At 39.8% G+C, this 144,179-nt stretch overlaps 1 protein-coding gene across 3 annotated transcripts; it reads right to left on the bottom strand.

The window, feature by feature from the left end:
- Positions 1-31,261: 31,261 nt before the first annotated feature.
- LOC117503038 (steroid hormone receptor ERR2-like) lies at positions 31,262-127,940 on the bottom strand. 3 transcript variants are annotated; one of them, XR_004558463.1, is made up of 8 exons: positions 79,612-79,763; positions 71,951-72,366; positions 64,283-64,399; positions 50,972-51,082; positions 47,681-47,842; positions 38,722-38,991; positions 31,583-31,894; positions 31,262-31,552 (listed from the first exon to the last, which is right to left on the bottom strand). XR_004558463.1 is itself a non-coding variant. In XM_034162198.1 (8 exons), exons 2-8 carry the CDS (start codon positions 81,740-81,742, stop codon positions 31,650-31,652), a joined length of 1,371 nt encoding a protein of 456 aa, XP_034018089.1. In that variant the 5' UTR covers positions 81,743-82,356; positions 127,829-127,940; the 3' UTR covers positions 31,262-31,649. The 3 variants fall into 3 exon arrangements, 2 of the variants coding, with proteins under 2 accessions (XP_034018089.1, XP_034018088.1); XM_034162198.1 differs by lacking the exon at positions 79,612-79,763 and adding exons at positions 81,693-82,356; positions 127,829-127,940 and having other exon boundaries at positions 31,262-31,894; XM_034162197.1 differs by having other exon boundaries at positions 31,262-31,894.
- Positions 127,941-144,179: the final 16,239 nt, after the last annotated feature.

The following is a 144,179-nucleotide window of genomic DNA, read 5'->3' as shown; positions in this document are numbered from 1 at the left end:
TTTTGAAACCTGATAACACCTCTCAAAGGATTTACAAACCATTTAGCAGATGTTATAGTGGTGACGTACAGGCTGTTAGCTAGGTGGAAACTCTGTTTCACTTGTGTGTAAATATAACCGCTTTGTCATATATTATGTAAAATCTAGCAAGAAATAGACACTTCAGAAACTGAAAACATTGTTTTTTTTGAACCCAATAACACCTCTCGAGTCATTTATAAGACATTTAGTGGATGTCAGCTTGTGCGCTAATGTCTGCTACAGCTAACGCCCGCTAACTCAAAGGTAACTTGCTATCGGTTAAATTTGTCTCATTAATACCTGCAAATGCACAGAGGGTTATCTACAAATATTCTTTGATTTGCACAACTTCCACTCTTGTCAAAAGCTCATGTAAACACACGCGCAAAGTCTCCTGCAGATGCCATTAAAATGTAAATATTGTTTATGATTTATTGATTGATTGATTGATAGAGGGGCTTTATTGAACATGTACAAATTGTACATAAAACAATAGGAGCTTAATAATTAATTAAGAAACTGCAAATTGTAAAGAACAAATGCTCATACGGCCGAGGGTATTTTAGCATTGCGTTATTTTTTTTTAAATTACGAGCCCTTTAACATCTAGATCAGCACTTTCTGAAGTGAGAACAAAGAGATCCAAAATCGTAAAATTGTACCCTAGCAGTATTGAGGACGCTGCGTTTTCCCTCTGATGAAAATCCTATGTTAAACAAAATGCTCAATGGAGGCTAATGGATCTCCAACAAGTCCATGCTTTGCTTCCAAAACGCTTTGTTTGACAAATCAATTTTCCCATAACCCGGTGAGGGGAAAAGTGATGTGGATTGATCGCTCCCCCTGACTTTGTTTCAGGAATATTGTTTGATGGCTACATAGATTAATTGGTATGACATTTGAAAGCCTTCTCTTGACTGTCAGCATCCATGCTTCTCTATGCCAATCGAACCTGGGCCTAATTGTCTCCTCTGTAATACCTCACTTCACAAATTAGACAGTGTCTCTACAAACAAATCCCAAAGAAATGCCCAACTGCCATCACGCTGCTTACCCACTGGGGTGAATAGATGCAGGGCTGATAAGATAGAGCGCATTAAAGTGCGTCACCAAAATTGCTGTGCGAGCACATCTGCTCCCAGCACAGCAGAAATATATGAATCAAGCTGCTCCAGAACAGCTGCAACTACTTCAACCACAAGTTCAATCAAAAGCAAAATATAATGGGTTGTTTCATGTGATAAGATTGATCACACCCATCAAATTTCATGGACATGGTTTCATTTTTTTTAAATAAATGATTTAAAATGTAGAATTAAAAAAAAAAAAAATTAATAGCTTGCATCTCAGATGTACCTTCTGGCAAATTGTAGCTGAACTTTCAGGTCTTCTTTTTAATAAAATCTTCCTCTATGCCACTTCATCATGAAGCTGGGGATACAAAATGCAAAACATGCACTATGCACAATTTCTTCTGGGTTGTCGGGGTGTCTTGATGGCTTTCCTCACTCTTCTCCTTGCACAGTCACTCAGTTTTTGAGACGTGTCTTCTCACAGATTTACCATTGAGTGCCATATTGTTTGTATTTATTCATAACTGATGTAAATAAAGTTCAAAACATATTCAGTGACTTGGAAATGTACATGTATCCATCCCCTGACTTTTCTGAAGAAAACTGGCAATTAAACTGATTATTTACAGGTATTATACCAAAGGGGCTGATTACCTATGCAACCCATCATCTTGGCTTTTATATTTTTAATTAATTAATATCAAGTTGTAGAGATTTACTTTCAGTTTGAGTCTAAGGAAGATCATTTTAGAAATTTTTATATTGAGAAGCCTGATTTACTTTTTGTATCTGAAATGCCATAAACAAATTAAAATGCATTGAATACCAAGGGACTGAATACTTTTTGCAAGTTTTGAAATTGTCCTGAACTTCTTATTGAGAAGACTGACCATTCAAATTATATTAAAACAAGTATACTGAAATGACCCACAATCCACATCTGGATCTCTATTTTCCACAAACCGTAATAGGTTCTTTCTCTTAATTAGACTAGGATAAATGTCAAAAAACAAACAAACAAACAAACAAACAAAACACAGAAGACAAAACAAAACAACCCCCCCCCCATTACAATATGTCAACTGACAAACTAATAAAAGGATCCAAAAATCAGCAATCAAATCACGTTAACTCCTGAATAGATCCTTGTCATTTGATTAGTTGTTTGTATGTCACGTGACATGGATTATTCCTACCATCAAACCTGAGCAATTGACACAAAAGGGTTGGATTAATAGACAGTATTATTCAAGGTAGGGTTATGGCCATTTTGTAAGTATACAGCGTATCCAGAAAGTATTCACGGCGCTTCACTTTTTCCACATCTTGTTATGTTACAGCCTTAGTCCAAAATGGATGATATTCATTTTTCCCCCTCAAAATTCTCCACACAATACCCCATAATAACAATGCGACAAAGGTTTTTTTTTAGATTTTTGCAAATTTATTAAAAATAAATTTTACAATATGTCATAATTATGTTTGTGTTCAATTAATTTTTCTCTTCATTGTATGCATTGTGTACACCTGTTTGTGAACCCATTTATGTAAGGCACATGTGAGTGCTGCACTCATAAAATATCACAAAGTCAGCTCTCTGGAGGTGAATGCAAACTACATAGAGTTGAAGCTAGCAATAACACGTGTTGTTTTGTGCGCCGCTTTATGCATGTTAGAAGATGGGTTTAGGATAGGTTTTGTCAAATCGTGGAACCTGATTTAAATGAAAATCTGTTGTGGGTGAATGAAAACACTGAATGAAACTGCGAACAGTTATTTTTCCTCCAGTGAAATGAACACATCTCAGAGAATAAAAAGAAAATGTATTTAGTTCAGTATCCGCCCCTCACATTTTATCACCATTTATTTATCCCTTACAATGACTAATCACTTGACGCAGCCACAATTTTGTGGGCTGGTTTCCTCACAGAGCGAGCTGCTTGGCCGGCCACCTCCCTATCACCCCAACACACCCACATGCCTTTGAAAAACTGTAATTGAATGAGTTTATGTCATCAAATTGATTAATCATATTAATTTGTACATATTAGTGGGATGGTTGAAAGCGGTGACAATTAGATTAATGAAATTAGTTAATTCATTTACCCTCACCATACCTCCAACTATAACAACCCCATCCCTCCCCTCCCAAAAAAAAAAAAAAAGAAAAAAAAAAAAAAAAAAAGGGAAATGAAGACTGTTATGACAAAATTGGCAATCAAGATTTGGCTGCTAATTGAATGTCTGCTTTTATTAATGATGAGGTTTATAGAAAGACCTTGGGAGAGATATACACTCAACAAAAATATAAACGCAACACTTTTGGTTTTGCTCCCATTTTGTATGAGATGAACTCAAAGATCTAAAACTTTTTCCACATACACAATATCACCATTTCCCTCAAATATTGTTCACAAACCAGTCTAAATCTGTGATAGTGAGCACTTCTCCTTTGCTGATATAATCCATCCCACCTCACAGGTGTGCCATATCAAGATGCTGATTAGACACCATGATTATTGCACAGGTGTGCCTTAGACTGCCCACAATAAAAGGCCACTCTGAAAGGTGCAGTTTTGTTTCATGGGGGGGATACCAGTCAGTATCTGGTGTGACCACCATTTGCCTCATACAGTGCAACACATCTCCTTTGCATCATCCGTGAAGAGAACACCTCTCCAACATGCCAAACACCAGTGAATGTGAGCATTTTCCCACTCAAGTCGGTTACGATGATGAACTGGAGTCAGGTCGAGACCCCGATGAGGACGACGAGCATGCAGATGAGCTTCCCTGAGACGGTTTCTGACAGTTTGTGCAGAAATTCTTTGGTTATGCAAACCGATTGTTTCAGCAGCTGTCCGAGTGGCTGGTCTCAGACGATCTTGGAGGTGTACATGCTGGATGTGGAGGTCCTGGGCTGGTGTGGTTACACGTGGTCTGCAGTTGTGAGGCTGGTTGGATGTACTGCCAAATTCTCTGAAACGCCTTTGGAGACGGCTTATGGTAGAGAAATGAACATTCAATACACGAGCAACAGCTCTGGTTGACATTCCTGCTGTCAGCATGCCAATTGCACGCTCCCTCAAATCTTGCGACATCTGTGGCATTGTGCTGTGTGATAAAACTGCACCTTTCAGAGTGGCCTTTTATTGTGGGCAGTCTAAGGCACACCTGTGCACTAATCATGGTGTCTAATCAGCATCTTGATATAGCACACCTGTGAGATGGGATGGATTATGTCAGCAAAGGAGACGTGCTCACTATCACAGATTTAGACAGATTTGTGAATAATATTTGAGAGAAACGGGTATTTTGTTTTTTTAGAAAATCTTTGAGGGAAATGGTGATATTGTGTATGTGGAAAAAGTTTTAGATCTTTGAGTTCATCTCATACAAAATGGGAGCAAAACCAAAAGTGTTGCATTTATATTTTTGTTGAGTATATATTAATTGATTAATCAAAGTGTTCCAAATTAATAGGGCAGTGTACAAAGCACAGGTTCAAAGTTCCTTCACTTGATTGTAAAGAACACGCTGCGCAAAATGCAGACCCGCTCTGCTAACAACACGCTGTTGCTAACACCTGATCGTACAGTTTCTTTTTTTTTTTTGCATTTATACGTAGGCTGAGGTATCTGTGAATTCTGTCTAGGATGGTTTAATTGTGAATCTTAAATTATATGTTGTGTAAAAAAAAAAAAAAAATAATAATAATAAAATGTCATTTTAGCAACACTGGGACAATAATGTCTTTCATCCATTGCTTTGCTGAAGATTTTTGGTTGTGGTAGATGGTCATGCTACGGCCGAGCAATGCTAAAAATGATTCGCCGGTCTAGCTAAAGTGTATCCTGGACAAACACTTTGTTTTTTTTTCTGAAGAGCAGGTTAGAAACACAAATGGGGAAGTTCCAAATGTTAACAGTACCTCACTCTGCCTAACTCAAGGTTAACCCATCAATCGGAAAGAGGCGGACACAGACAAGACCAGTGTGGCCTGCGACGATACAAATTAAGTAAAAGCTAACAGGCTAATCTTGGTTTTGGTGTTTTATTAATCTGTATTTTTTGGCGGACTGGTTGGTGACTTTCATAATGGTTTGGTTTACAGTATGCATTCACAACTATGAATGCCGTATTGCCTCTGTTACTGTAGAATAACAGTGGCAATAATCTCACTGAGCTCTGGATACATGCTAATTATTGCTAATGGCACTAATATACAAATTAAATAATAATAAGATTTTAGTCAGTGGAAATACTGGGTCACAGAGTCCGTAGATGGTATGTTTGTACATTTAACCACACAGCAAGCGTTATTATCTCAGATATTTGTAATAAAATGCTCAGAAAGAACCAGCAGGGTTGAATCCACAGCAACTAGCAGCTTGCACAGGTGTAGTATAGCTTAAAATCGCTTACCCTGATGAATTATTAAAAAATAATCCTCCATGCAGTTGTCATGAAGAGGGAAACTCGCTACAGGGACCACAGCAAGTTTTGTATTAGGCTGTAAACATGTTTATTTCTAAAGTTTGACATTTTAACATTTGGGTCTATGGAGAGTGACTAACGTTCAGAGCCAGCCTGAACTGCCCATTCAAGGAACTACAAGAACTGGCCGTTCTGTGTTGGTGCCATGTATCATCACACTAAAGAACCACCCTGGGTCATGTTTGACAACCACCCAGGCAGACAACCAGTCCATTTTTACTTCTCGAAAGTAGCCATCTATTTGTCAATAGGTGTCCTCTTGGTATTTTCCAGTTGCAGGGCAGCAGGGAGGCATCTGGGTGCCACATGGTCTTGAGGTTGTAGCTGATGACCCCCGACAGTACAAGTATGTAATAGTCCTCATGTAGGTCTCGGTAAGTAATCAGCTGGTTGACACAAAGTCATTAAATTGTTACCCCATGATCCCCCAGGAGAGACCTAGTACAAATTTTATTTTTTTAACTTAACCAGGTAGGTCAATTGAGAACCGGTTCTCATTTACAATGACGACCTAGCCAAGACAATGATAACCTAGCCAAAAGGTATCTGGTTGTTTCCTTAGATCACTAGTTCGACTCCAGGTCTCCTAACCATGACCCTGAAGACATGGACCTTTGCTAACTTGCAAAGGTGCCAGGATCACCAAACACTGCTGTTCGACAACCTTGTGACTCCAGAAGCTGTTCCCAGTTATCAAGTCCCAGAGACTTGAATGCCACTGCTGAGATAAGCAAGTTTTTCAACAAGTTCGACAATTTCACCATAAAGAGATAGACTTCTGTAGCCTGAGGGCAACAAGTCATTAAAATCTTGTGTGACTGCTACTGGAACGATACTTTAATACGTCATTGAAGGGAACGTGTCATCAATTTTTTCATCTTCTCACTACAAATTATATCGCTCTGCAGCAATTTATATTTTAATAGGACAGGAATTTTCCAAACTGTGTTACGTGGCTAGGACATGTGACATGGCTAGCTAATCCGCCTCCATTTTGGACATGCTTTACTTCTGCTACCTTAAAAAATCTCAACTACTGATTCCGCATCAGCATGAATTTGGGTGTAAAATGTTCGCCAGTAAAGAGCTTGATGTGAAATATTTACAAAGTCGGGGTGAATTCCAGTAAAACTCTGAGAGAATGTTTGCTGCTAAAATGCTAGCATGACCGTTTCTCCACTTTAGCTTATTGACCACAGATTTGTTCTGTAGAGTGCCATATTTCCCAGCTGCACCACAACCATACATTTATTATGCCAGTTGTTGTGGGGAGATAAAAAAAAGAACAAAATTCAAAAAATAAATATATGTAAATGTATGTAAACAGAAGAGAAGATCCCCAGAGCTGATAGGCTACTTTGAATTTCATCATGAAACAAGCTGTCTCGCGGTTATAAACGATGTGTGGGAAAAAGAAGTGATTTTTCCAAATGATAAAAATGAAATGTAATAGTTTATGCTACCATAAATCTGATTGTAACGTCCACACTATTAGAAAGGCTGATAAGAGCATTTATGACTATTTGCTTTGTGTCATAAAGTGAAGTGGGCTATTTGATTAATACGGCTCTGGCTTCAACAGACTGTGCTGCTACATATAACTTACAGAGGCAATAATGGTGCGGCGTACATCCTAAAAGGTAAGGCGTTGCACATTCGAGATAAGCCGAATTATGACTAACACGTGTAGCATTTACAAAATATGGCGCCTCATATGTATGCCGTCTAAACTAGGTGAGTAATGTTGTTTTCATGAAAGGAATTTTGACTTCGATGGCAAGATGTTATCAATGTATGTGGTCAACAAAAATAAGTCTTAAATACGTTGGGTTCCACATTTAGAAAAACATATAAATCTTGTTCAAGAGGAATGGATTACACCACAAGTTCACCTACTCAGTCAGTGCGTTGACTGAATATTTAAATTCTGTATGTACTTTACATTCTTCATATGAAGGGACTTCTATCCAGTCAAGCTTATATTGCTACATTTATCAACTTTTACTTTTAAATTGAACACACTTGTGTTTTAATGTGTAATTTTTGTTAGTTTCAACGCTTTCATAAAGGAGAACTTCTGGATTTTAAAACAGAATTTATATTTAGACACTTTGGGAAACATCTGAGATCAAAAATAAAATGAACAGGTGCAATATTGATTTAGAAGGCAAACAGTCATTGGCTAAAGTGGCAATTAATGCTACTGGACAGCAGAGGTGTCAAGTAACGAAGTACAAATACTTCGTTACTGTACTTAAGTACACTTTTTAGGTATCTATACTTTACTCCATTACTTATTTTTCTGCCTACTTCCGACTTCTACTTATTACATTTTCACACAAGTATCTGTACTTTCTATTCCTTACATTTTTAAAACAAACAGCCTCGTTACTCTTGGCGTCAGCGCCGGTGGATGTGCGCTGACGCCTCAGCGCACATCCACCGGCGCGGCTTTACCGAGGTGCCAGCGCGGATTTATCTGACCATGGGTCCGAAGAAGGCACTGACGGCGGAGGAGGGAAACGATATCAAGAAGTCCCTGGACTTTTTGTCTGAGGAAATCTATGTTGTTAAAATGCAGAAGAAATCCATTATGGAGCTGGTGGAAGAAGTGAAGGCTCTCCGGATCCAGAATGCCGAGAAAGACCGGCGTCTGGTGTACCTGGAGAACCGTGTTGCAGAGTTGGAACAGTACACAAGGATGAACGACGTTATTATTACAGGAATTCATATTAAACCTCGATCCTACGCACGGGCGGTGTCAGAAGACAGCGGAGGGGAGGCCAGTGAGCAGGAGGCCAGCTCAGTGGAACAACAGGTGGCTGACTTCCTGCAATCTAAAGGTATTCAAATGGACTGTAATAACATTGAAGCGTGCCACCCCCTGCCCAGGAGAGAGGATGGAGACAAGCGAGCTGTTATGATGAGGTTTGTCAACAGAAAACATAAAATGGCATTGTTAAAACAGGGACGGAAACTCAAAGGAACAAACGTATTCATCAATGAACATCTGACCAAAAGAAACACAGACATCGCCAGGAAAGCTCGTCTCTTAAAAAAGCAGGGAAAAATTCAACAGACATGGACATCCAACTGCAAAACATTTATCAAACTGAACGGAACACCAGAACAAGCGAAGGTTATGGTAATCAGGAACATCGAGGAACTGGACAAATACGACCAATAAGGTATGAGGACACAAACACATCACAACACCATGACACAGACCAGAGGAACCTATTCATCTACTACATCATCTACATCTGGAGACAAGAAGGATATAACTCACAGGATTGCTGATCATGGAAAAGTAGAACTGAGAACATTTAAATACACAGACCACAATGTACTGGACTTGGAGCACGATATAGACCCGGACAATAATTTCTTCTCAAATATTAATGACAGTTGTTGCTATTATACAGATGAACAGTTTAATCGGATCATTAAAACGGATAACAAATGATCAATAATCCATTTCAACAGCAGAAGTCTGTATGCAAACTTTAACAACATTAAAGAATATTTAAGTCGATTTAAAAAAAAAAATTAACATAATTGCTATATCAGAAACATGGATCAATGAAGATAAAGGAATGGATTTTGAACCAGTCGAAGCAGTGGTTTGCAGATTGAAGCAATGCTTCAACCTATTGTTTCGTTTATTCTTTCTTTCTTTCGCTTAATTTTCCACCGTTAAAACCCTAAAGAGCATACTTCTGTGAGTATTATTTACCTTTTCTATGTTAAACCGACCTGTTATGGTCTTCTGAAACAGTTGATAGATGTATTTTATAACTTAAAAACGGGAGCGACGCTAACACGTTAGCATGTCTATGGCATTTTCAATGTTAAACGTTAGCATGAAGCAGTTCCAGCTGTCTTCACGTTCGGGTGCATTTGTTTTCAAATTGTAATATTTCTTAAATTTATTTTTGTTTATATATTAATAATCTAATGATAATTATTATATACAATTTCAGAGAAAGAGACAAAAAGAACCTGAATAGAAACACAACAGAAAATAAAATATAAAAGCAACTAACAATGAACATACATACATACATACAGAAATAAATAAGTGTTTCCTGTGAACACTAGTGACTCTTACACCTCCATTTCATCCCTGTTTTATTTAAGTTTAATGACAGTTTGTTTCGGTCAAACCATATTGTCAATGTGTTAATTTCTTCAGTGATTTCCTCCAGAACTATCTGCCAAAATAGAAAACTGCTGCATCCTAGTAAGAGCAGAATACTACTGGAATGAATCTGAATAAGGAAAGTTTTTTTTTTTTCACTAAATGGATGCTGCACTCACTGCAGTTTATTGTCTGGAATAGTCCCAGATTGTATTTCAGAGCTTCTAGAATTGAAACATTTTCATGCAGGTGGTGTTGGGGGGTAATTTTGGGTTTTGGGTCTTGGGCCACATGTAGAACGAATCAGTTTTTAAATTAAGCTTTCAATTCATATAGTGGCATCTACCTTTTTTTTTTTTTTTTTTTTTTTAAGGTTACTTTATACTTTTATACTTTAAGTAGGTTTTGGAGCACATACTTTTTCACTTTTACTTGAGCAAAGAGGTCAAGTTGATACTTCAACTTTTACCAGAGTGTTTTTAAACTGCAGTATCTATACTTCTACTTAAGTAACAAATGTGTGTACTTTTGACACCACTGCTGGACAGGGAAATCTAAAAAACACAACAGGCTGTTTCTTGTCAGTGAAGAACAGGTGCAAATGTCTTTAGAACAGTTGGGTTGTATGGAACGGGTCCCTATGGAGGGAAATGTGTGCATGTTTACCTCACTACCTGTGAATAAATTTATTAACATGACCATGACATGGGGCTTCTACATTAATAAGCACTGTGTTTCACCAGGCAGGTGAACTCTTCTTGATATCTCCGATTTTTAGTAATTAGTTGCGTTCCATTGAGGCCCCCGGGCTACTCTGTGCATACATAATGAGTGATCAATTTGATTTTTTGGGGAAATCCCTGGTGCTGACAAATAAAAATATATTCATGCTATGGCTGGAGGTGGGGGGCATCACAGTGGTGTTCCCACATTGTGATTCCAACTGCCCACCCGAACAGAAATAACTACTTACCTTTCAGTCCAAAATTTATATTTCACAGTCTGGATGAGATCCAACCTGATGTCTGCCTCGTCGATGATCGTCAGTGGAATGCAAAGTTGGACATCAGTGGTCAATCAGCAGGATCTGTCTTATTTATTTACACAGTCCATCCTCTTTGCACTGTGGTATTGATCTTGCCGTAGGTCATGGAAGTTTGGTATCAAGGTACTGGACTGAATAGGGAGGGAGGGACTGGATGTGGGAGTAATGACAGAGAGCAACCGTATTCCCTTGGGTGTCTCTTGTGTCACTTCCTTCTTATTAACATTTGACCCTGGGCATGGCTTAACTACTCAAAGCAGACGGCCTTGCTTTCAACGTATAGTCAATGGTTGCCAATATTTTGACTGAAGACTCAAAGCAAATTTTATACTAAAGCTTCAAAATACTCTGGACAAAGTCTTGTAATTTATAAGGTCAAAGGTTGTTGAAATTGTACCCCTTCTCCCAAATTTGGTATCTTGATTTTGTTTATTGATTGAGTAAATGTCCACCAATGATCCGTGATTGCTGTTCGGTAAGTACAAAGTCACCTGTTGCTAACGTTATTTTAGTGCGCCGCATTTCAGTCCATTAGCAGCACAACAGCCAGAGCAGAGCCGATAAACCATCTGGCCAGAGCTTCTGGAACAGATAGCAGCCTCTTAATGGGGTGAAAAAGTAAAAGCAATTAATGTCACATTAGCACATCACTAATCAAGCCTGGCCTCCAGTGTGCCGCAGCTGAGACGCATCACACCAACACACCATTGTTAGCGCCGACACGGAGTTGCTGAACAAGGGCGCATCAGAAAAATATGGAAAAAAGGAAGATCAATTAAAAGAAAACTGAATTATAATTTGAGCAACTTGGATCTGCCTGTTTGTCTCTTGCTCCTCCCAGGTTCTTCAGCCAATTTCCCCCACACTTGATATGCGGATAACTGTCAACCCCAGAAATGCACTTCAAGGATGTGATTTTTCAAAGTTCAATTTCAAGTTTGAACTTTTGAATTTTCACTCTGATATTCAACAAAAGTGGCACCCATTCGCTGTTTTGCAGTTGTGAATCTCGTGCGGTCTGGCTGGTCCGTGACTCACGTGAGAGGTTGGTTTCAGCAGAGTTCCGGTTTAGGGTGCAATGTAAACACACCTCCAAGGGTCTACACCTCATCTAGATAACCCTCTCAACTTGGGAGAACGTGCCATCATCTTAACCGTCCGTGAAGTCGCTGGATCAATGCTATCCACAACCTCGCTAGCTATTATTTACATGCGCTGTGAGACGCCGGAACTCTGCTGGTGCAATGGTGCATTCTGGGAAGCCCAGGGGGATTATAGGAAACATTAAAGTAGCAAATATGTAGCGCCAAGATCACACTTACCAAAGAATGGGGCCTTGTCTGTCTGTTGGCGCACACTTCCCAGATCCGTTTGCTGGTTTCTCAGTATGCCAATGAAGGTTGATCCTAAAATTGCCCTTAAAGAATTAACTTTGGCAAAGGTTAAGGAATTATCAACTCAATTTGGACCAAATGTGGCAACCACTTTCCAGAATTGCCCTGGTCAATCATTTGGGTGCAGGTCACAATTGTACAGTCCTAATGTCAAAATATCGTAGCCTCTACGTTCTTGAAATATGTTGTTAAATAAACAAGCTTTTCCTCGCATAGCAAAAGATTTGTCTTTGTTGTTGTTTTTTAAAGTCAAAACCCTGTGATGAAATGAACAAAGGAATGTGTTGACTTCCAAGAAACAAACAAGGCACTAGCTGATTCGCCAAATCCCGCACAGGGTTCTCGTGACCTTTCCCACTTTCTGCTCTTGTCTTTGAACTGTAATTCAATCTTCACACAACAACTGACGTCTCAAGAGCCTTTTGAAACAAAGCGTGTCCTCTCCGGCTTGAATGAGACAAGAGGGGTTTTAAGATCTGGATTAATTGTTGTATTTTCAAGTCTAAAAAAAAAGAAAAAGAAAAAACACCAAAGTACAGTTAAAGCTGTGGTCTCATTTCACCATGTTCCGCTAATTATTTTGTGTTAATAGAGGTGTTTGTTTAGTGGCGTCACACCCTTAATTAGATAAGAGCCCGTTAAATCGCTTTCCTGAACACACATCAACTAGTTTGAAATGTGTGAAACAGTATTGCGCCATCCGTGTTGTGCTCATACTGTAAATTCACACAAAATAAAGAAAACTTTAGCACAAATTCATCTCATAAACGTGGCAATGGGTGATGTTTATGAGTTAAGCCCTCACCAGCACTATTCCACACATTGCGATGGGAGAAATTAAACTTTTTGAAACTTTGAACCAACTGAACCAACTGCTCCACAAAGTGAGTCACTGTTTTAAAATTGTACAAACTATGAACAAATCGATTGTTTTAAGCATTTGTTCACCTTATCGAGAATCTTGAAGCACTAACAGAATCAAAAGACTGTTGTTGCATTGTTTGTCATGTGTGCGATAAATAGATTAAATTTGATTAGATTAGGTAGAACTTGATTGACTCCCTCAGGGAAATTGAGGTTCCAGAAGCACACAGAGTATCAAAAGTGAAAGTAAAAAAGAAAAACAGTTTGCAAATATAAATATAAATACACAATATAAATACCGGACATACTGATCAATATTGGTTTACTGGATACGACTGTTCCTCTCATTCCTGTCCTCTGTCTTCCTATTGCTCCTCCTCCCCCTGACTGAGGAGTTGTACAGTCTGATGGCCTGAGGGACAAAGGAGTTTTTCAGTTTGTTGGTCCTGCACTTGGGAAGGAGCAGTCTGTGGCTGAAGAGGCCCCTCTGGTTGCTGATGACGATCTGCAGAGGGTGACTGGCATCGTCCATCATGTCCAGCAGTTTCTCGCTCCCGTGGAAGGCCTTGGGGTGCAAAGCATTAAAAGAGCAGTTCTCAGACATGCATGCTTCACGGACATGGCTAAGTCTATGGATAAAACTGTGGCAAATGTCCGTAACTTGCCCAAGAAAGGATGGACAAAGTTCCTTAAACGTGTCCCAGATGAGCTCTTTCTGGTCTTTAACACTCGCGTCACAGTGTACTGTCACAATCTTGGAATTCAATTTATTTAGTTTATACAGCGCCAAATCACAACAAAGCTGCCTCAAGGTGCTTCACACAAGAAAGGTCTAACCTTTACCAACCCCTCGAGGAAGCACACAGGCGACAGTGGTAAGGAAAAACTCATTCTGATGATATTAAGGAAGAAACCTCAAGCAGTCCAGACTCAAAGGGGTGGACCCACTGCTTAGGCCATGGAATAACGCTTTCTCCGTGTCAGTGAGACTTCACGCTTAGTTGCATGAGATTTACACACCGCTGAGCCTGCGCATTAAGTTTGTAGCATCTATTACTTCAGATTAATTCATTAGAAGTGTTTGAAATTAAATGAACCAATTGTTTCACAAACAGTTCATGTTTCAAAGTACTTAAAACATAACTGAAATAAGTTATAGTCCAAGATGCAAAGATGGATCATATCAGATGTTTTTGTGCATCAGACATGGGTTTAATTTCTCTGAAATGCACGACAAAACTTTGAACAATATTTGCAGATTCATGATTTCAGATTCCTGATTTTGCACACTTCAGGAAGTCTTGAGAAGTCACAGGGTGAATGAAACACTTACAGACATGAATAAATAGCTTCAAAACACTTCATTTATAAAACAAAGCACGTGTTAAAGAAAATTATTCACTTTTCAAAATGCAAAAAATAAATTGCTTCAGAAAATGACTATTTTGAAGAAATCAATGAAAAAAAAACACTCATTCACATGCAGTTGTGATGTTAAATAAGATATTCAACATATAAGCAGCTCAGAATTACCAACAAGTCCGATATCAGACACCACCACTACTTTCCGGCATTCAAAACCCACATGTGCCCTCAATTACCCAAAGAACACCACATCTTCAACATCATTAATGAGATCGACTAATAATTGCGGGGAGCTCCATTGGCCGAGAGTGAAATTTGACTTCTTCTTTGTCTTCCGGCTGTTCCCATTAGGGGTCGCCACAGCAGATCAATCGTTTCCATCTCACCCTGTCCTCTGTATCTTCCTCTGTCACACCAACCACCTGCATGTCCTCTCTCAGCACATCCATGAACCTCCTCTTTGGTCTCCCTCTTCTCCTCCTGCCTGGTGGCTCCATCCTCAGCATCCTTCTCCCTATATACCCTGGGTCCCTCCTCTGCACATGTCCAAACCATCTCAATCTCGCCTCTCTGACTTTGTCTCCAAACCGTCCCACCTGAGTTGTCCCTCTGATATGTTCATTCCTAATCTTGTCCATTCTTGTCACTCCCAAAGAGAATCTCAACATCTTCAGCTCTGCCACATCCAGCTCTGCCTCCTGTCTTTTTGTTAGTGCCACTGTCTCTAAACCATACAACATAGCTGGTCTCACTACTGTTTTGTAAACTTTCCCCTTTACCCTTGCTGATATTCTTCAGTCACGAATCACTCCTGCCACCTTTGTCCACCCACTCCACCCTGCCTGCACTCTCTTCTTCACCTCTCTACCACACTCTCCATTACTTTGAACAGTTGACCCCAAATATTTAAACTCATCTACTTTCACCACTTCTACTCCTTGTAACTGCACTATTCCACTGGGCTCCCTCTCATTCACACACACATGTACTCAGTCTTGCTTCTACTGACTTTCATTCCCCTTCTCTCCAAAGCATATGTCCACTTCTCCAGACTAGACTCAACTTGCTCTCTACTCTCACTACAGATCACAATGTCATCTGCAAACATCATAGTCCATGGGGACTCCTGTCTGATCTCATCTGTCAACCTGTCCATCACCACTGCAAACAAGAAAGGACTCAGAGCTGATCCTTGGTGTAATCCCACCTCCACCCTGAATGAGTCTGTCATTCTGACTGCGCATCTCACCGCTGTCACACTATTCTTGTACATGTCCTGCACTACCCTAACGTACTTCTCTGCCACTCCAGACTTCCTCATACAATGCCACAACTCTTCTCTTGGCACCCTATCATAAGCTTTTTCTAAGTCCACAAACACACAATGTAACTCTTTCTGTCCTTCTCTGTACTTTTCCAACAGTATTCTCAGAGCAAACATTGCATCTGTAGTGCTCTTTCTCGGCATGAAACCATATTGCTGCTCACAGATCTTCACCTGTTTTATAAGCCTAGCTTCTACTACTCTTTCCCATAACGTCATGCTGTGGCTGATCAGCTTTATGCCTCTGTAGTTACTGCAGCTCTGCACATCACCCTTGTTCTTGAAAATAGGAACCAGCACACTTCGTCTCCACTCCTCAGGCATCCTCTCACTTTCCAAGATTTTATTAAACAATCTGGTTAGAAACTCTACTGCCATCTCTCCTAGACATTTCCATGCCTCCATTGGAATGTCATCTGGGCCAACTGCCTTTCCACTCTTCATCCTCTTCATAGCAGCCCTCACTTCTTCCTTGCTAATCTCTTTTACTTCCTGATTTACTCTCACCACATCATCCAGCCTTTTCTCTCGCTCATTTTCTTTATTCATCAACTCTTCAAAATATTCCCTCCACCTTCTCAGCACACACTCCTCACTTGTCAGCACATTACCATGTGCATCTTTTACCACCCTAACCTGCTGCACATCCTTTCCAGCTCTGTCCCTTTGTCTGGCCAATCGGTACAAGTCCTTTTCTCCTTCCTTACTATTCATCTTCTTGTACAGCTCGCAATATGCCTTTTCCTTTGCTTTTGCCACTTCTCTTCTCGCCTTACGCCGCATCTCCTTGTACTCCTGTCTACTTTCTTCATCTCTCCGACTATCCCAAAACTTTTTCGCCAACCTCTTTCTCCTTATGCTTTCCTGGACCTCATTCCACCACCAAGTCTCCTTGTCTTCCTTCCACTGTCCAGATGTCATACCCAGTACTGCCCTAGCTGTCTCCCTCACCACATCTGCAGTACTTTTCCAGTTGTCCAAAATTGCTTCCCCTCCAACTAGTGCTTCTCTCACCTGCTCGCTAAATTTCACACAACAGTCTTCCTCCTTCAGCTTCCACCATCTGATCCTTTGTTGAGCTCTCACTCTCTTCTTTACCTCTAAAGTCATCCTACAAACAACCATCCTATGCTGTCTAGTGACACTCTCTCCTGCTACCACCTTACAGTCTGTGATTTCTTTTAGCTTGCATCTCCTATAAGAATGTAGTCCACCTGTGTGCACCTTCCTCCACTCTTATATGTTACCCTGTGCTCCTCCCTTTTCTTAAAGTAGGTATTCACCACAGCCATTTCCATCCTTTTTGCAAAATCAACTACCATCTGTCCTTCCCCATTCCTATCCTTGATACCATATCTACCCATTACTTCCTCATCACCTCTGTTCCCTTCACCAACATGCCCACTGAAGTCTGCTCCTATCACCACTCTTTCATGCTTGGGCACACTCTCCACCACCTCATCTAACACACTCCAGAAATCTTCTTTCTCCTTCATCTCACAACCTACCTGTGGGGCATATGCACTGATGATATTCATCATCACCCCTTCAATTTCCAACTTCACACTCATCACCCTGTCAGACACTCGCTTAACCTCCAACACACTTTTAACATACTCTTCCTTTAAAATGACCCCAACACCATTTCTCTTCCTGTCCTCACCATGGTACAACAACTTGTACCCACCGCCGATGCTCCTGCTCTTACTTCCCTTCCACTTGGTCTCTTGCACACACAATATGTCTACCTTTCTCCTCTCCATCATATCAGCCACCTCTCTCCCTTTACCAGTCATACTACCAACATTCAAAGTACCCACTCTCATCTCCACCCTTCTAGTTTTCTTCTTCTCCCGCTGTTTGTTTGTATTGGAGTCAAGCTCATTAAATATGAAAATTGTGTCATGTGAAATGAATGTATTTTCATAATCAGTCTTGTTTGGATGAGCAAGAAATAAATTAGGGAACATTTTCATGTTGTGCAATTAACTACAAAGCACAACTACCTGTCACACCGCCTGGTCTGGTTAGAATAATTTCAGCACACATCTGTGCATGTGACACGTGCACGCACACGCCTTGATGAATTTTTTGTGGATTTCTGTCAATTTGCTGTTACTTTTTTTCTGATTACACATGATTTGCTTGATCGTGAAATATGTAAATTGTAGGCGTAACATCTTGTTGCATGCAATTCCACAAACAGCCTGTATCAAGAGTAAGATATCAACCTGTATCCATGAGTAAAAATAGCTCAAAGTGACACTATTCAAAGAATAGACCCTTTATTATTATTCTTTATTATTGCTGATTTTAGTGATGTTTGAATTCCACCCCTTTTTGTAAATTATTCCACAAACATATAGTCCATGGGCTAAGCAGGTTTTCGGTACCACTTAAGGAGAAAAAAAATGACACTTAGAATCCAGCCGCGGTGTATCATGGCCTACACAAAAATGTATGATCGCCATCCCAGGGTGGTAGCTGTAGCCAGGTAGGGGTCAATGAAGAATTACACAGAGGTCTAACTTTAAAAATACTCCAATCATGTTGAAAACTATATCACATTACTTGTCTGATCATAACGATTCCAAAAAGGTATAGTTTGGACTATCTATGATGGAATGCTCTGGAGTTATGGGGTAAAAACAGAAAAAATGGTGACAGGTCAATTTCAGTTAGTACAGGGGTCAAATATTAAAGTTGCTCCAATTTCAGTAAAAAATTATGCAAATTATTGTTTGGGTTAATAGGGTTCTAAAAAAGAATAGTTTGCACCATGTGTCATGCTTAGTTATCATGTTACAGGGTAACATCTGTCACATGTCATAGAATTCAATGGATGTTGACCTTGTTTGACCTTTACTTTGGAGACAAAGCATTCAACATCAAAACTATTCCATTTATTGATCCTTTTATTTCAACCAATAATTTGCATAATTTTTGCTGAAATTGGAGCAACTTTAACTTTGACCCCTGTACAAACTGAAATTGACCTTTGTCACCATTTTTGCTGTTTTTACCCCTTAACTCCAGAACATTCCTTCATAGATAGTCCAAACTATACCTTTTTGGAATTGTTATGATCAGACAAATAATGTGATATAGTTTTCAACATGACTGGAGCATTTTTAATGTTTGACCTCTGTGTAATTCTTCATTGACCCCTACCTGGCTACAGCTACCCTGGGATGGCTATCATAAATTTTTGTGTAGGTCATGATACACTGAGGCTGGATTCTAAGTGTTGTTGTTGTTTTTTTCCCCTTAAGTGGTACAGATTAGGTCAAAATTCATGATTGGCTCATGGACTTAGATTGTGCATTTGCTGCAAGGTTAGACACCTGGAGAAAAAATAAAATAAAAATGACCTGTGAATTCACACATCAAATATACTGTACATCTGGTCCTCAGGTCAGGCGTATTGTTGACTTCCAACACTTAGCATTATACAACTTCCAACCCCCAAAAAAATGCACTTAACAGGATGCACTTGTGACTCTTCACTGTAACTTTTATTCAGACTTCCATCTATTGTCTCTTGGGATTATAGCGGCTGTCAGGACTCCACAGCTTAGATGGCATCACCGGGGAATGGCTATATCCCCGGAGAGCGACGTGTCTTTCCTCCCCCGCCTCCTTGGTCCTCCAAGTTGTTTGAGAAATTGCAAAATGCAAATGTGGTAATTACCTTTACCGCCCAGCAACAAAACTGTGTCACGCTGAAAACGCCTCTCCTGTGAAAGTGCAGATTTTCATCTGAGGAGACACAGAGGTGAGGCAAGACAGGTAAACAAAGCATAATGCAGAGGTCAAATGCTAATTAGGTCTCCATTTGTTGGCTCCCTCCAAAAGGCAAAGTAGCCGAGCCAGAGGCACCCAGTTGCGATAAATCACTAAAATTAATCATAAACTTGAAGATGACTTCATTGTGCCGCCTTGATTTCTCTCATGTGGTGTCTTTTAAATGATTCGGAAAGGAGCCGTAGCAGTGAGATACTTGCAAGTCCATTTTCAGACACGACACCCCGCCTTATAATTTCCATCTGCTCACAAAAAATGGCTCTTTGGATGAACTCAATTCAGTTATGTGCAGGATTTCCATCTAATAAATATATGTAGCCCCAACTCAAATAAAACACATCCATGCAAGATAATGTAATTTAATTGAGTTGGGACGACATTTATTTCTTAGATGCAATCCAATCCACTGAGTCAGTTTTTTGAGTGTATCACACAAACAAATGACTCATTGGATTAACTCAATTAAGTTTTGGGCAGAATTTCCATGTAATAAATATATGTAGTCTCAATTAAATTATTGAATTGCGTTAATCCAATGAGTCATTTGTTTGTGTGATACACTCAAAAAAACTGTCTCATTGGATTGTATTCCATCTAATAAATATATGAAGTCTCAACTCAATTAAATTACATTATCTTGCATTGATGTGCATTATTTGAGTTGGGGTTACATATAATTATTAGATGGAAATCCTGCACATAATTGAATTGAGTTCATCCAATGAGTCTTTTGTTTGTGTGATACAATCAAAATACTGACTCATTGGATTGGATTCCATCTAATAAATATATGTAGTCCCAACTCAGTTAAATTACATTATCTTGCATTGATGTGCTTTATTTGAGATGGGGCTACATATAATTACTAGATGGAAATCCTGCACATAATTGAATTGAGTTCATCAGTTTTTTTTGAGTATAAGACCAGAGAGAATCCCACTATGAACTGTAATGCAACTTGCTTTCTTGAGATTGGAACGGTAACGCGGAGAGACGAGAACAGATGCAATGCCATGTGGGAGTTTGCAGCTGTTGCGAGACCTCAGCCTTCCCCTCCGTCTCCAAGTAAGAGGAGAACAGACGATGGACATGACTGATGAGGTGACGAAAAACAAAAATGGGCCGTCGGAGGAAGGACATCACAGGTAGTCTGCGGAGTTTTGGTTATTTTCTCCTTCCTTCTTCTCTTCCTGCATTATAGCTACCTACAGATGGCGCTCGGTTCATTTTGGAAAATGTTGGCCTTGCTCAAGGCTGTCCATCACACAGTTAGGATGAGCTGCAGAGAAAAGCACCCTTACCTGTCCTTGAGCCAATTGATGGTGGTGGTGATGGGGGTGGGGGGGTGGGGGAGAGTTGATTCAGCAGCTTGTGTATGCTGTAGGTGTCCGCTGTAGGTGTCCGTCGTAAATCATGACCTCGTTCAATTTTCACGTAGAACATATTGATGGTTTCCCATCTTCTTCACTCACTTTCACCTAGTTACATTTTCTAAGCCAATGCCACTCGAGGTAATCGTGACTGACACCTTGGGGTATTCTTAGCGGAATTCAACCTCCTCGGCCACTGAATAATCCTCCCATAAAGCCAAGTAAGTCTGTGAAGCTGGCGGTAACCATGTGAGGGTACATTTCTGAGAGAGACTGATTCAGTGCCCTTGTTTAAGTACTGGCAGTGATGACAAAGAGAATGAACAAAGGGACATCACGTACCGCCACATCCACCGCACCGCTAAACCGTCTGGGGTCTTGGATGGCAATGACAGAGGGGACATTCAATAAACCCTTCTATATTGTTACTGTAATGTTAACAAACGAGAACACCGTACTCATAGAGCATAAACTTTCACCAACACTAGTTTCCAATTCCACTAAATTTTACCTTGCAAAAAATTTTCAAGGTCGAAGTCCTGTTAGAAGTGGCTTTTCATAAGCTAAATTAGACGTGATCAACTGTCAGGAGTAAGTTTTTCGTTAATGTACTTGAATCAATGTTCTTTATGGTATCGTCAGGTTTTTTTTTTTTCTCAACTTTTTGGTTTCTGAATTTTTTTTTTCCCGATAATTTTCAAAGATTATTGGTTATTGCTATGTGCAATATGGCATTGCTTTTTGGCACTTGGTTTCTAGAAGATACACAAACAGGCATAAAATTGGAACCTCCACCCAATTTTGGTGTAGGTAAATCCATAAGAGTTTTTACCCTTTCAAAATCAAAACTGGCATTGGGTCAGGTCAAGTCAGGAATGTTTGAGGATCATACTCCCCAGGGGCGTAGGCAGAAATCATAAAACGGGTGGGCCCAGAAAAAATCAGACAGGCCCAACCTTTGGGGTTGTAGGTAAGGTGTAGGTATTATAATACACCGTTTGAAAAAGTGTGGCCCGCTGCTGCATTTACCGAGCCCGCAGAAAGCACATTGGAGGCAGTGAGAGCAATCGCGGTGATGCCGACCAGTGCCGCGAACGGCCCGCCTGATAAGGACACAGAACACAATGCGCCGTTAAAAAAAAAAGCATGCAAAATTGCACTAAAACAATCCGCGAAACTTCGAGGCTGCGAAAGGTGAACTGCGTTATAGCGAGGGACCACTGTACTCTGAAAATGAATTAATAAAAATCACAGAAGATGAATCAGATTTTTTTTGACAAAATGTATTAATTGTTGCTCAGTGCTAATGCAATACCATATCATAGGAATACAATGAGGCAACAACAGGAGACTGTCGAGTGTTGACTCAGCCTTCTCATTGGATGGGACGGGCCTGGCTGACAAGTGGGCGGGCCCAGGCCCATCCAGGCCCACCCTTGGCTACGCGTAAGATACTCCCCTATGGAATCACCCTGGATGGATCATGATTGGTAACCACCAAGGCTGGCCAATGTTCCATCGAAAAGTTGGTACATATCTGCCATAGCCTGGGGATACATAAGCATCTCCTTGGCCTTGTTCATTTGTTGGGGTTCTCTGAGCTGCAGTATCTACCTGCTGCATAAAGAAAAACTGCTGCATGGTTGCAGTGTCACAGCTGATGTGCAATCAAGTTGCATATAGTAGATCTTGTATGGATCATTAAGTAACCTTCCCTTGAAAACAGTCATTTCAGTGGTCTGCAAGAATTTTCCAAACACATCGAGTACTGAAAATACTGATTGTTAAGTACTTAATGGCCGGTCTGTTCTAGACCTACTTATTAAAAAAATAATAGCTTGTCTTGTCTTTATCATAATTAAATAATTTAATAGATTTAATATTTATTATAATTAAAAATCATAGGCAAAAATCCTTCTTATAGGCCATTTAACTTTCTAATGTGAACGGTGTGGATTTTTATATTCATTTGCAGCATTTTTAAAGTATCTATTATCAGTGTCTCAATCATTCCTCAACAGTCTTAAAGTGGCATTGGTTAACGTCTGTGAATTCACTGCTGGCGTTCCAATAATACGATACAGAATAGTTAATGCCCATTTATTTCCAGCAATAATGTGGAGTGGCGGGCAGGCTTAGCTGTGCCAAGAGAATCAACTAAAAATGAAAACCTGACAAGTCCGTTTATAGCTTTAATTCAATCTTCTGATGAGAGATGCTTTTGCTGGACATCATAGTTGATTTTGTTTAGTGGAATGGTTTGTGGCAGGCTGATTAAACACCGACTTACTCCCCAGCCCCCATATTGGCTGAAGTTGAAAGCCCAGTAAATGAAATGACTTCCAGGGCATTGCACTACAAAGGAAGAGAGTGTGTCAGATGTGCATTCAGCCTGTGTCGTAGCCAACGCAAGGTCAAACGGGACGCTGTGCAGACAGTTAACCAACTGACAGTCAGGCTAGGAGGATGCTGTTACGCCCAAAGGCACCGTCTTGCTCTACACATGTGCAAACGCACTTTCGGCTGGTCATGCATAAGTAAGTACTTAACGCTGGTTAGTTCATAGTATACATTAGCTACTGTAGTCTGCACTAGAAGTAAGCTGGGGACACAATTGGGATGCACTATGTTGATTACATTTTTCCAGTTTTTTGACCCAGGTGTTTACAGATGACACTTGTGCATACCCACATATGCCATGAAAATTTCTATTCCAAGTGTGTCCTTGTTAGAAAATGGATGGGAGACCTCACAGGAAGACCAGGGGCTGCATGTGTTTCTCCAGGTACAATTGGAGTTGTGTCAGGAAGGGCATCCGGTATAAAACCTGTGCAAAATCACTATACATGTCTATGCTGGATCCACTGTGGCAACCGTGAACAAACAGGGGCAGCCACAAGGACAACAACTATGTATATTTGGACAATGCCGCGCCCCCTCAGTTGATGCTACCATTCTCATGTGCCAGTCGTCTTCTTTTAATTTTTTTTGGAAGATCTTCTTTGGTTACCAGGCTCCTGTTACCTCATGGTAGTGTCATCTGTTTGCACACTATGGAAGGAGTAGATCATCCGCATATACATTTACCTATGACTGAATGTGTACTGAGTGTTTTGGAGACCTTCTGGCTTGTGCGTACTGCTATTTGCATGCTATCTAGGATGCCACTAGGTGTATTCAAATGTAGCCTTAGATATAAAGTACACAGTTCATATCAAATTATTCCCAACATACAAAACCACTTCCTTTCATAAGCTGAAAGATGCAAGTTCAATCAGAGTTCTTTACATTGTGTTGAACTTAACTGATGAGTTCAAAATGGGTCCACAAGTCATGCACAGTATACCTAAAATATCCTTTCTCGCCTGAGATGCTACTGAAATATAATCTTCAGATGCTGATTATCTGGGATTTCCCAGCCAAAGGACCTGTCAAAGACTGTTTGTTGGCGTGCAACGGCATTCTATCCTTAAACAAACCCACCCATAGGTGTCTCTAGATCAATCCTGGATGTAGATTTTTTGAAATTTGCAAGAAACAGTGTGTCAAGACTAGGTCCATGTCCACCGTCCCGTCCAACACTCAACCAAGAGACCATCTTCCTCGCCACCGAGGGATTGCCATGATTGAAATACAGCGTGGAGTCTTTTCACAGGGGGCAAAGTCTCAAAGTACATTTTTCCAGTCATTTTCAAGAGTTCAGTCGCATCAAACACAAACTTAACATTGCCAAGTCTTATTACGCCAAAATGTGATCTCTGGCCTTTGAGGTTACTGAGATACATTTGAGGAACCATTTTATCTTATTGTAACTTTATATGTTCAGTTGGATTAAGCAGAAACTGGGGGTTTGTGAGTAAATCTGCTCTCACACCTGGCCAGATTCGACTCAGTTTCACATTGTAAAGACAAGACTGGTTTCTCCAAGCATTTCTGTCATGGCCACGTTTGGCGGAGATTACACAAAATTTGCTGTTTTCCGGTTTTTGGTGGACTCTTGGCCACCTCAGCCCTGCCTGCTCTCTGGTCTGGAGCAGACTCACCACAGTGCTTTGCAACTCTTGGCTTTGTGTACGCTTCTTCCTCTACTCTTGATGTGTTAGAGTGATTCTTTTCATGCTCAGTGTTGGAGTACTTCCAGCCTGCCCCAAGTTGAGCGTGTGGTACTCAAGATTATCGGGATTCCAGCGGAGCTCCTGAAAATATGAAACAGGTTCAAGTGCAACTGACCTTTCCTGGCGTTACGCTGATTCGTACCAAGTAACAGGCCAACCTTCCGCACTGATGCATTGCCTCAATTCAGCAAGCTGGTAGAGATCTGATGTAGCCTCAGTGAATAGATACACCATGGGGTGATCTCACTTGGGTTAAAGTCCAAGAAGAAGAAGAATGAATCACTGAATAATTTAAGCCGAAAATATACTTTTTAGATACCGTGGTTACTGAAATTTTCTGACAAGGGGCCATTTAATTGGGGTTACAGGTTAAGAGTCATTTCCAGGCATTTTCATGAAAAAATATTTAGTTGCATCAAAGAGAAACTTTGTGTTCTTGTTCAACTTGAAGCTAAAATTTAATATCTAGTTTGAGAAGGTGTTTGAGGAGGACCATTTCCATCCATCCATCCATCCGTTTTCCTCTGCTTTATCTGGAGTCGGGTCACGGGGTCAGCAGCTCAAGCAAAGCCGCCCAGACCTCCCGATCCACACACACCTCTTCCAGCTCCTCCGGGGGAACCCCGAGGCGTTCCCAAGCCAGCCGAGATATGTAGTCCCTCCAGTGTGTCTTGGGTCTTCCCCAGGGCCTCCTCCCGATGCGACGTGCCCGGAACACCTCTCCAGTGAGGCGTCCGGGGGCATCCGGAAAAGATGCCCAAGCCACCTCAGCTGACTCCTTTCGACGTGGAGAGCAGCGGCTCGACTCCGAGCTCTTCCCGAGTAACCGAGCTCCTCACCCTATCTCTAAGGGAGCACCCAGCCACCCTGTGGAGGAAACTCATCTCGGCCGCTTGTACTCGCGATCTCGTTCTTTTGGTCATGAGCCAAATCTCATGACCATAGGTGAGGGTCGGAACGTAGATCGATCGGTAAATCGAGAACTTGGCCCCCCTACTCAGCTCTCTCTTCACCACGATGGTCCGATACAGCGACCGCATCACTGCAGATGCTGTACCGATCCGTCTGTCGATCTCATGCTCCATCGTCCCTCACTCGTGATCAAGACCCGGAGATACTTAAACTCCTCCACTGGAGGAGTTTAAGTATCTTGGGGTAAGTATGCAAATTATTTGTTAACAGGGTTTTTAAAAGGAATAGTTTGGACCATGTATCATGCTTAGTTATGTTACGGGGTAACATATGTCACGTCATAGAATCCAGTGGACATTGACCTTGTTACTTTGATGACCAAACAGAATCAAAACTATTCCATTTATTAATCCCATTAGCTCGACCAATAATTTGCATCAGCTTTTACCAAAATTGAAGGAACTTTAACTTTTGACCCTTGAACAAACTGAAACTGACCTTTGTCACCATTTTTGCTGTTTTTACCCCATAACTCCTGATCATTCGGTCATAGATAGTCCAAACTAAACCTTTTTGGATTCTTTACAATCAGACAAATAATGTGGTGCAGTTTTCAAAATGATTTGAGCATTTTTAAAGTTTGACCCGTGTAATTCTTCAATTAACCCCTACCTGGCCGCCTATTGAAAATTCAAGTGACCAGTTAGTTTTTTCAAAAGAGTAATGTTTAAGGAGTATTTGTGCCAACTTTGGTGCTTGTATCACCATTTGGATGATTGTTTCAGTTATCTGCTGCACTATTCCCGAATGTCCTGATTTGAAGACATTTTGAATGAATGAATAAATAAAATAATTGCAGCCATTACATAAACCATGTGATTTTATTGTCACTGTACATCCAGTGTTAGATCTGACTCACTCAAAACAAAACCAAAAAAAAGAAGCATATATTTACACATGGGTACAGCAGAAACACAACAACAAAAACATGACAGAACACCACACAGTACCGTCCAGTTCGATCCAGTGGTGGCTTTTTAATTCACATTATTCCCTTAACGTGTGGTCGCGCGTGCATAGCTACCCCATCCTTTTCTGAGCAGAGGGTAAGTTCATAATTAAAATGAACCGAAGCTCCCTTTTAACTTGATTCATATATCACAATTGCTAACATATTGCTTTGGAGGGGAGTAAACCTCTTGGGTAATCACGTCTGTGGTACATACACATAGCGAGGTCTTTTATACACGGCCGACCAGAACAGCCAGGGAGGTTCCTCCATGTTTTATGTAAATCTCGTCATCTCACCGTGCATGGAGATAAGTCCGCAAATGGAACAGAGAATAAGCAGCTTTCTCCTCCGAGGAATGTGTTCCCCAATTGCAGAAGGTTCATCTACATTTTTTTAATACCCAGTCAGTGATGTCACTTTATTTCTGTGCCACTGATTCCCAAGAGGAACCTATGGCCCGCTTCCAAACCAGTGTAATTTTCAAAATATGAATTGAGGTATAGGGTCTAGACTAGTTCACTCGCTATACATCAAAGTAACCCAAAATCAAGACGAAGACAAAGTGTAGGTTTCAGCACGGAGAGACACACAAAAACAGAAAAAGAGAGAAAATACCATTAAAAATGCATTCAAAGGCCAAATTAAAAGTCATCGTTATCATGTCAATGCACAGCAGCCACATTATAGTACAGTGAAATATGCACAAAACGTTTGCAGTGTATACAGTTTGTCCACATTGTAAACAGAAGCACGATTAAACGCCAGCTCAATATTCCGTGACAAACGGCGGCGGTCGGATTTTGCCTCGCATAGCCCAGTGATCGCTACGTTCCGAAAACTATTACAGACGGCCGTGAAATCGCCTTTGTGAAGTTTTAGACAAACCCTCCCCACTGTCAGTCACTTTAAAGCGTCTCCTGTCCCCGAGGTAGAGCCAAAGCAGAAATTTAATTGCTCTGTTTCTGTTGAGAATTTCAGCATCGGAGACTATTAGAATTAATTGGATGTAGTAGAACCATTTTAGCTTTTGAAAATAAATTAAGCACGTTTTTTCCCCAACCCCTTTTGGGGAATTTTATTTGCAGTCATTCTCCAAAAGCGCATAAACGATGGGTACACAGGTTGTCGTTTTATTGCACCTGATGCTTCACTGATTTGGTTGAGACTTTACACAGTGTTTGCTAACTGATAAAAAGTCGCTGGTCGCTTTATCGTCAGCATTGCAGAGCCGTGCTGTTAAATGAGGTTGAAAAGCAGCCACATGAGTTAATATATTGTAAGTACCGCTCATATTTATGTGGTTATAGTGAATACGTTCATTTAATCATTACTGGAAAACTAGCTGAAGACGCTACACTTTGGTTTGCTAACATACAAAGGGGATGAGTCCTAATTTCAATTGGGAAAAGGTTAGCTGCTAATGCATTTCGGGAATATGAGGATTGTAATCTCTTTTGAATTAGGTTATAGTTATCTATGCATTACATTACAGGGAGTCAATAACATTTGTTCTATGGGGAAACTGTTCTAGGAGTCTACTTACAGATTTCTATTATTTTTTATTGCCTGGGAGGTCTGATTTAATGATGTTCTGCCTAACCTGACAATGCAACAAAGTCAAGTCTTGGAACAAGCAAGGGTGCTGCATGTCACCACAATTGCCACACCATGGAAACATCTTGGGTTCTAGATAGCAAGTACACAGGCAGACAACCAGTCCATCCCCACCTCTCAAAAGTAACCATCTATCTGCACAGCCAGGTGAAGTGTGGGCATCCGCTTGGCTTTCTCCAGTCGTTAGTGCCCTCAACATGGAGGTACATGCATGCTAGCTCATGCCTGGAGTAACGCGCCACATGACCAAAATGTTATAGCTGACATTTCCTCATTATGCAAGTGATACCCTGTTAGTTTGAGCCAAAGACATTCCAGCTGTACCCACGGATCCTCCAAAGAGACCAAGTACCAAAGATATCCCATCATTGCCTTAGGTCACTGGTTAGCATTTGTGTCTCAAAATAATAGACTAAGACAGGAAGCACCAGGACTCTCAAGACATCTGCCGTCATTGTTCTGCAGAGATACTTGCATCCCCAAACACCTCTGACCAGAGAACTCAAGATGCCATAATCTGTTCCCAGGTGTCTCCCAAGCTCCCTTTGTCCGACTTGTCCAGGTGAAAGCTTCCTTTTAATATTTTGGCAATTGGTTAGCACACCTGTAGCTATCACAGGCAGTGCAAATAGAATCTTTGTGAATATGTGGTGGCATAATCACTAGTGACCACATGAGCCATCTGCTTGGTGACGTGTTACGAAAGTTGCAATTGCAATTAAATCTGCATTAATAGTGATTCTCAAACCCCCAAGTGTCATAATATTGTTGCACATAGATTCAAGTATCTAAAAAGCTGTTACAGTATTTATTCCTAGGCATTGGAAAAATCTAAGCATGCACCCTGTAAAATGCAGTGAGTGAACAAACAAGCTCATTTCCAAACAAATACCATCATCTTGGGAGAAAAAAACAAAAAAAAAAAACACAAAATTTAAGGGGGATAAAAATATGATAAACCAACTTGACAGTGGTCACATTTGATGTAGCAGATCTAAAAATCTAAAAGCACAAGTATAATATTCCACAGACCTGTCTGCGTACCCCCAGCTTTGCTGGATGGTTAGTGGATTCTGGATGGATGATGGAAATTAGGAGCAGGTGAGGGTGAACTTACATTTTGCTTGAGTGCCACCTGCTGGACATCACAGATTTTGTTGCAGGGAATACACCTGAGAGTTGACGCAAACTTGAATTATTTTAAATTACACATGATCAAAGTCAAAATTTAAATTTTTTTGATGTGATACTTCCACCTGTTTTCACTCAACTTCTAGGGTTTAAACCAAATGGATTGAAAATTTAAAAATGTAAACTATTCTGGCTCTGCCCCTTTAACATTGAAATTCATTGAAATGACCTTGTTTGTACAACACTTAATGTAAAACAAATTCAGTTCATTAAAAAATATTTAAAAGGGTACATATTATTCACCTGGTCAAACAACAGTTACTGAAATTCATAGCCAAAGATATTACACAAATACTGAGGTTTTGATTCTTATAAAGAATCTTTTTCTTGCCCCCAAGAAATGATTTAAATAGAAAAGACCCTCTGAGACACACCTACATAAGAACAACGGAGGACAAGCCTACTCTCCAAAAACAGAGTGCAGACTGGTGTAGTGGGCGTGTCTCAAAGTTAGTAAGTCCAAATATGGACACCTGTGAATTTCGAAAAAACAAGGCGTTTCAGAACTTTAACAAATCTGAATAGCTTTGACCAAAATAAAATAAAATAAAATAGATGACACACACACGAAAAAAAATCCACCAATACAAAATGTTTGTTTTTTTGCTGGCACCACCCATTTATCTTGAGCTATCCCCAAACACAAGCGTTTTGAGAAATGTTTGCAAAAACTGGTTGTTTTAATATACCCCATTTGAGAGAGAGAAAAAAAAAAAATTAAAACCAAAACACACCAACACAAATTTTCTCAGTTTTACAGTTGGATCTTATATTGTATGATAAGTCTAATTGTAATTATTTTTTGAGTAGCTCTGCTTTAAAAAGAAATGGAAGAAAAAAAATGAAGGAATCATCTGCTGTATTGATCTACCCTGTAGTCCACATTAAAACAGAATCAAAAGTCTTTAAAATTCATACACATTTGTGCAATCGACAAACAATACAGTGACACTTGTTTGAGAATACAATGTTTATACAGTGTGGGTGCAGATATATCCATATAGGCATATCTGCACATTCAATCTCAGATTTGTGTACTAGATCAAGTTTATTTTGCATATAAAATAGTGTTTATTTTAAATAATCAGCACAGGTTATAGATTCGATTCACAGTAGTTTTGTGGAGGTCGTGCTGAACCTACAGCAGAGTGTAGGTTAGAAACGGGGTTGCTTTGTTTTTCTTAGATTTTTTTTTTAGATTATTAGTGCAAACTGATCACGAGTCAGTCTCGATCTTCCTGTAAGCACCAAGTTGACCACAACCATTGAGTCGATGCAACTACTACGAGGTAAATACATTTTCAGTTTGACATCCCCGCTGAGTACCTGTTTTATCGAATATAAGAATATTTGTAACAGTTCTCTCCCTTCCCACACACCCACCCACACTGCACTTCCTCACATTATACAGTACACATAATACATGAAGACCGGTTCATCACTATTGCTTTAGCAACTGAGATTGGCAAAAATTTGCTAGAAAATAACAATACATGGTAGCTATATGGCTGTAGACTATTTTTTTTTGGACATTTATGTATTGACACACTTCCTTTTGAGGTTAAAAAGAAGAGAATATTCACAGAAGGTTCAGTTGATATATACCAACAAATCTCTGGATATGACAAGACCACAGTTGCCCGATTTCTGTACACATCTTTATATACAATATCATGATCCCACCTCAATCCGGCTGATATTCACAAACCGCCTCGTGTCCATTTTGTTTTATTTATTTATTTATTTATTCATTTATTCTTGCTATTGAAAGGTGATAAAATGACTCTGAGGTCCAAACATCGTCTTTTCACTGTCAGTTGGCACGCCGTCTTAGTATTTAAGAGCCGTCCTTCGTCTCACGTAGACTTTGCTGGCGCCATCTGTGCATCAAGTATCCAGCCCGGTTGTCAGGCCTTGGCCTCCAACATCTCAAGGAATAGTTTGTGCATGGGGACTTTGCCTTGCATTTTGATGCTGTAGAAGTGTTGCACAGCCTTGGTGGCGGTTTGGCGGAGCAGAGGCAGGGTCATCAGCAGCTTACCTGCCCGTCGAGGGTCCTCAGGGTGCTGGGAGCCCTCCAAGTCCTGCAGGGCTTCATGGAGAGAATCCTGAAGCTTTTGAACTGCCTCGATATTCTCTATGTGCATGGAGTCTGGAGCAACAAGGGCAGTGGGGAGGAAAGTAATAACAACAAAATATATATTATTATTAACTTAATAAAGTGTAAGAATGAAGCTGCTGTTCTTTATAGGGTTTGTGGCATCTTGAACATTTATGTGGACAGACTTTATGCTGTTAGGTCCACAAGTATTTGGAGTGCCGATTTTTGTAATTTTGTCTCTGTACTCCAAGATGAAGAAACTGAAATGAAAAAGTCACTATGGGCTTGTTGTGCCAATTGTTATCTTCAATTCAAAGGGTTAAAAAAAATATTGCGTGAACCATCGTGACTCCTTTTTCAGGGTCCAGAAGTAATTGGAAAAACAATAAAATTGGAAAAAACAATAAAATCACCACTTTTACCAGTTTGCTTTAGACATGTCAGTTGACGGATACAAGAACATTTTCGAATACGTCCTGCACTTCATTTACATTAATTGTTAAAAAACAGAAACAGCATTATACTCTCTGGTAAATCTGTATATCGTAGGCAATATGCAAGAACTGAGTCATTGTGCAAAAAAGGAGAGTTGTGAGGGAAGCCACCAACACACCAACACAACTCTGTGCTGTTGGAGTTATATGTGTTTGTGGCCGTCACCGTTAAAACTGTGCATATTGGGTCTGTTGCATCACCAGTTATGTAGCTTCATGGTGGAATGGCACACAGAAGGATAAAAAAGTGAAAATTGAGGTACAATTTGTCAGCAAGCACATGGGAGAGTTGAGCCTAGATTTGATCTATTTCGTGTCAAAAATCTTCCCTCTGTTCAATTCCACCATGAAGCTGTGACCAGTGGTACAGCAGACAAATGTTGCACAATTTCTCCGAGCACACCCACAGAAACATGCAACAGTATCAGAGCTATCTGGGTGTCTTGGTGGCTTCCCTCACTAATTTCCTTCTTGCACACACACCCAATTTTTTTTAATTATTTCCTATTCCACACCTAAGAAATGAAATATGATATTCAATATTCACTTAATCTAGTTATGTCAACCAGTCCCACAGAACTGGGGTGTTTAAACTTGTTACAGTTATTTGTATATTATGTTTCCCGTTGCCTTCTGAACATGGCAGCAGAATTCACAGTGAACGCTGCCAGACCTCACGGCTGTGGACCATGTTTCGGTGCATACAGTAAAAAAAAACATTGTGATTTTTTTTTGGTTCACGATTTATTGATGCACCTCCAGTGCGTACAAGCAGAGGGTACACACACCGTTAACTCACCACTGTGTACTGCTGTGTGCTGGCTGTAATGCAGAGATGTGTGCATGCACCAAACAATATCATAAAACAAACTTCCTTCTATTTTGCATTTGTTGAGGTGAAGCCAAATCAAGAGACCTCTGCAGTCAGTTTGATCTCCTAATCTGCATGAAATTTCCCTTATTATCCATACTGTGATAATGTACATTTGACTCAGGGGCTTTATTACAATATCGATGGATTTGTGTTGAACAGGTTGCTCAAAAAGCCAATTAAAAAAAGCCTCATTGTGAAAAGAAAAAAGTTACCCAGAATCCATATCCAGATCATAATCAGCAAAAAAAATTATTTTTGTACAGGTCAGCTTGATAAATTGACCAAAATGTTGAAAATGTGCCCCATCTTTCAATGTGGAAAGTATTCACAGCGCTTCACTCTTTTCACAATTTGTTATGTTACAGCCTTCTTCCAAAATGGATAAAATTCATTTTCCCCTCAAAATTCTACACACAGTACCCCATAATGACAATGTGGAAAAAAGCTTTTTTGAGATTTTTGCAAATTTATTAAAAATTAAAAAAACGTAAGAAATCACACTTGCATAAGTATTCACAGCCTTTGCCATGAAGCTCAAAATTGAGCTCAGGTGCATCCTGTTTCCATTGATCATCCTTGAGATGTTTCTACAGCTGAACTGAAGTCCAATTCAGCTGTAATTCAGTTGAATTGACATGATTTGGGGGGGGAAAAAAAAAAAAATCACGCACCTGTCTACATATAAGGTCCCACAGTTGACAATGCATGTCAGAGCACAAACCAAGCATGAAGTCAAAGGAATTGTCTGTAGACCCCTGAGACAGGATTGTCTCGAGGCGCAAATCTGAAGAAGGGTACAGAAACATTTCTGCTCCTTTGAAGGTCCCAATTAGCACAGTGGCCTCCATCATCTGTAAATACAAGATGTTTGGATCCACCAGTTCTCTACCTAGAACTGGCTGCCTATGTAAACTGAGCAATTAGGGAAGAAGGGCCTCAGTCAGGGAGGTGACCAAGAACCTGATGGTCACTTGGTCAGAGGTCCAGCATCCCTCTGTGGAGAGACGAGAACCTTCCAGAAGGACAACCATCTCTGCAGCAATCCACCAATTAGACCTGTATGGTAGAGTTGCCAGACGGAAGCCACTCCTTAGTAAAAGGTACATGGCAGCCCACCTGGAGTTTGTCAAAAGACACCCGAAGGACTCTCAGACCATGGTGGTGGCAGCATCATGCTGTGGGGATGATTTTCAGCAGCAGGAACTGGCAGACTAGTCAGGATTGAGGGAAAGATGAATGCAGCAATGTACAGAGACATCCTGGATGAAAACCTGCTCCAGAGCGCTCTTGTCCTCAGATTGGGGTGATGGTTCATCTTCCAACATTACAATGACTCTAAGCACACAGAATCGATGGATACCCTGATTGCAGCTGAGGGAGCAATCGGAGTGTCTGGATTTGCGACTGTCCTGGATTAAGACGGAGCCTTTCAATGACTTGGCCATAAGAAGTGCTTCTGTCTGAAGGTGTTGGACTTAAAGACATTCACTTATCTCAGCAGTGACAATCATATCTTCTGCTTTTGCAATCAAGAGATGTCAGGGAAGAACTTACAGTGTCATGAGGTAATTGAACAGAGGTATTTGGGATGAGGCATCTTCAGAGGATCCCTGGATACCAGTAGAATGTCTGTGTCAAATAAATGGTTACTGAGGGAGACCGAGATAATGAGCATCACTTGCATGATGGGGAAAACTGATGAATGGCAAAATGTTGCCATGCGGCATGTTTCTCTGGACATGATCCAGCATACAGGTGGCCTTAGTGTTGAGGTCTCCAGTGGCAGGAAAAGACCAAGGGGATGCTCACTCTTCACCTGGATGCGGCAGACAGATGGTTAATTTCGAGAGGTGGGGTTGTAGCATTGGTTGACGTTATATTCCCGCAGCTTGTCTTTGCAATCATGCAGATTTGGAGAGTGCTTTCCTCTTGTTAGTGCTTAATGACGCTCCTTAAATAAATGCCTATGCAGAGCCGGGACTCTAGGGAGAGCAAAAGGTACCGTAGGTCCATATAAATATGCGGTAGGACAAGAAAAAGATTCATTTCTTTTGGTATCATGGACCACATACATCCCCTTGCTAATGAATTCAGATGGCTGCATTACTGGGATATCGTTCAGCTGAATGATGGCAGCAGATGGCTTTCATTTCCATAAGAAAGAGCAGTTGGCCCCCTTATGTATAGGCACTAAAATAAAACCAGTTGAGACTTATTAAAAACTGCTATCTACATATACGCCTACAAGTTAGGGAAAAAAATGGCACTGTCTTCCAATGAACAATGTAATGGACAAGCTGTGAAATCCTTTCAGTTTGAATCTCAATGTGCATCATCATTCAGTCAGTGTTGGGCACAGCTAACCTAAAAGTTAGCTTTGATAACCGCTAATCTGCACAGTGAAAAGTTAGTTGTGATGAAACTGCCAAAACATTTGGCTGAAATATCCACCAACCTCTAGCTTTAGCATGGTTTTGTGTCACTAAAACAGGAAAAACAGACATAAATATGTGTAAACATGAATGCTCCGCTAAAGGTTAGCATGACAAGCTCGGATATTAGCAAGTAAACTGATGCTTGTCACCTTTGCACAATGTGTCAATTTCCCCTATTGGATGAATATATAAGCTGCAAAAGTAACAAACATGTATGAGCTTTGGAGTTACAATTGTTTTGGATGATTAGAGTTTATTAAAAAAAAGTTAGCTCACTTAAAGGAGCATTAGTGGAAGCTAACTGATGTGCTTGTGGTTTTCAAAGTTAGCTGAAAAAGCAATGAGATAATGAAAACGCTAGCTTCTCTAATTAGCTATTTGCTGATTAACTGAACTGCGTTGACCACTGCTTGTAATATATGCATAATAATAAGGCCAAATGTCTTTTTAAATATGCTGACAAACAACCAAGCACGGCGGCTGATTTGAGTGTAAGCGAATTAAATCAGTTTCGTGTGTCAGAAAAGCTGTGGAGTGAAGTAAGACTGTGTACGAACATGTAAATGAGGCAGAAAAAAGGAAAGTACAAGGATAATTATGTTCCTAACTGACTGATTAAGTTTCTCTTACCAGTCGCCTTCTGTGTAAATTGTGTTTCTATCTTGGGAAATTAACTAGGCTATGTGGACCGCACATGTGTTCCAGCGCTCTTCACTCGAAAGCTTCATGGTAATACAGATCTGATCCTCTTGGCGGCGTGAACACGCGTGCACACGCGTTTTTACATGTTCAAATGTATGTCAGCACCCGTAATGGATGTCTGTGTCTGCACCGCATGCAAAGTGAACTTTGAGGAAACAATTTCCGTGTAATCCGTCAGCAGCCTAGCGTCGATCCCTGTCAATATTCTGCTAATTACAAAATCAATGGCCGCGAATTTCCACAGCTGTCGCGCCCACAGGAGCCCCCGGAGCCGAAGCTTTCCGAGACCTTGTTCAAACGAGCCGAAGCTGCCCTCTCGACCTCCTTGAGCTTCGCTCCCAACCCACACCGTCCTCTCTCACACTTCTCCTTTACCTTTACCCCGCCCCGCCGCAGACTCCCACTCACCCAGAGGGAGCGAGTGTGTCATCAGAAGGCTAAAACTCTATGCTCAGCATTTTACACTTTTCCAGCCGGGTAGGAGAAAAGACTCCTAACAGGCATTGATTAGTGGGGGACAGGCGCGGCCTGGTGAAAAGCAAACTGTCAATATGGGTGCAGCGTCTTCACATTGGAACAAACGAGGCCCGTCGCTCCCTGACGCTCATTCCACTCCACTTACCACATTTTATTGACAGCCCCTGTTTTTCTAATGAAATGCTAAATATATCTCCCTCGGCTGGCAGCTACTGTTATGGAGATCGAGAGAATGAGAGCGCAGTGTGACAGTTGCACATACACCCGCCTATGCGCACACAAATTAAAATATAGAAATCGCACGTGCACATGGAAGGTGTTAAATTGAACAAGCAGGCTTCTGAACCTTTGCCCCTCTCATCAGGTATCCTTCATTGTGGAAGTGATCAACCGATGAAAACACTTTCTTTTTTTTATCTCTTTCTTTGTGTTAATTAAATGCCAGCTTGATATGATATTGTCTATTTGGCCAGGTGACTTCAAATTAGAATATAAGGTCATGTTTGCTGTGGGAGGCAGTTTGTTAACTAATACATCACAAACAGCAAACAAACAAAACAAAAATCCATATTGTTCACTCACATTTTCATGATGTTTAACCTGAAAACTTTAATATTTAATGTAATTTTTTTGTATAACAAAGGTTATCACTTGCTACATTAGTTAAAAAGAATTGAGTCTATAATTAAATGTTTAGCTAAATATTTAGATAATTATTCAGCTAAACATTTGTTGAAATATTTTGACATTTATATAAACATTCTGTTAAATACTGAGATAATTATTCAACTAAACCTTTGGTTTAGTTGACAGATACTATTTTAGCTGAACAGTTGGTTACATATTTAGATAATCATTTAGCTAAACAGTTGGTTACATATTTAGATCATTATTTAGCTAAACATTCAGTTACATATTAGATAATCATTTAGCTAAACATTCTGTTAAATATTTAGATAATTATTCAACTAAACCTTTGCTTTAGTATAGAGATAATATTTAGCTGAACAGTTGGTTACATATTTAGATAATCATTTAGCTAAACAGTTTGTTACATGTTTAGATAATTATTTAGCTAAACGGTTACATATTTAGATCATTATTTAGCTAAACATTCTGTTACATATTTAGATAATTATTTAGCTAAATATTCTGTTAAATATTTAGATAATTATTTAGCTAAATATTCTGTTAAATATTTAGATAATTATTCAACTAAACCTTTGCTTTAGTACAGAGATAATATTTAGCTGAACAGTTGGTTACATATTTAGCTAACAGTTTGTTACATAGATAACTATTTAGCTAAATTGTTATTGACCTTTTTTGCCAGTTACTTTGGAGACTAAGCATTCAAAACAGTCCAGATGATACATATAACAAGCTATACAAATAAACTATTTTGGCTGAACGTGGTGACTCAACAGCATATCAAGACCCTATCTATTGATTTTTCTTTCACGTTGTCACCAGTCTGTATCTACTGTTATATGTGCTCGAAACCTAGAATCTATATGTGAAGGTTGCCAAATCTTCCCTCATGCTGAGAACTGTCCCTGCCTGGGAAGGAGAAGTAAGACCATAGTCCAACCTAGTTCTCCAATGAGCTTTTGTTCCTGGTAGCTCTCTTTTCTGCCTCGTGATAGGTCTTCTGTTTTATTCTGCACTGAGGAGTCCAAAATTAGCATAGCAAGAAGAAAGAAAAGCACAAAATGTGCACCAGTGTGCAAAGACTCTTTGGATCCATCAGATGTTGCTATAACATCTTGTCCTGTCTGCCAGGTGTCTACCCTCAGTGGCTGATTAGCAAGTCAGCCTTTCACTCCTGAGTCTAATCCTGTCAACTGCCTCTACCTCAATCCATTTTTTGTAAATGGGTGCAAGTGTGAACCTTACCAGAGTTGGCGAGGGCAATGGCTTTAAGTGTGACAAACTCTTCCTTCTCTATGCGTAGCTTCTTGTAGCGCTGGACCAATGGAAGGATGGCGACATGCAAGTCCAGCAGACCCGAGATCCTCGCCTGCTCCTCATCCACGATGTAGTCCTCCGCATACACTATCTCATCCTCGCAGGGCAGTGAGCGAAACACGATGCTCAGCACTAGGATCTCCATCCAGGCACTCTGCAGTAGACTCATCTGGTCTGCCAGCGACAGAGTTGAAAAACCTGCCAGGTAACAAAAATATTGTAATTTGTCACTGCAAATTCAGATTCAAGACATATCTGGAAGTATTTTTGAGCATTCATCACCACAGAACACATTTTATGGTCAACTCATCACTTTGGAACATGTAAGCCCTACATACATTGCTTACTTCACTTTAAAGGTCCAAGATATTGCATCTTTGGAATATCCAAGAATTTTACAAGAACTACAACTTGCACCTGCACATCCATTCTGTGAGGCAAGAGTGTAATGTCCATGTGGTGACAATAATGCACCAATAGCTAGCTTGCCAAGAAAAAAAAACAATACAAAAAAAAAAAAACAACTTTCTCAGTATTGCTGTCTGACAAGCATGAGAAGATGACAGTATGTTGAACATCATGAAACCCCGGTTAACAAAAATTCTCACTTGTCAATAAAACTGCTTCTAAAAGCTCGCACTTTTCTACTTTGCTGGCAGCTAGCAGGCTAGTGGCTCTAAACGCAAACTCAAGAGGTATACTTACAGTGCAGCCAGTACCAGTAGGCCTTCACCTAACCTTTGTGGTAACCCAAGCAATACTGCAGTGGAAGGGAGAAGCAGTGTCATAAGAATTTTGCAAAGTCCTCTTTCCAAAGAGGGCAATATTGCGTGGTTAGCTTTGATAACCGCTAAACCACTAACTGAAAAATTACCTGTGATAATGCTAAACCAATAAACCACTAAAACATTTATTCTTTTTTCTGCTTTTAATACCTTAAGAGTTGAAATTTTAATAAGTTATAGTGTAAACATGGAGGTTCTCATATATTTAGCATGTCAAGAACAGATAATTATCAAAATGTCCATGAACAGTTTAATGAACAAATTAAATTAACCAATAGTTTACATTTGACATACCGTTTGTACACAGTGCAGAAAGTATAACAAAGAAAAAATATTAAGAAATAATAACATTAAAAAATTAATGCATTATTCTGGCTTGATAGCCTCCATCTTGCTGAGGTGATGTTAGCTGCTTTCGCATTATGCGTCTATTTTGCTTATTGGATTAGGGTACACGTGTCAACAGGAATGAACATGTATGATTTTAGGATTTACAAATGTTTTTGACCGTAGCTAGTCGAACTGAATATAGTGGAAGCTAATACCTGCTAACAAAAAAGCTAGCTTTGCTAATTAGCCATTTGAGCCAAATGCCCAAGTGTGCCATTTGATGCCTATTTTTGAGAACATGTTGGGCAAGAAGCAAAATAAAACACGTGCCAAGAGTTTTGAAATGTGCCAAGTTATTTTAATCACCATCATTTATTCTACAAACTATTCCAGAAGTGCAAGAGACACCTGTTGTTAAGGGGAATTCCATTTCTTATATAGGTGTGACTCAACTCCCAACAACACAGGAAAAAAGTCAACTCATCTCAACCACAAATATTTTTCTGTCATTCTACTAAAGTGAGACAATTTTTGGTAATAGAGGTATGGTTTGGTCTGAGAACATTTCAGCCCATAGCTTCCTTTGGCACTGATTAATCTCTTGTAACCAATCTTGTGAACTTGGGGTAACAATTCATCCCCAGTCTCTGGGCAAGGTCGACCCATCAACTCCAGTGCTCACATGGACATATGCATCAAACGGACGGACACCTGAAAAGACCTCACCCATCACAATAACATTCACCTCTCGATGGTGAATAGAGAAGGTGATTGGGGGGTATTGACCAGGACATTGAACCCTCTGCTCTGCTTACTTAAATCTGAGGTTGTATGGAAGGGAACGGGGCAGGACGACTTAAAAAGAGGTCCTCCGAATGTTTCTTATCAAGCAAATAAAGAAAACGAATGGGAGAGAGAAAAGATGAGGGAGAGAGAAAAGAATGCTGGGGGTGCCATTGATTAGTAGATTGTAATCAGTCCACCAAATGCGAAAGGGGAATCGATCCAAGCCTCAGATCTGACAAAGACAGCTGATGGAGGACATCCGGTACACATTTACGGGGGGATGGGAGGGATATGTGATTACCAAATGTAGATACTGTAGCCTGCAATAGGAAATCAGTGCTTTACTCTGTAAACCATGAAGAATCTAAGACTTTTACAGGAAAATTTACTTGCTTTAAATGGCTTCGATTCCAAACTAGACAAAGTGCATTTACCTAATCTGATGTCACATTTTTCATGAATAAAGACACAAGCAGGTGTCACTTTCATGCACATGAATCACACTGGTTGAATACCAAATGTACTTGCACTCATCTGGTCTTCACTGTCATAAAATGAGGTGCAGTCAGGCTGTCAGTGCTGTCCATCACGATAACACTGCAGCAGAAAGTAACCGCATCACCGACAACCAAAAACCTACACTAAAGTCGAGTACTGTTTTTTTTTTCTGCTGCCTGTGCAGCACAATATTCAGACATGTCTTACACAGACAGGTTGTCGCACACAGGGATGTGCATTAGCCCTCCTCATCATTCAAACTACACTGAAACTGAAAACAAAAACTAAAAACACAAAGTAAAAAGTTAAAACTATATCATCTCTGGTTGTTAAGATCTTTTTATGCTGCTTTTTTTTCCTCCCCAGATATGCTGACAGCAAAGAGGAGAAGGAAGAGGAGGTGTTTCAGGAATGATCTAAACAGTTTTAACCTCAGGGAGCAGCACTGGAAACTGCTCTTGTAAATGATTTTCTGTGCTCTTGATTATTTGCGTGCAAATTAGTCCCCTTGCCAGAAAACCTCTCACTTCTATCACCTCCTGAGTCCACCATCTAAGCAGCAGTGTGCTGGGTTCAGTCACACACAACTCTTCAAGGGAGAGACGGATGACAATCGGATTGACATTATGCCTAAAATACGCCCATGATTATTGAGGAAAAATTTCTAAATTTAAATAAAACCCCTTTGCAACCTGCAACTAACTTTGCAATCAAATTATGCATCATGTAAATAGTTGGGGTGTACATCTCTTCCTGATAACACAGTTACAATACATAGCTAGACATGTAGGCTTTGATACGAGTCAGGCACAATACTTTTTTATGATGGAATTATTTGATTTGTGGTACAATGTAATCAGATACAATTCTTTTTTTTAATGTAGACATTCACTTTCCATGATAATTTAGAATAAGGCAATATAGAGAAATTTATATTTCATCAAAATACCAGGGACATTCTTCACGTTTTTACTACTGTGCTGCAGCACATTGGCCCTACTGCTACTGGTGATTTTGCTCACCACTTGGGGGACGTAGCGCTGCACACAGTAGCAAAAGTGTAGCTTAGTTAGGTGAATCACAGCTGTTCTTCACCTGTTTTACCAGTATAAATTCTGTATGTGGAAATTTATCTATCGTTTTTTTGTTGTTACAATTCAAGCTCATTGTGGAGCCAAGACAAGGCAGCGGTACATTAGTCAGAAGCGATACAGACATGCAGTAGTAACAACGGGGATGTAACGACTACTTAAACAGACTTTCTGGTTCTAAACCTACATGAGTCTTGCACTGACCTTTGAATGTTTATGAGAGTTTGAAGATACAAAACTAATTCATAATGTTAAAATCGAGCCATTGTTCGATTCATTATATAGATCGATCCAGGAGTCTGCAAATCATTGTTTTGTTGACTTTAAAAACAATTTCTCATTAATTATTTGGAAAATGTTACTCTCCTGGTAAATATAAGTGTAGTTGGACGCGCCCCAAATGCACTCGAGAGGGCAGCTTCTTGAAATAGGACCATCACCCATTATGGATTTTTGGTCCTGATTTTTAGTCCAGATTTACATCTGGACTTCATCATTAAGAAATTGGGCCTGATTTAAAAAAAAAAAAAAAAAAAAAAAAAAGTTGAAGCCAAAATTTCTTCTTAACAGATTGACTGTTACACCTGATTACATATGATTCCCATTAGCTAAAACTTCTGTGCACTCAAAAAACTGACTCATTGTATTGGATTTCCACTAATAAATATATGTAGTTCCAACTAAATAAAATGAACTTGCATGGATGTGCTTTTTTTTTTGAGTTGGGGCTACATATATTTATAAGATGGAAGTCCTGCACATAACTGAATTGAGTTAAGCCAATGAGTCTTTTTTGAGTGTATTAATATTTCAAAAATGTCTTCTGTTGAAGAGTGCAGCGTGCTTTTCATGGGCATCATATTATGGCGGAAGATCAGAAGGAGGCTTGTGCTCAGAGAATGGCACATTTTACCCAACTGCCCACTTTCACTGACTTTTACAAAAGATCACCCCTGATCTGCACCAGTTAAATCCAATTATTCAGTTTTCTTGGATCACAATGTATTTAGATGCCACACATTTTTTCAAAATATGTTTAAAGATTTCCTGATTAGTCAGTGTTCTTCAGCTACTTTCCCCACCAATTCCAGGCCTAGATTTGGTATCTGAGATGCACCCCCCCGACATCATAAAAAATTAGGTATCAAAAATTAGTGATGACAGACAGACTCAAGTCACAGATAATAATGAGAGCTCTCATTTATACACGGAACAAAAAAGTGAAAATTGAATCAGCTTTAAAAATTATTCTTTCTCAAAGTATAAATTCTAAATTCTTTGTCCCATGATAAGCCAATAAATTTTATTTTTTTTCCAGATCCCAATGGCACAGTCACAGCAAAAATGATCAAAACCTGCATAAATAGAAAGAACACATGTATGGACAGATATAGATCTGAGTCTTTGTAGATCCGTCCACAAGGGATGGTGCTTCAAAACCGTAGATTTTTGCAGAAACTGCTTATTTGCATTATGGTAAAGTACCACCAAACACCAAATGTTTGCCATCTGACCTATAAAGTAAAGAGCTCCAGCGGTGCACCAGCAGAGTACAGTCCAGGTGCAGATCAGATAAGTAATTGAATCCGTTATTCAGTGCAGTGAAGTGACTGAGTGGTTGGCAGTGAGGCTTGAAGCTGTCACTGAGAGCTAAAACAGACAGCAGTTCACTCTCTATTCATTTAGTATCATTACAGGCCTCCTAAGAGCCCTAATGGGCCTAATAGAAAGACAGAGGTAATAATGAGAGCAGAGAGCAGCGTGTGAGCCAGAGGAGCAGCAGCGCTGTGGGGGGTGGGGGTGGGGGGGAGTCAGGGGGGGAGCGCGAGAACACAGAAGGGAAAGGAAAACCAGAGTGAACATTAAATACCAGAGGGTGCCGCGATAAATCCTCACGTGTTGTGTCAGCCTGTGTTGTTAGCCATCATCTCTGAATCACTGAAAATTTGCAAAAAATTCTGTTTCCATTTTCTGGATGAAGTATCATCCACTGGTTGTAGCCGTCAGTCCAAGAGCATTAACTCAAAATGGCCAAATAATGGAAATTTTGTGGAACAACCTGAAATGATCCATAACCAAGGATCAGTCAGTGCGGGGATTTGATCCTGTCCACTGCTAGAAAAGTAGTACTCCAGATCCTCTGTGGACTCCCTGTGGGTGGTGAGCCCACATGGAGATGACACCGTGTTGTTTCTTCCTGCTGACCCAACCGAGTCCCACGGTTATAGACCTGGCCACCAGGAGCTTGCCTGTGGCCGCCAAGACGACATCCCATTATCCCGAGGTGAGGTGACTCCATCACTGTTTGTTTCTGTCAAAGGGTCAATTGGATCACCCTTTGTCCGTCTCCTCACCTGGGACCAATTTTCCAAGTGTGGCCCTACCAAGAGCTAATGCTCCAGACAAAGCTCCCAGGATCAAAGGGAGGCCCTACCAGGAGCTAATGCTCCAAACAACAAAGCTCCCAGGATCAAAGGGTAACTCTACCAGGAAATAATGCTCCAAACAACAAAGCTCCCAAGCCCTACCAGGACCTAATGCTGAAAACAACAAAGCTCCAAGGTTCAAAGAGTGGCCCTACCAGGATGTAATGCTCCAAACAACAAAGCTCCCAGGATCAAAGGGTGGCCCTACCAGGAGATAATGCTCCAAACAACAAAGCTCCCAAGCCCTACCAGGACCTAATGCTGAAAACAACAAAGCTCCAAGGTTCAAAGAGTGGCCCTACCAGGACCTAATGCTGAAAACAACAAAGCTCCCAGGATCAAAGGGTGGCCCTACCAGGATCTAATGCTCCAGACAACAAAGCTCCCAGGATCAAAGGGTGGCCCTACCAGGAGATAATTCTGCAGACAACACAGTTCCCAGGATCAAAGGGTGGCCCTACCAGGAGATAATTCTCCAGACAACACAGTTCCCAGGATCACTGGAGCACACAACCCCTCCACCAGGACAAGGTGGCAATCCAAGGAAGAACTCTGAGTAGAGCCGCTGCTTTTTTGCACTGAAAGGAGCCAGCTGAGGTGCTTCTAGCACCTGTTGAGGATGCCCCCTTGTTGTCTCCAGAGGGGAGGTCTTCCAGGCTCATCCAACTGGGAGAAGGCCCCGGGGAAGACCCAGGACACACTGGAGGGATTATATTTCCCAGCTGTCTTAGAACACCTTGGGATCTCCTGAGAAGAGTTACAGGACTTGGGTGAGGACAGCGAAGGGTGTTTGAGTTGCTTGTTTTGCTGTCACCATGACCCAGATATACAGCAGAAAATGAATGAAAAGCTGAAATGTTCAGGATAGGCCCAGAAAATCCCCCTTGTGGCTTTTTCAAAATGTAAGATGGCATCCAAAAGAGCACATAATGAGGTTGAAGCAATTTTGGGATCAAAATGTCAAAAATCACTGAACTGTAAAAGTCTTCTGTCAAAGCATCACTCATCAGTAATCTTTCGGTATATAAGTTGCATCAAAGTACAAGTTGGAGGGCCTTCCAAACTAGTAAAAAAAAATGCAATTTATACTCTGGAAAATACAGTATAGCTGGAACAAAAATTTGCACAACAGTTTTCATATCAAAACCATTTAATGACCATATTTGTGTTTCATCAGTAGTAATATCTGTTATAATATGAAAAGCTACACTTCTCCACAATAAAGTACAAATGACTTTCACTGATCGCCTTAAATACAGCTTGAATCCTTCAAAATCGTTGACACGTTGTACCTGAACTCCTCTCGAACACTGCATGTTTCTTCCCAGCGCGCCACGTCTGAGCGCTGAAAGACGTTTACATTAATGGAACAATCTGCAGTAATGACACTTATTACCTCATCATTAAGGCCATTTGTGCAGTGAGCTATGAGCGTAATGGTGGGAGTGGACTGTTAAACTGAGGGGACCCCTTTTGTCTTAATCAGGACTTGGTGACACTTTGACCCGGTGGCCCGGAGTAAAATGCCCCCAGAGTGCCACATCCTGCTTTAATAACTGTCAGATCAGGATTTACATCTTTACAACACACAAGCTTGATGGTAACACAAGGAATGTGGAGCGTGATTGTTGAACTCCAATAATAAAAAAAACCCTACGATATTTGATTTAATTTCTGAAAACCTTATAAATTTTAAATAGCAGCATTTCATAGTGATATATCTGTTTTATATGACACCTAAACAAATCCTTCTCATTCAGTTGGTGGATTGTATGTCACGTGTCGTTCATTATGGTAAAAAGATCCATCTGCATGAGACGCTCAAAGCGCTTTACAATTATGCCTCACATTCACACACACATTATTTGTCCCATTGTATGAGTAACGTCACATTTTGGTTCTATTTACCGTGAATTTTTGTCCCATACATTTTTCTCTCCAAAACAAAGGTTCAGGGAGAAACAGGTTGGTATTTTCCAAAATAAAACCTTTGCACCACCTATGTTATGTGTCGTCTCTAAGTAAGAAAGAGCGCCGCTTTCTCTAAATGGAATGCATCGAAATCGGGACGGTCTCCGCCCTGCGGACTCTCGCATCCTACCAGGTCAAATCAAAGCTTTCAAGTGCTCTTTATTGATTAGATTTTGGAATATGGGACTTGCTTCTCCCTTAGGTGCTGATGAGTAGCAGATGTTAATTATTCTGTGTGCATCGGAGGTCCACTCCACATGTGCGCGCAACAGCCGATGAACCAATTTAGCAGTCTCATACGTTTCAGCAAATTAAAAGCAGATACACGGCAAACAGCATGTAGGTATGATGGAGTCTCACAGGAACCACAAATTAATACAATTCACCCTTCAATACATTTAACTTTACAATTACAGAATATATAATTATGTAATTTTCCAACACCATCACAAAAGGCTTAATGTTGCATTACGATGTTATGACCCATTTCATGAAAGAATGTCAGAAAATCATTGATTTCTGCTGGACATTATGGACGATGCAAAGATGGCTCCTTCCCAAGTGCAGGACCAACAGACTGAGAAACGTCTTCGTCCCTCAGGTCATCAGACTGTACAACTCCTCGCTCAGGGGGAGGAGGAGTAACAGGAAGACAGGGGACGGGAAGAACAGTAGTAGCCAGTAGCAAGCAGTATTTCTGGCATTTATATTTGTATTTACATTTTGCAAATTGTTTTTTACTTTCATATTTGATGCTCTATGTGCTTCTTACCATGTGTGCTACTGGAACCTCAATTTCCCCAAGGGATTAATAAAGTTCTATCCAATATAATCTAATCTTTCCCTTTATGAAATTGGGCCCTGGATTTACTTTTGGGGTCATTTGACAAATATTAACAGTTTAATTAGCTTTGGTAAAACACAATAAAAAGACTAGAAATGCTGAAATGTTGATGTGGGAAGAAGCGTAAAGTCCAACCGTCTGTTTTGCATGTTGTACCTGGGATGTGTTTCGCCCAGCCGATTATGACCACCAGCTCGCGGTCAGCCAAGTCGCACAATGTGGTCAGGGCCTTAATGTCTCCATCAGGCATGCTGGGGTCAGGCATGGCATAGATCTTCTCTGGTTCCACCACCAACAGATGGGAAACAATCTTTGTCACTGAGATGGACACGAAAGCAAAGAAGACAAAGAAAAGCGTTGGATATCAATTTCAGATAACTGGAAAATTTTTTGTTTTAATTAATGTAATTTTAGGATCAAGGAAAAGCAATAGCAACATGGTATGGCGCATCCTGGAATTATATATATATATATATATATATATATATATATATATATATATATATATATATATATATATATATATATATATAGAAATAAAACAATGTTCCTCAAGGACAGGGGATTTGCATACTTTTCCCGTTACAGTACATAATATAAAACAGTTGAAAGAATCTGGATAAATTTCAGTGTATAAAGGGTGAGGGAGGCCTGAACAACACGTCATCAACAATTCGTCAGACAGAACTGCATCACAAACTGTTATTCATCAATAGTTGATATAATCACATGGGCAAAGGATTATTTTGTGAAACCTTTGTCAAACAATCAAAGCAAAACACGTCAAATAAATAGAAGTCAAAGTAAATGCATAAATCACTGCATTTTTGTTTCAAAAATTAGCTTTCCCATGCTTTGCAAACATATTGTAAAGTCAAGTCTGGGAGCATGAGCTCGTGCTTCCCTTTGCCGCCACAACACCAAGGAACCGCCTTGGCTCCTGGATGATAGCCACCAAGGCAGACAACCAATCCATACCCACATCTCTAAAATAACCATCTATCTGCCACTACCAGATGAAACGCGGGCGTCCCAAAATACAAACTTTTTGTGATTTGGAATTTTTTGTCTGCGCGCCCACACACAGAGCAAAACATTTAATTTGCCCTGGATTTTGATACATAATAGCGCATTTCATGCTATTTTGTCAATCAACAGGTTAAGTCATCAAACATTTTGATTCCTTCAAATATAAGTATTTTTTCTATTTTACTAAATACACTGACATTACAAATACAAATGCTGATAATCACTCAGCAATATTTACAAAACATTTCGAGGATGTTAGCATGGTGATGTCATGGGCCGATAGCTAGCGGCAAAACTCTCTCATTTGGAAATACAACCCCTGGCAAAAATTATGGAATCACCGGCCTCAGAGGATGTTCATTCAGTTGTTTAATTTTGTAGAAAAAAGCAGATCACAGACATGACACAAAACTAAAGTCATTTCAAATGGCAACTTTCTGGCTTTAAGAAACACTATAAGAAATCAAGAAAAAAAGATTGTGGCAGTCAGTAATGATTACTTTTTTAGACCAAGCAGAGGAAAAAAATATGGAATCACTCAATTCTGAGGAAAAAATTATGGAATCACCCTGTAAATTTTCATCCCCCAAATTAACACCTGCATCAAATCAGATCTACTCATTGACATTGACCCTATGCCATGACATTGACCCTATGTGTCTTTTTGCAAGGAATGTTTTTGCAGTTTTTGCTCTATGGCAAGATGCATTATCATCTTGAAAAATGATTTCATCATCCCCAAACATCCTTTCATTTGTCCAAAAATATCAACATAAACTTGTGCATTTATTGATGATGTAATGACAGCCATCTCCGCAGTGCCTTTACCTGACATGCAGCCCCATATCATCAATGACTGTGGAAATTTACATGTTCTCTTCAGGCAGTCATCTTTATAAATCTCATTGGAAAGGCACCAAACAAAAGTTCCAGCATCATCACCTTGCCCAATGCAGATTCGAGATTCATCACTGAATATGACTTTCATCCAGTCATCCACAGTCCACAATTGCTTTTCCTTAGCCCATTGTAATCTTGTTTTTTTCTGTTTAGGTGTTAATGATGCCTTTCATTTAGCTTTTCTGTATGTAAATCCCATTTTCTTTAGGCGGTTTCTTACAGTTCGGTCACAGACGTTGACTCCAGTTTCCTCCCATTCGTTCCTCATTTGTTTTGTTGTACATTTTTCGATTTTTGAGACATATTGCTTTAAGTTTTCTGTCTTGACGCTTTGATGTCTTCCTTGGTCTACCAGTATGTTTGCCTTTAACAACCTTCCCATGTTGTTTGTATTTGGTCCAGAGTTTAGACACAACTGACTGTGAACAACCAACATCTTTTGCAACATTGCGGGATGATTTACTCTCTTTTAAGAGTTTGATAATCCTCTCCTTTGTTTCAATTGACATCTCTCGTGTTGGAGCCATGATTCATGTCAGTCCACTTGGTGCAACAGCTCTCCAAGGTGTGTTCACTCCTTTTTAGATGCAGACTAACGAGCAGATCTGATATGATGCAGGTGTTAGTTTTGGGGATGAAAATTTACAGGGTGATTCCATAATTTTTTCCTCAGAATTGAGTGATTCCATATTTTTTTCCTCTGCTTGGTCTACAAAAGTAACCGTTACTGACTGCCACAATCTTTTTTTCTTGATTTCTTATAGTGTTTCTTAAAGCCAGAAAGTTGCCATTTGAAATGACTTTAGTTTTGTGTCATGTCTGTGATCTGCTTTTTTTCTACAAAATTAAACAACTGAATGAACATCCTCCGAGGCCGGTGATTCCATAATTTTTGCCAGGGGTTGTATATCATCTTTGATATATATTATGGGAAAACTAGCAAGAAATAAACACTTCTAAAACTGAAAATGCTGTTTTTGTAACCTGATAACACCTCTGGAGTAATTTACAAGACATTTTGCGACATTAGCTTGCATACTAACTTCCGCTAACTCAAAGCTAACTTCCCAGCTAACTTTCCAGATTTGCACAACTTCCGCTCTCGTCAAAAGCTCGTACACGCACACATTAGCTTGCATGCTAACTTCCGCTAACTCAAAGCTAACTTCCCAACTAACTTTCCAGATTTGCACAACTTCCGCTCTCGTCAAAAGCTCGTACACGCACACACAAGGCCTCCTGCACACACCGTTAAAACATAAACATTGTTTTTGATTGATTTATTGATTGATTGATAGAGGGTCTTTACTGAAGATGTACAAATTGTACATAAAACAATTGGATTTTAATAATTAATAAAACAACTGCAAATTATGAAGAACACAATGCTCACATGGCCGAGGGTATTTTGGCATTGCGTTATATTTAAGCTTCCTAAGATCCAAAAGTGTTTGGCGAATTGTGCCTTATAATTTTACAATATTGGACAGAGTGAAGCAGAAATACAGTTTTACTCACATGGCTTTTTGGCTGGAGGAGGGATGGTGAGACCGAGGTATGCGCTGTTCTCAGCGTCCAACCTTCGTTTGTACTTCTGTCGACCCCCTCTCACCCGGTCCAAACGTACACCTGCAAAAATAGCACGCAAATATAAATGGCAGTGAAAGAAAGTGAGATCTGTCAGAAAACTCACCGGGGTTCCAGGTTACAAAGTACAAACCTTCACTAACATCAGTGTTATTCATCCCATCATCATCAAACTCTCAGATATGTGACTTGCAGAGTAACAGTTCCATGATCAACAGGGTGTTTTGCAAAAATGACATTTCATAATCTAATAATTTGACCAATTTTTGTTGAAGTTATCTCAAATTTTAACAGCATGTGTAGAATCAACTTACAATTATATGTTTAATATTTTATGGGTTTTTTTTTCTTTTCACGTATAGAAATACCATTTACTGGAAAGGAAAAAGCACTTTTGTGTGATCGAACACATGGTGCGTGTATTAAAAAAATGTGAAATAATTCATAAAATCCACATACTAGTGCAGCAGATAACTGAAACAATCCATCATATGTTGATACAAGCATCAGATTTGGCATGAATATTCTTTATAAATCAGTGTTTGAGGAAAAAAGTGCTGGGCACTTGAAAATCCAATATGGCCGCCAAGTAGGGGTTAATGAAGAATTACACAGGGGTCAAAATTAAAAGATGCTCCAATCATATTGGAAGCTAAACCACATTATGTGTCTGATCACAAAGATTCCAAAAAGGTATAGTTTGGACTGTTTATGACTGAAAAGGTTCCTCTGGGGCCGACACCGTCGTACACGACAGCTAAGACCAAGCTTTACTAAATTATAAATAACTTTTTAATGACATGAGATAGAAACTTACTCTTTTTTTTTTGCTGAAAAGTTAACTCCGCGGACTTTCGAGCCAGCCATCAGCCATCTTTGTACTCCTCATAGAAGCTGTGTGATGACGTGTGCAATGTGAGTGTCCAATCGGAATTGGCTCACCGTCACATGGTTTTCCAAAATCCAATCGTAGGGCAGATTTACCTCACGTGAAAAGCAAAAGATCATTTTCAAGAGTGATATGTTACTAGTTGGCCCATTTGAATAGCCCCCTGGGTGCTCCAATGAGTACATACTATTAGTACATACTCAGTGTGCGTAAAGCACTGTTTATCATATCAATGGACAACAAAACGCATAGACCATTTTGTATAAATTGTTCAAAATGCGCATTTGTGTTTACTGTTTGAACCTTTCTGTTGTACAGCCTTTGACACAATACCTCAAATTACCTTTATAAAGTGTCAAAACAGTTGTTTATTATAGTTTGCTGTGTGTTTTGAATAAATGTGTGGAAAATTATTTTTCGCTTTATTTTTTCCTTGCCTATTTTTGATTGTAAACCTTTATTACACTTATAAAACACAACAAAAACATATATATTCTGAAAGCACAGGTTGTCCTGAAAAAAGAGACATATTTTGATTGTGGGATGCAGGGAGAGCTGTTAACAGTAATAATAAAACATTTATGCCAGGCGAGTTAACTGTCCAAAAAATGCCATCGGATCCCAGAGGGTTAAAACAAGTATGTGTGTTATTGGTATTTATATTTGCAAATTATTTTTTTTTCTTTTTTATACTTTCACTTTTTCACAGGACGGGAATGAGAGGAGCAGTAGTAGCCAGTAAGCTATAACAAAGCAGTATTTCTGGTATTTACTGTATATTTGTATTTCCATTTTGCAAATTGTTTTTTGCTTCTACTTTTGATACTCTGTGTGCTTCTTACCCTGTATGCTGCTGGAACCTCATTTTCACCAAGGGAGTCTTACCAAGGGACAAATAAATTTCTATCTAATCTATTTTTCCAACACATTTCAATAAATCAACATTACAATGCTTGGATTTCGGTAGAAACTAAATTTTTTTCATTTTTGTGACATTGGAAAGGCCAAACAGCGTTAATATCCGAGTCTAACACATGCCATATCTAGGTCATGAGGAAAATCTTGTCTGATACACAAATTGTTTGTTCTTACTTTTAACTGAAACAAGAGGCTGTACTATCCTTAAATCAGTTTTTGTTAGTGTACAAACACTGCATATCTAGGATTATCTTGAAAGTCACCTCGGAGGACATCAGACGCACCTTATGCGCTGGATTTACGCATCCGTATTGAGCATCGCGGCAGAGCAAACAGATTTTACATGGTCAAGTGGAATCGAGTCGTGTGAGATTTCCCAGTGACTCATATAAATTCCTTTGATTCCGCTGGAAACAAAAGAATCCGATTAGGATGGTCTTTCAATTTCCTGACACTGACTATCCACTAACCTAATTACCCACCGTGCCCAGAGGGAGCTCATTCTTCCCAGCAAACACAGTAAGATCATTTTATGCCTGGCAGATTGAAGCTAAATCGAGATCCCCTCTCTTAACACAGCTTTCCATTTGTACGCCTTAAAGTAATCAATAAGGCTCGCAAATAGACTTCTTCTTTGAACACGTGGGTACAGTTTTAATTAGGCAGCTCGGAGTTGGGTTTGCGATAGATGGGACTTTAGCGGCTGTTTTTACACATTGTGTTTGGTTGAGGTAAATGTAAAATTGTTCTTCAGCAGTATGCCGATTAAATTTGTTTTTCTATTCACGCGCATATGTCTGTTTAAAAGAAAAGTGTGGCATTCCGTAAAGTCTTCCGCAACAACAAGCCTGGCTAATAGGAAAATATACCCAAGCAGGTGCGATCTATATTTATATCAGAGTAAGTGAGAGAAAATCCCTAATATAAAGCACATCATCCACACACACACACACACACACACACACACACACACACACACACACACACACACACACACACACACACACACACACACACACACACACACACACACACACACACACACACACACACACACACACACACACACACACACACACACACACACAGGTTTCACGATTGCAAAATAAGCGACAAGTGATCAAACAACCGGAGTTAGAATTCCAAGATCCACGGGAGCTGTTTGTCGCGGCACATCCAACTGGCCTATAATTAATAGACACTGACAAGAATTAAGAGCTCACGCTAAACCAGTTTCAGTTTACAGCTTGTTAGTGCCGCAGAGGGCAGCGAGGGTGAAAGAGAAGGATAGAAAGTGTTCGCAGAGTCCAGGACAGAAAGATAACAAGCCGCTGTGTTTGACTAAACGGATCGTTTGCGACGACATCGCCTCTTGGGTGCACGTCTCTTTCGACCAGCGTAGGACTATTTTCTCCCCGTGTGATTTGACCCACAACTGAGAATCTCACCACAATAAGACAGCTGGATGAGGCCCCCTTGGAGAGGGCAGGGAGCAACTCTCCGCGCTTGTGTCATCGTGCGCATTCCACACGTCCTGAGCCAAAATCACGGCGGCCTTTATGCTCCAAGACAAAACCGAGGCCATGTGTCGGTAGTGAGAGAGTTAGACCGGCGGGGGCAAAGATCGTCTTACAAGCATCGTGGAAAAAAAAAGTGGCAGCGATAGATGGTAGTTGAAAGGCAAACAAACAAAAAAGCAGCTTTGAAATTGGATTATTTTTCTTCTTTTTTTAACAGTGGCTTCTTCCTGTGCCACCCTACAAGAAATCTGTGATGAGGCAAAAGTTGTTTTATGCGCCGTCTCTCCAATCATAGCCACTGACGCCATATTTGTGCAACACTCCTTCCATTTCTCAGTTATTTATTACGTTGAACTCAAAGTCTTTCTTCTATTGCTTCTCTCGTCTAAAACCAAATGTATGGCGGCTGACAGGGCCACAACAATTACAACTGAACACAATGTTGGAAAATGCAGAAAACATTTTCAAATATTAAAAAAAAAAAAAAAAAATAATCAAAACATCTGCATCAATTCAGCAACAGGTAGTTGCATCAAAAAAGTCTTGACGCTGAAAGAAAAAAAAAAAATCTGCTTGCAAACATTGAGAACATGCAATGGTTTAGTGTGATAATGTGCTCTCAAACACACAAATGCTCTGCAAAGCTCCACAACACAATGGACGTACAAACAAAACAAAAAGAGGTTTCTGTTCAAACGAGTGACTGACTTCTACTGTTCACTGCACTGTAAATAAAATAATGAACCATGAAAATAAAGACAGATTAACAATAAATTAATCAATAAAATTCTCTTGCTCTGTTGGCTAGCAAGAGATAAAGCAAGCATTTTGGTAAGAGTCCTCTGGACAAAAACTTCATTTTGTGTTGTGAGCACTTCTGTTGTGTTGTGGAGCTGTGCAAAGTATTTTTATGTTTGGATGCTTTGTGTGAATTTATAGCAGATATGTTATCAAATTAAATCATTATGTTACATTATTATATTTGTGTTCTCTGCTTCTGAAAGCATTTTTAAAATTTGGAAGCTTTTTTTTTTAATGCAACCAGCTGTTTTTGAATTGATGTGGGTGTTTTTTGAGTGTGTGTTTTCTGCATTTGCAAGTATCGTCTTACCCCTCATGGCCACCGTACAATTGGCTGGAAAACTGATCACTAAGCATGCATTATTTTAAAAGGACTGCACACTTTTCAATTCATTATTTTGGATTGTATTTGTGCTTAGTTTTATATTTAACTGAAATTGGATATTTAATAGCATAATTAAAAAAATAGAATAAAATTTTACATTTTGATTGAAGACATCCATAAAAACAAACAGTAAGAATAATGTCACTTAAAAATAAAATATAAAATTAAAATGTAAACACCAATAAGTGATTCAATAATAATTTGATTCGAGAACACACCTGTCACACACCTGCACAATATGTGGCTGTTCCAGTTTGTGCATTGCTGTGTCAATGTAAGCACGTGTGTGTGTGTGTGTGTGTGTGTGTGTGTGTGTGTGTGTGTGTGTGTGTGTGTGTGTGTGTATCTCCTGAGACTATTTTCAGACGTTCATCTGTCTGAGGTGCCTCTTTTGAGAGATTGTGTCAGAACTGACTTGCTGCCTAACACTGGCCAACAGGATTAGGAGCTCCTTATTTTAGCCCGCAGGGAGATCAGAAGTATGCACTATATGGTTGAACGCAGTTCTTCAAGGTTTACTTCCCGAGCCACTTTGGATACTACGAGGGAGACGTCCGAGGGTCGAGTCTGCAAGACAACAGCATAACGTCCCACCTGCTCTGCTCCCTCGACGGGCCGACAGCACAAAGACGGATTTGTTTGACTATTCCAGCCCATACTAGAATATTTCTCCTTGTCATGTTGTACACTCAGATCTGATCCACCGTGTCCAAAACGGGTATTACAGCGTAGAGCCACCCTGACCACAAACGCACTGGTAATCGAGAACATCTGTGCATCTCCACGGTGTACTGGAAGAGCAGGTGTTTAAATCGTGTGGCGTTCACACACATTTTCACATATTAGAGTGGGTTAGAGAGTAAGAACGAGGTGGTGGGGGTGCCAACAAAAACATTGCTCGTCAGGGTCTAATTCTGTGTCACCTAATCATGAGCAACATACATTTGTCATGCTGTAAAGAGGTCAAGGCTTTGCTAAATCCTGCAGAACAACATTTGTTAGCCTCAGAACATCATGTGCCAGACAGTGAGGATGGGGCAGTCCAGAACGAGGGGCCCTATCTTGACGATCTATAGCGTGTGGTCCAAGGCACGTCTGACAACACTTTGCCATTTGCACCGTGTCTAATGTGAACGCAAAGTAATGCAGGGTTTCCACTTTCAGGAATTGTCAAACTCTATAAACTGACTGCCACCACACCACCCAAGTACAAAGTGTTCTATCCCACAAAAAAACTTTTTCAGAATTGCAAAAAAAAAAAAAAAAAAAAAAAAAAAAGTCACAGAACATCTGGGTCCTCCAAGCCCATGACGATACATCTCCCCGGCATGGTGTCCAACATCAGCAAGATGCCAACAGGACACAGAGTGTTAAATGCCATGAAGGTGTAAACTAACCATTAGGCACAAGGCGCAAAGGTGTATTTTATTTTATTTTTTACACATAATTAGTCATGAGAGTGTTTTAGGAATAACATAAAATAAACCAAACCAATCAATCAGATTGTTACTTGGAGTGAAGTGAGAGGATTTCTGGCAAAGAAATGTTTCATAAAAGTATGAGAGCAAGAAAAAAAAACTGCAGAATCTTAGCCAACTTGATTCAGATGGACGCCCTCAAGCTAAAATTACTCAAGAGCCACTCCGAAAGGTTGTGGGGCAGGGCATAAACGCATATGTGCAATTGCACAATCAAAATAATAATAATAATAATAATAAAGATATACAGTATGCAAGATCTCGAAAAGCACAAAGCTGGCGATGTAAACAGACACCTAGCTAGTGACTGCTCATCAGTTATGAGTTACGACAATTACATAAGTGAAAAAAATGGCTAGAGTTCTAATTTAGGGGAGGAAATACGGGTGTTTGCTGCAAGTGTTACCAATATGTGCAACCCAGAAGGAAAACAAAAGCAGCGACCAGAGCATAGTAGCACCCAAGTACAACTTGTAGCTTTTGTTTCCAGCTTATGTGTTATTTTGTGTGAAATATACACACACACACACACATATATATACATATATATATATATATATATATATATAAATAAATAAATAAACCATTCGCCAGTAATTATCATTTGGGCCAAAAAACTAGATGGCACTCAGAGATTACCTGCCTGTGCCAACCCCAACAGTCCTTTGTTTAACTATCATTAACCAAATCGACATGTCATTGGAAGCAAAATTTAACCAATGTTGTGATAATATGGAACTCAAATGTGGATATAAAAATTACACTATACTTTTCCTTTGACCACAGTGTCTATCACGTTGGTAAATCTAATTGAAATCCCTTCATGTCTTTTGTCTTGCAAAACAAAGCATGATAAAAACAAAAAAGACAAACAAGGTTGACATCATTACTTCACTGGCACGGGTAATGATGATGCATGCCATGAGTTGTAATCTCACACCTCATGGGCTATGTGTAGCCCTCGGTCTGCTTGTTTGAGAGCCTTTGGCCTGTTATTGTTGCAATGATGTAATCTTAGTGTATAGACTGGCTTCTGATCTCAGCCTATTGATTGAGAAGAGACCTGACAGTTTGTGATATTGGATATGGCTTTACTAATCTTTTGTGTATGTGGCCGGAGGAAAATAAGGCTGTAATACTACACCGGTAGCCACGTTCGCTCTACTGATCCAAATCTGTGGTCAGGCGCGGGCGAGACAGTGGTATAGGTTGCCAAAATAGTCTGGCGGCTTGGATTCAACACATTACGAGTACACCGGTGTTAGAAATCCCCAAAGAAATGCCAGGTTAATACTTAATTCTACAGACTATAAGGTGAACAAGCAATCTGATCAAACATTGCACAATATAAGTATATTCCGAAACATTATATGCATGACAAACTTTTCCAGCTAGCTAATTTGCTAGCATGCACCCAAATTTTGTTGTAGAACTAAAACTGGAAGAAAAAAAAGAAGATGGTTTAAGCAAAAATTAAATCAAATATAATAAAGAACCACAACTTTAAATTATGTTTGGAAATTTGTACAGAGTTTAACACTGTATAGTTATGCTACTCAGTACTTAGCACCACTATTAGCTATGAGCACTGATTCCTGGCAGTCAGTCATGACTCCATACCTTCTGCCAGTGGCAATTACAAGAGTTTTTCCATTGGACCTGTGACCTTTCATTGGTCTCAGCTGGACATTTAAGGGGTCAGTGAGCAAGGCTGGTTCCCTGCAATGGCTAACACACACCCAAACACACACACCTCTTCAGATAATCCGCTCGGCTATACCTGTAACGCACAGGAGTCTTTGTTTTTTTTCCTCAGAGAAAGGGTACAAAATTTATTTATCATCAGATGAAACTGCATACTTATGCTCAAACTCATTAATATGCACCTACATTTTAAAAAAAGTTAAAAAGTATAACAAACTGTAAACTACTTTCATAGGACATGAAGCAATTGCATCAAACAAACTTTTTTTTTTTTTTGCTGAAGTGCTTGGAACATAATGAAGACTGTTTCACAAACTGATTCATTGTTTTAAATTATTTTAACAGTAAAATGACTCAGTTGGTTCAGAAGATGATTCAGTTTTGAAACACTCGATGCTTTGTAAAACAATAACTCCAGACAATGAGTTGTTCTGAGTGCTTGGAGTTCAGTGAAGCAAATAGCTTCATGGAGGGATTCTATTTTGGAATCTGCTTAAAAGACTAAATGACACAACCGCTTCAGAAAGTAATTTGCGCATTGTGAATCACTTGAATCACTTGACAAAGTTATTAGTTTTAGAACCCTTAAAACAAGACATTAGAAACTGCGACAAAGAAGTATTTTTTTTAACACCTGAAACACTGAAGACAACTGTTTCAACATATTCCAAGAACTAAACAAGTGCTTTGGAAAGCGATTGTATCGTAATGGTCAAAACAATATCTGAAACGATTGCTTTGGAAATTGATTAAGTATTTTTCAAGCCCTTGAAACTAAATTAATTTCTCTACAAGTTTCACTGCTTGAAAGACTCTAACAAGTGGGAAAAAAAAAGCTTGACCATAGGTCTAAATAGAGCACTGACAGAAAGTGAAGCCTATACCTGACATGTTACCACTCCCTTGGTACTAGCTGTAAAAACAAAATGTGACTGTACCCTACTCATGGATAGTGTGTAATATTTTGTTGGTCTGCAACACTATTTTATTAAAGAATTACAACTGCTATGCCTATAACTGTTTGAAGATGTAGTCTTGTGCAGCAGTGACTGTGCAAACAGGCAGTTTAAGGGGTGTGAAACTCTTCACCTGCAAGTAGAATCATCCCCTGACATGGCAAATGAAAACAGTATTTTTAGCATTATGTTCAAAATTCCTCGGTAGGAACTGTAACCGGGCATGCAAAAGCCTACTCTTAATGAAATCTGTAAAGTGCACACACACTGTGTGAATTTGACTTGGTAGCTAGGTGTTTTTACAAAAGGAGTGGTAAGATGGCTGCTGCTGGATTTCACTTGTCTTCATGCACCTAAAAATATAGATCAGTCCACTTGACACACTAAATGAAACTGTTGATTTAAAGTATTTACCATTTCAGAAGGTCAAAACAGTGGAAATTTTCACAACATTAAAAAAACAAAACAAAACAAAAAACAGCTAATCCTCGAAGTGGAAAGTTGCTGGTATTCAAACCATAATGGAGCCACAAAGACCTACTATCTACCACCTACCATCCCTGGTTCTCAAGACCAGGCACCTAAGTGGCTCTACTCTACGCTTTTCTACTCTCCTATTTTACTCTTCCTTTTTAGATATTTAGATATACCTTTGTATACTGGCATAGTTCCACCTTAGAATTGGAATATAATATATAAGATATACCTTACTGAATTTTCATGTCACGATGTCACATCTGGAAGAACTTTTAATTTAATTTTAGGACAATGGAAAGAGATGTCAGTCATTATCGTAATTTTTTTTTCATTTATGTCAAATTTTCAAGAGTCAGAGTTGCATCAACAAAGAAAATTGAGTGTGTCAGTAGATTTAGTCAAGATTTGGTCAAAATTGGGATATTATGACCAATTTTGTCTTCATATGTTAGCTGGAATTCTGAAATGGCACAAACTATACAATCATATAATAATAATAAATATATTTATCTTTGGAAATCAGGAATTGCGTGCACACATACACACACAGAACAACCAAAACACAATCCCATCCAAGTATTGGTTGAAAACCAGGTTTGTTGGAATAGCAGGACATCTTAAAAATCCCTCGATCATTTAAACGCAGGGGGAAGAGGGTGGGATTTTTCCATGTGTGCTCCCAGAGACCTCACAAGGGAGGAGAAATAACAGACGCAGGAAGTGAGGTGGGATGTTCAGAAAGCATTTAACCGATCAATATGCCAGATAAGCGAGAGAGAGAAAGAGAACCCAGGGGAGACGAGTCTTGTGGGAACAGCTCGTGCTTTTCAAGACTACTGTTTCACGTCTCAGTCAAGTTAAGAACATCCAACTCAGCAGCTTGTGCAGCCGTCTCAGTTAAACATGGAGAGAGGCTCAGCAGTGTGAAAAGTCTTGCTGAAGTGAGGTTTGTGGATGATGTCACTGGTGTCTCCCCGAAGCTCTCGGATCACTGACCGTTCACTGATCCGTCCTGGATTACGACTGTTAACTAACACCTGACACTCTCAGAGACAACACCTGTTATTAGCCATGTGAGAATTATTTTTATTTATTATGTTAATGTGTCAAAAATGTTTTTTTTAAATATGATAAATACAGAATATGTATAAATATAAATTAAAATATTAACTGTAATTAAAATACACAATATTTTGGTAAAGTATTTAAATGTATAATTTAAAATATAACGCAATGCGAAAATACCCTTGGCCGTATGAGCATTGTGTTCTTTATAATTTGCAGTTGTTTCATTAATTATTAAGATCCTATTGTCTTACGTACAATTTTTACATGTTCAATAAAGTCCCCTATTCAATCAGTCAATCATAAACAATATTTACGTTTTAAGAGCGGAAGTTGTGCAAATCAAGGAATATTTCTAGATCACCCTCTGTGCGTTTGCAGGTATTAATAATACAAATTTAACTCCATAGGAAGTTATCGCATTGAATTAGCAGACGTTAGCATATACGCTAACAACATGCTTAAACAATTTCCTTCACGATTAATAAAGTTCTTCTTAACGTCAACAAAATGTCTTGTAAATGACTCCAGAGGTGTCATCATGTTACAAAAACAGCATTTTCAGTTTTTGAAGTGTTTATTTCTTGCTAGCTTTTACATAATATATGACAAACAGGATGTATTTACACACAAACGAAACAGAGATTTGCAGCTAGCTACCAGTCTGTGATGTCACTATGCCAACATCCGTGAAATGTCTTTTAAATATGTTCAGAGGTGTTATTAGGTTCCAAAAACGGCATTTTCAGTTTTAGAAGTGTTCATTTCTTGCTAGCTTTTACATAGTATATTAGAAATGTATATAAACACACAAAACAAAGCAATTTTGGAGTGACCAGACACTGATGTTACAGTGCAGCTCTACTCTGATTGGCTGTCACGCCCGCCACTCAGAAACAAAACTCAATAGAATGAAACAGAATGTGACTTTTTAACCTCTTAAAATACCTCTTAAAATAGGTCAAGGTTAGCCATCTTTGAACATGTCCAAAACTTAATAATTTTCCCCAAAATGTTCCCTGTCAATTTGAAGACTGGCAGTAATAGAACTGGAGTTATGCTGAGCACAGACAGATGGACAGACAGACAGATTGACGGATGCAAAGCCTTCGCAATATCCATATTTTGATGGTCTGGGTCAAAAATTAAAATATGTCACTGCTTCATTTAAGGCATGGTGGCTTTGTGGTTAGCACTCATGCCTCACAGTAAGAAGGTCGTGGGATTGCTTCCTGCCCTTTTTGTGTGGAGTTTGCATGTTCTCCCCATTTCTGTGTGGGTTTTCTTCCACCATATCGAGTTGGTCCCCAGGCGCCGGACTGTGGCTGCCCACTGGTTGGATTGCGTCTAATTGCAATTACGATGGGTAAAATGCTTGTTATATATATATATATATATATATATATATATATATATATATATATATATATATATACGTGTGTGTGTGTGTGTGTGTATGATGACAATAAAGCCACCTAATATCTTTACAGCAACTTCCTGTTATTCATAATAAAATGAGGGTATTTAATAAGAATTCTACAAAAAAAATTGATGACTAATCATCAGCAACGCTCTTGTTGTTGTCCCGTTTTGTAAAATTTTCAAAGGTTTTTACCTTCATAATATATTATATAGATAAAGAGTAATTATGTTTGAATATTGCTGAAATTGGATTGTTTATCATTTTAAATAAGAAGTTCTGTTAAAACACAGATTTAACAAAATTTTAAAATTATGCAGTGCCTAAAACATTTGCAATTTTGCACAGTGTGTCTAAAATTGAACCACTTTATCCTTGATAAACACATGACCCTTCCAACCAAAGTGTTTGGGTTAAACAGTTATGACCTTGAGTTTGACTTTTCAAGGTCACCTAAGGTTAAAGGTTGTGCCCAATAGAAAGGTGATTATGACATTGTTTGAATAATATCAACTGAGCTGTATCTTTAAAGCATTACTAAAAAACAACAACAAAAAAGCTCTTCTCGACATACTAGATATTATGCATGTGAACATCATCACTAACAACGATTCGATACGCACCTCAACAAGCTACCAGCGATGCAATACATATAGCGACACGATTCACCCCGTTCCTGATTCGTTATGTATTTGATGGCAATTCAATTCCTCACAATGCAATACGAAGCGGATTTGGTGCAATACGTTCCAACTGCTTGCTGTGGTTCTCGCGGACCTGCATGTTTGTTGTGGTAGAAATGTGCTTTCTGGCTTCCATCTGTGGTGCATTCAATGCGCCTCGTAAAAAAGCAGACAGCGAGTGATGTATCACGATTTTACCCGTCAATTGAATTGACACTGAATGAATTGCAGCACTCACATCATGCACGTTTCTATCTAGATACCGATTTGTATTGATTAATCTCCACATGTCTACTAGATATGTATTGGGCCCAAATCTTGACCTTGGCCTGTAATTTTGAATTTTAACAGATTTTCCTCAAAATCAAACCATGTTTCTTTGACTGATTCTCAATTATTCAATCAGGTAGCAAAAGTCTGAGTCCCCACCAACATGACAGAAAAAACACAATACCTCAGCATGCATGCAGTAGACCTGCCCAGTACCCTTGACTGCGTTTTTTTTCCCCCCAAAGACAAAGAGAATCCAAGGTAGAGTCACAGCTGAGCTGGTTGATCGATATATGATTCATTTTGTGCATTCATCCTTTGTCAAGGTCCATTTCAGGTCCTGTACCTTTTAACCCCTACATGGATAATCATAACCCTTGGATCAGCGTTGGACAGGTGCTCCGTGTTCAACGCATCAAACTCTCCAGCAAATGTATTTTGGACTGAGGACTAAACTGTTCATCAGACAGTCTTGGAGCTGGTTCTTAAAGAGGTCATGAAACCTTTTCAGCAAGCTCATGAAAGTCATCTTCCAAGAGTTGAAAGCTTGTAGTGAAAAATAACCCATCGACACTGAGGTGATATGTCTTAAAATGAAAAATATATATATTTTTGCAGGTAGCTAAGAATCATGTTTAATAAAAGGGGAATGACGAACTTGATCTGCTGTACTCACCTTCTTTCAACATGCCAACTTTAAGACATTTCATAAAGCGACAGGCCTGGCAAGACTTGCGTCTCCTTTTGGTGATCTCACATTCATTGGTGGCTGGACAGCTGTACTCGATGTTTCCTGTAAGACAGCAGAAAGGAAAATTCAGTCATGTTGCATATGAAGCAGCATAGGTGCAGCTGGGGGGGGGTTTCCGGGGGCAAACCCATATGAAAATGGCAGAACTAAGACTTTTTAAAAACTTTTAACGATATGAACCAGTTGTTTCACCCCATTCTGTTTAATTATATATATATATATATATATATATATATATATATATATATATATATATATATATATATATATATATATATATATATATATATATATATATATAGAGAGAGAGAGAGAGAGAGAGAGAGAGAGAGAGAGAGAGAGAGAGAGAGAGAGAGAGAGAGAGAGAGAGAGAGAGAGAGAGAGAAATAAATGGAACAGTTACTTCAGATGCTGATACACTAAACATGTCACAAATCAATTCAGTCTTAAAAATGCTCAAAACAAAACGAAAAACCTGCTTCAAACCACCAATCACTGTTTTGAAACACTTAAATGAATCACTTGGTTCAGAAAACATTTGGTTTTTGAAATGTTTGAAACACAAAATAATTCAGAAGAGTGTTGACTGCTTTAAAATACTTGAAAAACTAAATTATAGTACATATAAGAAATTAAATAGTTGATACATATATAATTTAACATACTAAATGAGGCACTCTTAAAAAAAGATTCACTTTTTGAAAATATAAAAACAGAATTAAACAAATACTTTTCATGATCTCAAAATGTCCAAAGCACTAAATATTTTTTAAAATGCTCAAAACAAAATGAAAAACCTGCTTCAATCCACCATTCACTGTTTCAAAACCCTGAAATGAATCACTTTGTTCAGAAAACGTTTGGCTTTTGAAATGCTTGAAACACAAAATAATTCAGAAGAGTGTTGACTGCTTTAAAATACTTGAAAAACTAAATTATAGTACATATAAGAAATTAAATAGTTAATACATATATACTTTAACATACTAAATGAAGAACACTTCAAAAAAAGATTCACTTTTTGAAACTACAAAAACAGAATTAAACAAATACTTTTCATGATCTCAAAATATCCAAAACACAAAATATTTGCTACAAATAATAATTGTTTTGAAAGGATGAAAACATAACAAATCAATGTACTGCTTCAGAAAGAAGTTAATTGAAATGCTCACAACATGAAACAATTCACTGTTTCACCTGTGCTAAACCGCTTGTGGCAGAGCAGGGAGAGATGGAAAAATGTGTAGGTGAGTGGTACTTTAGGAACAGGTTTGGAAACCATAAACAATTGCTTCATAAAATGCTTCAGTTTTTTTGAAACACTGCAAGAAACAATTACTTCAGAAACTCGTGAAGTACTGCTATGGCGACATCCAATGGACAGCGAATGCAACTCTCTCAAAATGTTTTCCTGGCTCTGCCTGTGATATGACAACAGCCTCTCACAACTACAAAAAAAACCAAAAAAAAAAAAAAACATGCGCGATCGTGGACACACACACGCGTCCCAAGGTGACCCCATGTGACTCACTGAAGGAGAGGAGGGTTTAGTGGCATTTTGATGGGACACATAAAAAATGCCTCCCCGCCCTGGATCCCCACCCCCACCCTGACTCACGGATAAATTAGCTTCATTAATGCAGCGCGTCCTCTCTGCAGGGCTCAGTGCGACCCCTTACAGCCCATCCTTCTTCACCCAAAGGATGATGGGAAGGTTGCCCTCCCTCTATGAGATGGACACAGCGAGCTCTCTGCATAATGTCCTCCAATGCACACTTCCACTTCTAACGTTCCTATATCATGTAGCAAAAAATCCCCAAACCAAAACAAAAAAAAATCCCTTGATGGATTATTCACGTCCGGCATTGGCTCACTGTATTTTCTATGCAATTTAATCACCCCAGTATCAAAACGGACACAAACACAGACGTATTGAACCTGCTGCCAGGTTCCGGTTAATATTTTTTCAGATCATTGTCTCAAAAGTTGACATGATGCCGGGACTCTCTTTCCCCAAGTATCTAAACCGCTTGGTTGAATCTTTGAACAATGTCCCGTATGCCTGTAAATGTATTTATGGCACTGAAAAATGAGAAAGCAGGTGATGTTAGTTGCAGACTGCCAGAACCCCCCAGTCCCCTGGTGGTCAGGGTGAAGGTGCCAACATTTGTCAGGATCTCTGGCACGGACAGTGCCAACGGGGTCACATGCACAGCGAGGGGCCCGGTGCACAGTGTCAGGATGTTGGCCGAGGCTGCTGTAGGTTTCGGAGTGGGCAAAGTCTTACAGTCTGAGGCTCTATTACAGGGAACACGACAAAAATAATGGCAAAAATTAAAAAGTATAATTTAAAAGCATCAAAACATCGAAGTCCGAACAAGCTGTGCGTCTAAAAGCTCGCCGGTGGTGTGCCCTCTCAGTTAATCAAGTCTTGTGTCCACCTTTATTTCTCAAAGGACATTTCAACCGCTCTAATATCCTTCCTTAACCTCTCTTATTTTCTCTCTAAATTTTGATAGATTATTATGCCGTGCTCTTAGCCACACGTCCATCTCCTCTCAAGCTGGACCTCTCCTTGTCCTCCCCCTTTACGGAGGCTGGGACCCCCTTGCTGATTACCATTCCATTAAAGCAGCTTCTCCTTTCAGTCAATGACCACGTCCCTCATCCCTTATCCTCTTGGCTTTTATTTAGAGGACTCCTCACTATGTCCCTCTGCTCTTCCCTTCCTCTATTATTGCCCCGACAACACGTGCCTGCGCTTCTAATTGGCCCCCCTGTCTCCTTCCTCTTGGGTGTGGACTGGAGGGGCCCTGGGGGCAAAGAACAGCTCCACACCTCCCACCCTCCTGTCTTGACTTTCTCCCAATGAAATGCCTGGTTCTTAATTACAGTCACCCAACACTGATTGTTATTGACTGAAACTCCCGCAGCTCAGGACGAATGACAGACAGATTAGCTTCATTACAAGCGTGTCCTCCACGAAGGAGAACAAGAGAAGACGAAAGGGGATCTGTGCGAGGCAGCACGAAGTCATACACAAGAACCATTTACAGGCCTCATCTCATCATGAGGCCTACGTGTCCTTCAGGATTAAGCTAGAAAATAAATACATGTGTGTCAATAGATCACTTGTAGTTGAGCTTCAGGAGAATACAGTTATGGTTTTGTACTTGACAATTACATGCTAAAATTATGAAGGAAAGCTAGAAACATACAAACCACCTAAAGCTGGATCAAAGATGGGACATCAGTCCATTATAGGTTACTTCCCCAAACAAGGCTGGTACCCATTTACAGCTAGGTGGACTGAGACAATGCAGATGAAGGGTTTTGTTGAAGGACAAGACAGGGTGACCAGGAATCAAACCCAGCTCTACGTATTGGTCACCCAATGCCTTATCTCCCCTGAGCTATCTGCTCTAAAGTAAAAGGGTCAAAAATAAACCTGAATCAGTCTGGTTTATAAGCCAAAGTAAAGAAATAAGTCTTCAAGCAATGACTGACAAGTCCAGAACCTGAATAAATCGTAGGACTGTCTGGGTTTGCAACTGGTCTGGACCAAGACTAAGATCCAGGCTTTGTACAAGTTTTGTGTTCAAAGTGTCAAACTTATGAAGAGACTCAAATCACTCCAGGGACCAGAACTATATTACTAATGCAGGGTCGATATAAACCAGTATATTAGACAAATAAACCAAACTGGCCATCTTTTTTTCAGACAACATTCAATGACACAGCAATGATTAAAGTAAATTTCTAGCATTATTTTGCCACGATTTTGACAATGTCTTGGATTTTTGTAGCTTCTGGGATGGTTGCCCCATTGACTCCCATTAATCCCTTCCTTAAATAATGTTTGAAAACAACACAAACACCAGCAGTGCGTACAGCACTGAGAATGCTTTAATGCAGTGTTTCCCAATCCTGGTCCTTGGGACCCAAAGTACTGCACATTTTCCATTTGTCCTTGAACTAATTAGAGTAGATCAACTCAGTCATTTGTGTTCAGCTAATCAACAGCTGACTGAACAATGGAACACACTTGACTGACCTGATCTACTCTTCATTCAGGACTAATGGAAAAAGAACTTTGGGACCTGAAGACCTGGACTGGGAAACACTGCCTTAACAAGACTAGGAACTTACAAATAGTTAACTTATAGTTGAAGGATGTTTTCTTACTGACAAGTAGTATAATCTTTATTTTTTTAACCTTTGGTTGGGATGTTTTTGCATATGTTGGCTGGTTTGTCACTCAGCTAACTCAAAATCCAGTGGACGGATTTTCACAAAAGTTGGTGACCATTAAATTTGGTGGCAGATCTGGAACAATCCAACAATGGCATTTTCCTGTTTTATTTTTTTTCCCCATCAGTGCCTCGTGCATTAATGTGTACGGCAACACTCATAGGGTTAGAATCTGGTCTGAGGAAATGAGGTATGTGTTCTACAGAGTGCCCTTCTAGTCAAGTGGATTGTAGAAACCACAGCGAAGTTCTAATTTCTTGCCAAAAACAAAATTTGATCCAACACCAGTGGCTGTACAATGAAAAGTGGATCACAATGATGATAAAAATCTTGGATCTTGAATACTTGTACCATATAACCTTCTCTGTAAGGATACTGATCAATGAAATAAAGAAAAAAGTTTTCTGACCCGGTTCCACAGTGTCCACTTGGATAAAGCAAACAGTACCATCGATAGAATTAACAAGAAACTATGTGCAAATCAATTAAACTGTTCTTTTGGAATGGTGGTTTGCTACATAAGTAGAAAGAAACTGGAGTACACATGACTGTACATATACATAAGAGTCTGCCAGGTCAAGATCAATATCCGCCTCTGGATAACAGTGCATCTGTTGTGTAACACACATAATACCCATTTTTGTTATCAAGGCGTGTGCACAGATTTTAGAGTTACTGGCAAAATAAAATTTAACAGAGCTTATAATGAATGAACACCTCAATTCAGAAGTCACCACCAAAGTTGAAGGTAGTCATCCACTTATACCAACTCAATTTACACCAAGTTTAACTGGAATTACTAACAGAGGTTTGGGTAACACATTTAGAAGGTAAACAAATGGAGGAAAAAGAAGTCAGGGACCAGGTACGGGTGACCTTGGATTTTTTAGAGCTTAGGCTGCTTTGGCTGCTGACTCAATGGTTTTGTATATAGTATGTAAATTGTAAGTTAAATGTGGGTGGGATTTGAGTGTAATGTGAAATTAACCAATGGGCTTGACATCTGTCATTATGTTTGGTATATGAGCAATAACAGATGGCGTGTCAGAGTATCAAGCCCAAAGTGATCATAGAGACCTAAGAAGGGGAGAAGACAATTCCCAAAACCAAGTTGTATATCTATGAATGTCAAAACAACCACACATTATAGGTATGGTGGACTCATATAATCGAAACAGCTGGACTGCAGGTTTGGACAGAATACATTTGATATACGATGTTTTTCAAATTTATCCAAATTAAACATGCATTGGCCTGCATAACTCAAAAGCAACAAAGAAAGTGGGGAGTCTTGCATTAACACTTCAAAAGGTTAACCCAAACCCAGCCTAACCGTGCCCTGAGCCCAAACTCTACCCTGAACCCTAGCCCTAAACCGAAATTACATCCAACCCATCATGAATGCTAAACCTAGCTCAGTCTTTATCCTAATCGGAACCCTACCGAGGCCCAAGTCTACCCAAACCCAAATAATCTTAACTCATACCCAACTCTGCCATAACCCAAACCCTTCCCCAACTTGAATCATAACCCAACTCCAACCGTAATGGGGCTATTCCACAGAGCACCTTCCTTACTGTTCAATCCCAAATTGCAAATCAGTGAATGTTTTGTAGCATTATAGTAATTTCTTGATCCATCTTTGTCAATTATGACAAAACTGGGTATACATAGTAGTTGCGGCCATCATTGGCACCAGATTTGAATTTGGGATCCAATTTTTGAACAGTTTAAAAATTTCACCACAATGTTAAACCGAACACTCCATTTCAATACAATAGTTACGTTAATGTAACAAAAACTTTGAAAAAAGTTATAGTCACTCATTTCTATTGATTAAACTAACTCAAAAATGAATTGTCATAACAACTCAGTTCCTTTAAGTGCATTTAAAGTTTTGGCGCATTTAAGTGTTGGTGATGTATTTCCAGTGCGAGAGGCCAGCAGGTGTCGCTGTGCATATGTAGTTAGTAAACCTCACTCCCAACAGCTCAGAAGAATTCTTTGGTCACAAGGCCAGACCCCTGGGTTTTAGCTTTCTGGTTCGAGAGTCTGACTGCCATGCCGGAGATCGTGAGTTCACGTCCTGAGGGGAGCGAATGGGCGGAGTCATAACAACACAAACCAGAGTCAACAAGTAAAAATGCAAATTTTTTTAGGCAGAAATTTGTCACTTCTTTTTTTAATAGAAAAACAAACTACATTTTTAATTAACTATAAATTAAGTTACTAAAACTTTAATAATTAATTTTTTTTAAATTATTTTATTTAAGTTGCAAACTCAAATGGTTTAAGGCAATCGGGTTCCTCAAGCGGTTTGAGTTCAACTAACTCATTGAGTTTTACAGTGCACAATTCTCGAAATCGCTGATAGGACGTGGTAACTTTCAGGTATTCGCAGTCTTAACTTCAGTCATGTACAATCTTCTTTAAATGGGGTATTTATAAAGTCTATGGCTTGAAACTTGTTTAATCATGCTCCATCGAGGTAAAAATCTGAAGCCAAAGTAGGGTTTGTTGTGGTTTTTTGATCAGAGGGTGCAGCTCCTTTCTTTTGTTTTCGGGTGGGCTGCCAGGTCTGCACTTTATAACCCAGGCAGTTGCCAAATCTGCACTTTATAAGCCATCCTATTAGGAGGCAAGCCGAATTAAGCTATTTCACTCTGTTTTATGCACTTTTTTGGATTGTGAGTGATGGTAGTAGAACGGTACCCTATGGAATAGCCCTGTAACCCCTTACTTCAAACCCTAACCCTAAACCAAAATTACCTTAACCCTTACCCAACCAATTCAATTCAAGTTATTTATATAGCCCCAAATCACAACAAAGCTGCCTCAAGGTGCTTAACATTGGTAAGGTCTGACCTTACCTACCTCCCCAAGCATGCACACAGATGACAGCGGCAAGGAAAAACTCGCCTATATTAACCCTAACCCAATCCCAATTTTAAGCTTAACCCACCTCCAGCCTTAACCATACTGAGGCCTAACTCAGCCCCAAAGTCTAATCCCAAACTCTTACCCAATCCTACATTATCCAGGTAGGGTTATCTCTAACCCTACCTCAGCCTTAATCCAAATATGACCCTAGTCTTAATGCACAGTTACAGTGTTCAACACTACACACAAAATGTAACACTTTGTCAATTACATTTCAAGCAGAATATTCATTTAAATACAACAAAATAAAAATCTGTATTGCGGTACAAGTGACACCTGCACATTTTCTTTTCTTTGAAGATGATTCAACAGGATAAAACAATTTTTCTGAGCGAGCAGAGATCCATGTACAATCAGCTCAATTGAGGGAATGAAAGTTGGAAGGGAGGCAGGAATTACCTTGTATTGTCCTTTTGAAAAATGCTTTGCAGGCCTCACAGGAAGCTACCCCGTAGTGATACCCAGAGGCAATGTCACCACAGACCAGGCAAAGCCTCTTGGGAATGGCGTTGAGCATATACTCGCACTTAATTGGTGAGTCATCCACCACGCCGCCTGAACACTCCTCATAGCGGCGTAGGCAAGCGCCACCACTTCCGAGCATGCCTGGGTTGAACATTGGTGGTGAGTCCAGGGGGTGCGAGCGTCCGTTGCTGGCGTTAATGTAGCCGCCGCTCGCGTCAGAATTACCGCTAGGACTGTGGTGACTGCCTGTGTCGACAAGCGAGGAAGAAGGACTGGAAGGCTCTGTTTTGACGTAAGAACCACAGCTTGAGGACAGGTGCCGGTCCTCAGAGGGCATTCTGGTTAGCAACCTGGGGAGACATATAAAAGACAGTTGGAGCAACAGTAAGTGAGTCAGGAGATGCTGTAGTCAGTCATAATTTCTTAATCCATCATGGATCATGCCATGTTTCAGCTGAAGAGAGAACCTGTGGAAGCTAGCGTTAGAAGGCCTTTAAAGACCAACAGAACCAGTTACCATGAAACCTGAAATAAAAGGCATTATACCTTGTAAAACTGCAATAGAACAGTTATCCCCAAAAGCAAGCCTGACAAGATGTTCGCAGGCGTCGCTTCTTTCAGTCATCACCTGATAATTCCGTAGAAGATTCACAACCTGTGATGGAATGCATTTTTCCAACGTGCAAGTCATTATTGCGCTAGAATGTGAAGTGATACATTATCTTATGTCTCAGACCGAACGGTAAGCAACAAGCGTGCCAGCAGATGTCCAATAGATCTTGCAAACAATGGCCACGATTGGTCGTCTGCCAGGAGGAAATGAATGAATGAAACTTCAGAAGACGGTTAATGGGCAGAGAGAGGTGTTACGTTTGGCGTATGGATGATCACGGGTAATACATGACCCAATCAATAGTCCCGGCTATTTTGCCAGTGCACGGTGTTGGGTTACAGTGGACGTGGAGAGTGGATGTAGAGCTTGAGGAAGACATGATGACCTGGGATGAATTTCTGTAATACCTGATTATATTATATGTATTGAAAAAAAGGCTACAGGTACAGTGAAAGTTAAGTTTTAGCATTTTCAGTTTCCGCAGTGTGATGCATACCAAACTGAAACCCAACCCCGCCAATGTCAGTTTCAAACACAGACATGCCCACTCTAGCTATTGCAGCATTTCATCATGATTGTTGGGTTGTATTACCAACATTAGCATATTGTAGGAATTTTTAGGCATTGTAGCCCTCGCGGTCTGTTGCCGTACCTTTAATAAGAACCACTGGAAAAGAAAAAAAAGCCATGTAAGGACCCAACACTACACAAATATCTTCAGTTTCTTGCAACTTTTTGGCTTTTACTGCATTTGTCTCCACATGAAGTGATTAAGCTCTGACAACATGAAACCTCTTAACTGCTAACGGGTAGCGGGCGGGCAGGGGGGAGATGACCTCCACCCCTGGGCCCAGATCAGATCTATCGATCCTCTGCTTCCTTCCTGTGCCAGATGAGGCATGAAAAAATAAACCCTCCTCTTACTGGTCCCAGACATTCCTTATGCATTTTTAATCACTCATCACTGTTAACATAGCTGGAGATGCAGCGATACAACATTACGGCCATCTCGATTCAGACGTCACTGCGGATTATTAAAGATTCAAAAGAGTTAAATCTTGCAAGCAATCAGCATCTATAGTCAGTTGAAGGTGTATTTTTCCCTTCTGAGGGAATTGGAGAGAGTGGCGTGGCAACAGTTAATACATCATCGCAGCCAGATAGGGGGGATTCCCTGTGGACTAGTACATTGTGGCGTATGTAAAAAGTAGTTCATTCCACACTTAGCACACAGTAGCACTGGGGAGATGTTTTTTGTTCGGTTTAATGGAAATTTCTAATGGGTCCTTTCAAATGTGTCGAAATGAAATAATGGCACGAGCCACCAATTCTCGCAGACAGAAATAGCATCACAGTTTTATAATTTGGTTGTTCTCCCCCATCACAGAGAGACGTATAGTTTTCCGAGCGCGGCACGACTCCGCCGCGCTCCCCTCAACGCACGCCGCCCGACTGCGTTTGCTTGGCCGTGCGGAGCGACTGTGCAAAGCGAGCAGACAAGCCACGCACATCGGGCAGACGTGAAGGTCACCTGCTTTTTGTGATGGCGTGCAGACAGGCAGCGTCTAGACCGTGCAGAAATGCCAAACGAGCTCAGATCACTGACCGCCGTCGCCGCCGCTGTTGTTGTTGTTGTCGTCTTATTTTGATTTTTTTTTTTTTTCAAGCCAGGACGTGGCTTGTGTGCAGAGCGGAGTGGCTTAAAAGATCACACATACGGGACGCCTGCAGATCCCCTCCGTGCATTTAGCCTCGAAAATGTTTTTACACTCTCAGAGTTTTAGCGCGATTAAAAAAAGATGAATGTTCAATGCACTTTAAAAACAGTTCCTCTTCGGTTTAAAAAAAAAAAAAAAAATCCACATCTCACTGCATTTCTCCTGCTGTGGGGAAACTTGATTGTTAAGCTTGGGGTTAGTGGGGAACACGGCGGAAAACGGCGTGCTGAGCGCACATTCAAACATGAACGCGAAGAAGGACAGAGGCAAGGAGCCATGCATGAAATTAGTTCATTAATCTTTCCATGATAGGCCGCGTCCTTGTTTGGGGCGAACTCTATCAGCTTTAAAGCGAGCGCCCCTTCCCGCCTGACACAGATTACACTGTTAGTCCGCAGCCGGGATGTCTGGGAAATGAATGGCTGTGTGAGCGGGGGAAAAAAAAACGGGGTAGTGCACTGTGTAGCCAAAGTGTTAAGCAGTGAGAAAAAACAAATGGCACAAGTGAAGGTCATAAAAAGAACTAAAACACTTCATATTTTAAATACGTTTTTGATATAACAGAATCAATTCACATGAAAAACAGTTTACAAAGATAATCTGCACATTTTGCATTTTTCAACACCTTAAACTTTTTACTGATCAGGCACCAAGTAATTAATTCTTACATCTCTATAGCGACTTTAAAGCTGATCAAATTCATTAACCAACATTACCTTGAAATAAAAGAGAAACTGTTTCCTAAATTAAACTTTTAGGACTTGACATGTTCAGATTCCTCTCACTGTTTCACACCAACAAATGTTATAGCTCAAAGTTTTTGGGCATTTCAAACAGGCATACAACTTTTAAACATAAGGGTACGGCTGCTTTTCACTTAAAAAAGGCATGATTTTATTTAGGCAGCCTCTTTATAATCGGCATATCTAAAAACATAAAGTTCTATTTTATCAGGTTTTAAACAATCATTTTATTATCAAGTGATAATTAACAGCTGAGTTTGCTTTGTAATGTACCAGGCAGTAAACCGACACAAATCAACTGTTTTTCCCCATATTAAAAGTGAGGTTGATTTAGATTTTCTTTTGAGCGACTGCTGAAAATCAAACAATGCTCACATACAATTTTAATAGCAGCAATAACAACTTTTTTTTTAAAGTAGGGTGTCTAAAATTTTTGTACAATTCTTTAGAATCTCATTTGCATTGAACAACTTTAATAATTTAGTATTATAATTTTACTTATTTTACCACACACACACACACACGTATACAATAAGTATTAAAAAATAACTGACTGGGTATTCCTCCTACTTTGAACATTTCATTTTAAATTATATTTTCTATCATCATGATTTGCCCATAACTTTTTTTTACTGTTATTTTTATTTGACTATTATGTTGCAACATAAAGTTTCCATTTCTTGTGATAGAAGTTAATTTTTTTTATTACGTCTGCCAAGGACGTAACAAAATCATCGCCGTTTATATATTTGTCTGTCTGTCTGTTAGCAGGATTACGTCAATACTACTGCACGGACTTTGACTGAAATTTTGTTTTTACCAGATAGATATTAGGCCATGGAAGACTTCATTATATTTTGGAGGTGATCCGGATCTGTATTCTTGATCAAGATTTCACTTTAAATAGGCTTTGAAGGATTACGTAAAAACAAAACAAAAACAAACAAAACTACTTAACGGATTCTCACCAAATTTGCACCACAGATAGATATTAAGTCATGGAAGACTCCACTAAATTTTGGAGGTGATCTAGATCCAGAATCAAGATTTCAAATTCTATAGGCTTTGAAGGATTACATCAAAACTACTTCATGGATTCTCACCAAATTTACACCACAGATAGATATTAGGGCATGGAAGACTCCACTGAATTTTGGAGGTGATCCAGATCAGGGAACGTCAGAAATCTCCAATTAGTCTGGTTTTACCATTTATGAAGAAGTCAGCTACCACTAGGGGGTATGGGGGGACTCAGTAGAGTGCAGACCTATGCCATGGTGCAGAATCACACGAACCCCAACTGAGCCGTTTGCATAAATTGATTTACCTGCACACTGTGTTCCAACAAAGTGAGCTTCAATGTTTCACAGTGGTAGACCAGTGACCTGTGCAGTGACCGCTGGGACAGTCTCCAGCACCCTCGTGACCCTTAACTGAAATAAGCAGGCTCAGAAAATGAATACATGAAGTTTCATCAGTATTTAACAGCATCAGATATGCTTCAGCCCTCACAAGAATGCGTCACGCACACAAATGTCTCGGCGTCTTCAATGTCACTGGCACGAGGAAAGATTGCAGAGATTTCCCACATGGATGATGGCTCCTCACCTGGAGGACCAACCTCCATCTACATACCACCTCCAGGAAATTGCTCTCCCCGCAAAGTCAAACACGCCCCCTAACTACCTCGTAAGGAGACACAAATGGAGGAGGTTATACATCGGGAGAACGTGCAAACGAGCGGGAACTTAAGCCGTCATTGGAAATCAGAGGGGGGTCTCCTGAGGGACAGTCACGATATTGATTTCATAAATAAACAGAGATGGCCATCGATCCTAATGTTATTTTGCATTTCAATTACTGCCCAGAAACATAACCTTCAAACGTCTGCCTCTCCACGCTAATAACATCCACTGATAATCACAAGCCAGTCTTGTCCAGTGCAAATTGGCTTCTCTCTCTCTCTCTTTCTCTCTCTCCCCTCACCCCACCTCCCCTCCAAAATGTGTAAATGACATAACTTTGCATTTGCCTAATGGTATTAGAGCACAGGCTGTATTTCAAGTGCGCTTTGAGCCGATACAGTACGGCGCTCTGGTCAATTGACACAATGCAAATTAAGGTGGCGAAGAGAAATTAAGCTCACAATGTGGGACCTCAGCGGGACCCATTAAATTAAACACGCTGTTTGATCAACACTCTGCAATCTTGTCTGGGTGGCTTTTAATCCGCCTGATCAAAACCACAAACTAAGACGTCTACTCGTAAACTTGCATTCGCTGCGTCTTTGTTGACTCTTCAAGAAACATTGTAGTGAATTCGGAGTCCTTGATGGGCCGGTGAAGGGATACAAAGATGGGGTCACAACACATAACTGAGTTATTTCTCTTTCGATGCCATCCTCATGTGTCCCCCCCCTCCACACACACAACCACCAACACCACCACTGTAGCCCTTAATAAATACATCATTGTGATTGCTGTGAAAAAGCCCAGAAATATGGGCAGTTGGGCTAAAAACTTCTCAGAACTTCACCACCAAAACTCAGACGCGCTCCCTCCCCTCCACTCCCCCACATACCGCGATCCCACCACCTGCTTCCTCCATCCGTCAGTATGCTCCATAGGTTCTGTTGGCTTCCAGTTTCCGAGACCAGTTCCAGCAATAATCCCACTTAATAACGTGGTCCCCTTTTTAGCCCATTTTTAAATATTACTGTGGCACAAACACTGCGGCGACACTCGTCGTCTGTTGGAAGCCTGCTCCAAAAGCAGAGAAAGCAAAGTTTGCACAAAGATTGATGAGATATTTGGCAGAACTACACTAACTTATGGCAGTGTATAAACACGGTTAACAAGGCAGTGTAAAAACATATTAAACTCTTCTTGCTTGTGTCAGCAATAACACTTAAAGATGCACAAAATACCACAATACAGTGTGACAAAGTTTGAATAATAGTGTTTCTAGAGGATTTAACCTGTCTTGTCAGGACTGGCTATTGGGGCCTTGTATGGCGGCCGCTTCCTGAATTAAAAAAATTAACTTTTCATGAGTTTTCCGCAGGAGGTGGCTGGAAATATTGTACAGTCAGAGTCTTCACAACATTCTGCAAGAATTTCATGAAGAATTGCAACATCTTTTCCAATACTGCATATTTAAATCTCATGGCTGATTTGATGAGGAGGAGGAATAAATCAATATGAGGCTAATTAAATCGCTTCACAATATGGAATCGTGTCAAATGCTGCAAGCAATAATTTCCAATTGCAGCTCAAACTGTTAGACGATGGTTTAAAAAAATAATAATAAGGACATCTTAAAGATGGACAGGACTGCAAACAGATGCTTGATGACCAAACAAGTTTTTGAAGTGCAGACAGACAGACAGAGAGAGACAGAGAGAGAGAGAGAGAATGCACGAGAAGATCTGCTGTTTGTCCTAACAGACACAGTCAGGTGTTTCAGTCATACAGCGCTGTTAAAATTAGACTACAGGTCAGCGAGCGGTTCTGTGGTCAGCGCCGCACGTGCACAAAAACGTGTGCATGTCAGCACACATCTGACCATTTGTACTTATTCCAGATTGACTGAATGAAAAAAACAAAGCAGATTTTTTAATAACTGCATCACATGACTGATTTTTATATTGGTGTAAGAAAAAAAAAGCATCAATAAATATACAAATTTCTTCCCTAAATTTACAGCATGACGCTTTGTATGTTTGATTTTATTTCTTACTGCAAAACAAAACGTCTTAAGTCCCTTTTTTCCCCTCAGGAAACAACACCAAGAACAATTTTATAAATTGTAGTATTAAACAGTTGATTATGTTATAGTAATTAAATATGTACATCTTTTTTTAAATTTTAACTTCTGTTTAGAGTGCAGGCAAAAAAAGTACATATTGTTCAGAATCCAGGTAAACAACTTTAGTTTTTAACTTTTAAATGGTCTGAAATAGACAAACAGAGAAAAAAAAAAAAATATATATATATATATATATATATATATATATATACATCCAATATTGCTTCTGCATAAATGCATATTCATGTCAGTAAATTACCGGAATTTAAATTTCCAAGACTTCCTCCCACCACAAAAAAGTTTGACTTTTGTCTTTTCAGAATAATAAAAACACAATAACTTTGCAGGGTGCATGATTCTGAAAAAATAAAAAAAATAAAAGTCCAACATGATAATAATCAGAGAGTAATGAACTGATTAACTTGGTCTTCTACAACATGGGTCTTGTCAAATTATGGTATCAAATTCAATTTTAAAGCTGCAAAACTAAACATTTCTTTTGTTTGGTCTTTAATCTTGAGCGCTATATATCATGAAAATGTAGTACTTGATATTTTGATGCGTTTTAAAATTATATTCATTTTTTTTTTTTTTTTTTGGGATCATGCACTAGATTTCTGAAAAGTACTGCAAATTTACTCAAGTACACAGATGGATTTCTGACAGATGCATGACTTTCAAATTGTAGTTTGCTTGTAGAAAACACAATTGCACCTTGAGAAGTGGACACAGAAGTCGACAGGCGTCTCGCCGCGGGCCGGCAGCTCGGTCATCAGGCCAAACATTCCAGACGAGTTCACGTTAGTCCTCGAGGCTGAGCTTAACTAAGCCCAGTTTTATGTGGCACAGAAAGCACAGGTTTGCAGAGTGCAAGTTACAGGTGATAGGTATCGTAGTTCATAAATCAAATTTACAGCTGAAACCTGAAAGTTCTTACAAACACAGAGCTCACAAGACACAACAAATTATTGTACTCTCAACTTCTATCACAATTTCCTGACTGTTAAACACATTATTTATTTTAAAAATCACATTCATCAAATGCTGAGATATCAACAAGCAGAAGAGAAAATTTTAGATGCAATCCATCAAAAATTTTCACATCCACACGCTTGTCCAGCATCAATCGCGCACAGATAAACTCATGATTCATCCGTGCACACACGCACATATGCACACGTGAGTCTGCACAGTGGATTGTGGGAAAACAGCACACGCACACCTATGCACGCACAAATACACATAATGCAGTGCGACACTTATAAGATCGATCCTGCTTTGCAGCATCATGTTTCTCATTTTACACTTCCACTTAAAGTGCTTACAATGTGAAAATAAAATACATAACCATCACAGCTGTAATTTAAAAGTATTAAATCCTATTTTACATGATGTAGACTGTTAAAAAAGAACACATCTGTCTTACTTTTAACTACTCTCTAACGTGCACAAGAAAGGTAATGACAGATCAAAACACAAGTGAGATATATTTTTTAAAAAGCGCAATTAATATACAGTTTAGAAACAACTTCCCTGATGCAGTTAGTACAGTAAATATTGGTAAAAAATAATCAAGCGTGATTGTTAGTTTCTGCAGTTTTTAGTACATTTTGGTGCAAATATCTATAATCACATAAAATTATATATATATATATATATATATATACACACACACACACACATTTGAATGTAGTTTCTGAAATTCTTTAAAACTCCATTTAAATTCACATTTTTATATTTATAACATTTACTCTTCTGTAGTTTTAAAAGACAACTCTGCACAAATGTGTAAAAACAGGTTGGTAGACTTTACAAAAACTATTTAATTTAGATGAATAGAACATCTTTCTTGGTGTACATAATGCTGGCGGTACATTTATTTTTTGTTTTTTAAACTTCCAAACGTGACATTTTCTCACTATGACATCACTTTAATCCTTCTGTAGTTTTAAAGACAACTCTACACAAATCTGTAAAAACAGGTTGGTAGACTTTACAAAAACTATTTAATGTAGATGAACAGAACACCTTTCTTGGTGTAAATAATGCTGGTAGTGCATTTATTTATTTATTTTCTTAACTTCCAAACTTGACATTTTCTCACTATGACATCACTTTAATCCTTCTGTAGCTTTTAAAGACAACTGTGCATAAATCTGCAAAAACAGGTTGGTAGACTTTACAAAAACTATTTAATTGAAATGAACAAAATATCTTTCTCGGTGGACATAATACTGGTGGCGCATTTGTTTTTTGTTTTTGTTTTACTTGATATTTTTTCACTATGACATCACTTTAATATGGTTGAAAGAGAACCAACAACGCCACTGTCACTGTTGCCACCACCTTGGTGCAAGTAGGGTGCAAAAACACAAATGCTACAAAGTAATAAAAAAGTAAGTTGACCTAGAAGGGCACTCTGTGGTGCACATTCCACCACCAAGGTCAAAAAAATCCTTATAAACATGATCAATTTTGCTCGGTTAGAGAAGGCACCACTGTTTGCAGTTCTTATGTATTCCCGTACCGAGTAAGACTATCAGACACATCATACATTCAGGCTCTGGATATCAGCTGCATAGCTAAAGTTCAAGTCTGCAGAGCTTCATAGCTGCAGGGTAACTGTCCAAGCCAAGTCTGGACTTAATGCAGGCTCCTCTGCGGCGCTCTGCTGTCCCATACGTGGCGAGTAGCGGCGCTCAAACTGTTTAGTGCAATAAAATCCTAATTTACCCAGATTTTAGAGGCAAGCAATCAGATGAAATAATAGAAACAACAAAAAGAGTTGCACCTACTGGTTGTGGTAGCAGAGAGGGTCAGGGATGCACAGTTCAGAAACATCCATCAGTCCACGTTAAGCATCCCAGGTGGGTCAATTAAAAACAAAAAAGAAGATAAGCAGCTGTGGGAAAAGCTGGAGGTTGGAGGTCAGTTCCTAAGTCTCCACATATCTTGATGAAATGTTGGTCAGGTGAGTGTTGTCTCCCCTCCCTCCCCTGTTCAGCACACACATATACACACACGCGCGCACAAAAACAAAAAGCTCCTGCCTCAGCTGACAAACTCCAGTCTGCACAGGTGCCGCACCATCAGCAGAGAGGGGGCTCAGTGCTGATGAATGGACAGATCAGAGGGGGGAAAAGAAGAAGGTAGAGGTAAAGACAGGAAGCAGTCAAATGAAGAAGGGGAAAAGCAATGAGAGAGGAGGCAGAGAGATAGATGGATGGAGAGCAGCAGCAGCAAGAGCGCACTCGGGCTGTCAGTGAGGGGGTTTGAGTCTCCATTGAAGAGATGGGGGCTCTTTAAGAGTGGATGGGTGTGGCTTCATTTGTATGGAACGGTTGCCATTGGTCTGTTCCAGGAAGGCTGTCTGTGCATCAGCCAATGGAGCTGGGAGACTCTTGTGATGGGAGGAGCTAATGGATGGCCAGTCAGTGTCCAGTCATTCACAAGGGAATACTATTAGAGAAACCGAGATAAAGACACACAGCAAGAGATTAATCAACATAAAAAGATAGAGCAACATAGAAAGTAATAGATACATAGATATAGAGATAGCAATAAGTGGAGTGATAGCGCAATATAGATACAGTGAAACAGAGATAGAGCAATAGAGGTAGATGAGAGATAACTGAGAAAAACAGATGATAGATACATAAGAATAAGAGATAATACAGCCATAGAGATATGTTAAGAGAGAGATGGTATATTTGGACACTGATATGCAAGCCTATGAAGCTGAAAATTAAAGGCACGATGATGAATGTCATCAGCACATATGGCATGTCCAACAAGTGGGGTGTGAGACAGACAGAGAAGATCTGTGGAATGAGTTTGCTGAAGTGGTGGAGAGGACACCCAAGAAGGAAAGAAAAGGTTGGATGATATGGGTAGAGTAAGTCGAAACAGCTATAAAAAGGAGGAAGAGTGGAAAGGTAGTTGGTGCAGCTGACATACTCGTAGATGCATGGAGATGTTTTGGAGAGATTGGAGTGGATTTTTTAAGCAGATAGTTTTATAAGATCTTGGAAAGTCAGCAGATGTCTGAGGAGCGGAGAAGAAGTGTACTAGTTCTGAGTTTTAATAACAAGAGTGATGTGTAGACCTGTAGTACCAACAGAGACACAATGTCAATTAGCCACATCATGAAATTATAGGAAAGAGTAGTAGAAGTTAGGCTGAGAAAAGGGGTACAGGTCTGTGAGTAACAATATATGGTTTCACACTGGGAAAGAGAATGACAGATGCCATGTTTGCATTGAGAGTGATGATGGAGAAGTATTGAGATGTTCAGAAGGAATTGCAATGAGTGTTTGTGGAGTCAGAGAAAATTGATGACAGTGCCAAGAGGAGTTATTGCAATGTATGATGAAGTGTGGAGTGGCAGAGAAGTATGTGAGGATGGTGCAGGATATGCATGAGGGCAGTGTTACAGTGGTGAGATGTGTAGTAGGAATGAGGAACAGTATCATAGAGGAGGTGGCACTGCTTCAAGGATCTGCTCCGAGCCCTTTCTGATTTGTTGTGATGACTGACAGGTTGATTAATCTGATCAGGCAGGATTATACCTGGACTATGATGTCTGCAGAATCAGATTATGATTTGGAGTAACAGTAAGGAGCAGGCTGAGGTTGAGAAACGAGAAAAGGTGGAGGTATGTTCTGGAGAGAAGGGGAATTAAAGCCAGTAGGAGCAAGACATAATGCATGTGTGTGAGGTAGAATAGTTTGATTGCATGGAGTAGACATGGTGAAGGTGGATGAAATTAAATACTTTTTTCAACTGTTCAAAGTCATAAAGAGTGTGATAGAAAGGTTAGACAGGGTGGAGTGGGTAAAGAACAGTTGTAAGATTGATTTGTGATGGGATATCTGCATGAGTCAATTTGAAAGCTTACAAGAAGGTACCAGTTATGTTGTATGACTTCAAGGTGGTGGTGCAAACAAAAATGTGGTGGTGGGGGGGCAGAGGGTGTAGCAGGAGGTGACAGAACTGATGCTGATAGGAATCAGCATATCAGCAGGACAGTTTGGAGACCAAGTGAGAAGCAAAACTGAGATGGTTTGGGCATGCGCAGGGTATATAGGTAGAAAGATGCTCTGGATGGAACCACCAGGCAGGAACAGAAGAAGGAGGCGATAAGAGGAGATTTAAGGATGTGGGGCAGGAGGATCACGTCCTCGGATGAAGACCACAAGCCTTTTACGTATGTTTGTACATCAGACCTGAAAACTAACAATACATATAAACTTCAAGTACAACCTTTCGGTTTTCATTTCAAGGTATTTACATCAAAATAAACTGAGCTTTTCTGGAAATGAGGCAAACATTTGCATGTGGTCCCATATTATTAAGGAACTAATGATGTCAAAAGTCATCAGAGAGACAGACAAACGTGATTTCTCTGAATTAATTGTTTGGCGCATTTTTGAAATAGTGTGAAAGTCCGTTTTCCAGCATCCACCATGTAAAGGTGTAAATAGACACATAACAGTAATTGAGAAGCAACAGAAGTAGCGGCTTGTTCACTGCAGGGTGATTTAAACGGTTTGTTTACGCATCTTTGAAGGGCTCACGGCTGGCTTACGGAGCTCAAGCTTTCCCTTTGCTCTTATCCTCTCTGCTATGGATCTTCCTTTCCACAGCCTTAATGGCAGCTGCTTCCCACAGCATTCCACACTCAAAGATGGACCGTACCGATCTGAAGAAAAAAAAAGAAACGACACACTAAACGCGATAATGACCACAATAACAACCACAACGGGCACGATGAAGACAACAGAGGGAATCGGAATTCATCTTTAGCCTGTATGGCTAACAACACCCCCCCCCCCAACACACACACACACACACACACTTCATCAACCCACATTTTCCTGATCGATACAAAACCCATCACACACTCTTATTGATCACATCACTGCAGCATCGCCAGAAGCCTCGGGACAGACTCCGGTTCCCAACTGTCTTTTAAATAAGAGGAATTATAAATTTGAAGATTTTCTTTTCATGTCAGCCCGCATCAAAGTCACTGGAGCAAAGGCCGATTGCTTTAATGAAGTAGCAGTGCATTCTCTATTAAATTTCTGATCAATATTTTGGTAGTTAATGTATTTTCCTGCAGAGGAAAACTCCCCCTAATCTGATTAAGGCATCAGACATAATCAATAGAGGAGATATGTTTATGCTTTTTTTTTTTTTTTTTTGCTGAGAAAAGGACTCTAATGTTCAGATGGCATGAATAATTACACATTAGACTGAATATGAAAGACGCCAATCAAATAGGAACCAAATGTTGAGTTAAATGTTACAATGGTAATATTTAAAATACTATTAAATCAGTCTGTATTAGTACCAAAAAGGCAGCGATTGCTAAAAGATTTAGTGATGTACAAACACTTCTGCACCATAGAATTTTGATAAATACACTTTAAAAAAAGTGCGCTGAACTTTATATGAAATTTTTATTTTCAGTTGACATATCTTAATTTAAAATAATTTCTCTGGTTCATTTAGTTTAATGAACTCATTTTAACTAAAGAAACACAATTTTGTGGAACCTGTTGACAAATTTAATTTTTTTTTTTTTTTTTTAAAGAAAGTTAGTGTTTGATATGGATTTTTGTTCCCCCATCAGTGAATCTAAAGAAATCTTAGTTTGAAAATTTCCAAACATTCCAGCCATTTCCAAATATTGCAGTTTACTTTTGTATTTAATTAAAGTGGCTCATCAATTCTAAAGTTTGAAACCACAGTTTAAAAATATTGTAAAATTGGTAATGAATCCAAAATACAAGCCAATTGTCTTATAAAATGCAGGAGTTCCCCAAAAAGAAATTATGCATTTTATCTTCTCCATTTTAAAGATTAAGGTGATCAAATATTGTGCCCATTCATATTTTTTATAAAAGGTTTTTATTTATTTATTTATTTATTCTAATTCATTTTTACATTTTCAGTACATTTGGTATGTGTAAAACTTTTGTACGATATTGTATTTGTTACAGTTAAATATGGTTGGAATTTTTCTTGGAAAATATTTCCAGAGTCACAATTGTAAATCTATGAAGTTTAAAGTGACCATTGAATTAAATGACAGAAAAAAAAAACCAACAAAAAAAAAAAACAAATCACAATTTAATGTAAGTACAACCTAATTGTCTACATTTCAGGAAGTTGCAGAAGAGATATTACATAATTGTATCACCTAAAATAAACTGTTTTAAAAGATTAAAAGACAATCACACATTGGGCATATTCATATGTGCAATGTGTATTGCAGTTCTGTTGACTGGCCAGACATCTGTCATAAATCAAATTTTTATAATTTTTTACTTGTACCTCTCTTTTCTACACTGAAAAAAGACAATAGTTGAACCAACTTAAATGAACTGTTTCAATTGGTAACATCTAAATTATTAAGTTGTTTGAACTTACGTTTGTAAGTTAGTTAGATCAAGTCTAACTTAAGTTCAAACAACTTAATTCAGTCAATTGAAACTACTTTTTAAGTTGGTTCTTTTTTCATTGTATGCAGTTTATGTGTTACCAATTGAAACAACTTTTTAAGTTGGTTCTTTTTCCAGTGTATGTAGTTTATGTGTTACCAATTGAAACAACTTTTTAAGTTGGTTCTTTTTTCAGTGTATGTAGTTTATGTGTTACCAATTGAAACAACTTTTTTGTAATCTGTGAGCTGCTGTAACACCAAATTTCCAAACAATTACAAAAAATTACACTAGTTAAAAAAAAAAAATTAGGCACATTTTATACATGAAAACCTTTGCACCACATTGTAGTTTTTCAAACAATTAAACATGGTCAGGATTTTATGTTCAATATTCCCAGCATTGTAACGATTCCTACCTAATTTGTCTCCAGGTAGTACATTCTAAAAAATAACCTTGGGAGGGGGTGTAATTTCCACCAACTGTGGAGAGAAGCCAGACGATGTGCAGCTGGGGTGTGGTGTAAACCACTCATGCACTAAGGGCAAATATTCACTTAAAAGGCTTCAACCCATGTCTTCAGTGACGTATGTCACATAAGCCCACAACAGGGCTGAAAGTTGGTTTTGAGCAAGAGTTTCGACATGCACAGTCAGCGATGTGGAGAACTAAGAATCTGTAACATGAAATTCCAAATGCATTTAAATGCAAAATGTGGATATAATAGCTTTGCATATTACTGTATAGCTGCTTTAAATAGTATACATCTCCTTTAATCTTTGTGCTACAAAAAACTTTCAATCTAGAGTGATTTAGTGAGCAGATGTGTTTTCTTGCATTCCTCCAAACCAGATTACGGTTTTCATTTGCTAATTTTCCATCCTTGCTCCAGTTTGTGTCGACTGAGGCCGGTCAGGTTGCCACGGTGAGAGGACGCCGAGCTTTGTAGCATCTGACAGGAAATCTATTGACCGCACAGTGTGTAATCCCATGATCACGCCATCGCCAAACGAGGAAACGATAATCTGATCGTTAAGTCTGTTTAACCAAAAATAAATTCACTGCTGTGGAAAAAAAAAAAAAAAAAAAGGAGCGTCTTTTTGTAGATCAGGGTGAACTGCTGCTTATTTTCAGGAACTTTTCCTTCACAATCTCTGGCGCCTTTGAAAGACTTTATTGAGCAAATAAAATCATGAACACGAAACAGAATTAGTTTTGTTTTTGGCGTTTAAAAGCTTTTCTTTCATACGGCTCCATGCACAACTCGGACACATCGGAAACGAACAAAACGTTTCCAGATGTGCGGCAGAAACTTGAAACCATTTCTATGATCAGCAGCTTTTTTGTGAAAAGTGTGTGCATGCATGTGTATTTGAGGGAGTACCATTTCTTAATAGTCGATAAACAGTAATTACATATTGCATTGGACTGAAGGGCACAATCCCCCCCAACACCCTGGGTACATGTAATTAAACTCCTGATTCCTGAGGAAAGTGGCTTTTTAAGTCTGACCTTATGACCTCTGAGGAGGGACTTTGTATGTACGGCTCGGCAGGCTGCAAAGTGCGTTGCCACCTTGGCAGTGCCCAACTCCGCCTAACTCCAGGCCAACCCATAAGTAGGCAAAGAGTTGGAGAATGGGCAAGACCACCGGAAATCGAGCCCGACCACCGAACATCTTCTAATTAACAAGTTAACTAAGGCTAGAATCAGTACTTTGTTAATTGCTTGTATTTTTACCCAAGGCCATCAAATATGGCCATCGGGTATTCCGAAGATTTTGCGTCCGCCTTTTTGTCCATCTGTGCTCAGCATAAGTCCAGTCCCATTACTGCCAGAGTCTTTAAATTCAGAGGAAACATTCTTGGGACACAGAGTTCAGAGATGGCCAACCTTGACCTATTTTAAAAAGGTAATTTAAGAGGTTAAAAAGTCACATTCTGTTTCTTTTCTTTTTTTATAGGGGTGGGCATACAGCCAATCAGAGTAGAGCAGCACTGTGACGTCAGTGGCTGGTCAAGCTAGCTGCAAACGCTTTCATTTTTGTGTAAATATAACCTCTTGTCATATATTATGTAAAAGCTAACAAGAAATAAACACTTATAAAACTGAAAACACTGTTTTTGGAACCTGATACCACCTCTGAAGTGATTTACAATACATTTCACGGATGTTAGCGAGGTGACGTCACAGGCTGATCTAGGTAGCTACAAACTCCGTTTCGTTTGTGGGTAAATATAACCTCTGTCATATATTATGTAAAAGCTAACAAGAAATAAACAGTTATAAAACTGAAAACATTGTTTTTGGGACCTGATACCACCTCTGAAGTGATTTACAAGACATTTCGCGGACATTAGCAAGGTGATGTCACAGGCTGGTCTAGCTAGCTACAAACTCTGCTTTGTTTGTGGGTAAATATAACCTCTTTGTCATATATTATGTAAAAGCTAGTAAGAAATAATCACTTTTAAAACAGAAAACACTATAAGAGAATGAAAAAAATAACTCAGCATTTGAAAAGTAATGGAATAAAGCTAACAAAACATAAAACTAAGAATATAAAACTACTACAAGTTTCTAAAACCACTTTAACTAACTAGCTAGCTAGGACACTTAAGGCCTGAAACTTCTCATTGTAGAGTTGTCACTTACACTCAACTAACTGAACTGAAAACAAAATAAAATCTTACAAATAGAAAACTAAACCCAGCCTTGTGATGTGTGACCAAAAAGACATAAAATCAAAAATTTGTCAGTAGAACCGGATCACCTCCGAATTTTAAATTATTCTTGTTTTCTTTCGCCAAAAACAGTCTCCCCAAAACCCTGTCAAAAATCAGTCTGTTATGCTTTTGGATATCTTGTTTGGGGAGAAACAGGTGTGATTGGATTGTATGAGCTCCACTTCTCCTCTTGGAGGTATCAAACGGGGCTGGTGGAGAACCATAACCACCCTCCTGCCCCCTCACACTGGGTTAAGAAATGCTATTAATCTCTCTCTCTGTCCTCTTAATTTCTCATTTATCTGATGACAGAAACAAAAGTACACAAGCTGCAGTATTGATCGGGCACTCGTAGCACGACTCCGACAGCTTCATGGGAAGTTTTCCAAGAAAAGGCGCTGGATCTCGAGGGCTAGTTTCTAACTTTCAATTCACGTATTTCGGATTTTATGTTTACACTGTGTTCTGCATAGTATTTCTTGTACCTTACAGGTATTTTTTAATTTTAGCTTTGACTTTTGAACACCGGTTGAGTCTGTGGTGACTTATCTACGTCATCCGCCAAGACGTCAGGGATCCTGGTGGAGTCACCTCTAAAACGAAGCCAGCCAGGGTGTGTCATTGTCATCCACAAATTGGATCAATACATTCATTTCAAGTTCATTCCAATAAGGCAGCTGGCAAAAACACTCCTCACAACGTCAGCCTTTGAAAGCTTCATGGCGCTTGTGCATTTCTAGTAAGCCTGTGCTGTCTGTACCCTGAACATAAAACGGCTCAGACACCAATAAGAGCTGGTAGCTTGATACTTTTTTAAAATCCAGGGGCGGAGCCATAAATTAAATTTGAGGGCTGGGAGGAATGGTGCCCCCATTCATTTTCAACAATGTAGTGCTACAAGCTTTTTTTTTGTTTTTTGCAGCAGTTATTACATTTGATGGTTCAACTATTTTGAAACACATTTTCTGAAACAATTATGGTTCAAGTCTCTGGCATTTTGAAACTTTTTTTTTTGAAGCAAACGCTGAACATCGTGTTTTGAAACTCTGAACTGTTCGATAAAGTAATTGTTCAATTTATCATTTAGAGTGGATTTGAAAACAAATGCAACTGATTGTGTTTTGAATGTTTGGAAACAGTGACTCAATTTCTGTGACTCAGTAACTCATTTTATTTACCGTTTTGAGTATTTTGATATGTAATATTGAAGTTGTTTTGTTTTCAAGTGCTTCAAAACAATGATCAATGCTTTGAGCATTTTGTGAACAATCTCATAAAAATTTTGTAGTAAAATATAAAAAAACAAACAATCAACAGTAACAATAACAAAAAAAAAACAATAATTCATAGATATTCTTACATATTTTTCTGTCAAATTCATACATATCCCAAATTTTCTGTAGCTGGCAGCTCTGATAATGTCACCAACAACAATGTGCCAAATTTATTTTATTTTCTCACTATTGCAATCTTTAAATACCAGAGATACACTGCGCTACAGGTTTACAGGTTTTTGCTGGTCTACGGCACAAATGCATTCTGGTACCAGATAAGCCTGACCACACCTTAATTTTTCAAACAATATACATGGTATTAAATGAATGTGGACTTGAAAAGCACAATTGTACTGAGTGGAAACTCAAAATGACACCAGCATTGCATTGTGTGTGATTTTGCACTGGGTGGAAGATAGGGCCCTTATTGTTTGAGCATTTTGAATGAATTGTTGTCTGCAGTTATGAGACTTTAATAACTGTGTGCATTTCTTTGGATGAATATCTCAGGAACCACTTGGCCGATTTCACTCACACTACACGTGAATTGCTCGTGACAACATTTTGGTGTGACATTAATATGAAGGTCAAAGCTCAAGGCCAATTAAGTAAACTGAGCAGTCTGAAAAAAACCCCAAACATTTCTTGTAATGTTATGAAACCAAGAGACGTTCGAAGAATTATTTCAAGTGACATTATGTGTAAATAATATCTGATGTTCACATTTCTAAGTGTGAACACAGGTGTTTTTGATAATTAGGCAACAATACCCAAGGGAATGAAGAACTGACATTTGACCCAAAATGACCTTTACCTTCACTCACAGAATGATCTTGTGTCTGGGTAATTCTGGAATCCACCAAAGTGTGTGTCACATTTGGGCTAAATCAGGTTGGGGCGGGGGGAATCCTTGACCTTTGCCATAATTATTTGTCAAGGGCATATCTGGTACCAACCAGCTTTCAGATCCAGATCTGAAATCCCAAGTGTGGTAGAAATCAGCAAGAGGAATTGGAAAGGGAAGGCCAAAAACATGACCTTGAACCCAATGATTGACCTTCACCAAGACAACTCCATAACTAACCTACCAATGCATCCTAAGTTAACTGGACATTAAAAAAAATAAAAACAAACAAACAAATCCCCCCAAAACCATCATTTTGATCTTGGACCCAAAGGACCTTGACATTTGCTAAAACAAACTCTTTAAAAGGTAAATGATTGAGATTTTACTGTCATTCACCTATCAAGCTTAAGGCAAAGGACCCGTGAGAAACAAGCAAACAGGTGAACCTAAATTTTGACATTTGACCCCAACGTCCTTGACTGGTGCCAAAACAAACCCCTTATGGACACTTGTGGGTGCAACCTACATGCAGAGGGCAATTTGATGGAAACTGGTCTATGTAGACCAACAGTTTCTCAAATTATAATGTGATCTGTATGATCACAAAAATACTTTACAAAAATATTTTACAAAAATATGTGCATGTTCATTGAATTTAACTCATGGAACAGCTGTCTGGGCTCATGCCTACTTTAACATTCCAGAACACCCACAGGGTACCGTACGAGTAACTCTACAATTACCAGCTTCACTCTGAGGAAACGTTAACTGAAATATAAAAAACTACTTTAAAATGGCTTAGTGTGCATTTGATCAGGAAATTATCCTCTCAGCTTTGTTGTATCCCACGACAAAACAGACAGCTTCTGTCAAACACACCTCCGTGTATGTCTAATTGCCTCACATTTGAGTATTTTAAATGCTGATTCTTACGTAGAATGTCCAGCGGCCTGTTTCGAATGTAATGCTAAAAAGACGGAGCCTGTGTTGGCACTAAATCTCAGTTTAAAGACAGGCTTGGTATTCCAGACTCGACTCCCCTAAGGTCCGAGGATGACTTTCATTTAGTCTCACCTCCCCGTCCGTCTGGGGTCACCCCTGTTGGTAAAGCAAGCGCAGCAGACACATTGCTCCACCATGCGCGCAGATTGCTTACTAGAAGCGCCTGGAACCTTTCATATTTCCCAGTCAGCATTTTTACGGGATAATTTTGGCAGCCTTTAAGGATATCGCTGCCTTAATAGAGGATAAAAATAGACGGGTGGTAGAAGGTCTATATCAAGCCACTATAATCTTGTATTCTACACTGTGAGGAGCTAAATGTCTGGCTTTGGCTCCATTCAATAAGATTAAACTGCTCCCCCAGCTGATTCCAAAAGACAATTTGTTCTATTTTTAAAACTAGAAAGAATGTTTAGAGCCAAGCATCATTTTTTTATGTATATAAATAGTAAGGTGTAAATGGAATTACAGCTTCTATAAATGTTTTGGATTGCTATAATTCAGTTTTGACTTTCCAAAATGACATGTGCAGGTCTACAATTTTGTCCCTGGTGTCCTTAGACAGCTCTTTGGTCTTGGCCATGGCGGACAGGTTGGAGTGTGATTGATTGAGTGTGTGAACAGGTGTCTTTTATACAGGTAACGAGTTTAAACAGGTGCAATTAACACAGGTAAAGAGTGCAGAAATAGGAGGGCTTCTTGAAGAAAAACTAACAGGTCAGAGAGACAGAAGTCTTGCTGGTTGGTAGGTGAACAAATTAGGGAATAACCCTGTTGTGTCTGATGATTTGCGGATGTTAATGCTGGATTTTACCGTCACAAATTGAGTTAAGTTAAATAAGTTAAAAAGGAGTTTTATCGGCGACACGATATTTGCGACTGTAATCCAGCATTAACGTCTCCAAATCATCACACACAAGGGGTTTATTCCCATTCTAATCCAAATTTCATTGTTTGCACGGTTTGTTTTTCTGTAAGTAATTTGGTCGGCGAAGCTTACCGTAGCACATCGTCGTCGCTCCACCAGTTTCTCTCACTCTCAGCTGACAGCACCATTATTGACATTCTGTGTAGCAACGCGGTCAGGGCGCGGAGTAATACATAAATGTGAAACGGTCGAATATTTTGCCACCGTCAACGTTATATTTTATGGTCTGAAATCTCACACGATTAACCAATCAGATTTGCAAACAAATATGTAAATTAATTATTTAGAAATCATCCAATGTGATTTTCTGAATTCTTTTTTTAGATTCTGTTTCTCACAGCTGAAGTGTACCTATGATAAAAATTACAGACCTCTACACTCTCTGTTGGTGGGAAAACCTGCACAATATTTATTGGCCTCACTAGATATTATTAGACATTTTTATAACCTTGGGAAATACACATCGTTATATCACACAGCCTTGCACAGAACGTTATTAACTTGTATTTATTTATTTTGGTTCTAACTGGCACCCAAAACTGGAAATGCTAAAATCCTGATTCTGGTTGGAAAGAACAGACTGAAAAAAAGAAGAAAAAAAAAATTAAAACTGTCATCCTGAGGGTGATGGGTATCTTGCCAAAAGATGAGCAAGAGCAACTACCACAAAGGAACGACTACCATGAAGAGGGACTGACAGGCAAGACCATTCACTATATTCATGTCAAATGTGGAGGCAAAAAAGCGCAAATTGTGACCAGGAAACTTGTTTTGGTGATTTTAGTGTTTCACCTTCCTGTGACCTTGACCTTTGACCTCTGTGTGCTGAAAGGTATCTCCATAGGATTGCTATATGTGAACTTACAAGAGGCTGCAATGATGATTTACATACTTTGTCACACCCTAAAAAAAAAATCTACATTTTGCAAGTTTTTTGTGATGACGTCATCAAATGACATCATAACTTAAAACTTGATGAAAACGTGATATATTCTGGATCCTCTCATCAAAACCTTTAACATGTTTTACTCAAATCTGAATTTTTACCTACTTTAGCTCACATTTGACCTCAAGGTCTACCCTGAAGGTCAAGGTCAATCACATATCCCCAGTAATGGCTTATGGGCAAGGCCAATCACTATATCCATGCCAAATTTGGAGTCAAAATTTAAAAAAATTGTGACCAGGAAAGTTGTTTTGTTGAGTTTAGTGTTTGACCTTCCGGTGACCTTGAGCTTTGACTTTGAGCTTGATCCTTTTGAGTGTAGAAAGGTATCTTGCTAGGGCTGCTATATGTCCAGTTGCCAGTATCTGTGATGTTAACTGTGTGCTGCACTCGCTGTAAATGTGAAAAATGGAAAGATTACAAAAAACAAAAACAAACATACTGAGCAACATATTTTGCAAAACTTTGTTTTGGCAAGATAAAAAAAAAAAAAAAAAGAAATGGGTTGAAGCTCTGGTTCAAATTGACTTCTGTGACTTATGTCACAAAAGTCTAACACGAGCTATTTCAGGCCTAAAACTTGCTTGCTGCAGGAGAGTTTTGGCATAAACCAACGTAGAATTGTGGGACTTTAAGAATCTTTAAGTAGAAACCCCAACTGTATTTAACTGTAAAATGTAGATAAAACAACTTTTCACACAGCGACCTCTTTAATACGTTAAAACAGCCTGCCATTTGTATTTGGATATGTGCCAGCACTCGATATAAAGGAAAAAAAAAAAAGATCTGAGCGTATTAATACGGGGGCCTCTCTGCATATGTGACTGACTTCAGTATATTAAAGCTTGTCAAAAAGTCTCCAAGAAGGAAACCGCTTAATTCAATCAGCGTTACCACTTTCAACACCACAAGGGAACCAGCTAATGGTGTTAGAAACTTGAAAAGTCGGGAAAAATAAGCTTGAGGAATTCTCACTACCTGGGAAAGGAGTCATGCTCCTTGAGGCTTTTCCACACTGTATGATAGTAAAAGCTCCGCTCTTCTGCGCCTTGTTGCTTCTCTGTGAGCTCAAATGCTGGATTTTAGTTTGTGCTCCTCCCATGAGGCGCAAAGCTTTTGGAGAAGTTAGAGAAGGGTTATATGAAGTTCAGTGGAAATGTTTTCCAGTACTCAGCCAACTTTTTAATAAAAGGGGGGAAAAAATATATATAAATATATATATATAAAATACGGATCGAGATGTTCCGTGGAAGCGTGTTTGGAGGTGAGCGGATTGGGAGTCGGAATATACAGGTTTAGTTAGATGTGAAGAAAGTAACCTTTCTTCTAAATAGATGTCCTGTGGGCATTCCCCTTCAGAATTACGAGAAATGTTATGCCAGAGTCTGGAGAAAACATTGTCGCGCCTGGTGCCCGTCGTTTCCTTTACTTGCCCTTCCCCCTTTTCTCTGACATTCACCCGCATTAATTCCATGATTGTGTCTTCCTCTCATTTTCCCCCTCGTTATGCATTTAATGTTCCCAATTTGCCGTCATCACAGAAAAACGCCACATGAAGCCATAAATTCTTTTCTAATTCAAAATAATTAGGATTACACGGACCGGTGGTTTTCAATCAGTGAGATCATCTCGGTGATAGATGATAGGATAACTGGCCCTTGCCGAGACATAAATATTGTGTCGTTCAATTAATCTGGTCTAATGAGGTGTCAAAGCTGCCAGTCATCCATCAAATACAATTAGAAATAAACACATATGCATGGAGATGGGTAATTAATAATTAGCAAAGCAAAGAAAACAGTATTGGTTTCACCAACCGCATTGAGAGCAATTTACCACAGCGCGTTCTTCATTTGATTTTTCGAGTGAGCGAGACAATGCTACACCACTGGAAATTGAATCAACTTTTAGCTGTATTTTCTCCCGTTTGATGTTTGCGATGCTTGGCCTGGCCACTTTGGGACACTGCTATGAATTTTAAAGAAGCAAAGCAAAAATCACAGAGTCCCTATTACCCCTCCACCCACCTCCCAAATGGCAACCACCCATGTAGACAACCAACCCATCCTAACCTCTTGAAAGTGACCATCTATCTGCTGCAACCAGGAAAAATGTAGAGGTCCCCTTGGTCTTCTCCAAGTGATGGGGTCTTCAATGCAAAGACACCTGCATGCTGGATCACGCTTGTTAAAGTTGATGTTCCCTCACAATGCAAATAATATGCATCCGAGCCCGCCGAAGTAAGGTACGCAAGGATCCTCCAAAGAAACCTATACCATCCAGACATCACTTTAGGTCAATGGTTAGTGTCCAAGTCTCACAACCACACAATGAGACAGTTTCCAAATACACAGACAGGCAGCGTGAAGAGGTCTAAATATCGGTAGATCAACTCCTATACCTAATGTGGTACCTACTCAAATTACAAACCATATAAAGTCGGTCTCATCAAACTTATAATAGAAGAAATCTTCATTGACATTACATCTTGTCTTAATTCCTACACGCAAACAAATGTAATGCTAGAGTTACTTAACCTACTTATGTCAATAGTAAGTCCCTTAAGCTGCTCCCTTGTTTCACTCTGGTTTGTCACAGCAGATCCAAGGTGTTTCTGCATGTTGATTTGGCACAAGGTTTATGCCAGATGCCGTTCCTGATGTAACTCCACATTACATGGAGAATGGGCACTGGTTGCCTTAAACCGCAAACCTTCCGCATTGGAAACAAGTGCACTTAACCGCTTAGCCACTACCCCTGCCTGAACCTAGTTATGTCAATGGGTCCCATATAAAGCGGTTGCTTAACATGGGAAACAAAATGCACAATTAATTATATAAGACAGGAAATACCAGGTCCCTAAAGTCTTTCATTCTCCTACAAAGATATCGGTATTGGAAAACACCTGTGTACTCTTCCCAAGGGCTGACAAACTTTTAACTACAGCCACAGCTGCTCGTCACTTAGGCAGTTTAGAGAAATGCTCATGTAGTAGCCAGTACTCTTTCTGCTTCTATGTTGTGTTGTGTTTGACTCCTCCCATTTACTCCACTTGGAACGCAAACTCATGATCTCCAGCATGGGAGGTGGACGCATTGACAAGTTGGTCAAAACTTGTGCTTTGGCCGAGTGGCCAGAGTATCCTTTGGCTGTCAGGGGAGTGAGGCCTATTGAAAACCACATGCGCAGCAACTCCTGCTGGCCACCGTCACACTCGGGGTGATACCAACTAATAGGAAACACACACATAAGAGAACTTTACTCAGTTTAATTCAGTTTATTCATACAGCACCAAATCGACATCAGTCACCCAAAGGTACCTTACAAGGGTAAGGTATAACCTTAAACTCCACAGAGCAGGCACGTAGGCAACAGTGGTATGGAAAACTCCCTCGGGTGTAATTTGAGGAAGAAACCTCAAGCAGACCAGACTCAGAGGGGTTACCCAGTGCGTAGGCCATTCAAACAAGAATAAAGATCATATAAAGTACAACAAAGAATTTTCAAACATGCAGAACAAATACAAAACCAGTATGTTTGTTGACAGTACAATCTATCAACAGTCCCTTGTAGTCCAGCAGTTAAGGGATAGAATTGTGCACTTTTTTACAAAAGCGCCAAACTTTGTCCACGGACTCTTTAGGTTATATTAAGTCATGTCAAAGTGGGAGACATTTGATTTTAGCCCTGTATCCTGCTTTTTTTAAAAGGGTGTTTGCATGGTTATAATACAGTGTATATTTTGCTATTCATATGACAATACGATCATATGGTTATTATGTAGGGGGCCAGTGATCAAGACTGGACCTTGTTAAGCTGTAGAGAATGGCTACTGCAACTAGTGCAAAGCTATACTGAGCTTATGTGATCATGTATCGTCTGTCGTGCGGCGTCATACGTCGTCGTACATCCTTATACATTAGCAGGGTGGTATGTTTCAAAATGGAAAGAGGTTAAATTGTAACATTAATTTACCATTATTTTTTAAGAGTGTAAACTATGTTTAAGTGCATTTGTAGCATACTTTCTTTTTCTATGCATGAAAACAGCTTTCAGTCACTTTAAGTAAATTAAATATAGAGTCATGATTTTATGATATGGAAGATATAGCATAAGGTAAAGTGAGTGTTTTAAATTGTAAACTAAATGGTTATGGCCATAACAAAATTGATTTCTTGTAATTAATACAAAAGCATTTCTTTCCGTTCAAACACTGTTGTTATTTTAGAGTGTAAAGAGTGCATGAGTAGCATCTTTCCTTTGCCCTATGCTCGCAAACAGCTATATTGCATAGGTATATTGATATTCACAATGAGTTAGACAATATTTAGTCACTTTCCCTAGATTAACGCTTTTTCTAAGAGTGTAAGCACACTGAAGTACATTCGAAGCATCCCTACTTAGCCTTAATACATTTTTCATAACCTTCAAGTTTATATTATGAACTTAAAAAGACATTTGGATAAGAGTTAGTCATGAATTATATGCTGTAGAAGGTTGAAAATGGTTATTCTCTTAAACCCAAGTTTTTAGAGTGTAGACGTTTATGGATTGAATGTCTCCCGATCTTATATACTTCAGGACACTATAAGGTACCTCTGATAAAGTTTTGGTGCTTTTGTAAAAAAGTGCATGATTCCCCTGAAATTTGTCCCTTAGCCGCCGGACTATTGTGAATTTTTGGGCCCCAACACACCCAAGAATCACCACTTCCTGTTTCCAGTGACCTCATGACTCCATAAGTTTTCCCAGGCATCTCTTGATCTCTTGATTAGGGGAGGTGATGGTCTAGTGGCTAAGGTGTTGGGCTTGAGTCCAGAAGATCATGGGTTCAAATCCCCACCTGACTGGAAAATCACTAAGGGCCCTTGGGCAAGGCCTTTAATCCCCTATTGCTCCCGGTGTGTAGTGAGCGCCTTGTATGGCAGCACCCTGACATCGAGGTGAATGTGAGGCATAATTGTAAAGCGCTTTGAGCGTCTGATTCAGATGGAAAAGCGCTATATAAATGCAGTCCATTTACCATTTGATCTCAAAGACTGAGGATTCCGAGATAAGTGAAGGTCTCGCTTTATAATGGTGATAAACACTGGTTGCAGGGGGTCCCTTGTGAATTTTTGGGCCCCAACACACCCAAGAATCACCACTTCCTGTTTCCAGCAACCTCATGACTCCATAAGCTCTTCCCACGCATCTCTTGAGCTCAAAGACTGAGGACTCCAAGATAAGTGAAGGTCTCGACTTATAACATAATGGTGATAAACGCTGGTTGGAGGGGCCCCGACAGACCCAAGAATCACCACTTCCTGTTTCCAGTGACCACATGACTCTATAAGTTTTCCCCAGGCATCTCTTCATCTCAAAGACTGAGGATTCCAAGATAAGTGAAGGTCTCGCCTTATAATGATGATAAACACTGGTTGCAGGGGGTCCCTTGTGAATTTTTGGGCCCCGACAGACCCAAGAATCACCACTTCTGTGTCTAGTGACCTCATGACTCCATAAGTTCTTCCCAGGCATCTCTTGATCTCAAAGACTGAGGATTCCGAGATAAGTGAAAGTCTTGCCTTATAATGGTGATAAACACTTGTTGGAGGGGTCCCTTGTAAATTTTTGGGCCCCAACAGACCCAAGAATCACCACTTCCTGTTTCCAGCAACCTCATGTCTCCATAAGTTCTTCCCAGGCATCTCTTGATCTCAAAGACTGAGGATTCCGAGATAAGTGAAAGTCTTGCCTTATAATGGTGATAAACACTGGTTGCAGGAGGTCCCTTGTAAATTTTTGGGCCCCGACAGACCCAAGAATCACCACTTCTGTGTCCAGTGACCTCATGACTCCATAAGTTCTTCCCAGGCATCTCTTGATCTCAAAGACTGAGGATTCCGAGATAAGTGAAAGTCTTGCCTTATAATGGTGATAAACACTGGTTGCAGGGGTCCCTTGTAAATTTTTGGGCCCCAACAGACCCAAGAATCACCACTTCCTGTTTCCAGCAACCTCATGTCTCCATAAGTTCTTCGCAGGCATCTCTTGATCTGAAAGACTGAGGACTTGGAGATAAGTGAGTGAATGCCTTGACAAGTTCTGTACTCTTGCCTCATACAGATACACTTGTGATGACAGAGTCCAGAAAGCCATCGAAAAGCTGGATGTTAGACCAAATCCAGGACAATCCCAAACCCAGACACTTAATTCAGTGATTTTTACCTTTTTTCTCCTCCAAATAAACTTTCAGTTTCTTTAAACTTCATAGCAGTTACTTTCCCGGCCTGCAGGGTCCCGGCTGGTGACAAGTGATGCAACAGAAGCCGGCGGTGTCGTCTTCCTAAAATTAGACTGTAATATAAAATAATAAGAGTCTACATAAACAGGCCAGAGACAGTGTGATGGTTCAGTTCCACTTTGGCAGCGGCAGCAAAAAGGCAATTACCCAGAGGCATCGGGGCGAAAGACGGCAAGATCAATACATAATTTTAACATCTCAGAAGGCGTTTTCTTCAAGTGTATCAACATCTCAGTTCAGTTGTCGACTTTGCAGCTTTCAATGACAGTATCTTAAATTTCGGCTTTTACAGTGATAATGTTAATCAAGATTTACTTAAAATTCCTTTACCTGTTGTGGTTCAGCTTTAAGATGATAAAATGCAAATCGGGCTGGATTATGAATGCATTCAATGAGGTTTAGAATAAGAACTGACAGCAAACTCCCATGAGTTGTGATGCGGGGGGGCTGATTCCAAATTCACACACACACACACACACACACACACACACAAAAAGTAAAAACCTTGTACAGATGCCTCTTTACATGCTGTGAGTGGCATATTTTGAAGAAATTCACTTCGCCTGACCCAGAGTTAAGTGTCTGAGAGGAAATTTACGTTGGGTTCGCGGCACAGGAGAGCAAGGCGAGTTCAAACAAAGTTTACGCCACACCGTACGTTTTTGTAACCCGGTGGGTGACACCCCCTTTCAACCCAGAACCGGCGCACAAGGGTTAAGTGACAGCAGAAAAGACACAAAAATTAAATCAATAGCAGCATCTCTTTATGGAGAAGACCAAACCACAGCACCACACGATAATGACCACAAATCCATTCAAGCGTCGTGGCGACTACCCACTGAGAGTGGCGTTTGTTTAAAAGGATGCCGGCGAGTATGACTGACTAATCGCCTGCTAAATTAGAAAAGACAATATCATGTGCTGCTTCTAAGAGCCGTGCCTCCTCTGACTCGGTAGCACACCTACGACCCGCGATGACTGTTAAACATAGCGGTACCTTCTTTCACAACCTGGTCATTATGCTCCCTGGAAAAACTTCACGCATTATCTCCTTAGAAAATAGCAAAAGACCTATTTTTGGGATTAGATATGGCTAACTTTTATGCTTTGGATTTGAATATGAAAAGGGGAGCGGTGGGGAGTGCAGGGAACCCAAGGGACCCAAACACAGACTTCCTCTAAAATGTTAATCGCCTGGCTAATTGAAGGTATGTTCTTTGTTGGCTCTGTGTTTTGGAGGGTCCCTTCTATGGACCGAGTGAGCACAAGGTAGCAGGGCTTTCAGATGTTATTGTATTTGACTGCTGCCGCACCGGGACGGCAGCGGATTTAGGCCCTTTTAAGATAAGTTACGGAGACGCGCGCTTATATCTACAGATGTGCGTGCGGACACGCGCCAACGGCCGCCGGCGCATGCACGCTCCGCTATTTGTGTTTCAAAAGAGCGTAACTGCCCAGGGCGGTGGCGGGGGGAGTGTGGCCTCAGGATTCCCCGAGAGCACCTGTGAAGTTAACGAATCACGAGTCTAGACTCAAGCGAAGCTCCTCTTTCATACAAGCACATTCACACGAACGTCCTCCTGAGGAATAAGCAGGTAGACGCATTACACACACACTTTACAGTGCAGTTTAGATAGTCCCCATATTGTACTTTGTCAAACATTTTCTGCTTCTCTTTGTGTAATCACCTAAAATTTTAAGTTTGGCCATAATACAGTCTCATGTTGACGAGCATGATTGTTATTTTTGCGTAGAAATCCACCCGTTAAGGAGTTTAAATACACTAAAATTGATCAGTGATCATATTTCTCTTTGCCGACCTTTACCTCGACAGAGGTGCATCAATGCACCACGCTGAGCTACGCTGTGTTCAACTATGACTGTGTTATCATGCAATATAAAGGTACAAACAAACAAACAAATAATGTAGATTTCCAGAACATGTCAGACTAGAGCAATAAACTTTTTTTTTTTTTTTTACTTTTTTTACAAAAAGAAGCCAGATTTTTAAAAAAGCAAATAAAAAAACAATGTAAATTGGATACATTCCTAGCGGCACTTTACATCCAAACACAAAGATATAAGAAGCGACATATGTGATTGTGCACGTACGTATGAGATTCGTAATTTTATATGAATGCACAATTCTGATGTGTCCAGCAGGTGGCGGCATTCAGCATATTGGAGCACATCCTGTGATGTCTTCCTATTACGCCAACTCAAAAGCAATGCTTCGAAGCAGTGTTTCAAGTTAGCCATCACTAATTTGCAGTACTGATGAAAACCTTTGGCGCAATCCCCAGCCACACATTCTATCTATTCTTTTACTTTCCTCATTCTCTTGTATATTTCAGCTCATATTGCGATGTCTTGCTTTTTATTTGGACTCTGGTGCAATAATCAAATCATAGGCGTTTCAAAGGTTTTAAAACATTTCAAACCAGGATTTCAAGTTAGCTGTCAGTGCACATTGCAAAGTAAGCGTCATTGCTAGTTTCCTTAGTGGTGCAGTTGTCATTTTTATTCCCAGCACCCACACTCTTTAAATTGCGAATGCACTTGCAAGTCATCTGTGGGTGAGCTGGTGTTAAAATGGAGTATGGTCAGGTGTAATGTTGGTGGATTGCTATTGTGATGCAGCAGAAAACATTTGCGCTATATGGTGTCCCAACTCCCTGTGCAGTGGGCCAAACTGGGCTGCAAAAATGCGTAGAAAGCAAGTGGAAAGGTAACTGCACTGTGTTTAGTTACGTTCAATAAGCTGATTTTATTTTATATACAGTTTAAATAGGTTAAACAATAAAGAACATTATTCTGGTGTCTTCCCATTTGGGTCAAAGGCATAGATATGACTTAACATTAGCGCGGATGTCGTGATTTACGCGTAATTTGTTTGTATGTACCAAGTAGCTCAGCCTGCTAGCTTAGCCCAGGGATTGAGGAATGTTAAATAACGCCACAGACTCCAGATGGTGGGTTTTACGCAGTAAAACTAGCCGACAGGTATTGACTTCACCTGGGGATCTTGGTGTTGCCGTCAGTACATCAATGGGTCACAAAATCCCAACAATCCCTCTCTCAAGATAGCGCACAAAACGATTGCAGAAATTAGCTCAATGTCCCATCAAGCATTTTTTAAAACATATTTGATAATCTGGCGCTCCAACCCGACACACAGTGATCCGGCTGGTACAGTCAGGAACGGACAGAGGAAGCTACAACTGACACAACATCAACGACAGTCTCCTGAGAAGTAAGATGCCTTGTTGCCAGATAGAGTGATGGCCTGGCTGAAGTGTTATTTGTCTTGTACTGCTGGGTGAGTCCTCATGTCCGCTCATGAAGAGATAAAAAATAGAACGGACAGTCGGTCTGCGAGAAGTGCTCGCAGTGTGGTAGAGAACAATCCGTCACCGGCAGTCATCACTTCAGCGAGCCCAGTGCTGCACTCAATGAAATCTCACCGCACTTAAGTGGAAATGCTGGGCTGAGCCAGCGACAGACATGATTAAAAATATGCATGAAGCCAAATGCTAATCCCTCAATTTTTTCCCACTAAAGCGGCGACGGAGCTCAATAACTTGATACTAAAAATATTTGAGCAGTGACCCCCAAAGGGCCAGTTAACTGCATCTTCATAAAAAAGAGAAATGGTTTATTTGTAATAATGAAATGAGTGTGAGTGAATATTTTAATTATAGTTTAATTTTGAACACTAAAGGATGAATACAGACCCAAAACAATTAAATTTTGAATTGAATTCATTCAGTGTTTTCAGTATTTGCTTCATTCTGAGGTCACTCTAAAGATTGAAAACTATTGAACAACTACACATCGTCAATGTAGAGCCAATCAAACTTTTTGTGTTACAACTGTAAAGTTTAATTCCTCAGTTAAATTACTAACTGTGTAACCCCTGACATTAAGAGATGAATATTGAGTATTTACAGAACATACTTGCTAATAAACAAGCTTAACATTCTGAAGTCAGCTACATGCTAAATGGCTAAATTAGCACACTAGTCACTGCACAACAGTAGTGAGCTAGCACTGCAGCTAGCTGTTTGATTAACAATGTCATTGCAATTGTAATGACCTTGGCTACGTAGCGAGCTAGTTAGCGTTGCTATTGGCCAGATGAAATTAATCACATGTACAGAGTGAATGCTTGACAAAGTTTTCCAGCTTTCTGATAGCACATTTAAATAAAGACAAAAAGGAATGAATATATAAATCACTGAATGAGTGGTAGTTTACTAAACATTTTGCTAACTAGTGTTAATGAGCTAAATTAACATGAGACGCACTGTAGTTTTTTGGGCAAAAATGGCTAGCACTGCAACTAGCCATATATGATCAATAAGAATTAGAACTAATAAGTGTTTGTATATTAGAGAGATTTTAATTACTTGGCCTGTGTAGCTAGCTACTTAGCATTACTGCTAGCCAGATGACACAGTCCCACGTAATGAGTGAATATTCATAATTTGACAATTTATCCAATATCCATTAAGCATCTAGAACTTGTGAATAGACACTTGTGAAGGCGGCCGCCTCCAGTAACCATTCAGTAGGTGGCAGTACCTCTACTGGATATTACATAGACAAATCAAAGCTGCTATTTCGATCAGTCGGTTGCATTAAAATTCATCAAACGCAATGTGGTTTGTTCCCATTATGTTGTTTAAATTTGGTGAGTTACAAGACTATGGCATTGATTGTTTTTGAGTTACTGTCAACACAATCTGGCTGAAATGGACTAAGTTCTGTAAATTTGTGTTGTCCACTCCCTAAAGTGAGACCAATTCAGGTCGGGTTGCGGGGGTAGAAGACAACTTTATTTAGTTGTTACCCGGTTACTGTGACATGTGCTGTGATATTCAGTGGTGTCAGAGGGACGGTTCTTGTCACAGTAGATTTTGCCCAAGTTTCCAATTCAGACCTCCAATTATGAGTGCAATTTTTCCAAGTAGGAGTGTGGAAATTCAGCATTTGTCAATGCGGCAGCTTAAAGAGAGAATCCCTCTTGGATGGAACCCAACAAAGTAAACGTCCAGGAACAAAAACATTTAGTTCCTCCTGACATACTGTTTTTTTTATCCCACAATTCCCAAAATAACTCACAGGAACTCTAACATTTAACAGGCGCTGGCACTGGATATGGAGGTGAAGGACATGTGGAGAGGGGCCGCCCCCGTCTCATGACACAATAAATGACTGTGATCCCAGTTCCAGCAAAAACAAGGCCTGCTTTTCAATTCCACCTCTTTTACCCAGATGAAGGATGAACCCTCGGTAAGAGGTGCAGTGTTGTGGTATTAATATACATCTGGGGCCCGAACGCCACACTAAATCAGGAGCCCCGCTGCATTCGTTATTCTGATGACAAGCAATAGCCACATTCTGGCTGTGCAGGTTTCGAAACACGTCGGCTGTGAGCAGAGTATTCCAAAACGAGAGTTGCACAAAGAAGAAAAAGGAAGCAAAGGCAGCAAATTAGACAAAAGTTATCAGACATTTTTTGAGATATCACAATAAACAGACCACTATGACAGACGCCAAAAACAGAAACAATAAACAACTGAAAAATAATGCCCCCCCAAAACAAAACAAAAATAAGCAAAAAAAAAAAAAAAAAATCATCAAATAAACCATCACTTTATTGGAAAATTAGTCAACGGTGAGGATTAGAATTTAACAGACCGCTAGTTCCAAAAATCCATTTAAAATAAAGTGCCACGGTGATTGTACGTATTAGCGAGCTATACTTCATTATAAAAATTCTGCCGTGCATATGTATTAACTATTCAAATATCAGATCAACGATGTTTGCAGTCAATAATCTGTAGAAGACCAAAATATTCCCTTGACATAATTATCAATTAATTATCTTGGTATTTGGGATACTAGTCAGCTAGCTAATTAGGCTAGCCAAGTAACTGCTCATTTGACAATCATCCCAGTTGTACCCAAGGATCCCCTAAAAAAAAACAAAAAAAACAAGAGTACCAAAGACATCTCGGTCACTGGTTCGTGTCCAAGTCTTGCAACCGTACAGTAAAACAGAAAGCAAGACTCTAAAGACTTGGAGCTTAATTGGTTTGCAAAGATATCGGCGTCACCAAACTCTTCCCAAACAATCAAAACAATCTCAATCTCAAAAACAAAGGATACAAAGACATGAACGTTACTGCCACGATAAGCGAATCCCTATACGAATTCAACACTTTTTATACAAAAGGTACCACACCACATATAAGACTACAAGAATACTGACAATGTCCTTCATTAGTGCAAGCGTCTTGATCCAAATCCTTCTTAGTTTCCAAGTGGACACTACAATTATAGCTGCGTGCATATTTCATAGCAACACTAAATGCACAAACACACATCCAGACACACAAAAGTAGCCTTGTTTCACCTGTCAGTCACCCATGCTTCTCACAGTCAAGGTCTACTGACAACTGTTAAATCAGAGCATGCCTTCGTCACCGCTGCGGCTAATGCGGTTATGCATAGAGCAGCATGTCAGCTCAGGCATCACGGGTAGATCTAATGGGGGGACTTTATGTGTCACTGTGCATGTGCGGATGTATCCGTTGCGTAGTGCATCATGGGATAATCTGTGTCCACAGCTGACGTGTGGGAATGGAAACAAACAGATGCGGTACTTTTAAGCCAATGTTGGACCCAGAAGATGAACCTGGAGCTGTTATTAACTCACCATTCGAGGCAGCAACAAAAGGCAAAAAAGGATCCGATAGAGGCAACTAACTTGCTTCTAGAAGTTATTACTTTGTGGGGGATGGTGTAAATTACACATATTTAGACATTTTATGTCAAATGTTCATGAAATCCTTAATACACTCAAAAAATGGCTCATTGGATGAACTCAATTCAATTATGTGCAGGATTTCCATCTAATAAATACATGTAGCCCCAACTCAAATAAAACACATCCATGCAAGATAATGTAATTTAATTGAGTTGGGACTAAATATATTTATTAGATGGAATCCAATCCACTGAGTCAGTTTTTTGAGAGAATCACACAAACAAATGACTCATTGGATGAACTCAATTCAATTATGGAGGATTTTCATCTAATAAATATATGTAGCCCCAAGTCAAATAAAACACATCCATGCAAGATAATGTAATTTAATTATGTTGTGACTACATATATTTATTAGATGGAATCCAGTCCAATGAGTCAGTTTTTTGAGTGTGTCCTACAAACAAATGACTCATTGGATGAACTCAATTCAATGATGCAGGATTTCCATCTAATAATGGAATTCCACCTCTCTGCAGCTTCTCTCCCCCTGCCATCCCCTCATTACCCCATCCCCATAGAGACGGTGCCTGCTCCCAGACCACCAATAACCAGCAAAAATCTATTTAAGCATAAAAATTCAAAAAGAAAAAATAATATAGCACCTTCAACTGCACCACAGACTAAAACAGTTAAATGTGGTCTATTAAACATTAGGTCTCTCTCTTCTAAGTCCCTGTTAGTAAATGATATAATAATTGATCAACATATTGATTTATTCTGCCTTACAGAAACCTGGTTACAGCAGGATGAATATGTTAGTTTAAATGAGTCAACACCCCCGAGTCACACTAACTGCCAGAATGCTCGTAGCACGGGCCGGGGCGGAGGATTAGCAGCAATCTTCCATTCCAGCTTATTAATTAATCAAAAACCCAGACAGAGCTTTAATTCATTTGAAAGCTTGACTCTTAATCTTGTCCATCCAAATTGGAAGTCCCAAAAACCAGTTTTATTTGTTATTATCTATCGTCCACCTGGTCGTTACTGTGAGTTTCTCTGTGAATTTTCAGACCTTTTGTCTGACTTAGTGCTTAGCTCAGATAAGATAATTATAGTGGGCGATTTTAACATCCACACAGATGCTGAGAATGACAGCCTCAACACTGCATTTAATCTATTATTAGACTCAATTGGCTTTGCTCAAAATGTAAATGAGTCCACCCACCACTTTAATCATATCTTAGATCTTGTTCTGACTTATGGTATGGAAATTGAAGACTTAACAGTATTCCCTGAAAACTCCCTTCTGTCTGATCATTTCTTAATAACATTTACATTTACTCTGATGGACTACCCAGTAGTGGGGAATAAGTTTCATTACACTAGAAGTCTTTCAGAAAGCGCTGTAACTAGGTTTAAGGATATGATTCCTTCTTTATGTTCTCTAATGCCATATACCAACACAGTGCAGAGTAGCTACCTAAACTCTGTAAGTGAGATAGAGTATACATCCTCATTGAAGACAACTTTGGATGCTGTAGCTCCTCTGAAAAAGAGAGCTTTAAATCAGAAGTGCCTGACTCCATGGTATAACTCACAAACTCGCAGCTTAAAGCAGATAACCCGTAAGTTGGAGAGGAAATGGCGTCTCACTAATTTAGAAGATCTTCACTTAGCCTGGAAAAAGAGTCTGTTGCTCTATAAAAAAGCCCTCTGTAAAGCTACGACATCTTACAACTCATCACTAATTGAAGAAAATAAGAACAACCACAGGTTTCTTTTCAGCACTGTAGCCAGGCTGACAAAGAGTCAGAGCTCTATTGAGCCGAGTATTCCTTTAACTTTAACTAGTAATGACTTCATGACTTTCTTTGCTAATAAAATTTTAACTATTAGAGAAAAAATTACTCATAACCATCCCAAAGACGTATCGTTATCTTTGGCTGCTTTCAGTGATGCCGGTATTTGGTTAGACTCTTTCTCTCCGATTGTTCTGTCTGAGTTATTTTCATTAGTTACTTCATCCAAACCATCAACATGTCTATTAGACCCCATTCCTACCAGGCTGCTCAAGGAAGCCCTACCATTATTTAATGCTTCGATCTTAAATATGATCAATCTATCTTTATTAGTTGGCTATGTACCACAGGCTTTTAAGGTGGCAGCAATTAAACCATTACTTAAAAAGACATCACTTGACCCAGCTATCTTAGCTAATTATAGGCCAATCTCCAACCTTCCTTTTCTCTCAAAAATTCTTGAAAGGGTAGTTGTAAAACAGCTAACTGATCATCTGCAGAGGAATGGTCTATTTGAAGAGTTTCAGTCAGGTTTTAGAATTCATCATAGTACAGAAACAGCATTAGTGAAGGTTACAAATGATCTTCTTATGGCCTCAGACAGTGGACTCATCTCTGTGCTTGTTCTGTTAGACCTCAGTGCTGCTTTTGATACTGTTGTTCATAAAATTTTATTACAGAGATTAGAGCATGCCATAGGTATTAAAGGCACTGCGCTGCATTGGTTTGAATCATATTTATCTAATAGATTACAATTTGTTCATGTAAATGGGGAATCTTCTTCACAGACTAAGGTTAATTATGGAGTTCCACAAGGTTCTGTGCTAGGACCAATTTTATTCACTTTATACATGCTTCCCTTAGGCAGTATTATTAGACGGCATTGCTTAAATTTTCATTGTTACGCAGATGATACCCAGCTTTATCTATCCATGAAGCCAGATGACACACACCAATTAGCTAAACTGCAGGATTGTCTTACAGACATAAAGACATGGATGACCTCTAATTTCCTGCTTTTAAACTCAGATAAAACTGAAGTTATTGTACTTGGCCCCACAAATCTTAGAAACATGGTATCCAACCAGATCCTTACTCTGGATGGCATTACCCTGACCTCTAGTAATACTGTGAGAAATCTTGGAGTCATTTTTGATCAGGATATGTCATTCAATGCGCATATTAAACAAATATGTAGGACTGCTTTTTTGCATTTACGGAATATCTCTAAAATTAGAAAGGTCTTGTCTCAGAGTGATGCTGAAAAACTAATTCATGCATTTATTTCCTCTAGGCTGGACTATTGTAATTCATTATTATCAGGTTGTCCTAAAAGTTCCCTGAAAAGCCTTCAATTAATTCAAAATGCTGCAGCTAGAGTACTAACGGGGACTAGAAGGAGAGAGCATATCTCACCCATATTGGCCTCTCTTCATTGGCTTCCTGTTAATTCTAGAATAGAATTTAAAATTCTTCTTCTTACTTATAAGGTTTTGAATAATCAGGTCCCATCTTATCTTAGGGACCTCATAGTACCATATCACCCCAATAGAGCGCTTCGCTCTCAGACTGCAGGCTTACTTGTAGTTCCTAGGGTTTGTAAGAGTAGAATGGGAGGCAGAGCCTTCAGCTTTCAGGCTCCTCTCCTGTGGAACCAGCTCCCAATTCAGATCAGGGAGACAGACACCCTCTCTACTTTTAAGATTAGGCTTAAAACTTTCCTTTTTGCTAAAGCTTATAGTTAGGGCTGGATCAGGTGACCCTGAACCATCCCTTAGTTATGCTGCTATAGACTTAGACTGCTGGGGGGTTCCCATGATGCACTGAGTGTTTCTTTCTCTTTTTGCTCTGTATGCACCACTCTGCATTTAATCATTAGTGATTGATCTCTGCTCCCCTCCACAGCATGTCTTTTTCCTGGTTCTCTCCCTCAGCCCCAACCAGTCCCAGCAGAAGACTGCCCCTCCCTGAGCCTGGTTCTGCTGGAGGTTTCTTCCTGTTAAAAGGGAGTTTTTCCTTCCCACTGTTGCCAAGTGCTTGCTCACAGGGGGTCGTTTTGACCGTTGGGGTTTTTCCGTAATTATTGTATGGCTTTGCCTTATAATATAAAGCGCCTTGGGGCAACTGTTTGTTGTGATTTGGCGCTATATAACTAAAATTGATTGATTGAAATTGATTGATTAATAAAGAAATATATGTAGTCTCAACTAAATTAAATTGCATTATTTTGCATGGATGCACTTTATTTGAGTTGAAGCTCTTTTATTGTTCTTGTTCCTTAATGCTGACAAATTATACTGTATTGTTTTGTCTTTCTGATGCCTGATTCTGTTTATTTTTTCTCTCAGTTTGAGGTGCGGCTGCATCCAGAGATGGGTGCGGTGCCTGTTTCTGAAACCATCCTGTCCTGTGCACCAGCAGCATTTCCTGTATATTCATTTTGTGAATTGTTTTGTAATTTGTGTTGGTAGCATGGCCCAAGCAGATGGTCACCCCTTTGAGTCTGGTCTGCTTGAGGTTTCTTCCTTAGAGGGAGTTTTTTCTTACCACTGTCGCCTGTGTGCTTGCTCTGGGGGTTGGTAAGGTTCGATCTTACTTGTGTGAAGCACATTGAGGCACCTTTATTGTGATTTGGCATGATATAAATGAAATAAATTGAAATTAAAATTGGACTACATATATTTATTAGATGGAAATCCTGCTCATAATTGAATTGAGTTCATCCAATGCATTTTTTGAGTGTAGTTTTTCTTTTTTCCACGGGGGGGGGGGGGGGGGGGAATCTTGGCTACTCATCTTTGAGATCATTCAGATCAGTAAGTGCGTGCTGCATTGTTTCTGTGCTGAGCCAAGCACATGCATTTCTCGGTAGATGGGACTCTGAACCTCCGGGAAAACAAAGAGACAGAAAGAAAAAGTTGTTTCTGCACTAAAACGCAACAGGAGGAACCTGCTTTGGGCAAAGTGTGTTGGGGGAATTTCGGGAGGGATTTACTAAGTTGCGCATCAAATGGCGGCCGCAATTTTGCTGCAATTTGTGGATAAAATTACTATATTGGTGGTTTTGATGGAAGTGATCTGAGTGGAAAACCACTGGTTTGTCTACCACCATGTAAGTTTTCTGTCTGCTGCAGACTCGGTGGGTTGATCTCGTCTTGAACTTACTAAACTTTCACTTAATCCACTTGTTTCTAAGCGTTGCACTCTTTGGAAAAACATACGATGTTCTCATGTTTGTCCCGGAGATGATTATTGAAGCATCCACGGGCACAACAAGTACTCTCCGGCATTCTGAGCCTCCTCCTCCTACTACTACTACTACATTTCCCACAATCCCCTGCACAACCAAAATCCAGCATGTCAGGTGTGCAATCCCCCTATTGCCTGGAAGGAGTTCCACATCTTGTTTTGCCCACATGGTGCCCACCACATCTGTAGCAGATGGTAAGAGGCCAAAAGTCAACATACAACACAAATAATTAAATTTAATTGTTAAAGGCAAAACCTTCCATCTCACCTTCTGTGACGCGGCGGATCTAAAGCAAAATGTACCCTCTCACCCTGCAACAACTCTGAACACACCTTAAGCTACACCGTGCCAACTGTGTCCACCCAGCGTTTATCTGTGGCAAATTGTTTTAATTCTTGCTAAACGTCCCATCGTTAGAAATGTTAATTGACCACTGCGTGGGATAATTAACAAGGAGCGGCCTGCCTACCTGGCTAATCTTATTTAGGTCATTTGCATTTAAAATGGTTTTGGTCTCTCTGGCAACTTTAAAAAACGTGCTTGTGGAAATTGTGTTTGATTGATGAGTCAGAGTGTGTAGCCACTTTAATCGTAGAAGGCTGTGAAATTATCTTTCATGCATTTTCTCAAACAACACTAGTCCCCAGCGTGGACTTTTTGAAGATGTTCTGATACATAGTAGATACACTTACCCCGTTGTCAAGGAGGAGTCGGTGTCCAAGTTGTCAGAATCCATAAAAGACACCGAATCACTGGGAAATTCCAAGATTTTGCTCGAATGACAAGTTGTACTTATGCCTCCAAAGCTTTGATCATGCACTGGTGCTGTGCATCACAATACCTTGGGTCATGGAGGGCAACCAAACGGTCCATCCACACTGCTTAAAATGAGTCGTCTATCTGCCACAGCCAAGTAAAATGTGGACATCCTCAAAGCCTTTTCCAGGTGCGAGGACTCTCCAACCTGACACCCCAGTGAAACAAGTCACATGGACAGAAATGTCACTTGACATTCCCTCACAACACAAGCAGTCCGTTCCCACCTCATGGAAGTATTATCGGTCTGCTGCAGCCAGGTGAAATGTGGGCATCCCCTCGACCTTCTCCACCCACTGAGGTCCTCAACACTGAGGCACCTACATGTTGGATCACACTCAGAAAAATGTGCCACTTGTCCAGAACATCATACTAGAAGCTCTCGTAAGAGTTTCCGTAATTAACTGCTTATATGTCACAACGTCATGCCAGTGGTGCTCAAGGACCAAAGACATTCAGTCATTGCCTTAAGTCACTGGTTAACATCCAAGTCTCGCAACCATACAGAAAGACAAGAAGCACCAGGACCATAAAGACTTGGAACTTTGTTCTCGACACCTCTGCCTCATGACCTCATAAGCTCCGTCAGTCAGTCAGAAATGCCCATGAACCATAGACATGAATGTCACTGCCAAGATAAGTGTTTCAAGAAGTTTTTTACTTTGACTTTTGATACTTGTGTGCTTCTTACCCTGTATGCTGCTGGAATCTCAGTTTCCCTAAGCAAGTCTTCCCAAGGGCTTAATAAAATTCTTTCTAATCTAATCTAAATTTAAACACGTTAGCCAGAAGCAGATCTACTTCCTAGCTGAGACGTAGGAAGTCAGTGAAGATCTTGAACCTGGATAAGCCCAGGCCCACATCTTCTCAAGTGCTAAAATCAGGATATCTATGAGGATCGGAAGACCGTGTCCAAATGTGCCCATTTTTACCATTAACATTCTTGGGTGAAAGATGAAGTTCCGACATCATCACAAAACTTCATGTCCCATTTCTCTTACTAACTAGTGTTTTGAACTCTTAAAGGTATCAAGGTTGATTTTGTGGCCACGCTGCGATACCTCAAGATGAATGTTTTCTTTGTTGAAACACCTTCTGTCCTATTTTAGCAATGACATGAGCGCGCGGTTGCTACAGGGGAGACACGTGGCCGAGCGCTCCTCCTGAATCGCACGGGCATTAACACAGCACATTAGCTCGGCTGAGTAGTGGGAATGAAAGATGGGCTCGCACTGCTGCCCCAGGCAAAGTGAAGATGTACACTAAAGCCAGCTGCCATCTATTATGGATAGCCAGTGCTGACCCCCGCTGTCGGTGTTACGGGGGTGACGGTGCTGTCCTTGCCGAGGCGGTGACCTTCCTTAGTGGGGAGAGGGCGGCGGGCAGATTAAAAGTGGATTGGCTCACTGTGCGGTCCAGGCGTGCCCCTGATGTTCTGCCCAGATGGCACACAAATAAATACAGCCGCATTCTGCTTCTTTCTGGGCGGGCAGATGTGGGCTATGAGCAGAGTCACTCCTCGGGGCGCGCAGCAGTCAGCAGTCAGCGCCCCTACATTTTTTTTTTGCGATCCTCAGAGGTCTAACCAACCCTCACCTCCTCCACTCTCCTTCTGAGTGTTTCTCGATCGCTTAATTCTGCCTGTATGTGTGCGAATCATCCATCACTCACTCATTCAGTCCATTGAATTTCATTTAGTGGAGTGTTACACCGGGCATGTGATTGATTCACTGGTACCTTTTCACTGAAGCTTGAATGACACATAATGCTGCTTTGTGCCGGCTCACATGCACGCGCACACACACAGAGTTTGCTTATACGCTGTTGCGCTGGATCTTTCTTGCCGGGGGGGGGGAGGTGGGTGCCCACGCTGCCAGAGAAAACCCCTCTGAGACTTCCTCAAGGTCGCCGTGTCCAGCTGGCTGTGCCAACATCTGTTCCGAATGGCCTCAAGACTGGCATGAGAGAGGTCCGTCTGCACTGCTTGACCTTGTACCAACACCCACATTTGAGTAAAATAACTGACTGAACTTACTTTTGGAGGTGCTGATATATGAATCTGTGCTTGAAAAATTGAAAGAAATCAAAGTTTAGAAACTGGAGTTAGACCACCGAGCGCTTTAGTACAAAGTCAAATCTTAAACCATGAAGCTTTCGCTGTCATTTTAAAGGTATCTGATCTTTTTGATTAGCGTATTTTGGAAGCGTAGGGGGATTTTTGGACAATGAGAGTGGGCTAGACTCGGGTCAGGTCTGGGCGCATGCGCTCACTGCACCATGGAGCTGCCTTGGGTACTGGATGGCAACCACCAATCCCAGAAATGTAGCCATCTACTTTCTGAAACCAGGTGAAACAAGGACATGCCCTCAGCCTTTTATAATACATTACCAAAAGCCATTTTTCATTTATATTTCATAAACACAATCACCTTTGTCCATTTGTAACTACACTCAACAAAAATATAAATGCAACACTTTTGGTTTTGCTCCCATTTTGTATGAGATGAACTCAAAGATCTAAAACTTTTTCCACATACACAATATCACCATTTCCCTCAAATATTGTTCACAAACCAGTCTAAATCTGTGATAGTGAGCACTTCTCCTTTGCTGAGATAATCCATCCCACCTCACAGGTGTGCCATATCAAGATGCTGATTAGACACCATGATTAGTGCACAGGTGTGCCTTAGACTGCCCACAATAAAAGGCCACTCTGAAAGGTGCAGTTTTATCACACAGCACAATGCCACAGATGTCGCAAGATTTGAGGGAGCATGCAATTGGCATGCTGACAGCAGGAATGTCAACCAGAGCTGTTGCTCATGTATTGAATGTTCATTTCTCTACCATAAGCCGTCTCCAAAGGCGTTTCAGAGAATTTGGCAGTACATCCAACCAGCCTCACAACCGCAGACCACGTGTAACCACACCAGCCCAGGACCTCCACATCCAGCATGTTCACCTCCAAGATCGTCTGAGACCAGCCACTCAGACAGCTGCTGAAACAATTGGTTTGCATAACCAAAGAATTTCTGCACAAACTGTCAGAAACCGTCTCAGGGAAGCTCATCTGCATGCTCGTCGTCCTCATCGGGGTCTCGACCTGACTCCAGTTCGTCGTCGTAACCGACTTGAGTGGGCAAATGCTCACATTCGCTGGCGTTTGGCACGTTGGAGAGGTGTTCTCTTCACGGATGAATCCCGCTTCACACTGTCCAGGGCAGATGGCAGACAGCGTGTGGCGTTGTGTGGGTGAGCGGTTTTCTGATGTTAATGTTGTGGATCGAGTGGCCCATGGTGGTGGTGGGGTTATGGTATGGGCAGGCGTCTGTTATGGACGAAGAACACAGGTGCATTTTATTGATGGCATTTTGAATGCACAGAGATACCGTGACGAGATCCTGAGGCCCATTGTTGTGCCATACATCCAAGAACATCACCTCATGTTGCAGCAGGATAATGCACGGCCCCATGTTGCAAGGATCTGTACACAATTCTTGGAAGCTGAAAATGTCCCAGTTCTTGCATGGCCGGCATACTCACCGGACATGTCACCCATTGAGTATGTTTGGGATGCTCTGGACCGGCGTATACGACAGCGTGTACCAATTCCTGCCAATATCCAGCAACTTCGCACAGCCATTGAAGAGGAGTGGACCAACATTCCACAGGCCACAATTGACAACCTGATCAACTCTATTCGAAGGAGATGTGTTGCACTGCATGAGGCAAATGGTGGTCACACCAGATACTGACTGGTATCCCCCCCCCCCAATAAAACAAAACTGCACCTTTCAGAGTGGCCTTTTATTGTGGGCAGTCTAAGGCACACTTGTGCACTAATCATGGTGTCTAATCAGCATCTTGATATGGCACACCTGTGAGGTGGGATGGATTATCTCAGCAAAGGAGAAGTGCTCACTATCACAGATTTAGACTGGTTTGTGAACAATATTTGAGGGAAATGGTGATATTGTGTATGTGGAAAAAGTTTTAGATCTTCGAGTTCATCTCATACAAAATGGGAGTAAAACCAAAAATGTTGCGTTTATATTTTTGTTGAGTGTATGTATGCTTGTATTTCATCAAGACAGAACTTCTAATTTGATTTTGATCAAACTTGGCTGGTTCACTGAGACAGTGAATGTGAAGACATTATTTGATTTTGGTTAGGAGCCGTCAACGATCAATGTCAGAGGTCAATGCCACATTTCTGGCCCTATGATGATACACAGGATGACACCTACTTTTAGAGAAATTACTTCAAATATTGACTATAAATGCGTTTGGACGACATGCGTGATACTTTGAAATGTGAGCGTGGTACTGCTATGCTCTCTGAGCATTTTTGATAGACTTTCCTTCGTGAGCAGGCGGCGTTAGCTGATGTCATTAAAGCCGAAGTGAAAGCTAGCGGTGATGTTGCAGATTACATTATTACCCCCCTTCAAGTGTTCACTTTTTTGGTGATTGAGATTCATGCTCCCTTGACTTTTCTTGTGCAAAGCAAAACGTATGATCCTCCATTTTACAAAAACGGAGGTTAGCTTGCATTAGCAACCACTGGACAGCATAGAGGTTAGCCCGCGTTACGAGCCAGTCGACAGCACAGAGGTTAGCCCGTGTTAGCAACCAATCGACAGCACAGAGGTTAGCCCGTGTTAGCAACCAATCGACAGCACAGAGGTTAGCCCGTGTTAGCAACCAGTCGACAGCACGGAAGTTAGCTTGCATTAGCAACCAATCTACAGTATGAAGGTTAGCCCACGCAAGCAACCAATCGACAGTAAGGAGGTTAGCCCACGCAAGCAACCAATCGACAGTATCTAGAAGAGCAGCCACTGACTCCTTTCGGGTTTAATTCAGTCTTACGGCTGTGCAAAATGCAAGACACTGAGTAACTATTTGTCCCTTCTGGGCTCCTGTATCAACATGGCGGACTCCATGAGGGTGTCTGCTGCAATGTAGCTCGAAAGGTTCATTCTAAGCTCATGAAAATGCATCAGTTTGTTGTTGCAGGTCAATAATTATACACTAATGAACAAATGGTTAAAACTGCTATATTCCATTTATACTAAACACCCCTAAATCATAGACATTGTAGCTTTAAATGCCAATGTTTAACAAATGACCTTCTGAAGAACAAGAAAGACTGCATTTGTTTCTCAATGATATATTTTTGGGTCTTCTCAAAAGCGCTCTGTAATTTCTGGCAATAATTTCCAAACAGTTGGCTCCATTAGTTCTATAATTTCTGCACACAGTCAATCAAATGGAGTTCTTTATTAGTGTAATTACAATATGTACTTAGAAGGTCTGCTAATGGGCTTTTATTTTTACTGAAGTGTGACAGGAAGTTTCAGAAAGACAAACATCTATTCTTTGTTGCATCAGTGGTCGTGGATAGAAAAATGACTGACCGCGACAGACGCTTTCCTTGTTTTAATTCTTCGCGGAGGTTGTTCTCTGCCCACGTGGCTATCGATTTTTCTATCAAATACGAAAACAAGCGATGTGGAGAGGCCGCGGAGGTCAGTGTGAATTAGATCAGAGGTGTGTGCGAAGGCGTCCACGCCTCCTCGAGTGCATCCCCATAGTCACTCCCCAAAGGCCTTTCTGCCAAATTGGCTGACTGATAATAAAATCATGGAGGAAAGTTCAGGAGTAGAGACCTCTGACACACACACACAGCACAGTGATAAAACATCACAAAAAATGGCCAAATTAGGGAAAACAGTGTCGATGTCCAAATACTTTTGAACCCAACTGTACTTCTCAGTCAAATCAATCTCATTCTGCTGAGCCACTACTTAACATCCACCATACGGAGATATCCAGCTCTATGCAGCATGTCCTCAGGCCTTCTGCCCCACAGGCTCATGGGATACGAGGAGTCCCTGGGGCTACCGATTTCACAGCCTGTGAGAGAAACACTCGGGAGAAAATGGGAGCGACTAGGCGGCGGCAGCAGCAGTGTTCCTCTGTGTTTGCTTGATGTCACTATAATGGAAATATGCATCAGTGAGAAAAAGCATCGTGGGGCCTTTGGGGCCCAAGAAGTACAAATATTTTAATAACAAACACTTTCAGTGTTTGTCTCCTGTCACGGCACCTGGGTATTATTTTACACTGAACGCAGCCAGTCGTTGCCGAATTTCGCATGCACGGCGATACATAAATATTTTCTTCTTCTTTTTTATTTTATTTTTGTTTTTTACTGGAAGCGAGTTTCGCGCGGTGGAAAGTTTTCCTGGCGATGTGTCCTTTGGAGAACTGTCATTAATCAAAAGTCAAAGTCACCTCAGATCTCACATTAGAATAGACCAGTTTAGCTACAGCTGAAATTGCAGCTGACCCCTCTCGCCCTGAGCACTTATTCAAAATCAGCAACACAGCCATCGGGGGCTAAAACAACTAAATTGAGTGAGGTGGCAAGAAGCTAGTAATAGTACGGATGGAAAATACCCAATAAAGCAACGCCAACCAGCAATCTCAAGGGCTTCTTTGAGCTTTTCAATGTCATGATGGGTGTCATAGTTTTGTATATGCTTCAAGTGTAAATGACATAAAGGGGATAGAAAGTACAGAACACAAACACACATACACACACACACACACACACACACACACAAAATATATGGTGCGTTAGTTGTGCGAAAGGGCCCAATATCAAAACCAGACCTGAATGCTCTTGTCAAAGCAAAGTCCAACCTCCCAAGATGCAATAACATCTTGTATTAGAACAATTAAAATCATACATATCTTTAAGACTTTTCCATCTGATGCCGACGCTCAGTGTACTTTACAATGATGTCTCACATTCACCCATTAGCGCACAGGCACACACGTTAACATGCTGGGCATTTCTATGTGATTCACAGTTATTTTTTTTGTGTATCTCCCACACATATATACATTTTTCGACACCATTTCTTGCATGACAAACAAAAACAAAAAAGTAAGATAAATCTTGAATTAGTCTTTCCTCACTCATGAGGAGGAGGAGTAACAGGAAGACAGGAGACGGGAAGGAGAGGAACAGGAGTAGCAAGTAAACCAGTAATGAGCAAGATTTCTGGTATTTATATTTGCAAATTGTTTTTTTACTTTCACTTCTGATACTCTGTGTGCTTCTTACCCTGTGTGCTTCTATACAATGCTGCTGGAAGGATTAATCAAGTTCTGTCTAATCTGATCAAATTACTTCTAATTACAGAGGTAGTCAAATTACACCAAAAGTCCTTTATTTTCTGAAAAAAAACCCACTTATTTTATATCTAGAAGACTGAAAATGCAGGGGAAACACTGTCAAAAATCAAACAAAAACAACAACAAAAAAAATCTTGTCTAATTTTCCCATTCATCATGGGAATGCCCATTTGTGATTTTCACATCTCATGGGGAATCAAAACGTGGATCCATTGGCCACAAGTTGACATGTCCCACCTCCAGACAACATGTCGCTTATGGCATTTTTAAAAATAAAACAATAAACATTATTTACGGAACTGAGTTTTGGTTTTAAGGGAAAAGGCTGACTTGTTGATGCAAACAGTTAGCATCAGCATATACAATCTGTGTTGGCGGCTTCTTCAAAAAATGCGCCATATTTGCAAAAAATAAACAGCAGGCCAGCCCAATTCCAGAAATGCAGTCGGTTTTTTTATAATTATAATCACAATAACATTAATAAAATATGTATGCTGTGTCGTGCTGCAATTAAATTATTCAAGTATACTGCTGGTCAATTTATTATGAAAGATATTTATCAGTTCTGAAGTGGTTTGGGTTGTTTAAATGTCACAATTTGCTTTGTTTTCTTTAATATCTTTTGCTTGTATACTGTTGGTAAGACCCTTCGGCTGCTCCCTTGGTTTCAATCAGGTGGTTGCCACAGCAGATCCAAGGTGGATCTGCATGTTGATTTGGCACAAGTTTTACACCGGATGCCCTTCCCGATACAAATCCACATTACATGGAGAAGTGTGGCAGAAGTGGGGTTTGAACCGAGAACCTTCACTCTAAAAAGTAATTCAGTGGCTTTATATATATATATCTCAATCACAGTAAGAAACAGCGTTACTGACTTCATAAACTCTCTGAAACACATTCAGTTGATTATTTGAGTTGGATATACCAAATAAAATGCCTAAAATTTTACAGTTAATTTTATCTTTACCTTACATTTATTATTTGAGTTCATTTCATTGAAATAAATTAGCATTTGTCTTAACAAATTACATTTTTTGAAATGTACTTACTTTGTTTGGTAAATTTCATTCAGAATATTTGGAAAGCACCATTACGCTTAATATTTTTACTTAGATTTACCAAGATCATCGAGCATATTTAAATGATTTCACAGCTTTTTAATTTACTCAGTATTTTTAAGTGTAAAATTGAGTAGAACAGTCGTAGTAACAGTTTTTAGAGTGGAACCCTAACCACTTGGCCACCACCCCTGCTCTCGCTTTACACTGTTGATTAAACTAAAAATCTATTACCACTTCCTGATACTTTAGAAATTACAAAAATAATTATATAGATTTTTTTTTAATTCATTACAATTTGATAATCGATATTGATAGTCAATATTGCAGCCTGAATTTTGCTACAACACATAATGCCTGATGACAACCTTTTAACAGCACAACTTTTTTTTAACATTATTAAAACAATGAGAAAATTAATAAAAAATTTCAAAAAATTTTCATGAATTACATACTTTTAGCAATAGATTCTCGATGATATTTTACATAAAAAAAAACAAAAATACACAAATAGAATTAAATGTTATCATGCATTTGTGTTTAGAAATGTTAATTTCAAAAGATGAGTCATAGACAATACAAGACCTCAACACTACTGCTTTTTTCTCCCCCTTATTGGAACGTGAGGAAAAAAGACAAAAGAAAGGAAAAAAAAATTAGCTCTGCCAAATAAGTTCAACTCCCTTCTTGGATTTTCATAATGAGCTGCCAGTCATTTTTCGAGCCCAACAACTTTCATCCGCCCTGATTCCTCCCAACCTCCCCCATTTATCACTCCTTTCTCTCTTTTCAGACGCACTCTTCCAACGCCCCGTGTCGTTTATCACGTCCGGTGGAATAGAGTTTCTCCAGCTGTCAATTTAGGAAATGGAGTGACGAGTGAGACCCCTGGGACCCCGCACTAATCTCAGACCGCGGTGTTACAGAAAGTGATGTAAGGTCTACGGTAGCCTGCTCCGCTCCGTCTCCGAGCACGCGTTCATCAATTACCCGCTATTACCCAAAATTCACGGTGCCAGTAAACAAATATGTAATCTCTCATTTCTCATACCAACCATAAAAATGTAGACCTACATTATTGCCTTATTGTCAATTTTTTTTATTTTTTTTATTCAGTTTTGCTTGAGTGCTATTTCTACTGGATGTTCAGTGAAGTGTTCCTGGCCGTGCTGTCAGAGTCCATAATATAAAAAAAGTCAGTGCCACCAGTACGTGTCCCACGGGGGACCGATATCAGACTCCAGATTTAGCCAATGAGCAGTGACTGAAGCCTCTTTTTGTATCACTTTGCTGAAATTTGGCAGGAAAATTTTACACTGAACTTCAATTCACTTCCATGGATTTTCTGAGGGCGGTGAAATGTTAACTCAAGTTATTCTGTTCCAACGTGATTTTGTCTCTGTGCCCATCTTACAACTTCTTACCTTAGAAGTGACGAAAATACATAATACCTAAAACAGAGGATGTTATCAAAGGGAACTTCCCGCTAGCATACATGTCAACCCCTTTGAGGGTCCACCTGTATAACCAAGTGATAAAATCCATAAAATCAACACAAAATCCTCATAAATCGCAAATCACTTTTATTACAGGACACACACCCGCATAGCGATATCACATAACTGGGGTTTTGTCCATATATTAATAACTAACACCAGGGATCTCCATGGGCTCTTTTATGGTGGAAGTCCTCCACAGTTAAATCCTCTTGCTCCACAGTAAAATTGCTTGCTGTCAATAAAATCAATGTCTACAAGTACATTGTAGGTATTTTGTACAAACTCAATATATTTCCCGTGACTATAGTGTCACACAGCTGTTCTATTTTTACAGAAACAAGAACTCACAGAGTTACAGATCACTACTCCTAACAATCTTTGGCCCTACCATCTGAGACTGCTCTGCCCTACCATTGGATATTGGAAAGCCATGTGACAGTGCACCAATTCCGATTGGACACTCACATTGCGCACATCATCACACAGCTTCTAGGAGGAGTAAAAGATGGTGGACGGCTGGCCGAAAGTCCGCGGAGTTGAGAAAAACAACAATAAAAAAAAAAATTTACAACAGAAAACCCTGAATATCTAAGACTTTATTTGTACGTCCGCATGACTCTGAAACTTGGAAAAATCCGTATAATTTACAGACAATCCGTATAGGTTGACATGTATGCGCTAGTCCTAGGGGTCCACTGGTCCTAGGGTCCATTTGTCCTAGTCCTAGTATTAAGGAGGGCATGTTGAAATTGTTGTTATATTGGCCCAAACTCATGTTTTTTTTCATGCCCCTGCCACGAAAAGCGGCATTTTTATTTTGCTATTTATAATCTTCCCCTTCTCCTAATTCTAACCATAACCATAGTGTAAGAGTCTATCCTCCTCAAACATAAACCATGACCCCCAGACTCCCCCTCTCACCACACATTTTGTGCCCCATCACAAAATGAATTCAAGCCCCCACTACAAAAAAAAAAAAAAAAAAAACGCCCCATTTTCGTACCACCATCACAAACCCATAGATTAATGTACGTTTCGTAACCCAGTCTCACGAACTGCCTTGAGACTGGGTTGTGTTACATTTATGTTGCACTTAAGTAGGTTAAGTAATGTTACAAAAGTATGACAATTGAAAAAGAAAAACATTTAATTAAGGTGAATTACCAATATTTGTTGATTTTCAATTTAACAGATTTATAGACAACAGCACTTTAAATTAATTAAAGGTGATTAATGGTGTATGTCAACACAATCGTATGTTTTATTTTTATAAATTGAGCAAAACTAGATCTGGTTTGTTAACTATTTGAAAATATTACATTTATTTGTGAACTTTAAAGTCACATTGGGGTTGTATTACACACCGTCAAATAATATAAAGAGGTTAGTACCAGTGGACCCTAGGACCAGTGGACCCTCCCCTTTATCAAACTAGCGAGCTACTTCACATTATTCAGTTTTATAATACTCCATGCGAGAAAAGTATAAAAAGTTCCAAAATCAGATCTGTATTGCTGGTTGTTAATTTTTGGACAAGACCTGATCGCGCAAATGCATTACCTTCTCAAGGTTGGTAACCTATTAGCTTGGTAGCAACTGAGCTAGTTAACTATGCCTGATGTAACTAGCCATGTCACAATTCAATTTGATAAAATTCCATGCTGGCAGAGTATTAGGTGTTACAATGAAAAGTTACTGTTTGTTGTTAATTGTTAGACAACACTTTCCCTTCACAAAGTTAACTTTTTAGCCTGGTAGAAACTTAGCGAGCCATACCGCTGATTTTATAGTAGTACTTATTGTAGTTCCTGCTGCTGCAGGAACAAAGTTATTTCATAAAGTGATCAGGGATCAATATTATGCTGCATTTCCATGTTGACCATGTGCATCTTTTGTTTTGGTCTACTTAAATACATCCATAAAAGCCGACAACATTTATAGTTGTCATGGGTGTCTTGATGGCTTCCCTCACCAGTCTCCTTGCAAGATCACTCATTTTGAGAACTGCCTACTCCACACAGATTTACCTTGCAGTACCTGCTTGTATTTATTAATGATTTAAGCAAATGAAGTCCAAAACATATTCAGTAATTTGTAAATGTTCATGTATCATCACTCGACTTATCTAAAGAAATTTGGCACGAGTACTGCCAATTTATATTGACAATAACACTTTAGGACTGTGTATAAAAACAGCTGTAACTCTGAATATAGTTTTGTTCAACTTCTTGAATTAAAGCTCAAAATCTACACTAGAAGCACATCTTGATCGGTTCATTTCGAAGCTGACGGCTTTTCTCGTTTCTCCTGTTAACTGTAGATATAGTGGAGACTGGATAAATATCTCTATAAAAAAAGTATTTATATGTGTTGGATTACCTGAGTTTAAAACCAGAATTATCCCCAAAAATCTATGTTTTTTTCCATTTTACTTTTATTATAATATTTTGTTTTGCACTGCAAATACCAGTTAGTAACATTCTACGCAAGCCTGTGTGACATCATATGCATATATTAGATATAAAAATATATACTGATAAAGGCTATATTTTAGTATATAGTCTATGGTAATGGCAACCTGCCGCGTCAACGGGCCACTTGCTTTTGGGAATAGCCATTGGTAACGCCGCAGTTAGCTAGGCTATGCTAGGCACATTGTTTAGCCTAACTCAAGCTAGCAACTACTTCAAACGTGATTTCTCTCTACATGGTTGTCTGTCCATAAAACATTGATGAAGTTAGTGTTTAAGACCAACATTTATAAGGCAAATGGCACAACACTGACCTCCTTTGGTTTGGAATACACGCCGCGATTTACTTTAACCGCCTGCTTTCACTACTTTTATCACAGTCATTCAAAGACGTGAACTCAAGTTATTGCAAACACACAGATTGTAACAGATAAACGACAACAGAAAATTATTAAACGGTTGCCATTATTAGTATTAAAACGTTTTGTTCCAGAATATGTACAGTTATTATATATACACGTATATAATTTCTAGTTTAGTTTTTGTTGCTAGAAATATTTCAGCCATTTCTGGTTTTCCTTCCTTGAATCTTCTTTTCTAGTAAGTGTTCAATGAAAATTTTGCTCCATGTGGCAACTCGTTCCAACTGGGACCTGCACTCCAATTACATACCTACTATAGTATATGTGTTATTATACTGACCAGCCACTTATACTCACCCTTGTGGTTTGAAAGCTCAAGAGGTCAGAGGTTATGGGAGATAAAGACCCTAGAGACGGCCATGAAGTATTTGTGACACTTCAGCCCTCGTTTATCTTGCCACGGCTCAATATCGCTCATTCGTCTTTGTTAAGGAAGCCTTTTCCTTCAATACATGTTTTTCGCGTCAGGAACCCAAATCGGGAGGATGGCGTAGTCATGTTTTGAGCAGTGTGGAAGAAAAAAAAAAAAAAAAACAAGAGGAGAAACTGTGACAAACCCTTGTTTGACCATGAATGTCTCTATATTTTAAGTTTTATTTGAAATTAATTTCCCTTCGCATGTAATCCCATTGTAAATAAAAGATCCACTTTCAGTTTTCAAAGTCACAATGCACTTCATCAGATTGGATGAAAACGGGAGGCAATCACAGTCAGCACATCTGCATTGTATTTTACTCTATTTCCCCCACCGCAGACAGGAATATTCAAACGGCACACAAAACAAATGAGATTTCTTTACATTAGCTAAACGTGTAATCAAATTTCACCCGTGGTCTCTTCCCCATATTCTGCATCCTGTCGAAGTTTGAGGGTGGCGGTCTAAGCTTGGCTCGTCCCGCCTCCTCTTGTCTCCTTCCATCCTGCTGAGACGTCTCATTTCGTGCATTGTGTAAACAACATTACAGGTGGAAAGGCTTCAGCGGGAGGCTGTCTTGCAAACATTAATCCCATTTGTGTCCGAGCCCATTTCCGAACGGGCATTCCGCTGCACTCGCGCAATGATAAAAAAACAAAACAAAACAAAACAAAACAAAAAAAAACAGCGCGGCCATCAAGTGGATGCACAGCAAATGATCCCAAGGACTTCAGCGGACACGCCAAGGGAATGTCATCACAAAGACGGTCATCGTTAAACGGCAAGAAAACAATGACATTTATTACATTAATCCACCGTCCATCAGACATAAATGAACCCCATCTTAAATGCATTACAGCGACAACTTCATTACATATTAATGTTACAAACCTAAACAAATTTAAGGGAGATTGATCTGAACTTTGAGTCAGCTTCAAACCATTCTAGGGTCAAACTGCAGTTTTCAGAACAAAACACATTTAAAAAAAAGTAAGTTGTGCCAACAAATATTAAATGTCAAACACACAGTTATGCATGACAAGAGTGAATGCAGCACAGAATATAAATATTGTTGCCTGTAGTTAAATACTACCCTCTAGTGGGTATTGGGGAATGTCTAGTCAGGACCAGGAGGAAGCAAATTTAAAACTCATGTTGTTTCTGTCAATATCAGAGTTAATCTTAATCTAAATAATTTTGGCTAGATTATGGATTTATTCCGGCGATGTGAAATTACACCGATTGTTGATGATAAAAAAAAGCAAAATTAAATAAATAAAAGGCACTAGCTTGCCTTAAGCCTATCAATGCCAAGATAGAGTAGAAACTTCTGATCTTGATCACTGAATGTGAAAACCCATTCTGGTATAGTTTTTACTTTAAACTGTAATTTAAAAAAAGAAAAATTACATATTTGTTTCAAATCCCTTTCCAATGACACTCAGGTATTGGCTCTAGTACCACGCCAATGGCAACTGCCGAAACGAAACAAGTTTACTCACCAAAAAAATATTTGTCAAATATTGATTTGACACAAATTTTACATCGGATGTCTTTCTTGATGCAACTCTAGATCTTTGTGGCAAATAGCGCATGGTAGCCTTGAATCTGTTTGGGAGAAAGCGCACTCACTGATTACCTCAGTGTCTTTCCTTACTCGACAAAACGGTCATGAATTTAACATTTTATTACAAAACATGTCTAGTCCAGGTCATATGAAGATTGGTTTCTAAAAATGGTCAATTTCTTACCACATTTGTCATCTCCACCAAAGAGCTCGGTGCAACTGGAGAAGACCAAGGGGATCTTCAAGCTTCACTTGGCTGTGGCAGATAGACGGCTACTTTGAGGAGTTGAGGATGGACGGGTTTTCTGCCTGGGTGATTGCCAATCGGGACTTAAGGTGGTTTCATAGTGTGGTGGTTGCCATGAAGTGGAACACCAGTGCATGCTCTTCAACATGACCCGCAAAGGAGGAAATGGTTTTGTCCCAGTTGGTTTTGCAGAAGACCATCTCAAAACAGTACAAACAGATTTCATTGAAACTTGTTTGAGACAGTAGTTGGTTACATTTTTAACAAGATGGAGATCCAGAATCTTTTTTAATCACATGTCCCATTGATGTCCATGTTTTTGGACAGAGCTCCCTTCAACTTCAACTAACTAAAGGACATAAACAGTGGACCTTGGCAGAGACATGTCTTCGCCAAGTTGTTCTCGTGTATATTGCAGTACTTCTGGCATTTTTTTTTGCCCAAATAACTAAATGTAATTAATAAATATCCATCCATCCATTTTCTAAACCTGCTCATTCCAGCTGAAGGTCACGAGGGACTGGAGCCCATCTCAGCGGTCATCGGGTAAGAGATGGAGTACACCCTAGCCCAACAAATATTAATGTGTTTTAAACCTTTTCAACATTATTTATTTTATTAGCTTAGACTTTGACAGAAACATTTTAAAAAGAACTTTGGTTTTACAAAAATTACAACATAAATGTAATTTCTTTTTGGTCTGTTATTCTTGCTTTCAACACATCTAAAACCACTCAAATTGGTTAAAACAGGGCCTGCCAATAATATTTTAGAGGTATAAAACCCTATAGCTTCAGGGGGCTTTGCCCCCTTGACTCCCGCAGGGGACCCCTGCACTCCCGGCCGTGAGCCGCAATCACGTAATTTTCCCGGCGCTAAAATGGTTCTAGCTAGAACCCTGCACCCTAGACAAGTTGGCAGTCTAATCATAGGGCCAACACATACACACAGTCACACTCTCACTCACACCTACATTCAATTTGGAGTCACAAATTCATCTGCCCGTTTTTGGATGTGGAAGGAAGCCGGAGCACACAGAGGGAGAAGATGCAAACTCCACACGACTGAACCAACAACCACCATGATTTGGCACAACACCAGTGAAGACTAGTAAGATTCTGTCATAGTATAGTCCTGTATAGTCTGGCTGTTTGATTTGACTATAATATTCAAGAATGCCCAGGATTGTCTTCAAAGTGACAGCGATAGAGAAAGGACTGTCTTGGTGACTTCTTCTACATCAGGATACACAGTGTTCAAGACTCACCAAGATGATTCGACTTCAACAATTGGATTGTCGTAGTGGTGTCATGGTCAAAAGTCATATATAGGAATGGAACTTGAGGTATTGTTACATCAACAGCTACCTATAGTTGCTACTTCATGTGATGCTACCATTAGCGTCAACAGCGATTAGCATGGCCGTGTATGCTAATTGCAGTTAGCATTTTCTGTAAGATTACCTATGTTTCTGGAAAACATTCATCACAAAGCATCAGAAAATGACATCAGGAATACCAAGCAACCTTAGCACAAACTAGGAAGTCAGACGAGGAAGCGTAGACGTGGCACAGCGGCTGGACTACTCAAACGAGAAAAGTTGTCTGGACCTTGTGGCTGCACACCTGCTGTCCTCACTGTCACTACCGCTCTTCTAGTTAGTCAGCCAAATGATATACACCGCCCAATCTCCATCTCTATCTGCTCCCAGCATTCTCCTCCTTGGTCACATCCAATTAGCTACCCCCTAAACACTCTCTCATTAGGCTACCCATAATCCACTCATCGCGGCTTGATTTGCCAAATAAATCACAGTCAGGTTTTTCAAACTCTTTTCCCTCCCTTGTCTCGAGTTCTGCCTCTCCGTCGGCCTCGTTAACCCTGTCCAGAGTTTCTACGGCGACAATCTCCGTCGAGCCTCTTCATTGGACATGGCAGTCGGCGATTTGCATGCCAGACTATTTCTCTTCATCATTGGGCCTTTTTCTCGCTCTCTCTCATTCGCTCGCTCTCTGTCTCCATGCTAGGAGAATAGAGAATAACTCAGCAACTGACGGCAGACGGCATGCACGTCCTTGTCCTACAAGGTTACGAATCCATTTCATCTGTGCAAGAGGGGAGTGAATTAAAATAAATGATGGCCGGACATTTATTGCATTCTGGGGGTGAAGGAGGGATTGGGGAGGAGAGGAACAAGTTGCAGAGTGAGACTTGTGTCTCATACTGATCCAGAGTGGCGGACAGTTTGATACAGACTGGCACCAAGGCTGAAGACGATACGCAGACGGCAGAATTATTCATCACATAGTTGAGTGTGAACCCGTCTGCGTTTGACTCAGAGCTCTTGATCCACTCTACCAAACAGAACCCATAGTGCGCGAGAATATTATTAATACAATACCCTTGAAGGATCAATCAGTGGCCTTCAAGAAGCAACAAGACTCTTGGAATAGGGAACTATTTATTGAACGTTTAACAAATTGGGCTTTTTATCTTTTTACCAACAATAATGCTCATTGTTGAAAATGGTTTGCAATGGCGGTAATGTTGGTGTTGTAAAAAAGAACTCTATGTCCAGTCATTGTACCCATAGAGTGGTCATGGATAAAGAATCAAAAAACACGTGGGAACATGTAATTTGACTGAACTGATTTTGGACAGGCTCATGCACAAATGTTAGTAAAAGTCAGATGATAAGCAAATAGGGTCTCAGAGATTGTCCAAAAGTCAAAACCTATATGCAGTCCAAGAGTTGTCAATGGAACAAAACCAGAATCAAGGCAGGTTGGTTTATTGACAATTTAACATCGATTGAGGAAATAAACAGCTAACTAAATATAAATGGTACAAATGGATGAGGAACAGGTGGGTCAAATCAGGTGATTCTGGAAGAGTGTGTCCAGGAACATGATTGACAACCGGAAGAGAGTGGGAGTGGTGACACAAGTATAGAGCCTCACAATCAAATTGAGCTTTAAGGTAAAACAGATATTTGCAACCGTATAACAGCATGAATGTCCACAAACCAGACTCAAGGGGGTTATTCCCATTCTAATCCAATTACATCATTTGCACGGTTTATTTTTCTGTAGGCAATTCGGTCGGTGAGGCTTACCGTCGAGGCAGCGTCGCTCCAACAGCGGTCAGGGCGTGGAGTAATCCACCAAATATGAAAACCCATCAAATCCATCAAATGCGAAAAGGTAATTCTGTATCAGAATCCACATCAATACTTTCGTATGGTATCTTAAATTCAATCATTTCGACATAGTCGTCGGTACGCGGCTTTCTTTTCTTATTAATTAGATGATGTATCTGTAAAATTATGTTTTTTCTCGTCATAATCATTCAGATGCCCTGCGCGCAATGACACGCAGTGTTTTTGAAAAGGTTGCACAATGTTCAGGACCAGTTCACGAAATTAATGCGTGCCAGAAGTTTAGAGAATGGCACGTAACCACGCACAGTTTACGATGGGTTTACACACTGGAAGTGTCGATTTATAGCGTGATTGCCACGTGCTCATCTGTGATACGTTGCCGCATGCTTTGCGTAAGTGGAACTACTGTTGGGCGTAAGTTGCGTACGACAGCAACACGATACACAATCATTGGTGTAAATTCATTGAAATGTTATCGACAAGTGAATCAAAAAAAAAAAAAAAATCTGCATGTGCCAGTGCTTTTAATATCAAATCAATTTTATTTATATAGCGCCAAATCACAACAAACAGTTGCCTCAAGGCGCTTTATATTGTAAGGCAAAGCCATACAATAATTACGGAAAAACCCCAACGGTCAAAACGACCCCCTGTGAGCAAGCACTTGGCAACAGTGGGAAGGAAAAACTCCCTTTTAACAGGAAGAAACCTCCAGCAGAACCAGGCTCAGGGAGGGGCAGTCTTCTGCTGGGACTGGTTGGGGCTGAGGGAGAGAACCAGGAAAAAGACATGCTGTGGAGGGGAGCAGAGATCAATCACTAATGATTAAATGCAGAGTGGTGCATACAGAGCAAAAACAGAAAGAAACACTCAGTGCATCATGGGAACCCACCAGCAGTCTAAGTCTATAGCAGCATAACTAAGGGATGGTTCAGGGTCACCTGATCCAGCCCTAACTATAAGCTTTAGCAAAAAGAAAACTTTTAAGCCTAATCTTAAAAGTAAAGAGGGTGTCTGTCTCCCTGATCTGAATTGGGAGCTGGTTCCACAGGAGAGGAGCCTGAAAGCTGAAGGCTCTGCCTCCCATTCTGCTCTTACAAACCCTAGGAACTACAAGTAAGCCTGCAGTCTGAGAGCGAAGCGCTCTATTGGGGTGATATGGTACTATGAGGTCCCTAAGATAAGATGGGACCTGATTATTCAAAACCTTATAAGTAAGAAGAAGAATTTTAAATTCTATTCTAGAATTAACAGGAAGCCAATGAAGAGAGGCCAATATGGGTGAGATATGCTCTCTCCTTCTAGTCCCTGTTAGCACTCTAGCTGCAGCATTTTGAATTAACTGAAGGCTTTTCAGGGAACTTTTAGGACAACCTGATAATAATGAATTACAATAGTCCAGCCTAGAGGAAATAAATGCATGAATTAGATTTTCAGCATCACTCTGAGACAAGACCTTTCTAATTTTAGAGATATTGCGCAAATGCAAAAAAGCAGTCCTACATATTTGTTTAATATGCGCATTGAATGACATATCCTGATCAAAAATGACTCCAAGATTTCTCACAGGATTACTAGAGGTCAGGGTAATGCCATCCAGAGTAAGGATCTGGTTAGACACCATGTTTCTAATATTTGTGGGGCCAAGTACAATAACTTCAGTTTTATCTGAGTTTAAAAGCAGGAAATTAGAGGTCATCCATGTCTTTATGTCTGTAAGACAATCCTGCAGTTTAGCTAATTGGTGTGTGTCCTCTGGCTTCATGGATAGATAAAGCTGGGTATCATCTGCGTAACAATGAAAATTTAAGCAATGCCGTCTAATAATACTGCCTAAGGGAAACATGTACAAAGTGAATAAAATTGGTCCTAGCACAGAACCTTGTGGAACTCCATAATTAACCTTAGTCTGTGAAGAACATTCCCCATTTACATGAACAAATTGTAATCTATTAGATAAATATGATTCAAACCACCGCAGCGCAGTGCCTTTAATACCTATGGCATGCTCTAATCTCTGTAATAAAATTTTATGGTCAACAGTATCAAAAGCAGCACTGAGGTCTAACAGAACAAGCACAGAGATGAGTCCACTGTCTGAGGCCATAAGAAGATCATTTGTAGCCTTCACTAATGCTGTTTCTGTACTATGATGAATTCTAAAACCTGACTGAAACTCTTCAAATAGACCATTCCTCTGCAGATGATCAGTTAGCTGCTTTACAACTACCCTTTCAAGAATTTTTGAGAGAAAAGGAAGGTTGGAGATTGGCCTATAATCAGTTAAGATAGCTGGGTCAAGTGATGTCTTTTTAAGTAATGGTTTAATTACTGCCACCTTAAAAGCCTTAGGTACATAGCCAACTAATAAAGATAGATTGATCATATTTAAGATCGAAGCATTAATTAATGGTAGGGCTTCCTTGAGCAGCCTGGTAGGAATGGGGTCTAATAGACATGTTGATGGTTTGGAGGAATTAACTAATCAATCAATCAATCATTTTTTTTTTTTATATAACGCCAAATCACAACAAATAACTCAGACAGAACAAAAAGAGTCTAACCAAATACCGGCATCACTGAAAGCAGCCAAAGATAACGATACGTCTTTGGGATGGTTATGAGTAATTTTTTCTCTAATAGTTAAAATTTTATTAGCAAAGAAAGTCATGAAGTCATTACTAGTTAAAGTTAAAGCAATACTCGGCTCAATAGAGCTCTGACTCTTTGTCAGCCTGGCTACAGTGCTGAAAAGAAACCTGGGGTTGTTCTTATTTTCTTCATTTAGTGATGAGTAGTAAGATGTCCTAGCTTTACAGAGGGCTTTTTTTTTATAGAGCAACAGACTCTTTTTCCAGGCAAGTGAAGATCTTCTAAATTAGTGAGACGCCATTTCCTCTCCAACTTACGGGTTATCTGCTTTAAACTGCGAGTTTGTGAGTTATACCACGGAGTCAGGCACTTCTGATTTAAAGCTCTCTTTTTCAGAGGAGCTACAGCATCCAAAGTTGTCTTCAATGAGGATGTAAAACTATTGACGAGATGCTCTATCTCACAGAGTTTAGGTAGCTACTCTGCACTGTGTTGGTATATGGCATTAGAGAACATAAAGAAGGAATCATATCCTTAAACCTAGTTACAGCGCTTTCTGAAAGACTTCTAGTGTAATGAAACTTATTCCCCACTGCTGGGTAGTCCATCAGAATAAATGTAAATGTTATTAAGAAATGATCAGACAGAAGGGAGTTTTCAGGGAATACTGTTAAGTCTTCAATTTCCATACCATAAGTCAGAACAAGATCTAAGATATGATTAAAGTGGTGGGTGGACTCATTTACATTTTGAGCAAAGCCAATTGAGTCTAATAATAGATTAAATGCAGTGTTGAGGCTGTCATTCTCAGCATCTGTGTGGATGTTAAAATCGCCCACTATAATTATCTTATCTGAGCTAAGCACTAAGTCAGACAAAAGGTCTGAAAATTCACAGAGAAACTCACAGTAACAACCAGGTGGACGATAGATAATAACAAATAAAACTGGTTTTTGGGACTTCCAATTTGGATGGACAAGATTAAGAGTCAAGCTTTCAAATGAATTAAAGCTCTGTCTGGGTTTTTGATTAATTAATAAGCTGGAGTGGAAGATTGCTGCTAATCCTCCGCCTCGGCCCGTGCTACAAGCGTTCTGGCAGTTAGTGTGACTCGGGGGTGTTGACTCATTTAAACTAACATATTCATCCTGCTGTAACCAGGTTTCTGTAAGGCAGAATAAATCAATATGTTGATCAATTATTATATCATTTACTAACAGGGACTTAGAAGAGAGAGACCTAATGTTTAATAGACCACATTTAACTGTTTTAGTCTGTGGTGCAGTTGAAGGTGCTGTATTATTTTTTTTTTTTGAATTTTTATGCTTAAATAGATTTTTGCTGGTTATTGGTAGTCTGGGAGCAGGCACCGTCTCTACGGGGATGGGGTAATGAGGGGATGGCAGGGGGAGAGAAGCTGCAGAGAGGTGTGTAAGACTACAACTCTGCATCCTGGTCCCAACCCTGGATAGTCACGGTTTGGAGGATTTAAGAAAATTGGCCAGATTTCTAGAAATGAGAGCTGCTCCATCCAAAGTGGGATGGATGCTGTCTCTCCTAACAAGACCAGGGTTTCCCCAGAAGCTTTGCCAATTATCTATGAAGCCCACCTCATTTATGGTCAATAAATGCACCTCATCCACCTCAATATGGTCGGCATACGCTGGCTAAATCATCAAGGTGTGACAGGGCGCTAAGAAACCTATCGCGTAAGCTGCATTTCATGATGCAAATGAAATAAGGTCCATAAACAACTCACTTGTGGGCCTTATTTAGCCCCTGGGCCACATGTTTGACACCTCTATTTTTTAGTGTTATATAAAGTTTGCATAAAGCCACATGTCGGATCTACTATTAAATATCAATTTTATACATTTTGAATCTATTTGTTCAAATTTGATGTGCTTCTAAACATTGTAAAATAAATAAATAAATAATACAACTGTAGGAATCCAGGAATAGCGTTTACAGATGTCACTGGAGAATCACTGAGCGCCGCCGCACACTGCTGCCAGTTTCCGTCGGTGTGTTCCAGAAATACATCCCCGGACCCAAAGGATTCCTTGCTAAGTGATTTTTTTTTTCCTGTTGACCACAAAACTATCAATATGTCTGCCTCTTGACACCGCCCTATCTCTCTCCGGACCTGCAGGCAGCGTTCTGATTGCTGACGACTGCCCGCCGCACAATGCTCCTGGACCTGTTCCAGCGCAGTTATTTTTAGACAAGCTGACACAAATAAATATTTATAGTTGTTTGCAAGTTCGAGTGAACCGCACTGACTAAACTGTAACATGTAACTCTATATGTAAGCATGAGTTAAGGCTGAACTTGCATCCATCCCTACTAATGCTTATGAGGCTTCAGCCTAAAATAAATGCAGTAATAATTTGGACGCCTGCTTTGACCACTTTCATGTTACACTTTTGATAGAATGCTAGAAAATACTCTTTACTTACTATCAAATCTAATTAATATTGCATTTAAAATAGCACCAAATCATAACATAAAGCCTAACTTTACCAACCCCCCAGAGCGAGCACGTATATAGGCAACAATGGCAAGGAAAAACTCCCTCTGGCATTTTTGAGGAAGAAACCTCAAGCAGACCAGACTCTGAGGGGTGACCATGTGCTTTGGCCATGAGGTAAAAATTCAGCATTCGATGAAACTAAAGAAGTAAAATGTTGGTGGAATGGTAACATCAACCAGAACTTGGGTGAATATTCTGTCATATTCTATCAATCAATCAATCTAATCACTTTATTTATCTCCGAGGGGCAATTTTAAAAAGGCACGGCAGGAGCTTGGAAGACTTTAAAATAATAATAAATAAATAAACATACAAACAATATAGAACCATCAACAATACACAGACCATGCAATCACATTCAACAGCTAAAAAGGTGATACGTGCTGGATTATAAAGTGCTTTTAAATAAAGTGCTATTAAAATGTGCTTCAAACATCAGTTTCATCAGTATTCATTGACTAAATATAGGTTGGTTAACACAAGCACAAAAATGTAGTAAGAATCCATTAAAATCTGTCAGTGGACCTTTCAAAATAAATCTGAACATATCACATAATTCTATTGTTTGTATTCCAAAACAAATTTGTGTTTGCTCTGCAAAAATAAACATTGATAGCAATAATGAAAGTGTTGGGAGAAATGACCAGAATTATGGAAGAGTGGCCGCTATTTTCCCAGATATTATTACATTACTGGAGCCATAGACTGTATATGTACTGGATAACCCTTGATGATCAAATGGGGTGGCTGCAAACATAGCCATCATGGCAGCACCTGACGCTGGCTAACTCCTGACCAACCCTTAAATGAGTAAAGGAGGATAGCTCAACCGGCATAACCTGGGCGTGAGGAACGCAGTGCCAACACCCCCAACGCCCCCCAGTTTTACTGAGCAAGCTAAGGCTAACAAACTAGCTTTGGTTGTGGTTCATGTGTACCGCCATCAGTGAAGCTAATGCCATCAAACTATTGATACTGCCAACTAGTGCCAACAGTGCTAGCATACAAATTAACTGATGTGAAAATTTTACTTAGCGGACATACTGGAGCACCAACTTGTTACATAGTTTGCAAGTACAATTAAAACCACCACAAGTCATAGTATATCTCAATATTGAATAAAATGCTCAGAAATGACTAAAACAGTCAAGTCCACAGCAACTAGCAGCCACTGCGAGGAAATAAAATTACTGTGCCAGACATGTCCAAAGGCAACCATCTGTAAAAGTGATGATGCAGTTGCTTTATTTTCCAGTGGGTGATTACTTTCTCAATCTATAATTTAACTTTTTCCCCTAAGTAAGACAGTCGACTATCCAATCTACTTTTCAGAAAGAAGAAGCAGAAAGTCCTGCAACAGACCCTGAAGCCAATCAGATACCGTCGTGACAAGTGGATGAAAGTCTACAGCTACCCTTAGATAGGACACCAGTTCAGTGCAGGTTACTGTCCCAGCTGAGGATGATACCCATTTACAGCTGGGTGGACTTGGATGATGCCCAAGGACACAGACAAGGAGCCTGAAGTACACACATGGAATCAAACTCTTGGTCTATATATTGGTAGTCCAGCGGATCCAACCGCTCCACTGTTCAGAACCTCTCCAACATGGCACCTTTAGCCCTTCCAATCAGACGGCACAAACGTCACAGATAACCACAGCTGAAATGCTTGTCATCATCTCTCATCGGCATCTCGATTACAGAGGATGACGGGTCAGACGAAGAGTCCACATACATCTAACAGCCTCCGAAGTGACAGCAAAGGTTTATGGGATTGGCACCTACAAAGCCCCACCCACATCACCTTGACCCCCCCGCCTCCCTTTCCACCATCCTCCCGTGCCACGGTTCGGCAATCTGATCATTCACAGACCCACAGCCTCGCTGCTGAAGACTGAGTTATTACTGCGATTACCCAGGAGGCATTGCAGGGACCGACCACATGGCAGAGGCCGGCCATGTTTAACAGAATATTTGGGTGTTTTATCTGCTTTAACTCAGCCCTCGGGGCAGGAGACATGGGATGATAAGAAAACCACTCATGTGGGAAATGAAGAGGACAGTTTCCCAGACGGAACCAAGAAGAGGATGAAATATGTCTTTAATGCAGCAGTGACCAGCACGTAATTCACATATCCTCCTCGACAAGGAGTAAATATGCTCATATATTCAAGGGGGTGTAAAACATGAGTACTCTGTGTCTTAAAATAGCTTTTAAACAGTGTAGAATAACAGTATTTAGCATTGTGCTAACATAAGATGTCAACAAGTAGAAGGCATGTAGCTTTAAAAATCATGACGGTCGCGTCCCTGTGGACAGATTGAACAGTTTCAGTTTTGGGGCAAATGTGCAGTTTTTTTCATGTCCACAAATTGCTTAAGCAGTTATCTAAATTTAAAGACAGAGGACATGTCAGGTGCTAAAGAAGGGGAAGAAATATCTGTGTTGAAAGTTTTATATAAATTACTGAACGTGAGCACTCCACCTAGCACTGAGCCTAGCATGCTTACCAGTAGATGGACCAAGGTTTTATTTTTATCTTTTTACTGCTAGCGGGAGTTAGCGTATGCAATCCAATCAATCACAGTTAATGCTAACAGTTAACATTGACGGTTGGTGAAGCACAGCTAACATCAGGTGTAGTTAGCCGGGCCACGTATGCTAATGTTAAATGAGTCAGCATATATAATTGCCTCTGTACAACAAATCAAGATGTGTTTATAGTGTAGATTTATTAGCTTTAATTCAAGGAGTTTAACAAAAATATCACATTAAGCATAAGGAATTATAACCATATTTATACACATTACCTCTTTTTTCAGAGGCGATAAGGATTTTGCCATGACAAATCACTTTTACAGTTTTCTTTAAACTAAGTAAGTAACCTATAAAATACAGTGAGGTAGTCAATTTAGATGAAGAGACACAGACAGAAGAGTCTCGTCCTTCCAGATTGTTAACAGGACAATCCATAAAAACATAAATAAATGAAGCCTATCATCTTGTAAGCCCTTTATTAAAATGATATACCATGATGTACCAACACAATGCAAACTATACCATATACTACAGGTGGGCGGATCGATCCTAATATCGATAATATCGATACCAATGCTGGTATTGATATTGAACGATCCTCGTGTAAAAAGATCGATACTCAAACTTTTTTCTCTCCCGCACGCACTGACTGGCAGATTCATCAAAGTTTACTCTGTCTGTAAGAGCAGCGCTGCACTGTGTCACAACACAGAGCAGCGCACCCTTCCCCCTCTGGTCTTTTGTTGTTGCGCCGTCACGTGGCTCAGCAGCGCCAGCCAATTTTGTTGTGGTGTGTTAATTTTGTTGTATTGTGGTTTGCCAGCCCTCTACCTCGTGAGACTTTGTTTTAAGTTGTGTTGAGTGATATTTTTTTTAACAAAAATGTTGATTGTGATAAAGTATTTTGTTGTCACGTACAATGTTTGGTGAAATTCTATCCTAGGTCATTTGGATCCTTTGGATCTATGAAGCTTAACTATGAAAAAGTATCGGTATCGATATCGGCGAAACTGAGCCTGTATTAACTTGGTATCGGATCAATACCAAAATTCCCGGTATCGCCCACCTCTACCATATACATATCTGCCATCTGCTGGACATGTCTGGAATTGTTGCAAGGAATAATCATAAAGAAATGATGGAAATTAGGAGCAGGTGTGGTTGAAGTTAGAGCACAAAAGGAGCCTGTTTTGTCCTTTAATTTTACCTCCAAAGCTCAGATGCGCTTTTTGTTGTTTGCTAGGGTTTTAAAAAGTGAAGTTATTCCTTGAGGAGAATCCGTGCCTACGCTGCCATTTCTTGTAAACAATGATGATAGACATTTGTGCAGTTAGCATGAACATAACAGCCCATTGTACCACATGGGAGGCACAGGGACCACTGGGCTCAAGCCATCAATGCACACGAGCAGACTGTGCATACTTTTATTTGTATGTCTACTTAAAGCTCTGTCAAACCCCCACCTGCCCTCGCCCACTCAGAAAGGTCACCGCATTAGTATTCCAATACATCCAGGTTCTTCACCCCCTTAGTCCACAATCCCGAACTGTCAAACCGGCCCATGATGGCACTTGACTGCGTGTGCCCGTGTCTTATTATGCAGGCCCATCTGTTTGGGGTCAAAGGTCATGCCCGGGCGTGGCAGGGGCTACAGGTGAGCAGATGAGAACAGTAGGGGTTTGGTTTAATTTAGCTAAGCGCTACATGACGCAGCTCGCCCCTGAACTGGGAAAGGACAAGTTGAACTTTTCACACTCATCGACATCTCATCAGGTGTAAAGTTGCAGGAAAACAAGTAAAAACAATCTGTAGTTGTCACAGGATGTATTGTTTTTTTTTTCTTTTTTTGGAGAACATTTTTTATTTTGTGCAAGAACAAAGCTGCTAAACACGTGTGCACACTCGACTCACTCCCAAAACCTCTGGATTTACCTCCCTTTCTTTTGCTGGGACACTCATTCAGCGTGTGTGTGTGTGTGTGTGTGTGTGTGTGTGTGTGTGTGTGTGTGTGTGTGTGTGTGTGTGTGTGTGTGTGTGGAAGAAAACCCCTAATCTGGCACAGAGCAGCTTCCTGTCTAGACTCTGCATGAGGAGGCCGGCACAAACCCGGCCAGCTCTCCACGTGCATGAATGCATACATGTGCAGGAGCGTGTGTGTGTGTGTGTGTTCCATATGCATGTGTGACAACAGACTAACTGGTCTGAACCAGAAAACAGACTCTCACATCTCATAATGTCTGTTTGCACAATTTTCCCCACTTATTTTTTTACACTTTCTCTGCTGAAGCAGCGCAACTGCAACTTGTACGGCGCTCCATCAAAAGTGCTCAGAGACGCCACACCCACATCGCAAAGTATCCAGCATGTAGAAAAAGTGGTGCATGGACTTTGAAACTGTCCAGGAGCCTAACAATAACATACCAGAATACATTTCCATAAAATTAGATATTTTCCTGTATAGTAGTAGGTGCCTGTAATAACATGCGCGTGTGTGTGTGTGTATTAAGTGGCTAAGGCAGTTTGGTTGGGTAAGTATAGTATCAACAAGGATGCGGACACCTTGTTTAGGATAAAATTTCCAAATTAACAACACAATTCTTTGCCTAGTTCAGCCATTCTCAAATTTAAAAATGTGGCCAACTTTGAAATCTGAAAATCTTCTGCTGTGCAGTCAAACCTTTTATCACAATTTTGATCAATGTGTGTGACTGAAATGAAGTATTCCCATATACCATATTTTCTAGAATACAAGTAGCAGTTTCTTTATTAGTTTCAGAGGCTTATAATCAATCAGGTGTGACTTATATATTTAGAAAATTAGATTGAACTTTATTGATCCCTTGGAGACTCCCTCAGGGAAATTGAGGGTCCAGTAGCATTGTATAGTAGCATACAGGGTAAGAAGCACACAGAACATCAAAAGTGAAAGTTTATTTATATATATATATATATATATATATATATATATATATGGGGGGAGGGTTATAACTGAAATTGTTGCTAAGATCCCCCCCATGTGTTACAAGCTGTATATATTCTGAGGTTTTGCTAATGTGCTTCAGTAATGGCACTGCCACAGTAATAAAGACTTCAAATTGAAGCAAGACATCTGCCTTCCTCTTCCTCCGCCGCGAGTCAGGGCGGTTATTATTATTATTATTATTATAATGACAAATAACAATAACTTTGTTTTCCAAGGAATCGCAGCACTGAACAAAATACATTCCAATAATAACAATAAATTCCAGTCATAAAAAGTACACTACAAAAATGCACAAAAATTCCAAAATAAATACCTGACAATACAGATAAAAGTGCAACTTATGTATGGGATTTTTTTCCCCTCCTCAATAGGCTTTTTTTTTTTTTTTTTTGACAACTTTGACTTGTTCTCCAGAAAATACAACCTCACACAGGCCATGATTCACACTTTTGGGAACCACTAACCAAGGAGAAAACAAATGCTTGATCCCATTGACCTTCATCCAAATGATTGATTTTTGGCTCATCTTGCCATAGCAAGTCAGGAACCCACCGACAATGTGTGTTGGGTGTGCCAAGTTTGATCCCATTCATTCATTTTCTATACCCAGTTATGCCATTTAAGGGTCATGGAGGAGCTTGAACCTATCCCAGCAGTCACGGGGCTGAGGCAAAGTACACACAGGTCACTAGTTTATCGCAGGGCAGTTTGAGCCCAGTCTTGTTTTGAATTAAATTTGTTTAGCTTGACCTTCATGACCACGACCTTTGCTAGAAGGGAATTCTTAAAGTGCAATTCTGGGGTGAAGCTCAATCCACATACCATGTTTGCTGGAAATCACCCAAAATATCTGGGAGGAGTAGGCCGAAACAAACAGGACTTTGGCAGATTTGACCTCACCAAAGCAACCCTGGGACCTGCAAATATGTGTGTCAAATTTGGTGCAAACTTTGTCTATATATGAGGTTTGGTGGAAATCAAAGACAAGGGGAACAAACAGACAGACAAACGTTGTTCAACTTATAGTATCATTGGCGTGGGGCTGGAAATTTAACCTTCACTTCTGACCTTGACCATTGCCTGATCATAAACAAAATCAAATCACTTATTCCCATCCACAGACCCAATGTACCTGCCAAGTTTAATCAAAATCAGAAAAAAAGACGTCTTGCTAACATGCAAACAATTAAGACCAAAATGGAGTTGTTCCTTTGTCTGGTTGTTGGCAGAAACAACCAGACATAGAAAAAAAAACGGTCCATCTAAAACTCTGTAAGAAAAACACATAGGCCACCCAAAGTAACAAAAAACACAACAACAACAACAAAGCCTTGGCTGATAAGTGGAACTGCTGACAATCTCATCAATCACACAATCCTGCCATTAGTAGTCACAACCAACATCACCGAGCGAAGCGCCTCGTCTTGCTCAGTACTAATCAAAAATGCTAAGTGTGTTTAGCTTTAGCTTTCACAGTATTTGCTTAGCGTCTGAGCCAACATTATGAACAGCTCTACTCCATATTCACGCTGAGGTCCAAAGACACTTTGTCCTCTGTGTTCCGAAAGGCCTTAAATCAGCAGTTCCTCACCCACATGTAAAGTGAATAATCGTCACCTCTGTGACATCACACTGCTTTGATATCTTATGAGAGCGAGCTGTCACAGAGGTCACGGAAAATCCCACAAAAAGGTACGTAAATAAGTGCAAAGTCAAAACAGGTAGTTTTCAAAGTTTTTTCCAAGCTCAAGCACGTCTTGTGTTTATTTCAGAGTAACGCAAAGTGATAATGTCATAGCTATTTGTCAAGTTCTACACAAACAGTACCTATGCCCAATTTCCTTTACTTTCACGTCATTTGTTAATTTTCTCCAGAGAAAAATGTGCACCATCACAACAACATTGTTAGCACTTTTCCCATTAGCCAAAATCGCTATAGTGAGGAGAAAACCCGCTACATAATGCATCTTTGATAAGACAATTATCCATTACTGTTCATGACACATCGTGATCTCATTCACCGTGAGCAGACCGTGGCAACGTCCGCTCATGCTACAAACAAATCTGAATTTATATCACCAAACTGACAACTGATACAATAAATATACATCAATAATTCACTTCATTTGTTTAATCCATCATCGCTTTCCATGAGGATCCTTCCAACACCGAAAAAACCCCCTGCTTTTTTGTGTTTATATACATGTTTCTCATATATTATGTAAACGTTAACAAGAAATAAACAATTCTAAAACTGAAAACACTGTTTTTAGAAACTAATAACACCTCTGAACTTATTTACAAGACATTTTGCCAAGGTTAGCATAGTGACTTCACTTCCTGGTGTAGCTACTTGCTAATGGGTTCGCTTCTGCTATATTATGTAAAAGTTAACGAGAAATAAACTGAAAATGCTGTTTTTGTAACCTGATAACACCTCTGGAGTCATTTACAAGCCAGTTTCGAAAGATAGCTTGCA

The sequence above is a fragment of the Thalassophryne amazonica genome, chromosome 21 (assembly GCF_902500255.1).
Source record: "Thalassophryne amazonica chromosome 21, fThaAma1.1, whole genome shotgun sequence".
Classification (NCBI taxonomy): domain Eukaryota; kingdom Metazoa; phylum Chordata; class Actinopteri; order Batrachoidiformes; family Batrachoididae; genus Thalassophryne; species Thalassophryne amazonica.
Note: the sequence above shows the minus strand (reverse complement) of the source record. Positions and strands in the feature narration are given on the sequence as shown.

Coding starts and splice junctions, on each gene's coding strand:
- LOC117503038 (XM_034162197.1), bottom strand. CDS start 79,682: ATGTTTGGCCTGATGACCGAGCTGCCGGCCCGCGGCGAGACGCCTGTC. Junction 47,843..50,971: donor TCCTCCAGCCAAAAAGCCAT/GTGAGTAAAACT, acceptor TGTCCATCTCAG/TGACAAAGATTGTTTCCCAT. Junction 31,895..38,721: donor CATTGCCCTCGCCAACTCTG/GTAAGGTTCACA, acceptor TTGTTGCTCCAG/ACTCCATGCACATAGAGAAT.